Genomic DNA, 110245 nt, shown 5'->3' with positions numbered 1-110245 from the left:
ACCGTGTGCTAGCGCAAGAACCAACCCTCGAGTGCCGCAGCGACGGCGGCTGGCACGGACAGCCTCAGCTGTCACCGGCACCCGAGCAGGGGACGACGGGGCTGGCCCGGGGCCTAGTCCTGCCCGGGGAACGGAGTCCAAGCCGGTGCCGAGCCCTCACCGAGCCCCGGCTGAGGGGCGGCCGGGCCGAGCGCTCACCGAGCCCTGTCCGAGCGGCGGGGCCGGGGCCGAGCGCTCACCGAGCCCTGTCCGAGCGGCGGGGCCGGGGCCGAGCGCTCACCGAGCCCTGTCCGAGCGGCGGGGCCGAGCCCTCACCGAGCCCTGTCCGAGCGGCGGCGGGGCCGAGCCCTCACCGAGCCCTGTCCGAGCGGCGGGGCCGGTGCCGAGCCCTCACCGAGCCCTGTCCGAGCGGAGGGGCCGAGCCCTCACCGAGCCCTGTCCGAGCGGAGGGGCCGAGCCCTCACCGAGCCCTGTCCGAGCGGAGGGGCCGAGCCCTCACCGAGCCCTGTCCGAGCGGCGGGGCCGGTGCCGAGCCCTCACCGAGCCCTGTCCGAGCGGAGGGGCCGAGCCCTCACCGAGCCCTGTCCGAGCCCTGTCCGAGCGGCGGGGTCGGTGCCGAGCCCTCACCGAGCCCTGTCCGAGCGGCGGTGCCGAGCCCTCACCGAGCCCTGTCCGAGCGGCGGGGCCGGTGCCGAGCCCTCACCGAGCCCTGTCCGAGCGGCGGGGCCGGTGCCGAGCCCGGGCCCGCGCAGGCGCAGTGCGGCGGCGCTGCCGTAGCCGTGACGACGCTGGCCGGGGCCCGCGCCGGGCCCGCACCGCAGCGGGCCGAAAGCGCGGCTCCGCGCCAACACGGACAATCGATGTGCTGACGGCTCTCGGCCACAGCCCATGGGCCGGTTCCATGGGCACGCTCTGCCACGCTGCTCGGAGAAGCGGCGCGGGCGGTTTTGAGCGCTGGAGGAACAGCAGCAGCATCATGGTCACAGCTCCGTCAGCGGCAAATAGAGTGTGAAGGGAACATAACCCATAAACACGGATTTCTTGGGTCAAATCTTGGTTCTGCAGAACCAGAAGAGCGTTAACTACCTGTTTTAATGGTTTGTGATTCACAAATACTATTTTCGACCTGTTTTGATTGTACTGAGATAGAATTAGGGCTGACTGGACTAGCAGTGCTTTTTTCCCATCCATTATCAGAAAAAGAATCCCTGTTCTTGAAAATCAAGTCTGGAATTTGGAACGGAACAATGCTAATTAAAAGTAATGATGCCAGACTAATTATTCTATTCAAGCCCTAAACACAGATAACAGGAAACTTATCCTTAAACACCATATAAAAGCTCTGAGTCATTATCTAATGAAATCCAGCTTTGATATGAGGAAAAAAAAATTGCCTTGTGTATAATTTTCATTTTCTTTAAAATTATCATATATGTGATATATAAACATTGAAAACTAATATTTGTTTTATGGTCTTGCTAAGGACCTTAGTTCACATTCCACTTCATTTTAAGAATCAGTGTATTTGCTGTAAATGAGGTTCACCTACTCCTGATCTTTATATATAAACATATTTATTTTATAAAAGTTTTGATTGCTGTTCAGAGAAGTACAACACACATTAAATTGCAATTAGAGAGAAGTTATTTACATGAGTTCCAGGATGTTGGTATTGATGACTCAACAGGAGTAGCAAGGAAATCCTGCTGGACACCTTCAAGTGCTCTTGTTCCTAACTTGAAGAATGCCTAAAATTTTTTTACTCGAAATAAGAGAGTCATGATAAAAGCTCAAAATATTGCCAAGAATTAAAATTAAGAATGTTAATAGACCAGACACTGACTTATTCTGGTGAAATCAAGTCTAAACTGACTATGTGTCTCATAGTAGGCCTTCCATGGGGGCAGTTCCAGGGATGCTCAATCTCACCCATATGGGTGATCAGTTTTCTCATTTCCTGCACATTCAGTGCAGTTCCAATCATTACCTGCAAGTAAAGGGGAAAAAAAAGAATTATTTCCTTTTTCCCTTTGCCAGATGACAACGACCAGAGCAGTACTTGAACTACTATAGTAAATAAACTCTGTGCAAGGCATTAAAAGTAAAAAACACCTACCAGACAATCAGAAGACAAAACACAGCTAACATGGTGTTCATGAGCACATTAGTTTGGAACAAAATAAAAAACTAGCAGAAATATTTCCCAAGTTACACTAGATAAAAACATGAGGAACAGAAGGAAGGCTATTAGCTGTTGACACTCAGCAGTAAATAAACTTGCCCTGCAATACACATACAGATATAGCCACCTGTACTACACCAGGAAACATGGTAATTATTTATTTGAACACAAACATCAAGTGCAGGACTTACAGACTTCCTGCAAGCTCGAGAAGCAAACATTTGTCTGACCCTGGAGGGCCTGCACATCACCCCAGGGCAGTCACTCAACATGAAGATCAGCTCATCTATGTCTTGTGGACCGAAAGTCCAGTTTTTGCTTGTTGGCAATGATACCAATTTAACTCTTTGAGTTACAGGAGCTGGAAACAACAATAATAAAGAAACAGAGAAATACAGGAAATTAATTTTTCTTAAGAGAAAAACTGAGAAACTACTTGAAAACGTTGATATGATGTGATGAATGTATATACTAATGTTTAATCTTTTGATGGATGTAATTAACTAACCAAAGTGGTAACTATGCCAGATGTCCTTTTAACATCAACCAAAAAGTTGTTTGCAAACTTAAAAGCAGGAAGATCTACTTTCTAACAAACTTTTCAATTCCAAAGAATAAATGGTTTATGAAACCTTTTTGAATTCATGTGACTACAAAATCACTCAGGATTTACAATACTAAGAGACTGATAATTAATAGCATTTTAGACCAAAGAAACCCTGAGATATTCTGGAATGAAGACTACAGAAAAAATGTGTAGTGACTTCCCAAATAGCAAAGTGGTACCACACTGCATTTTCATTATCCTCACTGTATAAGGGAAATGATAAGAAGCTTGCAGGTTACAGAATTTGTCCAAAAGAACAAAGCAAGTCAGTACTAAAGTCATAAGGAAAACCAAAGCAAATCAGTTACTAATGCTATCTATTTATTTTAAATTACTAGATTTACCACTTGCCCACATTTATCCCTGCATGTGTACTGATAAAAGGATTTTAATTTAACATATCCATAAAATGCACATCCAATCATGTAGCCAAAGAGTAACTCCAAACAGTCTTCAAAAACTTCTGTAAAAAGCTGGTGAGATGAATAATTTACAATGTTCTGTTAAATCAGGAAGAGAGACCACAGAAGCGTAAGTCTTAAAAAACAAACATCCCATATATAGCATTGCATCTTATTTCAAAGCTGCTGATATCACCCAAGGGAATCTTTGCATAATAAATAAGATTAAACCTTTGTACTCTTTTACCTCCAGCAATTCTGGTCCAAACTCACCATTTTCATTTATGACAAAATCAAAGCCATTTTTTCTGAATATTTCCATGTTTTCAATCAACACAGTTTCATTTACTGCTGTTAAATTGAGATTTTGAGGCCTGAGAGAGAAAAAAATAGTATTGCATAGGTACACAGTACAGAGCACTTAAGACAGTTCAGAAACAGCCCAGAAATACTTAAAATAGAGCTCTGTAGTAGAACTTTTCACTCTGCTTTGTTAAAAAAATCTCACTACTGAACAGCTACTTCCAAGTGTTACTGAGCAGAATGAAGTCAGTTGGGAGTGAAGCAAACACGTCTTTGTGGCAGGAACAGTCTCCAAAATCCTACCAGACTGTGGGTTGCTATGAAAGCCCACTGGGAAATCTGTTTGGCCACGGACTTGCTGCACAGCTACAACTGCATCCACAGAATTGATGTTTGATGTGAGGATTGACTCTTGGAAACACAGAACATAAAAACCACTTTAGTCTCAAGTGTTCTGAATGTGTGAAATGCTACATAAATATAAATCACAGATATCCTTCTAAAATGCTGAATTCAATTTAAAACATGTTATTGTTAAAACACTGAAAATACTTACACTATCAGCTTCTGACCTTGGAGAACAGTGTGTTGTTGCAACATCTCAAAGTTGTATTTCTCATCAGTAGCATGTTGGTCAATTATGAAAAGATCAGAATTCAACTTTGCTATTATAAACCCTAAATTGAACTGGCCAATGATTTCCATTTTTGCAAACATTTCTTTACTGTATACAAAAAATATAAAAAAAATTACAAATTACACCTTTATCAGTTACCATGTCAAACTTTAAAACTTCTGTTTCTCCCTTGCAGAACACTTAATATTAAAAATAAAATCTCATTTAAGCAGGATATAAATGTTGAAAATCTGCCACTGACCTACGAGGCCATTTCTGGCACAACAAAATCCATCATTAAGGATTCATCTATTTGTGATAATAAAATTAGAAGCAAGCAATATGGCAATAGCACAAGTAAGTAACACTGAAGATGGCATCACGGTTTTGAAGGCAGCTGACATATTTGCCTTCTTTTCACAATTAGAAGACTTTCCTAACATATTTTTTAAATCCAAATATTAACAAATCAGACTTTTACTGTCCCCTAACCATCTGAATGAAACTTATTTTTCCAAGTATGTCTCACTAAATTTCATTCACACAAGGGAGGAATATGAGCTATGCAGTCTTTCCAGAGTATTGTTTTCTGTCATGAAATTTGGTGTTTCTCTGACTGAACTGCAATTCACAAGGCTGATCTAAGCCAAATCTGTGATATTTCTGGCCTTTTTAGTGCTGTTTTCCACATTCTGTTTGCACTTAGTTCAACTAGCTGCTCTGTCAGTAAAATAACTCATCAAATAGACTTTTCTATGACATTAAATAAAAAAAAAGACCCAAACCTAGCAGGTACATGTAAACCTCTTGCCCACCCTCAAGACAAGTCTTATATTTTTCCTTAATTTTATTAGCTGATTAACAAAATATATCAAGCAAGTGAAAGCAGAAATACCTGATCTCTTTTCTTAATTCATCTTCTGCTACTTTATTGTCCCCAGGACTGATTTTTGCTTTAAATCTTCTGTAATTTTCAGTTTCTGTATTTTTCTGTTGTTGCTGTATTAGCTTTTTTACCTTTTCTGCCAAAACCTTCATAGAGAATTCAAGAGGCACAATTTTCTTTTTAACTTCCACCAGTACATCAACACTAGTGTTCTTCACTTCGGGATATTTACCTGCCTTGGAATCATCTGCTTCACTTTTAAAGTTTCTGCTTTTAAAATGTTTTACTCTTGGGGAACAACTCTTGACTTTTTGAGAAAACTTGTTTTGATCAGTCCAGTCATTCACTTGATCTAGCTTGGGTTCAGTGTCCAAGACCTGAACATCACAGTCCAATGACTTCTTACTACATCCAGCAGTTTTAAGACATTCCTTCTGCATCTGTTCTTCTGTGCTCCAGTATTCTTCTTCAGAATTAATTGCACTTTCACTATTGATGTAGCTTCCAGCTTCTGGTGTACTACATCCAGCATCTGACTCCGAAATGCTACAGAATCCAGAATCTGCAGCATCTTCTAATTTTCTCAAGTGTCTCCTTGGAATTGACACCTTTGAGTCCAACTTAGGGGAACTCTCAGCCTCCTTAGACAAGACAGCCTTTTGAATCTTTACAGTACTTCCAGTGGTATCAAGTAACCTCTGTCTAGGGGAACTGTGCTGCTGTTTTACCTTTTTAGACCTTTGAAAATTACTTTCTGTTGCCTGATGAAGAGAAAATGACTCTCTTAATCTGGCAAGAGCCATTGTTCTTTTGCCTTCACCACTCAGATTTTCAGTCTCAGAGTCAGACGGCATTTCTGCCTGAGGCTTTTCTGTCTCTTCAGGAAGTGTCTTCTTCAAGTTACCTAATGAAATCAGAATACAAAGTATTTCAAGATCCTAAGTGAGCTGGAAACATGAATTAAATTATGTGCTTTGGGAAAGGGAATGAAAACAGTTAGAAAAATAGCAAACTGCTCAAAGGAGCCCTGAAGCTTCAGACAATGAGTATGGGGCTGAAATGCATTAATATCAAACACAGAAACAGTTACACCTTGAAGACATTTAATGACACACTACTAAGAATGAATTTGTAGTCTCTTTATAAATTGGAAGAGTAACCAGTCCAATCAGCACATTTATTTAGATTACCAAAAGAGTTTAATGACAGAATAACAATGAAAAGTGAATTGCCCTTACACTTTAATGGTCACTATAAAATTCCATTGGCAAAGTGTTAAGGAGCTGACACAGTAGGCACTAGAGTATATGGGATTTGCAGGTCATTAGAGGACTTCAGCCTCTCAACTGCCAGTCCAACAAGGATTTTACTAAAAGTTAATTTAAAATAACAGTGAGAATCAGGCTACAACTGATTCTATATGTCAGCAAAAAGGAAAATTAGAAGAGGCTCTGCTGAATGAAAGGAAGAGGATGAGATGATCTTAACTAGGGAAAGCAGTCTTGAAAGACTCCACAGTGACAAGAGAATCATCAATTTCTGTAGATAACATAAAAGCATCAAAGTTTAAAATCCAATAAACTCATACTTAATTTTCATATTTTATTTATGACCCTTTAACCCTTCTTTCTCAAAGACATTTTCATAAAAAAAACATAGATCCCTTTTAGTATCTCGGGAGAAATCTTTTGCAAGTATTATCAATTAGTTCTGTGTTAGTTTTTTCTTCACAAAGTTGACTGTAAGTTCTGCTATGCTGGCACGTCTCATTTCCACAACAATCACTTAATAACTTAGAGACCTTTTTTATTTTTGTCCTAATTTTTTTTTCATTTCTTGTTTGTGTTTTTAAAAACATGTTTTTCCATCTTTAATTCTCTGCCATATATCATACTCAAAACTTCCACATCTTGTGTCCTACCTGCAATGTCCAGAAGTTTCTGATTGACATTCAGTTTGTTAACATCACTACCAAACATCTCCAGCAGAGAAGTCTTTAGAATTGCTAATAAAAACTTCTCCTCCTGAAGTAAAATTTGCCTTTTGTCAGGAGTTACATTGATGTCAACACACTCTGGAAAAAAAAAAAAAAAGCTTTACAAATAAAATGCAATGTTATTTCACAGAATTAGTTCTGGTTTGTTTGCCATTTTGTCTGCAAATCAGATTTAACTGTCTCAACATTCTAGCAAACAAAAACATGATACAAGTTTTCTTGTATTTAATATGACCTCTTCCTCATCACTTAAGTAATTTTTGAGTATAGAAAAGGTGGAGGGGAAAAATAGTGAAATCACAGCTAGATTCTATTTCTCCCTCACCAAGTGAGCATTAAAAAATCCCCAGAGAAATCATAGATATGAAAATGGCAATATTTTCAAAATACTAACATCATTGATCAATAAATTGCAATAGCCTTTACTGAAGTAACTAAAAATTATTCAGAACGTACCGGAATCTACTCCAATATTAAGGACAACAAATGGATACTGGTGTTTATTGTGCAAGTGATAAACTTCATTCACAATCTTGACAATCTGCAAAAAAGGTGAAAAAAAAATAAACTTAAAAAATATTACCTTCTATTTTGCCCCAGTGTATATTAATTAATGCACTAAAACATCTATTGTATGATTGAGATCTTGTTCACTCAAATAGACACAAGAACTAAGACAGAAACTTGAGACAGACAAACTTCTACTATCAAGAAACAAACACACACATGAGCTGTTAATCCTGAGCCCTTCAGAGAGCACTGAGTTAGTGGGGCTGCTGACAGAAAACAACCCCCTCACCTTTGCTGGATCACAGGGACGTTGGTTGATGAAGAAGAACTGCCTGTCTGTTGTGCTCCTTCCAACGCCGTGATCACAGCGAGAAATGAAGCCAGTAATGCTGTTGGATAAATAATGTAAGAGTAAGGCAAAATGGACGAGAAAAGCATGTTCAAGGGGAAAGTACTTTATAAGGGGCTTAAGGAAACACTATTATATAGCATCAGTGAATATGGTTATACACATTTCCTCTCTCAATTCATTGTCTGACAAAGACTACTACAAAACTGCATCCCAGTATCCACTATGCTGTTCTTGGCTCTTTTCAATACTATAATCACACCTTTTTATTGCTTTTCCTTTTTTATTTTAAATTTTGGTTTATGGTAAAGTGCCACAGGACACAGCAGTGCTTTGTACTTTCCTAATTACCTATAAAGATTTTGTGGCATATTAGCAGGGTTGAGTCCATATTCTTCACAAACAGCTTCACTAGGAGGAAGCTGAACAAAAGGAATAAGGCTCTGCAACTGAAAAAAAAAAAAAAAAAAAAGGAAGAAAGTGAAACATCAAATCTATATAGATTTTTCCCTTCTATTTTATTGTCACTTATTAGCCTTAAAAACTATTTGAGAAAATTGTGGGGTTTGGCTGACCAAGACAAACACTTAAAATATCCAAACCTACTAAAAGGTAATAGCACTGGTCTCTGAGAAACAGAAAAATGCCTTTAAGAAATGCCTGTTCTCATCCTTTGCTATCACAACATGTGCCTTATGTATTTCACAGACCCTTACATTAAATGTACACAGGCAGAACAACAAAATGATTGACATTTTGGCATACATATGAGCTAAACAAGTTTTATACTAAAATAAAAGGCAAAAAGAGTAACAGAAGTTACTTTTGAAAGGACAATAAAACTATTAAAAAATGTGTTATTTGAATTACAAGCTCCCTCTGAACAGTTATGTTTACCACAAACATTTTCCCAGTCATGCCACTACTACTTTTCTGCCATAAGAGCAGCTTCTATCAATTTAAGTATTCAATATTAAAAGACAGGCTGTAAGCTAAACATTACATCTAGAAAATACTCAAATTTCAACTATGTTTGATGCCACATGGCAAGACAAAGTTACATCTTCTCTCTCATCTTTCAGCCAAATCATGAACAGGCTTTGAAATCTCCATATGGGCACTGTGGAGGGAAAAATTGTTTATCAACAACCAGCAGCTATCAACCACTCGATATTTCTGATGATTGTAAGATACAGTTGTAGGAAGGATGTTTTTGAGCTTTTTTTCATCTCTGCACTCATCCAGAGGATAACAATTATTTTTATAGCTATTCCTTAGAAAGCATAACAGTCTACAGTTTTACAGGGCCTCACTGCAATCCAATTTAAAGGTTATCAAGAATAAAACTTGGTTTGATAGGAAGAGCTTGCAAAAGTGGATATGCCTCAGTTTTCTGTTCTCCAGTTAAGACTTTCACATCACACCATCCTAAGGATTTTTTGTTAAATTGCTTGTTCTTGTGACACACAGCCCATTTGCTGGCACAACAACTCTTAAAACTCATTTCAAAGAGATACTAAGTCACAACCCCATCTCCTCCATCATAAATAACATAAACCATATCTGAGGAGCTGCAGGACTTGGAGAGGGAGCAGTGGAGGCTGCGGTGTCTGTCCTCTGCCAGCCTGTAGGGTGTGCTGCAGCCCAATGCTCCATCCTCACTTCCTACTGGACACTAAAAATCCCTCCATACACCTCCATTCTCTCCTTTCTCAGTAATAAAAGCAATACCTGCTTTTGCCCAAATACTGCTCCAATGTTCTCCTTTAAGCTGGGACTTCCAGCAGTGGATATCACACAGCTTTTCTTTCCTTGGCCAACTTGATTAGTGCAGTTAATCCGCACTCCTTTGCAAACAATACAGTAGGCCTGTAACAGCTGGACCATTTTGGCATACTCCTATTAAAGGAAAAAGAAAGTTCATATTAATATGAAATGTCTCTTTTCAAAACACAAATGGATAAAGAAAGCCTTCAATATCTGCAGGTAACAAAAGGAGGGAGTTTTATTCTTAAAATTTTTACAAACTAAATTAAAAAAAAAAAAGAAAAATACTACTTTAAGAATAAACAGGATGTTTACAAGACTGATATTTAGCCACAGTGCAGCAGTCCCTGGTTTTAAAATACAGATAAGTGATCACAATATGGATTCTTTTCAAAGTCTGAGAATATACCTTTAAACCAAATTATTGCAAAGCAGAAGAGAAAAGCATCCAGTAAGAGTTTTGTTATTTGATTAAGATGTAAGGCATGAATCAGTCTGTAATCAATGCATTCTGCAGAGAACTGGATTTCATTCAGCAGTGAATAAATTCTGGGGCACAACACTCCTTTGAATTGAGAATTTCTGACCTTACCTTTTTGATGTTTCTTTGGAACTCTTTATGCCTCACTGGTAAGGTATAAAACAACTGCTGGATGCTGACAGTTGTTCCTTGCTGTCGTGGCAAAGGAGTCTTCTGAGTAATTTTGCCATTGTGGTCAAACACCAAACGAGTCCCAACCTTTGCTGACTTGTGACAGGTGAAAATGGTGACATCACTAATGGGAGGGAAGAGGCAAAAGAATTACTCACTGAGCACCATATTATCTTAGCTATTCCTTATGGCAAGCAGCATAGAAACTACAGCAATACTATCAATTTAATTAAAACAACTCTTCACCATAAACAACTAAGAACTTGCTCTTCAGAGTAATGTAACATTTTCCTAGCTACACATTCTTATTTGTATCCCTTTCATTCCTCTCTTATAAAACTCAATGTTAAAATCTAGTTTTGCTGAACATTACATTCCTTATTTTAATAGATACCAGCAGCACTGTGTACAAAAGCTGATTTAAAATGTATAGTTGGTCTGAAAGAAATTTAAGTACAGTCTTAATGAGTTACAGCCTAACAACCAACATTTAAATGTTAAGAGTGCTTTATATCAGAGGATCAAATACTCATGGAAATACACCCTGTAAATATCTGCATACTTAAGCATCATTAAATTTTGTACATAAAATGACCAAATAGATGTTTAGAATCACAGAATAATTTTGGTTGGAAACTACTCAGGATGTCATTCAATCTATTGCTCAAAACTGACCTAAAAGTAAGGAACTGGAAGTTTCCAAAGCCTCATTTATCAATAATGGTAAACTGAAAGGGTGTAGTGTTTTTGTGCCTATAGTAACTTTGTACTAATAGTATATAATATTAATTACCTTAATGCACACAGTGAACTCAAAGCTTCACCTCGAAACCCAAATGTTTCAACATGTATTAGATCAGAGAAATCTTGTATCTTTGATGTGTGATGCTTCAGAGCTGGAAAAAGATATTTCAAATACATATTCCACTTCAAAGTGACGGTGGTCTATGCAAGCAGATGTAGTATGGATGTCACAAAACAAAACCCCTTCTGTATTTTACACAATGTGTAAAATTTTGTGTTTTATATAATGATTAAAGACAAAATACTGCTTGCCTTCCTTTTTCCTATAAACATGATCTCTTTAAAATCCTGGGAGGCACCTGTTATTTCAGACTTATTGAGCATTATTGGTATAAGCACTACAAGATGCCTCAGAGCAGGACACAGTACCTGCCTCTGCTGCTGCTGGACCTGTCACAGAATCTGCAGCTGTGCTGTGCAAGGTGGACACAGGACAGGCATAAGCCCAGTCCACCCCAACAGCTGAGGAGGACTCAACCCACACCATCAGTGCAGCACCAGTCACCAGGGAACAAACTGAGCCAGCAGCAGCACCCCTGGACTTCCACTGTGCTGGAACAGCAGCAGACTGAGCTTCTGATGTACCAAAAACATACAGTGCACACCAAAGTTACTGAGTAATAACCTATGGGGAAAAGGTTCCTAGTTGTTTTATCAAAAAAAGAGAAATGCCAGTATTTCTGTTGCAGAGGCTAGTTAGACTCATTAGACAGTACTGTTTCTGCTCCCACTTTGTGCAATTCAAAACTAGCTAATGGGAAGTTTGACAGTCAGCACAAGGTCAGTTCCCTTTCAGCAAATATTCAAGTTTGTACTTCCCAAAGCAGCCACTTCCACACAGCTCAACTCCTTCAGCAACGACCAATGATTAAACATCAATTAATCCACATGAACATTTATAAGATTTTCTCCTCTGTGATTATTTGTATTGCTTGTGCCACTTAAATAAGCAAAGGAACCAAAGACTATTTCTGGGTTACAAAAACTATCACCACAAGAGCACTACAGAAGGCCAGTCTAGCATCGCTCAAGTCTTGCAGATAACACACACATTATGCAAAAGCCAAGTGTCCATTAAATATGATTAAACTAAATGCCCACATCTATATTATGAAAAAATTCGACTTACTCAAGCCTTCAAAGTTTTCCTCTTCCACTCCACCTCCATTATCTGAAACTTCTATCAGTTCTGCCCCATGATCTTTAAGTTTTATATCTACAAAATTGAGTCATAAAGTATTTCAATTCTTTATGTTCAAACATGGTGTTTGGCACCAATTTTGCACTTGAAGTCAATGTTTCAAATAACAGCTTTCCATGCCAAAACTGAATAATAACAGAACAGAAAATGCCGATAGCTGTCAAAAGTTAGGTCAATCTAATGCAAACGGGACTGTAGTTCCAGGTCATTCAGCTTCACTGAACTTCTGTCTGAACAGAAGTCCTCCCAGTTATCCCAGCCACCACCCTGGGAGCTCTGGAAACCTGTCTTTGCCCTGCGCTAGCCCAAGGCCACCGGCTGGCACAGCCTGACCACCGCTGCTGCACAGGCCACACACTTTCGTAGTGGCCAAAGGGCTAGAAATAAAATAACACAATCTCACATGCTACTAGGAATGCAGCTGGAGCCTGGGAATCAGATTGTTTTATTAACCTGAGGTGTAAAATCGCTGCAAACAGAAAACGTTTGCCCAGATTCGTTAACATGCACTCAGTTTTGAGGAAAAAGACGTGCTTTAGAAGCCTATGAGAAGTTATGAAATTCGAGGAAGGGTTACCGATGTTGGTAGCTCCGGCATCCAGGCTGTTTTCCACCAGCTCTTTGACGGCAGTGCCGAGGTTCAGCACAACCTGGCCCGAGCAGATGCGATGGACAGAGGCGCGGTCGATGGGCCGGATGGCCGCGGCGGGCTGCGGGCTGGGGAGAGAGGGACAGCAAACCACGGCGCTGAGAGCGGGCAGCAAACCCCACTCAGGCGTCCCCAGGCGAGCCGGGAGCGGCGCGGGAGCCGAGGGCAAGCCGGAACCGCGCCGGCGGCCGGAGAGCGCTGCTCCCGTGAGGGGAGCAAAGCGGCCCGGACTGGGGGTGCGAAGGCGGGGACCAGGGCCGGTACCGGGTTGGTGCACACACTCACCAGGGCGCGGCCGCCTCCATCGGGGCCGCGGCGGGGCGGGATGCACCGCGTTCTCCTCAGGCTCCCGCCCCGCTCGGTCAGCGCCGGGAGCAGCGGAGCGCGCTCGGCCCGCACCGCCTCCGCCTCCCGCCCACCGTCCTGTGGGGACGCGCTCAGCGACTGAGCGCTGGCCAATGGCAGGAGGGCGGACGGGAGAACCCGTAGGCCATTGGGCGGCACGCTTGTCAGTAAGGCGCCGCTCGGCCAATGGCGGGGCAGCGGGCGGGCCGGCGGCGGCGGAGCGGACGCGCGGCGGGGCGGGGGCCGCCATGCCCGCGATGTACAAGGTGCGGCCGGTGCACGGCGCGGGGGTGCTGGCGGAGCACCTGCCCACCTGTATGTACCCCCTGCCCAACCTGCACCGAGCCCCCGGCGCCGCCGCGCCGCCGCAGGTAGGAGCGAGGGGTGGGCGGAAGGAGCTGCTCGGGCCGCGGCCATCTGTTCGTGCCCTGGCGAGGTTAGGCATGCGGCCGCTGGGCGGAATTCCCTTCGGTGAGAGCCCCAGCCCCGGTAGGAGCGGGAGGAGCCTCCGTTTCCGGAGAGCTCACGGGGCCGTGTCCCACCGCCTCAGCCCGCAGGAGGGGCCCTGCCTCCGCCACGCCGTATGCCGTGCGTCCGAGGGTTAAATAAAACCAGCGTTTTCAGGAATTGCTCTGTAATGTTTTTAAAGCCTTCAGTAGTTCTCATTTTGACTTTTCTGGGCTCTCGCGTGTGTCCCAGTCGCGGTTTTTATGTTTGCATGGCCTTGCCGAGCTCCCTGGCAGCCCCGTAAGAGAAGTGCCCAGCAGGCCTCGTTCTGTCCTGCTGCATCATCGCTCTGCTGCCTCAGCTCGGGTTTTAGCCAGCTGCACACCCTCTGGTTCTACTCTCAGTTTCTTTTGCCGTAAATAAGACAAAAATGTGTTACATAGGTCTAGTTGAGCAGCCTCTCTCCAGTGCCAGGAATGCATGGAATTCTCCCAGGCCACTTGTGGCCAATTTTAGCTTGATGCCTTCACGGATTTGCTGTGCCCTCACTGGATGGTGGTGGAGATACTGAGTTGGAGTAACTTTGGGGCAGAACTTCAGATAATTGCTAACCAAATGCCTTCCCACTTCAACGTATGGAATCGCGTACTAACTAAACAGTGGTCACTTAAGAGGTCTTCTCTTTGGGAATATTATTTTAAGTGGATATAAAGATTTTACTTGGATACCTTGTTTATCTCGTCATCCACGATAGTTTGGGATTTGTTAATCCTTATTCAGGATCCTTAGAAATAGGCTATTTGAAGATTTTTCTTTCATGCTATTTTAAGCTTTTAGACTTAAAACCTGCCACAACATTATATTTTTCAACTTATAAAAGAGATTTTAAGTTGTGGTGCTTATGAGGTAATTGAGATAAAAAGCCTCATTGGTATTAACATGTAACAAAGCCCACAGTGGGTTTTTTTTCCCACGATAATTTATATTCTCTGAAACAAATTGAATCCACACTGTACCATCAATCTAAACCTGCAGGCCTTTTTACTTCTGTTACTGCCTGATTTGTCAAAGTTTCCTTGTTTGGCCGCTGTACCACAAACTTACCCATCTGCTCTTCTGGGCTTAAAAAAGAACCTGACAACCTGTCTTTCATTTTTCAGTCATCATTCAGCACTTCACTGCCAACTGTCTTATTTTGACTGTGTTACAGAGTTTGCTATAGCTAATGGTTTAAAAAAACTATCAAGCAGGAAGGTTTCAGGAATTGATTAAATACACCATCTCACCACACTCATGCAGACAAGAGATAACTGATGGATATAAGCCCATGATATTCACAATGGTCTGCCTAGTTGAAGGCGTTTAGTCTTTCAAAACTTAACATTAAATGAGTTGAGTGAACATTAACCTGGCCTTGGTTTTTCCTCTCCTGTAGGAAGAGGTTGACCCATCACTTCAAGCACTTGAATCCCGCCAGGAAGAGATTCTGAAGCGCTTGTATGAACTGAAGAGTGCTGTGGATGGGCTCTCCAAGATGATACAAACCCCAGATGCTGACTTTGATGTAACAAATATCATTCAAACTGATGAATTTTCTCCTTTGACAACAAATGGAGCAGACTTAGATCTGATGCTTGGAAAGGTGAGTTTAGTGAGTTACAGTGGTAGGTACGTTCTTTACGTTCAGTTTTCAGGGCTGGAAGGGGAGCATTAAAACCTGGGACACTCAGAACTCAATATACAACCTACAATTACCATTTCATTTTGGCCATCCAGATTACAGACACAAACATTTATAAATATTAGTTCTATGTATGCTCATTTGGATATAATTTCAAGTGAGAATAGTTAATTTTGAAATTTCAACAGTTGGTTTCTTGTTTGTAACTAAACTGAAAACTTTTAACATTGGCTTCATCTTGGAGTAGAATTTATCTCAGTCATGTCCTTGAATAACATGTTGAGGAAGGAAGATGTTTAAAGGTCTACACAAGTTCTAAATGTCCAAGCTTGAATTTATTTACTTGAATATCTTAAAATTTTCAGATACATGCATGCACAACTGTGTACATTTTGGTGTCAAATGAGAGCAATAGTTATGAGTATGATCTGGAATGTCTCTTACCTGCTGAATGTTTTACTTTCCACTCAGGATTATGGTGCCCTGAAAGATGTTGTCATCAATGCAAATCCTTCTCTACCTCCACTGTCACTGTTAGTGATACACAGTCTGCTTTGTGAACGGTACAAAATACTATCAGCTGTTCACACACATTCATCAGTGAAAAACGTGCCAGAAAACCTCTTGAAATGCTTTGGAGAGCAGACTAAGAAGAAGCCACGTCATAAGTATCAGTTGGGCTTTACCCTGATTTGGAAGGATGGTAAGACTGAAATTTGTAGATCAGTATTTTACAATTGGTGAGAAAATGAAACTTGTGCTATAAGCCCTTGCACACAGATGCCTCGGTGTCCCTGTGCTGACATGGAGATGAAGAAGCAGGAAATATTTCTGTTCTCTTTTCGTAGCTGTGAACCATGGTGGGCCAGAAGAGGAAGATTCTTGTTTATAGTTACTAGTGTTAAAACACACATGCCATTGCCAGGGTTGTTTGTACCCTCAGGATTTTAATTTTTTAATTAAAATGTTTTTCAGTTTCTACAACTAAGGTTGCTAGAAGAGAAATTAGAGGAGATTTGGTTGAGTTTTTCAAAAAGTGATTTCTTTATCCCACACAACTGAAATCTTCATCAGGTTAATGATATTAACAGTGTTGCTGGCATCACAAACATACATCATGGAATTATCGTTCTAGTTAATTTCTTTACTATGTAGTATTCACTTTTTTTTTTTTCCTTCTGTTGTTTTCAGTTCCCAAACCCCAGATGAAGTTTAGCATTCAAACCATGTGCCCTATAGAAGGAGAGGGGAACATCGCTCGATTTCTCTTTTCCCTGTTCGGGCAGAAGTACAATGCAGTTACCTCAACTCTGATCGACAGCTGGGTGGACACAGCCCTCTTGCAGCTGAAAGAAGGCAGCAGCAAGGAGAGAGGGGCCGTGCTGCGCTCCATGAACACGGCCCTGGGCAAGAGCTCGTGGCTGGTGGGCGCGGAACTGACGGTGGCCGACGTGGTGGCGTGGTGCGCGCTGCGGCAGACGGGCGCCGCCAACACCGCCCCCGCCAACGTGCAGAAGTGGATGAAGTCCTGTGAGAACCTGGCACCTTTCAGCTCTGTCATGAAGCTGCTCAAGTGAGCCTCTGCCCTTCATTGTGATGTTTTAATCTTACTCTGCCTCATGCCTGCTGTAATGTTTGAGTCTTTTCTGAGATGTATTTTAAATATTACAGTTGGACAGAATCCTAAAATAATAAAAGTATTACAGCTGTAACTCTGGGCTAACATGTTTGTTCAATGGCTAAGGCCTGTAAATTAATCCTATGTAAATATAAGCTGTGCCCTTGATTTTTCTACTGCAACATGATTCCTTTCTCAGTAGCCTTTGGTCAAGGAAAAAGGTATTTATCCTTTTAAGAACAGACAGCCAAATGAAAATACATTGAAATATTTTATGTAAAAAAACCACATTTTATATAATTTAACACACAATCGAGGTTAGTTCTTCCTGTACTTAAACAGGAGAGCCTACTCTTGTTTGTTCATCTTGCTCTTCAGAAAGCAGTCGTATTGTCTCCCTCAGCTTCTCTATTTCTTCTTCTTGCTGTCTCACCTTCTGTTGGAGGTTAGAAATAACCTGAAAATAAGAGTCAGTTTACTTCATTTATAGCTAAGCAAGGATAAAGCCTTACTGACCTACTCTAACTGTGTTTGCAGTTCACTACAGACAGAATGCAGCAGCATTCAGCTATTCTACATTCTTGATACTACAGCTTAATCCACAAAGCAGTGGGGGATGGAAAGGAAAAATGATTAGAAGGCTCTGCAGATGTGGTGAAAAACTTTGAAAGCTTTTCTGACCTATAAAAATACTTCTCAACTGTACAGTCTTCCAAAAGTTGCCAAGCAGTTATGTCATTGCAGAGACACCAGAAATAATACAGTGGCCTAAATACTGTAATCAGAAAAAGAGCCTTAGGACGAACGTGTGATTAAGTTCAAAGCCAAACAAACGTAATGAGGGCAGGGAGACAAAGGGCATTTCCTTTTTGTGTTCCTTTAGGCTGTAAGGGCTGGGGTTCCTGGCACAAGTTACCTGGTCTGTGGTGTGGAAGAGTTCACTGTCCCGCAGCTGAGGCGCTGTTGGGCGTTCTGCAGCTCTGGGGCTGGTGAGCAGTTTCACAAACTTGGCCTGAGTGGGCCATTGCTTGTAGAAAGCGTGAGGAATTTGGCCAGTCCTTAAACGTGTAAGAACTTCTGTTCTTTCCATTTCTGTTCCAAATGGCTGGAAGAGTTCTAGCAGGATAACACCCATGCTGTACATGTCTGACTGTTAATGGGGTGAAGAGAAAGTTCTGGGGTAACTGCTGTTTTAACTTAGTGGGCTTCTTTTTCTCTTAAAACGTGATATGAAAAATTTTCATAACAAGTTTCATAATGACAGGAAGAGTATCATGACACTAGTGAAAGGACACAAATTCAAATCTATATACATTCTCAGCATATTAAAAAACTAAGTTTTGCTTTAATAGCAAATGAGAAAGCAAAGTTGAAATTCATGTTTTAACAAAAACACTATGAGTCACAGTAAGAGGAATATTTATGTATTGATCAAGTATGTATTTGCCTATTGAAAGGCTTGATTTATTTCTATTATCTATTGTGTTAAAAGAAGAAACAAAACAAAGTTCTCTACCTTGAAATCATAGTGAGATCCCTGCAGCTGCTCTGGTGAGGCATAGAGGCAGGTCCCCACTCCTGAAGTATGTGCCAGTCCTTAGAAGGGCAATTGAGACTTAACAAGTGTTGTTACCCTTGCAAGTAACAGTTTAATGATTTTAATACCATAGAAACTTAAACACTGAAACCCATTACACTTTCTTCTCTTACCATTTATCCTTTCTGTCTGAAACCACTGGCCTGCATCATCCCAAAGAAGGTCTTTGCAGGCTAATCCAAAGTCACCTATTTTTACCTGATGATCAGATCCATGTAGAAAGATATTTCTAGGCTGCAAATGAAGACAATACAATTTAAAAATATGTCTATATAAAGAATTACAAAATTTCAGCTGTTTCAAAGTCTGTAAAATCCAATGTTTCACAGGTATAAGATGATTATTTAACATTTTTAGTAGTGGGAGAGAAAAAATAGTAATTGCTGATACCACATCATGTGCTAGCAATATCATTTGGGCCAAAAGACCACATACCTAGAATGAATGGAAAAAAAGTAAGAAAAGCAAAACATAAAACCCCCTGGATTTAGTGAAAAGATTAAATATTTTTTCGCCCAGCAGAAACTGGGAAATTTTCAGAACAGTAAAGAGGAACAGGCAAAAGTGGACAGTAAATTTGTAAACTTGACCAACTGATGTAGCAGGAAAGATGACTAAATATCATTGGGCTAGACATAATACAAACCAAAACACATTTTTTTATCTGATAAGCAGCTGCAATACACTAACTGGTTCTGGGAGGCTGCTATGAAAAAAAAAAAAAAAGCCAAATTATGACAGACTTTAGAGCTCTGACTCAGAAAACTGAAACAGTTTCTATCCATATATTTTGGTTACAGGACCACTAAGAAGGAGAAATGCAAGCATTATGTATCTAGAAACATCCCCCAACTTGCTCAGGTGGCACAAAGGAAACAGTTGGTCTTTTATTAGTGTATAAAGGAGATGTGAATAGTTTAACAAGAGATGGGCAATTGCCATTATTTTCCTTTATTCAATGCAGACCAAATTTAAAAGATGCAGCCCTGTTGAACAAGTTGCTAGGCTTCTCATATCCACTGAAGTAAAAACACATCCAGGAGACCCACCCACTGGGCTTCTGTCCTCAGAAATTCACACACTGAAAAACTTCCTTAGAGTATTATCCCAGAAATTACAGTCTCTGCTAGGTATCTGCAAAGTCACCATTAGAAGAATATATGGTGAAAACCATCAAAACTGGCTCAAAACTAGGTTTTGCAGTAACTATGGAATTCTGGAATTCTTTATATAACTACCAGACTTTGGACAATAAGGCCTTGATGATATTAAATGAGAAGGCAAACTGAAAAACTGTTCACCCTGAAACATTTGACAGAAAAATGAAAATTAATCCACAGTGAAGACTGTGTGATTTCAAGTAGTTCCAAGCTTCCACATGTGAAGTTTTAATAGCCATGATTTCTTCACAGACCTGCTGTATCAGATGCAGAAAACCTGGCTAGGAAGCAAAGATGGAAAACACACATTCACTTCCTTGCTATTCAGGTCTATCTAGCAAGCAACTAGAATATATTTTCAGAAGCTAACTGTATGCAGTTAGAAAACTGAGGTGTAGTCAAGGGCCTTTGCTTACTTTTGTGATTACCTAAAGTAATTTTTTTTTAGGTCATTAGGTTTCTACCCTGGTTAAGGAAAGACTGAGACAAAAGAAACCCAATCTGACCATGCCTGTTTCTGACAGAAAAATCATTTCAAAGGAGGAAACACCTCCAGAGCTTAAAATCCACTTGTAAGTCAACATAACTGAGTAGTAGGCTGATAGTAAAGAAAGTATGACCCTGCTGTAGAGGAGATCATGTATTTTTTCATATGTAACAAGTAAATTCTTAAGAGCCCAGGTCATCTCTATGAAAGCAACTATTCTCTCTATTCATTCTCCCATAATGTCAATTGTTTTTGTTTTCTTCAACCTCAAGCAGGAATTGGATGAACTTACTTTTATGTCTCGATGCATCACTCCCATGCTGTGGATATAGCAAACTCCTCCTACTATCTCCTGGAAAATCTTCATTGTCCAGGAAACATCCACCAGATGGTATGGACCTTAAAACAATTGGAATTATTTCAGCTAGTTTTACTGAGTTATGTAAGATTACGGAGGTATGTCTTGTTGAAATCTGTTTATTTATGCTGTAGAATAATTTTTTAGCAGAATGAGCATATTTTAAAAACGGATTTTGCCATGCTTTCTCTCAAGATACTATTTCTGAATCAGCAAAAAGTCACTAACATCAAAATTCCAAAAAGGGAAGTTCAGGGAACATGAACATATATCCTCCTGAAAAGATTCTTCCAACCCCCATCAGATATCTGATCATGAATTTAACAAACTCTTTACTTTCATGTAAGTCTTGACCTAGCATGAAAAATACAGTTCCAGATAAAATCATACTAATTTATGTAGTGACATAAATTGCTGCCTCTATTGCTTTACACTCTCTTGTTTTGTTCCTAATCCTTCTGCTGTGCTACCCTCTGAAATTCCCCAGTCTCCTCTGGCTGTAGCTGTCCTAAATAAACTTAGCACCTCCTTGTTTTGACCATTTTTCATATAACTATTTTATTAAACTACTTTGTCTCTGTGCTCTAATGACCCATATTTAATGTGTCTTTTTGAACACTCACCATTTACTCACATTTGGATTTCTATTTCTTCATGTCTAACCTATGATAACAATCACCTTTTCCATAAAAAGGTGTGAAAACAGCCTTTTGCAAGCTCAAATGTCATAATTCTGTCATTTCCTGACCAAGAACATCATCTTTTAGCTCATGAAAGCTAAAAGATTATGATTACAGGAGAGACTAGTGGAAGTCAGCTGATAGTCTGCTGGTAAACCTGTCTCTATTATTGAAAAGAACAGCTTTACCTTAAAACTGATTAAAACTAATATAAAACATGAATCACACATTTTGTTTTACAACCTGCTGTGCATATGCTGCTTTTATACAGCCACCCCAGAGAATGGAACATGCCTCTACTGCTTTAAGAGCATTGGAATTTTTCTTCCAAATGTCAACAGTTACTGATGACTGCTTGGTAGGAGGGCAGGAGAACCCCCTGGTCACTCAGAAAAAGCCAATGTTAAGTTCTTTAACCTATTATAAATTAACCTGTCTGGATCAAATGATATAATTCTATTTTCTGCAGCAGATAAATTACCCTTTACCCAGCCTTCTGATAAGCAGCAGATTCTGTAAAAAAAAAAACTGTGTTTCAAATACAGAGTATTGCCCAGACACTGATTTTCCCTGGTAACAACTAGGCCTCAGGCATTCAGTCATTTTTATTTTTTTTTTTGAAGAGCTGTCTAAAACTCAGGAGTTTCAATTCTTTTACCAACATCTATCATGCAAAAATTCAATACAAGCTGCTATTTGATGAAGTGACTAAGAAATTTAATGAAGATCTGTATTATAAGCTGCTGAAGTAAAATAAAATTAGATAACTGCACTTCAAATTATTTAAAAAAAATTATTTGCTTTACAATGAATAAGACAGTGATGAATCTTACTAGAAGTGTCCTCTGATCTCTTGTTGTATCTTTTATTACGGTCAGCAATCCAATCCCACAAGGATATTTCACACAGCTGCATTTGTATATGAAGCATCAAATGATACTCCACCTAACAGAAAAATAATGGTCCATAATTTTACCACTGTAACATAAACTGTATTTCCTTAGTTATTTTCTTTAAAGCAAATAAACACAAAATTCATTTAAAAAAAAAAGCCCTTCAAAAACAGGTTCCAAAAGGGCATCAAGTACAATATTAGTAATCTATTGCACTCAAGAAGCAGATGCAACAATGCTATCTAGTTTTGGGGAGTTTTTTGCTTGTTTCTTAAATTTTAAGAATTGTTATATGATACATGCTAATGAAATTGCCAGATATGTCTTTAATATTCAAATTAGAGTTTGAAACCCTTTAGAAATACTAAACAGAGGTTTATTCCAGCTTCATCAATATAAAATAGCAGAAAAAAAATCAACTGCTTGATACAGTATTTTACATAATCAGAGTTGTTTAGGTTGGAAAAGACCTTTGAGTCCAACTGTTTGATTTATTACCATGAATATGCAGGTCAGTTTCCAGTAATGGACCAGTTCATTTGATAACCTGGACAACTCGAGCAGACACCTTTAAAACTGGCTTCCTTGCAAGAGGCAGCTCCAAGTGAAAGCAAAAGCTTGGAGCATTCCAGAGCTGCTTGTGTTATACATAACAGACCAGTGGTATGGTATAAACAACAACAAGGTTTGAGAAGCACAAATGCTTCCCTGCTCCAACCTGCTTTTATCTCTTTCCCATGTACTCCTACACTGCATGGGCACCACATGGCATACCAAGACACTTTCATCATTAACTGCTGCTTTAGCTTTCATTAGGGAAAGCTAACGATTTTCAATTCTGATGGGGCTGTATAATGCAGCAGTAGCACTTTTTATTCATGCAGGTACTTTGAAAGGATTCAAGATGCCTAACACACAGAAAGTTCCTCACAGATGCTGAGCTTTGCCAGCTCCCCTGGTCAGCTTCCTTGTAATGCTGTTACCCATTTAAGTAAAAACAGACTTTTGGCTCTGCTTGCAGTCATTCCCTTCTTTTAAATTTATTGTTATAAATCATTCATTTACACTGTCTACTGAACTACTTTAAAAACAACACAAAATTAGAGAGCAGATAAGTATTTACCTCAAACTCTCCACAGAGTGCTACCTCATTTTTGGGGCATACTTCAGTGCAGGACTTGCTTTCAGAGCAGGACTCGCTCTCAGTGCTAGCATCTGGATCCAGACTGGAATGAGGTCCCCGTGTTGAATGATTGCCCACATCAGTTGATAAATTGTAAACATGATTTACAAAGTCTTCTTGTAGTTCTGTGGATAATTCACATTTATTTGGTCTCACACACGCTTTGCTATCACTGTTTGAGAAGTCATTCCTCACATCCATGTTCTGCACTGATTCTCTACGCACATTTTTAAGACCGGTACTGTCACAGGACTTCTTTTCTTGTGAGGTAAGGTCAGCAAAGATAATTGAACTACCACTTTCCACACTCTGGATGTGACAGTGATCACTGAAAATAACAAAGGCAGAGAAACTCAAGTAAGTACACAGTTTCATACCATCTATTTGTGATACACCATACTGAATTTTTTCCCCCAATTGCAAACAGCACTGCCAAGAAAGAGTTCAGCTGCTTCCCCACATAAAACTCCAGGATTACATAACTGTCAGTGCAGGCTCCAGCTGATTTAATACTTTCTACCAGCAGGGATTTTGGACAGCTGTCCAGACAGCTGAAGATAAAGTTTAATATGTATGTTATCACTGAGATTAGTAATACTCACCTGCTACTCTCTTGCTCCAAAAATAATGGTTGCAACTCCATTGTTGTTTTATCTGTTGGATGCAAAGATAAATACGGTATTTCATAAAACAACCTAAAGAATAACACTCAGTTAAAGAAGCAGCTCCACAAGGCATCACCCTTCACATCACACTGCTGCTATTTTAAAGACACTGGGTATCTTAGAAATAATTGTCATTAAAATTGCATTTTTAGATGAAAAAGCTGGTTTTAGCACACAGAAGCAAATATAAAACATCAATTTTTTTAAGACAAGGGAAACCATAAAGCACCACAGAAGCTACCTATAGATTTCATTATACATTTCCATTACCACCATTAAATACTTATGGAGGGCTCCCAGCATTAAACAATTGCTTCCCTCGAGATTCTCTGGATCATTAGTTAAAAAGTTTTGCCTGTTTTAATCTACTGTCAACTTCCTATGCATTTTATTTTGTGTTTATGGCTGGATGAGCACCAAGTCAGTGACTTGGAAAGCAATAAAGTTATACAGAGCATAACCAAACCTCCCACTAAGAGAGGATCAAAAGATTTAATTGCTAAAGGCATTCCAGGAAAGGACTAGAAAGGGACCAGTGGATTAGGGTTACAAAGGGACCACAGGAACCAGTGTGCAAAGAGCTGAGAACAAAGAACCTGAAGACAAAAACAGAGAAGGTGTAGAATGAACATAAAAGCAGATAAATTCTCAACAGTTACAGACAGTAGCTGATACACAAAAAAATCCAATTGCTCTGTCAGTGCAGGAATATGGACACCATTCATCAAATTTAAAAGTCTAACTTGGAAAGCAAAATAAAGAGGTTTTGACAGAGGGATTTTATCATTCAAAGTATATACTTCCTGGCTCTTTCAGCTTTTCTTGCATCTTTTCCAGATCCAAAGAGAAGCATACTGGGATGCTTATTCTAGTTTTGCTATATCTCTGAGACTTCAAAACATAGCTGCAAATTTGTGAGGGTTTTGTCCTATTCATCACTCCAGGTGGCTCATTCCTCAGCATTCATTCTTCTCATCAACGCACTACTTCTTGCATTAAAAGGTTTTCACTGCATTTCACTGACTATCACATAACTTTAAAATCCTCCTCATGTCTTACCACAAGCAAAGCTAATATTTCCACAGTTCCAAATTAATCATTAAGTAACAGATAAATTATTTGGTAAGGAGGGATTGAGTGCACAGAAGGACTTGCTGATCACCGGTAATTCCCTTTTCTTTTAAGGAGGGGAAAAACAGTCATTTTATCAGAGAGGTAATACTCTCCTGAAAAATAACAGTACAGAGGTTGTAAGATGCAAGCAAGAATTACACAATGAGCCACACTTTCCTTTTGGATGTGCTGTTTGAACTTGTTCCATCCAAGCAGTGTGATAGCCTACAATATTGGGATGCTGCAGCCCAGCCAGCACTTTGACTTCTCGGAGCACCTAAAAAGACCAAAAAACCCACAGTGTGACACTCCTTTACTCTGAGTGGTTAGTAAACATGAAAGGTAACAAAAAGTAAGTTTCTTAGAGAGAAAGAAGAGGTGAAATTGTTACAGTAACAGAAAAAAATTGAAAGCTTAAAAAAAAATTATTTTCATCATCGCACAGATGATCAAATTCAAGTAATTAATACAGGTCTTTTAATGGACTTCAGTGCAACTCATTTACTTTTTTTCTACTAGGTATTGATAGGCTCAAACCTTTAGAAATTCAGAATGCATAAAAAATTATATTAGCTACATTAATAAATTTGAATGGAATAAGCTACAGAGGAGTTAAAAAAGGAACAAAATACAGGAAGAAGAATACCTTCATGCAATCTCTTCTTGTAGCCTTCTTAATTTTAATCTTTTTAATAGCATAGAACTGACCATCTAACTTGTTTCTAACCTGAAAACAATTACAATAGGAGAAAATGAGATGTTAATGTGCTTGGATTAATTAAATCCTTTCAAACTCACTATTTTCCAAAATTTTATTACTGCACCCCATTCCTACGGAGTATCACCTGTATCAGGGAATGAAACTGGGATGAGGCCCCTGCTGTCATACAGGGATAGGAGAAGTCCTGATAACTGCTTAACAGGTCCTCAATACATATGTGAGACCACATTTGTCATTTCCACATGGCATATAGCTCATGGGGAAACTTGGGCTTGCCATACACCACAAGTACTTAACACAACTCAGCATTGGCTTGGACAGTTAATGTTCATACTGAAGCCCATTTTTTAAAAGCAGCCACAATTAAAGCATTGGGGTGTGCAGACCAATCAGTTCCAATGCTGTTTGGAGTTAATATATCATAATACTTCACATGTCAAATGAAGAGTTTTCATTCACTTTAGAAGGGTCAAAATACACAAAGTAAAACATCTGATGTACCCTGCTTCTGACAAACAAAACTTAATACAACAGAGCAGCTTTTGAAATGAAACACCAACTTTCTTCTAAGGTACAGATTTGCACCTCTTCTATTCAAAAAACAATTGGCAGTACAGCTGAAACAGTAATTCAAAATTCCAATGAAAAACTAGATATAAACAGAGCATTTTTATATGAGAAGTAAAGAATACCTTGTATACTTTGCCATATCCTCCTCTTCCTAGCCTTGCAACCTCTTCAAATTCATTCAAGTACCGTGAAGTCTGTGCTTCAAAGAGAACTTCTTTTTCTCTAGTTGAGAAAAGTTAGGCTGCATTAAATTAAATTATAACCTACAAGTAAGATACAGCTGCATACATTCTAAAAATAGTCAAGTTATGAAAAAAATAAGAAAGTACTTTGACATCACCATAATGTACCAGTCTGAGTTTCAGTGAATACTGAAAACCAGCAGACTGCAAGAGCATGCACATGTACTACAAATTCATACTCTGTTTTAACAGAGGTGTGCAGATTATTTTTTACACTGATGCCTGATAAATCTTGTTTTCCTGAACAGTGGCACTGACTGCAAGAGTTGTACTGAAGAACAAATTATCACCGCATCATTCTGAGAATTTGGAGAAACCTTTACCTTTTTTCTATGTTTCAGAGCCAAAACATGAAATGCAGTATTAATTAAATCCAAAGTGAAGCACAGAACTTTAGGGAAGGAGTTCATTCAGTATTTCTACATGCTTTGAATACATACCCAATTGCAAGAGACTCTCCATTATCAAGTTCCTATGAAACAAGAAAATCCAACATAAAAATCATGACATATAAGAAGAGTAACATGTCTGCTGTGCCAGTGGCACAGACAGCTTCATCAAAACAGAAACTGCAACCTCCTTCTTGGAAGAAAATGAGGCTACTGACAGCCATTCCCATGCTGCAGAGAGCTTCAGCAAACTGAAGTACTATTATCCCACTGGTAATCTGTTAACATCTCTCTGCTGGAGAGATTACTGCCCTTTTAGAGTTCTGCTGGCAAACAGGATAAAATGAGGGCTCTAAAATGTGTTTAAAACAAAATTAATTAGCCTAGTTCAAGCAGCAGGATAGGCAAACAGCTCTGATTCAGCCTGAAGTAGAAGTACACAAACTACACCCTTCACTAATGTAAATATGAGTATTAGGATAACCAACAGTTTAAAGTTGAAAATGGATGTCTGTCAATAAAAGCTGTAGCAATACTTACACCTGGCAATAAACACCTTGCCTTTGTTTATAAACATGCAACTTGTTTTATTATTACTATTTAGTAAGATACAAAATACTGGTGGCTTCAAAAACTGTTTTGTACCTTTACAACCAGAGCGAGCCTCCCCAAACAGCTAAGAAGTTATTTTGTATAATTATTAAAAAGACCAAATCCAATCTTAAAATCACCCCTAAACAAAAGCTCCTTACTGCAGAGGTTGCCACAGACATGTAGCAAAGCTTACCTCATTAAGTATTTGTTGATTAGCTGCTTTCATCAGTTCAGTAATGGCTCTGTTGTGCTGCAGTCTTACAGTACTGAATTCATCACAAAAGACAAAAGGGGAGAGTAAACCTGTTCTTGTGAAAGTCTGACGAAGAACTGCACAAAGGAACAGAGAAGGGTCAGAAAAACATTAAATAAAGCCAGCCAATAACATACATAACGTTTTTAAACAAGAAATCTTATTTGAAAGATCACGTGTCTGAAAAACTGAACAATCCCTCCTACCCCAACGCTGTTCCCCTACTCTTAGCAATTAAAACTAATTCAATCCAAACCAGAGCTGCTCTATGGGAATCCCTTCACATAATACAATTAGTTGCTATGACTTCCAGGGTCACAACTGCACCTCCTTCCTCACCTCAGCAGATGAGCTACACAAACATCCACCCCATTCACTTACCTTTGACTTTTGGACTCATTTTGATCAGTGAAAAGAAAAACTCAAAGCAGGTTCACAATCACAAGGATGGATTTATAATCAAAAGAGTGGTAGTGTCAAGATTTTCTAATTCCCATCCAAATCCATACACTTGAGCACATACTCAGAGAATGAAGTTGCTCCCTTCCACCACCTCATCTTTCTCATTTGGAGTCAAACAACTGTGGCAAACAAATGCTGGACAGGGGTGCAACTGTGATGCTACAAATGGCATAAATTTTAGCTATGAAAAACGCATTCGATTTTATTGTTACAGTGATGTCAAGCAAGGACAAAACCCATGGATATGCTTTCTTAAATGCACTAAGTATATGCCTAAATGGACAAAATACCCATAATAAGTCATATACCAAGAAGATATTTTGAAAGTAACACTTCACGCTTAAAACTGCAAATTCCCTGAATGATATCAAGGGACTTTACGTCAAAATAAAGAACTTGTAAAGGTATTTACTCAGATTTTCACAGAATATAATTTTGAAGTATTTAGTGAAGACTCTACTGCAACTACTTCATGGTAAATATTTTATTAAATTCCTCTTCTAAATCACATTCTAAATGTGATTTTCAGATCACATTTAACAGTAATATAATTTACCCTGCTGCTCTTCTCATGATGCAACTCACATGATGTAGCTGGAACAGAGCTGTCTGACCCTTACATCTACAACGATATTCTGTTACTGTTTTCAAAAATAAGACAAGTTGTCACTGCCAATTTAGTTGATTTAAGGTATTTATCCTCTTCACATCCCAGTGGGATGAAACCTACAGCTTTGTATTGCTATTACACTGTAACTCTGCACAGAAGGGTCTGGTACACATTGCAGTAAGGCAGTTTGAGAGACAGGAACGAACTCTCCTTACTAACTTCGGAACAAACCCCTGGAGTGAACGGGGTTGTGCGTGTACATGTGACAGAGGTGCTCCAGCAGTGACACAAGCAGCAGCTGGTTCTGGATGGTCGAAGTGAACTTCACAAATTTCTGTGAACCGTTTGCAACTCGCAGCTCCGCCGGCACATCCGATTCTGGAAGAAGACAGACGAATGAACTTAGGTCTCAGTACACACCCATTTACCTTAACACCAAAACAATGTACAGCCAGCCACACAGCTTCAACACAACCGCGGCTCACAGAGGCAGCACCCGAGCTGCCACCGAGCGAATAGCTTAAGAGGCTAATTAGGAAGCTAATTAATTTCTTTACGCAGAAAGCAGGTAGCCGGGGAGGCCGAGGCGCCCGGGGCAGGGGTTGCGGGCCCGGCGGCCGCGGGGCAGGGCGCTGCTCAGGGCCTGCCCGCTCTTGCATCAGCCCCGCGGCCGCCGCCGAGCGCTGGGGAAGGGCAGGAAGAGGAAGGCGGCGGGTCTACCGGGCTTCCCTCCCTGCCAGCCGGGGAAAGGCGCATTTCCCCGCTCGCCCACAGGGCTGCCTCAGCACCGCTTACCATCGAAGCGCGGCTCCGGGCTCTCCTCGGGGAACTCGATGGCGGGCACCGGCGCCCGCAGGCCCGCAGCCCTCCGGCCCCTCATGCGGCGGGGGCCGGCGGGGCTCACCCAGCCCCCCGCGGGCGGCTCCGGGGACCGGGCCAGCGTTTATGGCCGCTCTTTGGGCGCGGAACGATAAAACGTGAACCAGAGGGATAAACCCGAGAGGGGACACCTTCGGCCCGGGAGGCGGGGACGAGCTCGCAGCCAGGTCTGCGGCGGGGAGCGGAGCGTCCCCTCCCCTCCGCGCGGGGCCCGGCGCCGCCCGCAGCCCGCGTCAGCCCCGCGCCCGGCCCGGGGGTCGCCGAGCCCCCTCTAGCGGCTCCCGGCCGCGGCACAGGGGCGGTGCCGGTCCCCGTGTGACCCGGAGGCGCTCGCTGTTCCCCCCGCCGCCGCCGCCGCCTCCTCTCCTCCCCCCGCCCGCCCGCCTGCCCGGCCGGCGCCGGGCCCCGGATGCAAGAGGCCGGCGGAGGGACGTCATTGTTCCCCGACGGACTGTAACAGTAGGCGGAGCGGGCCGGGCTGAGGCGGGGGCTGCGGCGAGGGGGACCCGGCAGCGCCGAGTCAAGCGGGGCCGAGCCAGGTAATGGGGCCGGGGGGGGCAGCGCCGGGCCCGGCGGCGGCCCCGGCACAGCCCGGCGGCACCGCGTGCGCCTCCCGCCTGGAAATCAATGGGCCGGGGGGAGGGGCCGGCCCGGGAAAGGGAAGGGAAAGCGACCGGCGGGAGCAGCCGGCTCAGCCCAGCCCACCGCGCCGGGGCGCGGGCCGGGCGCTCGGCCGCTGCCCTCCTGGCTGGCGGGCAGCCGGAGGGGGTGGGACCCCCGGGCGGGGCGGGGCGCCGTCCCCAGCACGCGGCGGAGGGACCCAGCCCCGCCGCCGCCGCCACCCCCTGGGCCGGCGGGACCGGCCCCCTCCCGGCGCGGCGGTGCCTCCGCGCCCGCCCTCTCCGCTGCGCGCCGGGGTCCCGCCGGCGCCCGCGTCTCCTTCCTCCTGCCGCTGCCGCTGTCGGCGTGGGGGACCCGGCGCGGCTGCCCCGCGTCCCGGCGCAGGCGGGAGGGCGGCCGGTCCCGCGGCGGGAGCGGCGCCGTGCCCCGCCTGGCCCCGCGTTGTTCCCGCTCGGCGCGGCGGCTCCCGCGGCCCCTCCGCCCCGTGCCCGGGGGGCTCCGCGCTCGCTTCGCCGCCCGCCCCCCCGCGTTGCCATGGGCACGGAGCCGCCGTTGGGCGCCGCCGCCGCGGTCCTGCCCCCGGGCCGGAACGGGACGCGGGCCCGGACAGGTCAGCGCGGGGCCGGGCGGCGGAGGCGGCATGGCACGGGCGGGGAGCCGCGGGGCCGGGGGCCGGGCGGCGTGCGGCTTAGGGGAACAAGGGCGAGGCGAGGGCTCCTTCAGGGCCGGTTCCCGGCCCCCCTCGCCCGCGTGGCCGGGTGGGTTTTGTTTTGTGTGTGCTCGGGCTCTCGCCGCGCCGGGCGCGGACATGTTGCGTGCGGTGCCCGTCCCTGCCCCTGCCCGCGGCCTTTTGCTGCCGGCGTCAGGCCGTTTCGGAAGCGGGAGCCCTGGGCAAGGCAGCGCGGAGGAGAGCGGGCCGGCGGCGCGGGCTTGGCGCCGGCGGTACCGGGGCCGGTTCGGTTGTGAGCGGGGTCCCGGTTCGGGGCCGCCCGGAACGAGGCGCTCGCGGCCGCTCGCGGCGCCGGGCTCGGTCCCGCCACAACCAACGGCCCCGGGCTCGGCTTCGGAGCTGCGCCGCGCCGCCCGCCTGCCCACACGGGCTCTGCCCTCCCGGTGCTCTCCGCTCGGCTGCCTTTCATTCGCTAACGAAAGTAAAACCAGCGCGGGGTGCGTGTGTGTGTGTTCCGCGCCCCCCGGGCTGTGTCTGCTCCCGGCGCCGTGCGGTCCGTGATGTAGCGAGGTGACTCTCCCTGGGCTTCTCCTGGAGTAGTTTCCTCCTGCTTCTTGTTTCTGGCCCGTGTGCTGCTCTTGTTTTGTTACACTCGCTGCTGGAAGTGTTTGGTTTGTACTGAGATAAAGGCGCGTACTCCCTGGCCGAACGCGGCTCTGTGAACGGGATCTTGGATAAAACCCTCCTGAGCTGTGATTTATTGTATGCAAAGCGGAGACCAAACATAAATATTTAGATCCGAGCATTACCTGATGCGTGTTGTGATGAGACTGAGGGGAAAAAAAAGAATCTAAACAACGCTGATGCAAGATTCCAAATGGGAGGAAAGCAACTGTTTGTTCTGTTGGATCGTCAGTATCGTACTGGGAGAAGTCTGTAATGGGAATAGCAGAGGGGAGAAGTGCTCAAGACACATGGCAGTGTGAATTTATGTGCAGCAGTGCTACAGGAACAGAACCTCTGTTTACAGTGAACAGTGGGAGAGCAAAAATATCTGTGTAATGTTTGTGCTACTTCGTTGAAGAAATGTTATTTCCGAATTAATTATATTGATAGATTTTGAAAAAGTGGTGGATCTGAGTTATTCTTGATATCCTTTGATATTTGCAGGTGTTCAGTGTTTGATATCTGGTTGTCAAAACTAAATTAGCAGCACTAATCAGTACTACTCAGTTGTCAAACATAAATTTAAAAACACATGGGGCTTCCCTCATTGGTCAGTATCAGGCCAAAGCTTTTTTGTGATAGTATTCTTGTGTTTGCTTTTCACTGCAGTCTTGATTCTGGTTTTTGTTCTGCAGATAAGTTCCGAGTATGTTGTTGAAACCCCTTCCCTTTCCATCAGGAAAAAGAGACATCATAATCTGGATCTTACCTGAAATTCACTAAGACCAAGAACTATCATCTTAGTCTTTGAAATGGGCAAGGATGTCCTCACTTTCAGTAAAATGAGTCAACTTTCCATTTTTTGTGTATTACCATCTCTAAAATGGAAAGTGTGTACAGAGTAGATTTTAAATTGAAAATTTACTGGGGAAAAAAATCTAATTAAAAGTTCCACACATAATTTGTCTTTTGTGGGACTGGAAGTTCTGCTTTGCTTAATCTACCTGAAGTTTTATCATTAGCAATCAAGTTGTGCCATGAATCTGAAACTGCTGCATGCTTTGTTCTCTCAGTTATTTTAGTATTACAAAATAGGTTATACTTTAAACTCTCAGTTTAGTTTATGGTTTCCCTAAACTTAAAAAGACCCTACATGATATAGTACAATAGTAGTAAAAATTTACATCTAAGAGTTGATAATTGATCATGTAACTATTCAGTGACTTACTATGCACACAAAATTACACGTACTTAAAGAGGTACCATCTTGAAACATAATCAGTGTTTTATAAAGGACTTCGTATCAGTTATTGCCTTTATTCTTGTGGGCTGAGGATTTGTTTTGCTTTCTTTTGCAGTCATTGTTTTCTTTTTATAGTTTACATTCCTCTTTTGTTTTTCCCTGGTGAAACAACTTTACATAAGGAGAACTGAAAAAGATGCTTTTTGGTTTATAAGTAAGCATTGTAAATGATGGGTGCAAAATACCACAAGGAGTACTGCCAAAATCTTATCCAAACAAATACTTCTTGGAAAGGCAGAAGAAACCCAGGTGGAAATAAATTTGCAAGTGTTTTCTTGCTCCTCTTTCCCAAGATTTCTCAGAGCTGTATCCCATGCTCTGTGTCATCAGGGGATGTGTGGTTCCCAGGAGCGGGAAGATGTTGGCCAGACAATTCCTCCTGGATCTCAACAGGCCAGCACTTGATTGTGCCACTGCTCAAAGCTTCTTTTTCTTAAAAGATCTTGGTAACTGTAGTGGTTTAAAATCCCATGAAAGTGTAAGAAATGCCGTCAGTCATTAGCTCAGCAGAAGTTTAAATATTGATACAGTTTTGATGGAAAAAAATCTACTTTGTGTGTTTAGTTGTGTGTTGGGTGGATTTTTTTTTTTTTTAGTTTTGGGGGTTTGTTCCCTTATTTGTAATCATTCTTAGCTGTTTATTTCTTCAAGTACTTTGAGGCTAAGTGACAGGATTTCTCTTAGTCTTTCCTTTCTGGAATACTTTGGACGTTCTTATGCCAAACAGAATTTTTGCCTTGTTACAGATATGAACAATGACCATAGTTAACAAGCCAAAATCTTCAAAGTCTAAAAAATCTTCCTCAAGACGGTCTGACAAATCTATGAAACCCCGTACTAAAAAAATGACATCACGCACTGCAAGTTTGGGCCGGGTACCTCCTACAGAAGATCCAAACAAAGTCTCTGTGGACAAAGGTCCTGGGGGGCATATTTATTGTAGATCATCTCAAAAATCAAAGCCTTTTGCCCAAAGAGATCTAGGTAAGTGTCTTCTGTCCTCCCTCCTTTTTGTTAAAAACTAAACCAAAGTAGAAGCAGATTTTAGTTGTTGCATTGCTAATAAATGAGAGTACAGTGAATCAAGAGTACAGCCACAGACTTCAATTTTGTGCATCCCCTAAGGCAACTGCAGGGATAGGTGTTGCAGAACTTGGGTTTATCTATTTACAATTGATTTATAAAGTATTTTTTATTTATGTAAAATCAAATAAGGGGAGCTTTTCATAATGCTCGGATGTCCCTAGGTCTCTTCTGTTCTGGAGAGAAAAGTACATTTTAGCATGTCTATTCATGGCTTCCATTATTCACAAGTCTTTGAATAATACCACTGCCCAGGAAGAGATCTGATATCTGTGGGGTTACGTTCTGTGCTGCTTACTTGTTTGTCTGTCAGAGTTCTTCTTACTGCATAACCACAAGTGTAAGTTTGTAGTTTAAGTTACAGTAAGGAGAAATAATTTAATTAAGAGATTAAAGGATACAGAGATGAAGAAATCGGATATTAAAATCAGAGTGGTAGTTTCTATCTTTTATTAGAAGAATTCAGACTATTACTTGGACAATAAACTGTTGTCCAAAAGAGAGTGTTGACCAGCAGATTCACATGGCAGTGTTAAAGCTGTGCATCATGTGTTGCTGTGTTTTGGAGTAGAGCTGGTTCTTCAGGCTGCTCCTGCAGAACCCTGCCTTTTAAATGCCCTCCTTCAAACAAGACCAGTACGGCTTTTTTAAAAAATACCCATTTCTTGCAGTTGTTAATGATGGGATTGCTCCGCCACAAAGAATTCTTTTTCCGCCTGAGAAAATCTGTATGGACTGGCAACAAACACAAAGTGTTGGAGTTGGGCTGCAGAACCTCGGCAACACATGTTTCCTTAATTCTACTCTCCAGTGTTTGACCTACACGCCTCCTCTTGCCAATTACATGCTTTCACTTGAGCACACCAAGTCATGTGAGTATTCTCTAACACTACAAATCTGTTGGACAGCTCCAAAAGTAGAAGTAAAACAGGGGTTCTGCGAAGAAAATTCTTAGTTGTCCTATTTTGCCTGTAGAAGGAGGTTTTTAATGAGATCTTAAAGGTCTTTTCCAGCCTAAATGGTTCTATGATTCTGCTAACAGGAGGCTCAAAATTATAGGAGACGCATAAAGTGAATTTGTTAATTTAATGTGCCACGGTAAAACTTAAAGAAAAGATCTTTCCTTGCTTCATGTGAATAATAAAGTACGTTGTAAAGTGAGGCATTTGATGAACATTTGGCATTTGGGTTTCCTGCTGGTATAAAGGTGATAAAATTTAGGATGTTGGCGTTGAAGATTCTCAGTCTTCACAGCTGAGATACTGCAGTGCACTAATTCTGCGATAAATTATAAGTTCAATGTTGACCCATTAAAAAACCCAAACATTCTAGAAAGCACTACGAATAAATCTGTTATGAACTCAAATAGAAATTTAGGGAGGACTGTATTAAAATTTCGGCTGATTTTATTCTGAATAACTAAGTTTGTATATTTTAAACCCTGGAATTTGTGTTCTTTGAATTTTGTTTTTATACTTTACTTTATTTAAGCCTAGGGGAGCTTCTTTTTATATCCATAAATGAGTTTTTTTTCCTAAGCCACCTGTATGATTTCTAGTCTGGTATCTTAAAATGTATTTCTAGAAGCTCGATTGTGTTTTATTCCCATATATAAAAATTATTTCAGTGAAGAGTCATGGAATCATTGGAAGGAACCTTTAAAATTATGTAGTTCCAATCTCTGCCATGGGCAGGAACACCTTCCAGTGGGAGTGTTCCAGACCAGGTTGGATGGGGCTTGGAGCAGCCTGGTCTGTGGTTTAATGAGTTTTATTCTGCACAGTTCTGCATAATAAAATGCCACAACACTGTTGGGATATTGACACCTTAGGAGAAGAGAATGTACCACAGAGAGCGGACATTGCACCCACAACTTAGATGATGATGATGATGATGATGATTATTATTATTATTATTTTTACTATTATTATTTTGGATGGGGATTTTTGGCAATGTGTATTTGACTAGAATGGGATGCTTTCTTCTTTCACTAGGTCATGTAGAAGGATTCTGTATGATGTGCACAATGGAAAGTCACATCAACCAGGTCCTGTGTTGCTCTAATAATGCCATCAAACCTACGTCTGTTATCAATGGCCTTAAAAGTAAGTCATTTGATATAGGTTTATTTTAAATTTTTTTAAAATTTACAGTGAGTTATTTGATGCATATAAGTAATTTTGATACTTTAAAGAAGAGGTATTTTTAAAATGTGTGTTTTCTTTCATTCTATAAGAAATAAATATATGATAACCTTTTTATTTATTAGGAATAGGAAAACATTTCCATTTTGGCAGTCAAGAGGATGCACATGAATTCTTATGCTTCACTGTTGATGCTTTACAGAAAGCTTGTTTAAATGGAAGCACCAAGTAAGCATAAAATAATTAAATTTAAATTTTTCCTAACCCCTCTTACTACTTTATTTACTATCATGAATTAAAGTCTATGTCCTTGGTTTTCATAAAACCAAAAATTGTTTGAGGAATTAACTCTGTGCTTTCAGTCTTCTGAGATGTGACTCTAATTTATTTGCAGATTAGACAGATCTTCTCAAGCCACCACACTCATTTATCAAATATTTGGAGGATATCTAAGATCTCGAGGTACTTTTTAAAAAAAATCACTGTTTCTTGTGCTCTGTGTCTTTTTGTCTGTCTGTAGCAAAGGAGTTTGTAGTTTGACTAAAATAATGTGTATTAATAATTGAAATTCATGCAGTTAGTCTCCTTCCCATGATGTTAAGCATTTGTATTTTGATTGCAGTAAAGTGCTTGAACTGCAAAGCTGTGTCGGATACGTACGAGCCGTTTCTCGACGTTACTTTGGATATAAAGGTAAGATGTTTGTGGGATGGGTAAAGGCCTGTGGAGCTTTGTAAAATAAACTCATTTTGCTTAGAAACTTATCTCGTTGAAACAAAACAGCTTGGTGGTGGATTGGACTTTGTTGTTCTGTGGAAGCCATGGAAATGCTCTCCATGTTTGGATTGGATTTAAGCTGGAAAAATAATAATTATGGCTACACAAACAATGATATAATCATACATCTCGATTACTCTACTTCAATATACATCTATTGTTAGACTGATGGGTTTGATTGTTCTCATTATTGATGCCAAGGTATACCACAGACACTGTCTGGCACTGCAAAATTTATTTATTTTGAAATGAGGTAAATACTCAATGAACTCTGTTTCTGTCTCCTCCTTCACGGTGTTTGCCTGGTTCACAGTAAGCCACTTCAGTATAAAGTAGCAAGGTTCTCTTGTGAAGTGCTTGGAATTTTGCATTTCTTGTGACTTATTGTTCTACTTTCTTACTCATCCAGGCAGTTACATCTGTCACCAGAGCTCTAGAACAATTTGTGAAACCAGAACAGCTGGACGGTGAAAATAGCTATAAATGTAGCAAGTAAGATTATTATTAATTACACCCTAATACAAGATGCATGTTCAGTGCTGTGCATGACCTGCAGGATAAGTTATCTCTTGACCTTGTTTAGCAACAAGACAGACATGGCTTGCTCTTCCATTTAGTTTTGTTTACGTAACTAATATACTGAAATCATTCAAAGCTTGGAAAATAATGCACTTGTTTCTCAATGAGTAATTTTTATATTTCTGTTTAATAGTTGGAAATACATTATAAGAATTGTATTGCTCACATTAGATTTTTATTCCTAACACTGTCTGCTGGGACTTGTCAGCCCTCCCGAGTGTGAAGCTGCACACTAAAATACTCATGGCCAGAAGTTAAAAGGCATGTCTGATAAGAAGTGGTGAGCTGGAGCACAGGGATTTGGACAAGGATTTGGGGGGGGAAGCAACACCAGCTTAGTCACACAGAAGTTTAGTCTTTTTGCGAGTTTGAAAATAGAAGGTTGGTGTATGTAGTGTCATTTCCATTGCTGGCAAACTATTATATTACTTTTCAGTTTCCTTTTTGTTTTCTACTATTATTTTTCTAATAAGGATTACAACTGTCTGAAACCCCTTCATCTCTAAATATGAGTTTCATAATTTTATAAACCACTTTTTTTCTTTTTTTTCCCTTATTCTGGGTGGCTCTCTTATTTTGTTCATTGGCTTTCTTCATCAGTTTGGAATTCTGTGCCTTGTTTTGACATCAGTTTTTAAAGAGGCTATTGAATTCTTCCTGTTTGTTAGCTCTCAGTAACATTTTTCTTGACAATGTAAAGTGACATGTTTCAGTCTTTGTGCTGATGGTTGTATTTCAGGACTTAGTCTGTACCTCCTTTGAGTGTGCAGTGAAACAAACAAAATTAACCATTTTGTTTTGAAAGACTGCAGAGGGTTTCAGTCTTTCCAGGCAACCTCAGTACAAGAAAACTAGTACTGTCTAGTGTCTGCCTCTTGCAGAATAGCTGTTTCCTTCCAGTGATTTTTTTTTTTTTACATCTTTGACTGCCTTACCTTTTTGACATAAGAAAGATATGTCAGGCATTTTTCTGGCTATCAAAAGATAATGTTCTAAATCCTTTATTCTTTGTTTCGTGGAGCTGTCTCTAATATCCTGCTATATTCTCTCTATTACCAAAGCTGAAATGTAGTTTATGGATTTAAGAAAAGACCTAACATATTATACAAGCAAATTATCATTCAAAAATGTATGAGAGATGAAAACTTGTTTGACTTCTGGATGAGAAAAGAATATCCTGTTAAAAATATGTGTGTGCTTGTTTTTAAGGTGTAAAAAGATGGTTCCAGCATCAAAGAGATACACGATACATCGCTCTTCCAATGTTCTCACAATATCACTGAAAAGATTTGCAAATTTTACAGGTGGAAAGATCAACAAGGTATGTTTGCAGCTGGAATGCTGCTTTATCTTCTTGGACATTTCTCAAAGATGAATAGTCATGTTAAAGTTGTTCACATTTTAGTATTTCAGTATTTTTTAATACTGAAAGAGTTCCTGTGTGACCATACGAATACACCTTACCCTTAAAGAGCTAATTCTCAAGAAAATAGCCAGCTTAAGTTATTGAGTGTTGTTTCTGAGAATAGGCATTTTCAAGTGAATTAAAGAATATATTTATATAGTCCTAGTCTGTGTCTTTTTCAGGCTGTTCCATGAAGTATTTCAGCATAACTTTTGAATCTTCTTTGTCTTTGTTTAGGATGTAAAATACCCTGAATATTTGGATCTTCGAGCATATATGTCCCAATCTATTGGAGAACCCCTCATCTATGCTTTATATGCAGTTCTTGTACATAGTGGCTTCAACTGTAATGCTGGACACTATCTCTGCTTCATAAAGGTAGATCAGCTCAACTTCTAACAGGATAAAATCTGTGCTGGCTAAGAAATTAAAATGTCTCTGGTAACCACTGGTTTTAGGGGAAAACATTTCATCATGTGCTTTGTTTGCTCTGTTTTGGTATGCTTTGTTCTGTAGTACTCTATCTGTATGTCCTTTGGAGCACATGCAATTCATCTGAAGATATTCTGTCTTTGTTTGCAGGCTGGTAATGGACTTTGGTACCGAATGAATGATGCCTCAGTAGAGCTTTCTGATATCAAAACAGTTCTCAATCAGCAAGCTTACGTACTTTTTTATATCAGGTAATAACACTAGATGTGCTCAGAACATATTTACTGTGAAGTTGCTGATACTTTTCTTGATTTCAAGTCTTTTTCTTTTCACCCTAGGAAAATATTACCATTTGTATATTTCTGTCTAAGTGGAAATTCCCTGTGTCATTTATTACCTTCCACTGCTTGACGTTAAACTTCTGCAGCTTGGGTACACTGCTTTCTATCTGCTCTCTGCAGCTGGCCAGTTTAGAAAAGAGGAGAAATCACAGCCATAGATGGTGTGAGACTGAGTCATTGCTCTGGAAAGGACATTGTAGGAAGACCATTATCTAATCTTCAGTTCCTAGGGCTTGCCTAAATCTTCCAGATGCATCTTTGGTGTCACACACGCTGTTGCTATGAGATTATGGGATGGGGTTTAATGCAGGAATAGGCTGAGAGAAGAACTGTGAGGTGGCCCTCAGAGAAGTAGGCTGTGAGCTCAGAGCTAAGGTGCCCTTTCTCTCCCGAGGCGCTACGACCTGACGCTGGGGGAGCGAGCCTTCTACCTGCCCGCGCCCTCCTACCCGCGCTCCTTCCTGGGCCAGCGCGGCGCCGGCGGCAAGCAGCCTGCCTTCATGGGACCACGGCTGCCTCCCCACATGGTGAAGGTAATCCCGGGGGAGAGAATAGCACCAAATTATAGTGGGGTTGGATGCGGGGTGGGGGGTTTTATGAGTTTTATTTTCCCTTCCACGCTGCGGGTTCTTTCACAGCCCTCGCAGATATTCAGACAGTGGTTAATCCTTAATTGTGCAGCCATGCCACTTGGTTACTTTATCCTTCCAGCTCGGCTTTCTAAAGCCTGAGAGCTGTGTTCTCAAGACAATTTAAGTAGTCTTATTAATGTCTAAGTAATTAAAAAATTTCAAAGTAGTCTATTAATGCCGAAGTAATTTAAATTTAAGAAGTAAATATCTGGCCCATCCCTATGAATGTCGTCACTGTAGTTGAGACAATGGTAGAATACAAATTGTCTTTTTCCTAGCAGAATTAGTACTAGCAGAATTATTCCAATGTTGTTGGGAAGTGTTTAAAAAGGAAAAGAAATACTTTTAAAAATAGCTTTAGGCAATCTTAAGTTGTTTGGGTGAGTGTCAAACTGATGCTGATTTGATACCAAAGGCAGGATTTACACAAACCTGTTGGACATAGATTTATTGGAAGGGAGGTGAGGTTTTTTCCTTAGGTGCAATCTGAGGTTTTTCTGAGTTTTTTTTCTTGAGGCAATCTATAGAACTATTTAGTATGAGAATTTAACGTAAAACTTCCAATGCTGTGTATTTGAACATTTCCATTTTAAAATCTCTTCAAAATCCAGAGTTCGAGTCGATTAAATGGAAATGGACCCTTAAAAGAGGATCCCAGTACGGTTGGTGTTGCCGTGAAAAGGCCATCTTCAGCTCCACCAACAGCTTGTGTCCAAAACTGGGCAATTTCCAGGCCTTCCATGGCAGACCCTTCCAAAGCGCAGAAGATCACCATCAGTATTCACAAGCAGCTGCCCGCGCGGCCGGCGCTGCCGCAGCCCGACGGTCCCAGCGGCGCGGACGAGGACCAGGACCTGAAGCCTCTTCCTTCAGCCACAATTACAAACTCCTCCGCAGCAGAGCCTACCTCAAACCTCTCCACAGTGTCAGTTGCTACTAATGTCTCCAAGCAGGAGGTTCCTGACGAAATCTTCGTTGAGCCAGCAGTGAATGGCAACCCTAAGCTCTGTCCTGACGACATGGTCCCTTACGGTGCAGAACCTTCGGGGAGATCCGAGGAGTCGAAGGGCTTGTTCAAAAGGAATTGCAACGTCGTAGCTTCCAATGGAATTCTGATTGGAAAGGTGGTCCGTACATTGCATAATTCCCACTCGTCCTGTCAGAATGCTGAAGAAAGATCCCAGCATGAGCTGCCAAAAATTGATTCCCTAAATGGTGCTATTAGTTTAGATAACGAATATAAAGAAAATGGACTGAAACTTGATGATTCCACTTGCCAAGTCCAACCCGTTAAACCTTCTGAGATTTTCTTCTCTAAAGCAAATGGAGTGCTTGAAACGGTGAGTTACATTTGTTCATCTGGACTTTCTCACCAACGATACATTCAGTATTCATGAGCACTACAATGTGGAATACCAGAAAACACAGCACAGATTTCATTCTAACCCTTTGTGCTATTATCCCACTGAATTTGCAGAGCTGAGCTGACATATGACATATGCCAGTGTAAGAGAAGTTCAGGGAGATAATACTTCATAAGTTTATAAAATACATTTTTGGGAGGAGGAGGGTGATGTGTGATGTGGGAATAGTGCAGGTAACTCAGTGTGATCTTGTCTAACATCTAATGTTGGGAGTTTGCCAGCAGTAGTTGTCTACTAAAAATAGCTTTTTCTTTCTGTTTGTTAACTTCTGTGTTTTAATTGTAGATGCCTAAAGCCTTGTCGCCAGATCCTCAAGGTCTCTTAGAATCTCTCACATACAGCCAGTTGAACAGCTTGTCAGAGGAAAAAAGGTAAAATGACTACACTCTGAATAAAACAAGATTCCATACAAGATTATTATTATTTTACCCATCTACTAATACTTCTTAAGAGATTTACATCAGTACAGAGAATTCCACACTGTACATCTGGTATTGTAAACATCAGCACTGGGCACACATTATTTTCATACAGGCATGTATGAATATATGTATGAATACAGGCAGATGCCTCCTGTCAGACTTACACAGGGTGTTTTTACATTTTTCTGTCATTGTCTGGAATACTTTTTCTATTCCTCTTTCCCTTTTTTGCATCCTAGGATGAGTGAATGTAAATTCCCACAATCTGCTCTCCCACTTGAGAGAATGGGAAATCTGTGTGTTTACCCTTTTTCTAATTGGAGGAAGAGCAAATAGAGTTGTTCTGGCTATTGATGAAATTCAGAGCTGCAAGTGGAAGGAGTTGGATGGGTTGAGGATGGGTTTTTTAAGGCAAGAGCTGCAGAACTGAGAGAAGAAAAACTGTCCATGGTATCTGAGGGAGGTGTAAGAAGTGTTTTCTAAAGACAGTGTCTTTAAGACTTTTGCATTTGCCACTTTTCACTTTTGGAAATTTTACTCCTAAAATCTTTTAGGTGGACTTTTTCAAGCTAAAAATATGTTTTTATTCTTGTGCAGTGTCTCTGGACCTCAGAAATCTTCTGACAATGATGGAGTTATGGAAACTGTAGTGATGGAAGCAGTGTTTGCCTATGAAGAATCCAGGAAGGTTCCTTCCAACTTTAGCTGTGAGGTTGAGAAACTTTTTACTCAACCAGATTCTGAAACCATTTTTACCAAAGAAGAAGTTGCTGAAAGTATTATAACAAAAGCTGATAATGCACATCTCAATATCAATGGTCAGCACAAGGTTAGGAAAAAATCCTTGGATACTGAAGGTGAATTCCTTGGGCAGTGTGAGTCTGAAGACATCAGAGATAGAGACAAACTAAGAAGATCAAAAGAACCTGAACTCATTTCAAAAGAAAATCCTTTGTACATCAAAGGGTCTCCTGAGAGCAAAGAGAAATTAGGGCAAATTTCCTCTATAAAGCCTGACATTGAATGTAGTTCTAAAAAACTTGCATCTCTAGATATTACAGATAAATTGCAGGATACAAAGGACATTTCTAATAACTATGTAGAAGTACCACCCGTTAATGACTCTTCTATTACAAAGCTGGATAAAGTATTGGAAAGTCAATTTTCTAGAGCAGATGAGGGATTGAGTAATAAAATATGTGAAGATGATGATAAACATATGAAAAAAAATAAGAAAAAAATCCACGACTCCAAAAGAACTGACAAAGAGCACTACCGGAGGAAGAGAGAAAACTCGGACACGGAGGAGAAGGAGAGGCAAAGCAGGAACAAGCCAGATGATCATTCCCACAGGAGGAGGAGCTCTCACAGCGTGGAAACAAACAAGCAAAGCCGTCACAAGCAGGAATATTGCAGTGAGAGCAAGTACAGATCCTCCCACAATGAAAGGAACAGTCCCAGCAATGGCAGGAGCTCAGGAAAATATTCCCGTTACAGATCCCGAAGCAGAGAAAGGACAGATCCTGACAGGAATAGGTATTATTATTCCAAAGGAGACAGACCTTGGATTAGAGAAAGATACTATCAGGATGAACCACGGAGATGGGAAAAATGCAGATACTACAACGATTATTATTCCTCCCATGGAACAAGGGATGGTAGGGAGAGGAAGTCCTCTCATTGTGATAAAGACTATGACAAACTGAGCCAAGCTTACAGCAGGTCACACAAGGATTATCACTGCAAAAGCAGATGGGCTCACAGCACACTCTCCCGAGAGGAGGATGTGCATCACTTCAGCAGCCACAGAGCAAACTTCCACCATTGTTCAGTACCTCAGCAGCACTCGGAGAAATACTCTCGTGAAAGGCACACACTCCCACCAGTGTCAGCTCACTCCAACTTTGAGGACTTTTCCCGGGAAAACGAAAAAGAAAAACTAAGAAATGGCAAAAGAAAATACTCCCACCAAGAGGAAAGTGGAAGTGACATAGAAAAGAAATGCCGCAAGACAGATGACCAAAGAATCAAAAAATATAAGAAGGTCAAGAAGAAAAAGAAGTCCAAAGATAAACATCGAGAGAAGGATTACAAGTAAGCAAGGATTCCAGCATAATCAGCAATTTTTTCCTAATTATTTTCTGGGTATTTCTCATGTCTGCCTTTTTTGCATTGTTTTTAAGTAACTTATCTGTCATAATATGACGAGATCATGTTATTAGGTTGGCCAAGAGAAGATAGGAAAGATGTTGCTGAATTGTGTTAGAACACTAGAGCTGGACAATGTAGTCAGAATAACATCTGCACACCGTTCTTGATTAGGTTACAATTTTTTTTTTAATTCCCCCTATGCCTGTTAATGATTTGTGTACAAACCAGGACCTCTTGTCCTTCATTCTGAGGGCTTAAAGTTGCTGCATCTAAATTAAGTTAGATGTGCAGAAAGTACCACAAAGTAGCAGGCACTCTGCAAGTCATCACCTGTGGTAAATACATAACATTTCATATATACTTCAAGTGCCACATCTGTTTTTCTATTTTTAACTTGCATGTTTCCTTCAGACTTAATGATTTGGATTGCTCTGTGCTCCACTTTGACAATGACAATCGCAAACATAAGAAAAAGAAGAAAAAGAAGAAGCACGACAGGAAACTGAAAGACTTATTGGAATATTTAGATCCTCGTTTCCAGAAGAATACATGGGAGAAGAAGGAAGAATCCCGTCCTCCAGATGACCATTTATGTGAGCAATACAGAAACCAGGGCAGTAAACAACCCTACAAGGAAGAGAAGCCTTCTGGTGCAGGTGACAGCAAGAAATACAGCTCCATGGCATCCACTGAGTATGTCAGAGGTAAGGGGCCCTGGGATGTTGGCAGGACTCCTTGTATTCATAACAATCTCTTAAGTGCTTGTGTGGTGAAATCCCTGGGTTTTATCACAGCTTCCAAACAGTATCGTGGCAGGGGGTTGGAAATAGATGATCTTTAAGATCCCTTCCAACCTAAACCATTCTATAATTTAAATAAAATACTTCATTCAGCTGTTCACAGCCTAGAAACAGTGCTGGTTACTCCCTCAGAATAACAGGAGTTGGTGATAATACTGAAATACTGTTGGTCCAGGTGTAGCTCTGCCTTCTCCCTAAGCCCAGCTGTCAAACCTCCAGAGGACACTTCACAATTTAACACCTGGAGAGTGTTTTGTTCAGTTGTGGGGTTTTTCTGTTAATACAGACTTAACAATACACAGAGGTGTACAAGAATACATACAAGAATACACAGCTCTTTACCAATTTTTAATATTGGATAAAGTCTGGTGCTTCTTACAAAAAAAAACAAATATGAATTTGTGTGCCTGACTAAATTTATACTGAGATCTCAGCTGTTGCTTGTCATAATCTCAACTTGGGCTCACAGTAGATAAATTAATTAGTTTAAATTAATTAGTCTAAAATTATGCAATCATGATGATTGCATACTGCAACAAATTCCATATAAAATCAAACTTGACAACATTTCCCATGAAATTTTTGCTGAACAGGAGTGTTTATTATAGAAATAAAACCTTATTAAATGCCTATTATCTGATAAAAACCAGTTCCAGTTACTCATCTATTTTAATAGAAAACCAAAACAATCCCCTATCTTTGAATAAAAAAAGTGAAGTAATCCCTGAAGAAGACAGCTCACTATCAAAAAGCAAGTTTCATTGTTAAATTTTCTACATTTTATACCTACCCAAATAAAATACTGATTGTATTTTAAGACAGAGATAACCAAAAGTTCTGTTCTAAAAATACAGAGCAAAGGGAAAGCCGATTGTTCACCCATTATTCTTTAATGAGAAAAATTTAAGAACTGCATTGAGGTCTTTCAGATCCTAATGTTGTAAAAGGAGATTTATGATACTTGTGCAAAATAACCCTTATTGCACTAAAACGGTCTGTTGTAGCTGACAAATCAGGAGCTGAACAGAATAAAATGTTTGTGCTCAGCAGTGGTTTGGCCTTAGTGATTCTCTGGCCAGCAGATGGCAAACTCGGGTTTTTTCAGACCAGTCAGGTGTAGCAGTGAGGAATTCAATGGTCTGCATCTCCCTGCTAAGGGCAGGCACTGAGGAAAAAGAGCTGTTTGTTCATTGCTGACTGTGCTGTTCACAACACGAGGGGGAGACGAGGGCTGGCAAAAACGGTTTGAGTCTTGAGAATCTGAGTGTTTCCTCAAGTCTGCCAGTGTTAATTAGCTCCATCTTCTGGAAGGTCAGTCTTGGTGGGTGGTGGTTGGGTTGTTTTGTTTTTTAATGGGTCTGAAGTAGATGCTCTGAAGAATGGAAGCTGCTTTCAAAAGAGGCCACTGTGGCTGTGTTTTTAGAGTACTGAATGTCTCAAGGTAGGGCTAGGCGAGGAACCACTGAGGAATTGTGAGGTGGTGCCTTTTCACCCAACTCCTGTTATTTTGAATAAATAAGGATGAAAACAGCTACTGATAAGGTGTGGTTTAAGAAAAATTTCTGTGGGAGGTAGGAAGGAGCAGCTTTGAAGTAGTTCATTCCTGCATGTTCTCTCCAAGTTTCTGAAGGCTCTGCCTTTATGGGTACAATTTGGTCAGCCTGACCACAAGATTGTTACTAAAACGAGGATGCTTTCTAGGCAAAACTTCAATTAAATGTGATTCAGCCAAGGTGCAGCACTTGCTGTTAAAGCAGGTGGCTCTGTCCTAAGGCTCTGTCCAGCTCAGCAGCCTTAGCCTAGAACTGGGGTGCAGTTGGTGTGTGAGGAAGTTGGATTCTGTCCTGAGGGAGCAGGTGCAGCTTTGAGCCTTGTCTTTTAGAAAGGAAGCCCCTGAGACAGTTTAATATTTATTGTCACAGCAGGACTGACCTTGTTTCCTTTTGCCTCTCAGATGTGGAGCTGACTGATGAAAGCCTTCAATACTCAGCCTGAACCCACCACCAACCCCAAGGACTTGTGACCACCAACCTCAACAACCCTTCACCTTCAAAACCAACAACTTCTCATCATCAAAACCAACGACTTCTTACCTTCAACGACTTCTTATCTTCAAACCTGACATTACCAATAGTGACCATCAAAACTTAAAATTTATTATCAATTACCATCAAGACAAAATCCAGTCATAAGTGGTGCTTAACATTTCTGTACAGAATTTTACCATATATGAACTTTTTTTTAGTTTTTAACTTGAGACTTTCTTTTTTAAAATATACTTCTAATCCAAAAGGGTGAAAACTTTTTACAACTGCTGAACATTGTAAATTACCACATAAATATCTCACTGAGCTGAGATAATGCCCTGGAATAGACCATCTCAAATGCTGCTTAATTACAGACTCAGGTTGACTTCATGTTATTCATGTAATGTTACTCCAAGTTAAGACATCTGGTGCAAGAGCGACCAGGAATTATAAAAGTTGCAACTGACAGTCTGTATATTTAATTTAAAGACTTATTTAAAACTTCACAAGTTTTGCAAGAGCTTCATTTTTTTTTTCTGTGGTCTGACACTAGAAACTAATTTACTTCACATTTGAGTTATATTCAAGATCTGAAGAAAATCTTCTGGTTTTCGACATTGTGAAACAACAAATATGCAGTTCTGAATGTATCTCTCAAGACTATTTGTATATTGTTCCATTATGTTTTTATTACATTTTCTTAATATACTGTCATTTGTCTTAAGTCTCAGTTGTCTGTTTTGTCTCTCTAAAGTGTCTAGTTACAGACAAATTCATACTGTGATTTTTATTTTTATTATTAAATGCTATCAAACTGTGATGCACTTATTATTCACTGGTCCTGCATCAGGAGATGAGTGGGGAACCTGTATTAAATACAGTTCATCTGAATAATCTGTCTGGTTTATACAAGCTGTGTTGTTCAGAGATGTCTAAAGTTTGATCTTTGTTTTTTTAAAGATAAAAAGCACTTGCCCCACTGTAAATATATAGCATGTAAAATTTATATAGTATATAAATACAGCAAAGTTAAAATGGATTTTTACTTGAGTTTTACTTGAGTTCTTTAACATGCACTATGTCATGGGAGCTGACAGCTGTCAGAGTGTGTTTGGCACTCAAGAAGTCACATCTTCCTCTCAGGGTAGGGGAGAAGATGCTGTCGCTGTGAGCCAGAGAAGATCAGTAACCCAGGACTGCAGCTGCCTGGACAAGGATGCAGAAGGTTTCTCCTTTGAACTTAAAGCTTCCACAGCCAGGCACCAGGCTGGGAGCTCAGCAGGAGCTTGGTGTTGTGTCCAAAAATTAAAAAAAAAAAAAAAAAAAAAAAAAAAGAAAAAAAGAGCAAGGTTAATGTTTCACTAAATACTTCAAAGTACTATTTTGGTCCATGGAGAACACCATAAAGCCAAACCATAATGTACCTGCATAATGTTCCTATGGCAACAGTTATGTGATGTTACATAAAAGTAACATGGTAAAGTAACCAACACTCCTGTCCTGTATCTGCCTTTTTTTTCCTCTTTTGTCCTCTGGCTCCAAGATTTGGTGTCTGTCCTTGGTCTGATGGGTAACTCCAGCACAACTGTCCAAAAGGAGTCTGTGTTGTTGCTGTGCCCCAAGTGGCTCTGCAGCAGGGAGGGCACTGGGTGACACTGCCCAGAGCTGTGCAGCAGCAGCACCCCTTTCAATTGCTAATTGAGGAAACGAATTAGTTACTCCAGGAGCAGAGATCCGCTTCCCCCTCACATCTGACTGAAACTCCTGGCAGGGAACTGACAAAATAAAATACCTCAATTTAGGGTGGCTCTCAAGGGAATTCAGCTTTTGCTGCAGTCACACTCATGTGGTAACACACTTTACTGAAACACTTTGCAGTTGAAGTTGAAATGAAACCTGCTAATTTAAATTACTGTGCCTAAGGGTAGGGAAAAGAGGCCTTTTATTTACAAGAGCAGTTGTAAAATTGAACCTTTGACTCTTAAGAGTCAGCAACTGCCTCCCACATATTCCTGATAAACGAGGAGACAGTACAGTTTCACACTTTATTTTTGAGAAAACTGACAGATTTAAGCAACAGGTCTTAATGATAAATGAAAACATTAATATTGCAGTGGCTTTATGTAAGAACATCACCGTTATAACAATGATTGATACAGAATATTTGTCATGCAAATCACTTGTATACACCAAGTAATACTCATATCAATACATACCTGTACAGTATTTACATTTTATATTTAAACTCTAGCTAGAAACATTTTCCAAGAAAATATAGAAATGAAACTGGTAAGCCACAAGTCTTAATTTGTAGTATCTGGTCTACAACAGACCTAGCTCTTCCAGCAAGCATATCTACATAGATATGTAATAAATCTTAAAAATATGCAGTTTTTTAATATATGAAGCATTATAAATGCTGCTCACTTTATAAAGATTCAGTTTTGTACCAGTTTAAAATGGTTCAAAATGCTAAGTGACGCAGAGCTTATTTTGTCAGAATATTGTAAAATTTAAGTCAGCCCAGCTGAGCTTAAGTTTTGTGTACAGTTCCCTCCCAGCTGCACTGGCACTGCAGCTCTCACTGCCCTACAGTTGTAAGAGGACAGGGTCAAAAGCAAAGAGCTCAAGAATGACTCAAGTTTCAGTGCCACAGGAAGGGAGAATCTGTTGTCTCCAGAGGACTTTTCCTCAGCATGGCCAAACTGTAACAGATCCTGCTTTAGGCCACCGAGCAGCCACTTTCAGTAGCCACCCCTGGACTTGAAGCCCAATAAAAAAGGGAAAGGTTGAGAGATTTTTCTTCACCCTCGTGGATAGTACCTGATATGGCCAAAATTTTCACAAGCCACTCTGTTTTACTGGCCTCGTGGCCAGTGGAAATTTTCGGCCAGTTTCACTCCCTGTTAATACTGTAACAAAGAACATTTGAAATCAAATATTAACACACACAAAAACACTAGCTTTGGTAAATTAAATAGATACATTGAGCACCACAAGTAGCTGTTTAAGATGCTGCATTTCAATGCTAAGAAATAATATATTTCCTGCTATAATATCCTCAGTTACATGTTACTCTAAATAATTATTTCTGCTGGATATAAAAACTTCAAACTAAATACAGCAAATGAACTCTCAAGGCATTTCCTTCATGCTCACAGGCAGACATCCTCACCTAGTTAAATAAATAGATTTCCTCGAAGGTGGTATTTCAGAAGGTAAGAATTGATACAAAAGTGCTTCATGGCTTATTAATGCTTCTGTAATCTCACATTTCTCCAGAGATGCTGTATTTGCTGCCTTTCACCTTTATGCTCACTAGTACCACTGATTTGGCTTGTCACTATTTGCATTACAAAGCTACTTGTCCAAAGCTAAGACTGATGTAGGCAGTGCTTGAAAACAAAATGTCACTGCAGAACAGAAGATTCAAAACAAGTGCTGGCAGCAGCTCCATCACTGTGCTGTTTTGCAAACACAGGACACCCAACTCAAATCATTTCTTTAAAGAGTTTAAATGTGTTTCATTAAGAAAAGATATCCCCCACACTGACATTTATTCAAGGATTCTACCTCCTCTGGCTGAGTTTTACTCCTTTGGAAGCACTAAGATTTAAACATTCACCCAAGCAATTCCACACACCCTGGGGAAAACCTAAAATGTAGGAGGAGTTTACTCTGTTCTTTTCCTCTCAGCCTCTTTTGCAAACATGCAGTAAAGCAAAACACTCACAAGGCTGACATCCCATGCAAAACAAGGCAAAACAGTAAGACAGAACAGTGAAACAGATTCTCCCTTACAGTTCAAAGCAAATTTCAAACAGATCAACCTGGTAAGTCTGTGGGTTTGCCAGTGCAGCACATCTCCCTACAACAGACCCAGAGATGCTCCTGTGATCAACAAGCAAAGCTGCTTTAACCTTTTGGGTCTCCAACACCTTCACTGGCATAGTAGGCATGGCTCAGGTTCAACAAGTTTGGGGAAAACTAAGTAGAAGCAGTAGAGTCAAAACCTCCCACTTCTGCCTCCACTGTGGAATTAGGGCTTTACCTTAAAAGCAATATGTGTGCTATCAACAGAAAAGCACTGGAGTAGAATCTCCTGCAGCAGCTGACATGTTCCTGAGAGACTCAGCAGTAGGACCACAGAGAGATCTTCAAAGGTTCCAAAACCAAACACATGCCTATGGGGAAGTCTAGCTGCACCACGTAATCAATAATTGATTTTTTAGTAAAAATGTCTCTTTTCTTCAATTTCAACTGCTGTAGCACAAAGCTGAAAGCCACATTTAAGAACGCAATAAAAACACTGAACTTGTATGAACTTGCATGAACACTGTATGTCCAAAGTTTGTTATCAAGCAAAGGGATGAATCCTGCTTGCTTAACTCTCTAGGGCTGCATCTTACAGAGACAGTTCACCTACCTGGCATTTCCCTTTAAAACACTGAATGCATGTGAAATTATTTGGGAGTGTTTTAACATGCAAGCCCTAAAATCACACAACCCTGTCATCTCTTTCCTTTAGTAGTAACCTAGTGTTAATCAAACTACAGCATCTGAAACATAAGAAGGATGTTGCTATATAAAAAGCAGAATAACCAGTCACTAAACCTTAGTGTTTGTTGTGAGTGTATGAGCAGACAGGAGTGAGTTTTAGCCAGCTGGCAAACACCAGACCACATCTGGTACTTCATGTCATGGCTACAGTCTCAAACCTCTGCTGCTGGGCCCTGCCTCTATTTCAGTGCACACTGACAAAAGCCCTTTAGCACCATGAGGTACCCACTGAGCTGCCAGTCACTGTGTTTCTGAAGAAAACCTATTTCCAGAAAGGTAGGAGAGGAATCCTGAATGAAAGCTGCACTCAGCTGTTACTGTGAAACACACTCAGCAGAAAACTGCTATTGGGATTGTGAGGTTTCTGCTTAGAGGAAAATGCAGTGCCAGATCATGCCGTGCTCCACTGTTGGCACTGCACTTTAGCAACAACTCAGAGCCTTATCATCACTCCTTGTATGGGAAATGTGCTCAGGTGACAGGTAGAGGACATTTTAGTGTTAGCCCTGAACTCCTTCTCTCCCAACACGAGTAAACTGGAGTTGTCACTAATGTAAGTGAAAACAAGGCTTCCATGTGTTCAGCTGAATTAAGTTCCAATATAATCATTCTCTGGGAACTGAAGCTTACTTCAAATTATATACCAGTAATTATTTATCCTGAAAAGTTTTGCCACGTTTTTATACCATAGTAAAATGTATATATATATGTATATATATATATATAAAATTTACAGTTGTCTTCATTTAGTTCGTCCAATTTCTTCTATCACTCCACAGTATGCTCAGTTATAGGTTGATGCAGGTCTACAAGTTGCTGATCATGTTCTATTTCTTATTTGCAATTCTTCTTTTCCTTGTTGCCAGCATATCATAAAAGGGATCCCTGCTGATACTTGCTCTGGAAGAGAAAATAGGAATCATTGGTTTGGTTAACAAATACCTGGTTTAGAAAACAAACTTGTGTTCTTTCTTCCTTGTGGATGACTCCACACTCTTAAGATGGATGGCAGACTTCTGAGTACCACAAATACTTCTTTAGCACAAGGTGCTATTGCACTGTGATTTGTTTAGAGTTCACACCTTCACATCTTGACTATTATTTATTTCTTTAAGCGTGGGTCTGCTGAGAAACCTTCCAACATAAAGTCAAGCTGTGGAAGTTTAAAGCTGCTTGTGAACATGCTTAAGATACATGTCATTAAAGTTAATTATTTGAGGAAGTAAGAATCCAATAGAATTAGGTTTAAAGACAATTCACACAAAGTTCTACATGCGCACAGAAAAATAAATCCATATTCTCCTCATTTGAGTTAGCAGCAGTATTTCCTTAGGACCCCACAGTAACAGATTTGTAGCTTGATCCACCAACCCCACAGAGCTCATTGTTAGTCCTGCAGGACATTGCTAAATCAGAGTTCTTCAAACAAGTTACAACAAATTCTCTTAGTATCATACTCTGAAAAGAGCTTACACCTCATTTCTGCAAGACACTCAAGACTTTAAACTCACTTGATAGATTTAATCCACTCCTCCTTTTCTTCTGGGGTGGGAGCAGATATTCTATACACTACATGGTTCCCTTCCACCACTCTGCCGTCAGCTTCAGTTTTACACGCTTTAATTACTTGACCTTTATGGCTGGGGTTGTAGAGCTCAAAGCAGTTCTGGGGGGTAGAAATGAAGTAATAAATTTAAAAGAACAAAACAAAACTGACAAATTAATTCATTTAACAGTACAATTAAGTTCCAGATGGTCTACTCATCCTCATTTAACAAATAAATATGAAACTGCCTTACTGGTTTTCTAGGGTCTTCAACTTCTCTTATGCTAAGATTTTCTAACGGAATAATTCCTCTAGGTTCTTTGTCCTAAAAAATTAAGAAAGTATCACATTATTAACTACTTATAAATCTTGATTACAAAGAAAATTCACCATGATATATATACTCACTGTTGTGTACTCAAAGTAATACAGGCAATTATCAGTCAGAATAAACCATCTCCGTTTCCATGTTTTTACTCTTCCCCCTACAAGCAAAAGGTATTTCAGAATTAAACATGTGCTGCTCTCAGGGCTTTAATAACAGGCAAGGAAAGAATTAAGTTTTGCTTATTTTTCAAGGTATGGTTTAATTGCTTAATGGTAAATGGATCAGGCACAGATGAGTGAGGTTAAAGGAACACGTTACTGCAACTTGTCCTGAGGCCGCATCAACTATGGAGGGGAGGTGCCATGAGCCAAGAGAGCCGTGGGCAGCAGTGATGGCCAGACCTGCTCCCACTATCCAGGCCCTCACCTGTGTTCACTGCAACAAAAATGCCAGTTCTGCACAGAGCTGGACACTGCCAGTGCTGCCAGGGTGTGAGTGAGGCCAGCCCTGGGCTGCCCTGACCCACAGCTGTTCACACCAGCACTGCCTGCAGAACAGCTACTGCAGCAGGAGGAGCCCCCTCAACAGTGTCCTGGGCAAGGAAAGGGTCCCAGCAATAAAATAAAGTGCATTTTATCACCTCTCTGTCTCTCCACTAGTGAGCAAATGTGATTAAGAATCTGTCTTTATTTTCAGATTTAATGGCATGAGGTGCTCATAAACATTAACAGAACAAATATGATGTGTCAATGACGAGCTACTCCTATGCCAAAATATACCATATTTACTAATTTTGTCATCTTTAAAAACAGCTTCTCTTCATGAGTTAATACATCATTGAGTACACTTGACAGAAGAAATAGCTCCTGCTGCAAAAATGCCGATTTTCCTTCATTAACAGTTTAGACAACACCAACTACAGAGCTTCTCCTCTTACATCTGCTAATGTCACCCTGTAGGGAACAGGTTTTTGTAGAAACAACACTATTGGTTTGGCCCTTTCAGTTGTTTTTCTGCCACTGGCTGATTCAGAACACAGCTGGCTTTCCACATTACCTTATTTTAAAACTCATTTCCAAGAAAGACAATTGTAGGTAGAGCATGCACATGTTATTAGTTTAAAGGTTTAGATCCACCATAGTTATCTGACTTCAGGATTATGTCACCCCCTGTGCATCATCCATTTAGCAGTGATTTAATTTCATTAAGCCAACATTTCAAAAGAGTTGATCTTGCTATTGAACACCTGTGCATAAAAGAGCACCATTAATACACACAAGACACCCAGTTTAATCCAAGTCATATAATCAAACTTAACACATAAGTATAATTTTTTCATCTTTTTGTTCTGCTTAAGATAGCTGGGGTTTTGTTTAATACAGAAATCCAAATCACATTAAATTAAAGAACAATTCTAGGGATATCATGACATTTCTTGATACGAATCTACTGCATATTTGCATTGCAGACCAAGTATGTTGCATGTTATACCTTCCTTTTGCTGGATTTCACAACCTCCCCAATAACCCAGTGCTAACACACTGCAACATTCAATGTACTCAATATGTTTTCACCAGATGCACACGTATCTTAAGAAAAATTTAATCTGCAAGCAGGCGTGGTGAAATAAGTGAAGGCAAAATAGTGCAAGATGCAGAAGCCGTGACAGAATGAATGGTTGAGTGAACTGGAGACAGTGAGGGAAGAACTGGTGGCATTTAGTACAACCACTGTGACAGATCCTTAAATAAAGCATTGCAGAGATGTTCAAACTGGCACGTAAGTCACTAGAAAAATTCCCCATCACCTTGACCGAGAGCTGGCTCAAGTATCAGGAAGTGTCTGGGCTTGGAATGATGAACTCCAGCTTGACTCACTTCCAGACCAATGGAAAAGCAGCTGCCGAGTCACAGTGACTGCCAGGGCACCCCCTGCCACCAGCACAACGTGACTTGTTTTCACACAACCCAGGATCAACTGCCATGACTTTAAGTCACGTTCTGCTCTCCAAGGTCAGCAGATTAACATCACTTAACATTTTTATGGCCCTAAAACATCACCATGTTTTCCAGGCTAACACGTAACATCAGCTATCAGAGGTCATGGCTTGCCCAGTTCTGGTAGAAATTCAGGAGGAGAGAGAATGAATCGAACAGGGAAGAGTTCACTATCACAGAGCAGATTAAAGTGAACAAAGGTGCTTCTCGTTAACTGTGATATTATGTCAAAACACAATTTAACAGTCGGTAATAACCATATATTTAAAAGAAGACCTGTTTATAATTTAAGAAAGAAACAACAGACCTAAAACACACACTCCCAGAACAATATGAATTGCCAAGAAGTAAACAGCAGTTGAGTTTGCTGAATGTTTTCCTGACAACATCCGCTCTCTCTGGAAAAGCCAGATTTCTCAAACCTGAAATCTTTTATAATCATGCTGCAGTTTTGAGGAAGCTTTTGTCATGAAACATCTCCCAGCTCCAGGAAAACCACAAAGAAGATTAAGTATTTCCAACAACGTCCTTCTTACTGCTCCCTTCTCCCTAAAACAGCCAGTAGCTCACTGGATTACAGCACTCATGAGAGTCATAGAAATAGACCTTAAATCCCTGCCCCACCAAGCTATCAGTTACTCTTCCAAAGAAAAATAAAAAGAAAAAAAAAAAAAAAAAGAAAGCAGTCAGGCAGGATTTTTTGGCAGGATAAGGAACTACTCTCACATAAGTCTCTGTCTCCTTGTCCCATTACTGAGTTTCACTGTCAACAACACAGAAACTCTAATAAAGTTCAAAATCTAATCCGTACGAATCAAATTTGCAGGGGTCACCACACCACACGTGTTTAATATGCCTTTACAATGGGCTGCAGCCCAAGCAGTTGGTGATAAGGCACTGTGGCCTGTAAACTGCACATGAGATTAATAGGTAAAAACACATGATAACAAAACATTCTTGTCCTCTGCTGAGATTGCTGTAGGCTCACAAAACAACAGAGGGTTTAAGTACCACACTTCACCTCTTATTCCAGCTCGCAGCCTTTTAAAGATTAAGAATGGAAGGAATTAAGTTAGCAGAAGAGGAACAAAAAAACCAGAGCATGAATCCATAAACATTTACAGAATTGGTGAGGTAAGTGGCATACTTCTGGAAGACCAAGCTGCTCACAAAAATGCACAGACATCTCAAGTAATGAAATATAGAAGTACTGTATCTTCCACAGTAGACAGAAATGTAAGTAAACAACAAGAAAAGGCTACAAGGCAAAACGTACAGAAACAGGAACAGAAACTCTCTTCACCTTTGTAACTCAACATAGAAATTTTTTTCCCCCTCAGGGCAAAGTACAAACTAGGCAACAAGGCAGGAGAAACCATCTATCATAAAAACAACTGGCAATGACTTAGGAAACATCATTTTCCAAAGTAAAAAAGGCCCTAAGGCTAAAGGCAGCAAAGTATCTAAAGTCAGAAAGTTCTACTCAAATCTTCAGCTCATTTATATAAAAGTTTTAGAGCTGAAGGAGAAGGATGCACACACCAAGAATTTTTTTTTTCCCCTCCTAAGTTCATTTAGGCAGCACCAGACAGAACAGACTCAGCAACTACACAGTTGGTTGATCAAAGTTTGCTTTCTTTTAAAAAGCACTGTCCTTTGACCACAACAGTGACTGCCTCAACCTGGAAGAGCCTCAGTCCCCACAGGAGCCAAGCAGGTACCAGAAGGCTCTGGTTTCCTCATCAACCAGCACGGTTCTCCCAGCCCAGGTCAGGGAAGAGAAACAACATCCTCCCAAGGACAGATGTGCTGGAATAAGCACCACTGGCAAGACAGGCCCGGATGGGAAGTCTCTGGACCATCTCCAAGCACTCCGTAACCACCTGACTGGCAGAAAAAATTAACACACTCATGTGTCTGGCTGGAATCACTTCCTCTCCAGTTGGGGGGAATAATGTCATAGTTTCCCTCCAACTAGAAGAAAATATTACACAAACCAAGCAAATTGCCAAGTGAAGCTGTTTAAGGCAAGGAAACACCTTCCTAGCAAAACAGTTCTAACTTAGGCATTAGCAAAGAGATCACAGGCAACAATTTCAAAATACCTTAGAGTGGATGGCAGAAAATGTCATGGTGTCAACACCACTCATTATGCAGAAAAATCTGAAGGCTCATCATGTGCCAAGCTGCTCCAAGGAAGACTCACTAGCACTCAGCAGCTTTCAGTTTTTAACTTGCTGCATTCATTTTCATTACACCATGCTTCAAACGATGCAGAACTGAATGATAATTTAGGCCTACCAAGATAAAGATGTCTATTTAAAGGCACTGGCTAACTCCAGATAGATAAAACCAGAATTGCTGTCTGGCTGCCAAGTTTGGCACTGGGACTTAACGCAGTCACCTCTGAACAATTCAGAGCAGCAAACTCTCCAAAAGCCTTCTGCACCCTCCCAGCCTTCTAAAACCCAGACTGGTCTTCTGGACAGATAGATTTTACAATATATGAAAGTTTCACAATATCCATCTTCTGCCCAGAGAAAAATCAATATAGCCAGGAATGGAATACAAAAAGAGGGGCACAACTACACAAATGGGAAGGGCTGACTACGAGAAACACCAGATACAAAACACTGTCTTGATATACTCAAGAGTCTGCAAGTAGTCTTAGTCATGTTTATGGTTTTATACAAAAACTTTCTATTTCAACTTTTATGCTTTATCACAACTGAGCAGTTAAACCCTCATACAAGAGTTTGCCTCCTTAGCATTTCAACAATACACAAATTTTTAATATTAGAACCTTCTAGAACTGAAGGAAATCCTACTCATTTCCCAAGAAGTGCTGAGAGAAAGGACTGTAAAAATGCAAATGATTTGGATTGAGACAGTACTCTCAACATACAATTTAAGACTCCTTAGCAAATAGGAAACTTGAAGGAGAAGAAAGAAATAAAAGGGAAAAAAGAAAAAATAGAAAAAAAAAAAGGGGGAATAAAAGAAGAAAAAAAAATACTGTCAGGTTTATTTCTGGTCATTGCATCTGAAGTAGCAGTGTATGTAGTGTATTAGTCTGTACCAGTCTGTGTCTGTGGAAAAAATGCAGTCTTTCATGGAAGCACAGCTCCAGGCATTCCCAGGCTGATTCACCGGAGGCTTCTGGACACATTTCATTTCTTTATTCAAATAGAACTCATACCGTGGGAGTGTTACGTGTAACACTCTTCTGCTTCACACACCCTTTTACTACTGGGTTTTCTGTGCACTGTGCCTCATCTGCATCCCACACACCAAAGACTCAGGCAGAGTTTTCAGTCCTGACCTGTGGTTTATTGACTTTGCACCAGAGCCAGAGCCAGACTGTGCAGAAGTTCCGGGCAGCTCTCACTCAGTTTCAGTCACCTCTTCCTCAATTTCTCTGTTCCTCTATTTTTTATTTGATCTCTTTTATGGGCAGTTTCTTCCACAGAGGATGTTGTCACTCCTCTACACACACTCACACACATTATGAGAGTGCAGACAAGTCTAAGTCCATGAGGAGGCACTAGCAACAGCAATAGGCACAGCATGGTCTTACACTCAACCTCTTCTCCAAAAAGCACATTCCACCTACACCAGCTTGAAAGGCTTTTCTGTTAACCATCATCTCAGGCTACCAAATGGTAGCATGAGAAAAGCTACAAAGTCACGTTTGAAATTGTGCCAGCTGAGCCAATATAGGTCAAAAAGCAAGAGCTTTGCTTCTTTGTAGTTAGAAAAGGAGCTCCATAGCATCTGTAGCACAGAGGTCAGAATTTGACATTGGGGAGCATGTGAATGAATTCCAAATGCTTCCTTTTCGCATCCATTTCCTTTCTGCACAAGCATGACCACCAAGTTCCAGGTGCAATCAGCAGAGTGGGCCTATGGCTCTAGCCAGGCTCTACTTTCCCCATCCTCCCATGTGCACCCCAGCACATCCCTTTCCACACTTTGCTCACCATTCTCCAAGTGCAAAGTTCCTTCCACTTTAAGACATTAAAGTGGCCAATAACTGGCTCTAGTGAAGTGTGTCCTGGTGTTTAAACTCAAAAAAATTATTGTTTTGAAAACAACTCTTAAAACAAAGTGTCAAGTCTCCTTTATATAGGGAAAGAATTCCCAAAGGCCAAGCAAAAAAGTGAAACCCATCAACTTTACAAAGATCTGTAAAAACAAAGGCATCTTGCAGTGCCAGGAGACTGAACTACCCAAGGCTTCTGCAACCCTAAATTTGAAGCCCACTTAAGACTCTGTTAAAAAAGCTAAATGTACAATTTAAAAAGGAAACCAAGCAGGAAAAAGAACAGCTTTTAGAAATATGTAGTTCAAATGCAATCAATCTTTCAATAATCTATTATCATTGATTAATACATAACAAAAACACTCTGAAACTTCATTACAAAGTAAGACGTTGTTCACTCTCAGTAGACATTATTCTTTCCTTGTTATGATCTTCCATGAATGAGAAAAGTGTGCTGAAGTCATCCTTGTTTTTCTGCTTTGCATGTAAATGCTTTCTTATTTTGCAGAACACACCTGCATGTGAGTTAGACACTGACATGCCAGTCCCTCAGAGCACCACTGATGACACTGTTAGTGACACTGAGTGAAAAAGCAAAATGCTACAACGAATCTGATTAAAAAAAAAAAGTAAAAAAAACCAGGAGGAAGGAGGAAGAAAATAAAAGAATGAGCAACTGAAGAAGAGGGGTCTGGAAAGCAATCAGATACGTACCTCCTAATGCAGAATAAGCAGAGACAGCCAGTCACAGAACAGAAAGGTGATAGGTCATAGGCCATAAGGAAAACAAGAAGGCACATTTAAACCACTCATCAAAAAATCATAGCCAAAACCAAACCAAGAGAAACTCACAAATAATATGGAAAAATAAAGACATACAAAAATAGCAATTTGAAGAGAAATCCTTTTCTTGTACACAGAAAACTGTGTTGAAACATCACACCCAGTTTTCTGAAATGACCTTATGGAGACTTAGTTGTTATTTATCAGTCACAGCATGTGGTAAATACCATGTGGTGTTTCCTTTTTGTCGCTGAGTTTTTATTTCTCAGATCTCAGAAATAAAACTCCGAAGTTTGGAACAAGATTGCTAATTTGGGTATGCAAAATAAGAAGCAACAGCCTTCAGAAGTAAAACAGCTACTCATTTTGGTTCATACATTTTTAAATAGAGAGTTAAACCTGTTACCTTCACAAAAAAGCAGGAAGACACAGAGCAGCAAACATGCTAACAATGGACAAACATACAGCAGCAGAACTGCCCTTGGGACTAACCTAATTTCAGCAGCCAACCTTCTCTATCTGGATTAAAAAATGTATGCGTTAGATCATTTCCATCATCCTCTGGAATTTTAAATGGCTCATTCTTAATACTTTCATATAAATTCTAGAAAAATAAAAAAAAAAAAAGGAAAAAGACCTCATTAATAAATGTCTTAACAGAAAATGCTTACTGCTTCTCAGACTACTAGTATAAAAAGCACAGGAAACACTGTCCATAGAATTCTGGACCATCCCATCAATCTCTGTTTACTATTTTGATCAAGTTTGATTTTAAACTACTTAATCTATAAGCAAGTGTCTCTTTAGCATAAATTTCTTAGCCACTCCTAGAAATAACTAGGTAAATAAAATGACTATTTTAACTTCAACATTTAGTATTTCAAAGGTTTCAAGATCAGTTTCATTTAATACAAGTTTTGCCATACAAATATGGGTTTTCAGAAAATAGTGTAGCCCATAACACTGAGAGCTCCACAAGTCACATGGGAAAATGAGAAGCAATTAAGAAAAAAATAACTTTTACTATTTTTTCTGATAGAAATACTGCTTTTTTAAAAGAAGCCAATTCCACAAAAATTTTGCCATAAGCAAACTACTGAGAGATACAGAGTGTTTTCTCTGAAACAACCTGTTCTCACCAAAAGGTTGGATATAGGGAGAACTCGCTCAGAGTAGCTGTGAATAACAAAAAGCGCTTCTTTCAGCTACTCAAATGGTTACACATGCTAGAAAATGTTCTTTTGCCTTCCCTTGACAAATCTGCCTGAGAACTGTTGTACACACTTTTAAGTCTGCTATTAAAAACACAAAGCCAAGCTTTGTCTTACCCAGCCCAACTTACCCTTAGCAATTCCTCTGGAAGGTCTCCACCTTCATTAATTCCACGATTCATGGAGATAAACCTCTCCACTGTGGGTTTATCTCGCACGTTGTGGTTGTGCAGGCTGGTATTCAACATAATGATGGCAAATGAAAGCACGTAACATGTATCTGAAATCAGATTTGCAAAATGGTTTTTATCTTCCCATGTGTTGTGTGTGCAAACCTGTAAAATTAGTATAGAGCTCATCCTGACTGATAAAGAAAAAGAAACAGTCAAAAAATCCTGAACACTGTACATAAGTGTCACAATTGAAATAAAAAGTAAGTGCAAGAAAAACTGTATGAGAATACAAAAAACATTAAACTCTTATGAAATCACTGTTATCACCCTAAATTAACATTTCACTAGAGCTGAAGTGTTGGGCAAAATGTTCTCTGCACAGATTTTGCCTAAATCATAGTGGTGGATGCTATAATAAACCTGGTCCATCAGCCTCCTCCTACTCAAAAGTACTTCCAAAGCTCTCTCCAAAGAGAAAGAATGGTCTCCAAAATAATATTTGACTGCATGTAAAAAGACTGAAAATGACATTGACTCCACTCCTTGGCATACAGGAAGTAGCTAGCACTACTGCATAATACCAGAAGATGACAAAGGAAATCTTATCATGCCTCTTGACATGGTTAAGGTTATAGTAAATTCTCCCAGAATTTAAATACAAGATTCTGTGTAAGAAACAGCAGGATGAAAACCTGTTAGAGAGGAAAAAAATGTGCCTGCATCTTCAGCAGTTTGTTTTCAGTAGCTATTTTCCCCTCTAGCTGTTACAGACCTGCTTTACACCAATCTTATTCCATCCTATCTGTTCCTTAAATTAAGTCATCAAGAGCAAACTATTTGTGTATATAACCAAACAGAACAACAATGCCAGGGCATTCTCTGCAGTTCTGTGACGTTGTATAAATGAAAATGCATTCTGACTGGAAGCTTGCAGCTCATGGATTAGACAGTCTAATTTTCACAGTTCTCACGTATTTCTCATTTCACACAGTATTTTATCCCCAACTTCCAAATGGCCATTATCTCGTTACACCAGATGTAGAAGAACACACACACATATATATAATTATATCTGAATCATATAAGTACTTAAGAACTCCTGTGGTTTCCTGTGACTGACCTGTAGACTGGAAGACTCCTGGGTTACAAAGGCAATAGCGTGAAGCAAAAGCTTCCATCATTCGGTCAATTTTTTGAGCCTCTCCTGGGAGTCTGAAGCTCCACAGAAACTGCCTACAGAAGGGAAGAACAGTTGTTAGACCCATTTCAGTATTTATGTATTAAGTATTTATTACAAATAATCTGAAACAAATGGAAAAAGAAAAAAAAATCAGCATTGTCTATATAGAAGGTCCTAGAAATGTGTTCTCCATCTCTCAACACACAAGTCAGGAGCTATTATAAAGCAACATGCACAGATGGCTAGCCCAGTAACTCAGCCAGCAACACTGCATGCTATCAGGCAAGATAATATGGCAGTTCATATTCAGAGGCTCTCTCTTTTTTCCAGACTAGTAAACAATTTTCTGTATGCATCCCATTTTTGCGATGAGAATGCTATGGGGAAAAAATGAGTTCAATCCTCCCTGGGTTTCCTGGCTACAAAAAACCAATGAACACTCAGCTAGACTTTATTCACAATGTAAAAACACACATTTCACAAAATATTTCTGGGGTAAGGACAGAGAAACATGGAATGCAAAAAGACTTCATGTATTTACTTAAATTCATACAAAACCTTTTAAAAATGGTAACAAGAAGAAGAAAACCCCTCTGCTTAGAGAGATGCTGCCTGTCTACTGTAAACCTGCAAGAATCAGACCTAGGCCTTAAAAAGAACAACCCAAGTCATCATTTCAGTAATTTTGTAATATATGCAGCAGATCTTCCTGCTGCTTCACAGCATAAACTGAAATGCAGAGTTCACTTTTGTAACTTCTTATTTCAACTTATTATTTCTACATAGACGTACTCTGGAATGCATACAGGACAGAAGTCTTCACAAATTTATTTTGGCACACTGTGGCACTAAAATGTTCCAATGAATTTCATCATTTATTCTTTTATCTCGTAGCAAAAGAATTATCTGAATTAAACCAGGATCTAAACCAGCAAAGTTACATGCTCTGCCATGCAAAACAAGTTCTCACTATTCCCTGTACACTGGATGCCAGTATAAGAACCATTTATTCCTGTCTTCATCGGTTTTCATTTTAGGACATTATATTCAAGTGCCACAGGCCATCTTTCGCTTGTCAGCTCTATGTATTATCTTCTACTCACCTCATGCAAGGTTCCAACCCAGATCACGAATTTTGTAAGCTACCAAAATACAAACATTTAATAGTAGCAGCTGCTAAGGAAGAATAAAGTCAAACCTAACATCAAATTGGGGAAAGAGACAGGAATACGAAGCTTCTCAGACAAGCTTCAGCAGCCACAGAAAAAGCTTCTTTGGCCCAAGCCTCAGGCAGCTCAAGTTATCATCACCACATCACTCAACCATAGCAAAGCTGTTCTGACTCCACATCACAAGGCACTGCACCAGAAACAAAGATCACACGGACATTTCCATTTATCTGGTGTCAGGAGGGAGTCACTTGCGGCAGAAAACCAGGCAGAACTGTCTAAGTCAACTTAATTTGATCAATCTGTTATGGATTTTCACCAGGATGAGAAGGGATCTCACAAGGTCACTGTATGCAAGCATCCCAGATAAATCAAGGGAATTGTTCATGTAGCAAGGGAAAAAATAAACTAAGATATCACACTTTCTTTCACATGCCAAGTGGGAAAGTGAGGCGAGCAGAAGGAAATCCCTCGTTTCAAAGTTTACCTCTCTGTGAATGAACACAATCAGTGACAATGGTCAGTGGATTTCTCCCCCTCCCTGCCCAGAAGGACAAGTTGTGGTGGAACAAAAGGAGGAAGAATATTACTTATTTAAGTAAAGAGTTCATTTCTTTCTTAACCTATCTCTGTGCTAAGACAGAAAACAGGTCTTCAAACCTCCACATATGGCAGGCACACACTAGCAGCTGTTTTAGTTGTTTGTACTTGTCTGAAATAACCAGGAGTTCTCACCCTCAAAGGCAGCACACACACAAGCCCATCAGAAGGGTTCAACAGAGCTGTCTCTGCTCACTTGCACAGTAATTTGTACAGTTGTGCTGAGCTGTAGAGCAGCTTTCTGACTAATAAATCAACACAGTGACTCATATAAACATTCAATTTGATAGAGGAAGCTCAGGTCAAAAAACAAAGAATTTACTCACCTTAAGGCTTGTACAAGATTGAGATCAGCGAACTCATGGAGTTCAACAAAAGCCTGAAGAACTTTAATATTAAATTCATCTCTGTGAAAGACAAAAATGGAAATAGACAGTTACAATTCTGACTTTTAAAGACTTGTTAGTTATCTCAATTTGCTTCCAAAAATAAGTAAGGAAATAAACAAGCATACTGATCCAATAAAGCCATCAGAAATAATCTACACATTTGAGAGGTATTTTCATATTTAACACTAGAACTTTGCCTGTTTTTGCTGGTAGGTTAGCAAAAGCCAGGACATTTGAACTTATTTTAGAACTGCTTATTTAAATGACCTAAAAATAGCCGTGCCTTCTTTGCTTCACATTTATTATTACTGTACCTGCCCTGACATAGGAGGACATCTGAGAAATTCATTCAGTAAAAAGCTGTTTGTAGAAATTGTCATGAATTCTTAGAACAATGGTTAATGTAAGACTAATATCTTTAGCCACGCAACAAACTACACTTTTTCCACTCTAAATAAACAGAAAATATTAAAGCAGCACCTGAATTTATGTACAAAGGTAAGAAACAAAAATGCTTGTATTGATTGTATCCTAGAAAAAGAACAGCTTCTGAAAAGAGCTACTTAACACATACTGTACTCCTGCTCCATTCCCAAGAATTGGTACAACCAAGTTACCTAAAATCAGAAGAGGTTTTGAATGGGCTTCTTCTCACCCATCTCTTATATTGGTATGCAAATCACAAGCCAAATTATGCTTTGTTTGATAAAAGGGTGTTTAAATTCAAAAGTAACATTTAAACATCAATGAACACAAAAAACTGTGTGGATGGACAGAACTTGGCCTACACCATGACTGAGTTCCTGTGCCAGAAGAATAAAAGTTTATAATCCTCAGGGTGTGCTTTAAATACGTCACCAAGACAGAATGTTGCATATCAGCCTCCACCCGAAAACAGAAAGGTGTGCACCCACCAGGAATTATCTGCTGCTTTGCTGACTAACTGAATAGTCACACTAACCTGCAACACTCAGGAATAAATACCTTAAAACCAACTGTTCATTCATTAGCATGTTCCCACATTGTTTACAGGAAAACACACCAGTTCTGTCAGCAAATCCAAGCAATTCTCAACAAATTTAACAAGGCACAGTTCAACTGGGCAACTGCTTTTCAATGAAGTGGCATGAGAGTGCAATAAAAGAGCATTCCAGAGGGGTATGTTTTCACTTTAAGCAGATTATTTGTTTTGTTTATAGGCATGCAGTGCTTGTGCTGAGTACACTGCCAAAAACACAAGACAAGTAACACAAATGCTCCAGGAAGTGACTTAAAAAGAAGTAAAGAGCTACCCACATAGAAAGAAACTGTAACTTTTTTTAGGATATAATTAATCCTTATTTATGATAATTTTTGCTATATTTTTAAGTGTTACCTTATTCCATTTCACCATTCCTTTTTTTTCAACATGCTGAATGCTGTAAGACTATACAAATCAGTAATATAGAATCTCTCTCTTTATGGCAGAATGTTATATAAATATTTCAGTCTGTTTACTAACCTGGTCTTGTCTTCAGCTATTTTTAGCTAGAATACAGAAGTAATTTATGATGGGCCCCTGAGAGGGGGTGGCAAAGCATGAGAGAATGTCCTCAGACATAATTCTGTGGTATAAAAACTGTTGACACATCTGTCTACGTATTCTGCATAGAGACTTCATACAAAGTTCTATTTTCAAAATACTCACATTACAGTAAAAACTTTCACTGAAACTATGAAAGCCAAGAGGAAACTGCTGAGCAAAAACCAGGGTGTTGCTGCTGGAATCAGACTGAAGAGTGTCTCAAAAGGGACCTGCCACAACCCATGATCACAGGAGCACATCCCAAATGAGTCACCTCTGAGAGCTCCCCAAGTGGCACTAGAACATGTGCCAGCACGTACATACACACACTCCAAGCCCCTGCTGCCTTGCTCAGTTGCTTTTTTTAAATCAGTTCCTGGGTTACACAGCAATGGAAGTCATTTGCATCCTGACTGTGTATTGCAACAGTGTGCATAAATATGCACACTGAATGTTTAATGTACCAGGACTGATAAGGACAGGGTGCAGCTGCCCTTGGAGACACCTGCTCAGCAATGGGATGTGTGTGTGCAGGGAACTGACAACACCAAAACCTGCTTGGAACTACTCTCCCAAGAAGTACCTGTTTTAGTAAGTCATTTATTTCCTGTCCCAATATTACTGACTGTAAATCACTCCTCCTCTGGACACACTACTAAGAGTTATCAGTAGCGTTGCAACAATTCTCAGACATTTCCCAAAGCTCACAGTATTGAATTCCGCACTACAGACAAATGTTCTGGTTTACTCTAAATAATAAATTATAGCTAATTAAATATCATTCCATAATGTACCCATTTAAAAATAACAACCTAACAGAAAGAAGACGTATCACAATACTGTAGCAGTTTTACATCCCCACTGTAGCTCTTATGGATCTGAGTACTCAAGCAGCTCTCTTCTGTAGCCTGTGAAGGGGAAAGGAACTACCCAAAACCTGTAAAAGTGCTTTGTGAGCTCAAGAGCAAAGTTCCAATAGTTTTACTTTACCTTTCACCGAGGTAATCTCCAATTACTGTTTTATTTAATCCTTCTCCTTTATAAAGGAACTGTGCAATGTCTTCTGCAGTGTTATGCAGGAGGTCATTTTCTATCAGAAACTGTATTCCCTGAAAGAGCAATTCCAGAGGAAAAGGAATGTTATGTCGTTTTCCACAAGCATTTAAGTAAATATAATTCACAACTTTTGGTATTAATATACTGACACAGGCATATACATAGCACATTAAGAGTTACATTATCTACAGATTTTTATTTCTTTCAATAAAATGGTAAACAAATGTTTTCCAGTTAGATGAGCAATATTTAGTACTGGTTTTAAGATGAAAATGAGAACACATTTTTAAGGCTAGAAGTACTAGGTGGCAGTTTGAATCCTTCAACCCTCAATATTTGATTTCAAAGATCAAATATTAATTGAATAATGATTGCATGCTGCTCTTTGGAGCTAATGTGTGAGCTGGCCCGTTCCCAACATTGCATCAATGTCTGCAGAGCCGTAATCTGCAAAACCATATAATGAAGAGGTACGTAGAAACAACTTAATTATCACCATGACACAAAATAAAGCATCTGGTATAATCTACAAACTGCAGCCCAGTACATCAAGCCACTACTTGCAGTAGGAAGATACTGAAAGATACACAGCTGAAGATACTGAAACCGGTTTAGAAGAGTTTATGCTGACACTGGGATTATCAGTGAATTCTGGTTGTGCTGGAACTAAACTATTCACAAAGGACTGGAGCTACACTACTCACAAAGGGCTGCTCAGTCAGCTGCTACCAAAGGCAGGTGGAGAGTCTTACCCTGTCCCTCAGAGGGTACTTGGTCAAGCCCCAGGACTCCTATTCCTCCATAAATTACTGCCCTACAACTGGCACACGCTAGGGAAGCCCAGAGACTTCTCTGGAAAGTGGCAAAGAAAGGAGACTGAGAGTTACACAGAGATTATGAAAGGATGGAAGGGATGTTGTTCCAACACCAATCAGATCATACAGAGACAACCATCCTCTGTACAGCCCACAGACCCCAACACAGATGCTGCTGCTACTGCTGATTTCTTCAAATTCTAACAACATCCTGGTGAAAAGTAGAAACAGAAACTTTAGGTAGCCTTAATGCCTTGGATTTCAAATATCCCAAAAGAGGTTAATAAATTATTACTAATATCCTCTACTAGACTATTTTAGAATTTCAAGAACACTAGTTTTTCAATTTCTGCAAGTGAAATATTCATTTCATTACAACTGAAAAAAATCCCAGTTTTTAATAGCATTGATGGCCCTCTAGTAACATTCAAAAAAGTTATCATCCTTCTGTTTGATTAATTCTAGCTTTTAATAACAGAATAGTTACCTGCTTGCCAAAAAAAAAAAAAAAAGATCAGTTTTCTGACCTAATTTAACAGGGAAAGTAAACTGTGACCCTATAAAGCTTGAAGCTTTCTTTAGAAAGTCTGGAATGCAATTCTCTCAAAACAATTGCATCATTATCTGAAAACTTTCAACGCCAGGCTGAAACTCTGACAACTTAATATTTTGATAGGTGACTTCACAACAGACATGATTTCTTTCCAAAGAATATTTCCACTATACCTTGAACCAGAAATTGTTGAGCTGTCCTCAGAACAGGACCCTTCAGAGCTTATTTGTACAATATTTGACTACAAAACATAGTGCTTTTTCCCATCTCAAGTTATTCAAAAAGCTCTTATCTGTGACAGTCAAATGAGAATCTTTACTCTGATATCAGAAACGGCAGATTCCCTTGGTTCAATGCCTGGACCATATTATTCATGCTTAGTATAAACAGACTGATCTGAATAGGTTTTTTGAAGTTGTGCAAGTTGGACAACTTACAAATATTGGACATGACTTGAAGTATGGAAAACAAATTTCTCTGCACAGAAGCAGACACTTTGCCATACGGCAAAAATCAATTTAATTTTCCTTTTCCTGGATTTTTTTAAATTATTCCTAAGATGCAAAAGAACCAGAAGTCAGACAGGAAAAGTAATTTGTCTGGGACAACAACTTCAGCGTCTGGAATAAATGGCAAAATAGGCCAAGCAAACCCCCATCACTTCCTACGCTATCTTTTGTCTTGATGCAAATTTTCTTTTTGTAGACTGACAGGAGACAGATGACAGCTGTACCAGTTTAACTAACCCACACAAAACTCATGGCTACAGGCATTTTCAATATTCACTACAAATACAGCATGGATTTTTTTACGTCATCGCAATGAAATCTGCTTTGAATTTTCATCACTTTCACAGTAACCCAATTATAAATTTTGCAGTTATTTAAACCCTGCCTTTGCACAGAGAATTCATTTCCTGGGCCCAACACAGGCAGTACTATCTTAATCACTGTGAATTTCCAGCACAACTTTGTATCTGCACAGGGATTTCTGAAGTGTTTTACAAACTTTACAAGCTTTATGAATTTCCCACAGGAGCTCACTAAACCCTAACTCCCAGGTACAACATTAAGGAAGTACATAAACAGACCTCTTTTCAGAGAAGGCAAGGAAGAATTGCTCTACTCACACAGATGAATGTGTAATGGTCTTCAGATAGAAGTGATAAAAGAAAATTACCTGTGTTCCTGCTAATATGAAAACATGAGACCTTTGTTACCTGGTTTTAAAGGAGGAAACTTGGTGGGTTCAACCCAAGTATTATTACCCCAGTTCTCTGGCATTCCTAAATCCAGAGACCATCTTCCTTCCTGTTTCTGAATGAAAAACATCCTTTTCCCAGTGAACCCCAGGTAGCTGTTCCCAGCACTAGAAGGATGCACACTTCAGCTGTCTGTAACAACACAGCAGCTGCAAACACCACCACGACCCAGCTTCAGAGCAGACAGCTCCTGCAGCCACCACTGATCGCAGGCATTATGAAGAAATTACTACTCTAAGCCTGTTCACCACATCTAAATTATGTTACAGTAGCAATGTGGCCACAGCATCTATTTATAGAAATAATTTCATCTAGCAAGAACCATAACAAAAAATAGTTAATGCTGGAATGAAAACATCTGACATCATCCTGTGACTTTGCCACAAACTTCGAGGACTTGAAAGAGCTGGAGGACCACAGGAAACTACCAGGATATTTGGGGGTATTCTGCCCTCAACAGAAGTTAAGCAGTCTTCAAAATGGAAAATAAAAGACAAGGCCAGTAGTTTAGAAAGGGTTCTTATACTTGAGAATTTCTGGCAAACTGGAAACAGTCTGAAGAACAGAAACCATCACTGTACTTGGAACATTTCAGAAAAGCCACAAAAACATAACTGAATTTAATACAACTGGAAAGAAAACATGTCAAGAACACAGAAAAACAAATGACTTCCAAAAAAACCTTAAAGAATACTCTTCACAAATTCAAAATGGAATCTCAATTGCAAACACAATAGCAAACAGCAAAGACAATAAAACAAAGCAAGGAGGATGAAATGCGAAAAGCAAAGGCTAAAGGTTAAATATGTCAAAGAAGCTCTTTAAAATTTTGCAAGGGAGGTCTGTAAGAGAACGTGCAGATCCCCAAATTTTCCAGAAAATTAAAAAAAGAAAAAGAGAGGCACTCCAGAAGGAACTGCATTACTTGGCCCACGTGCAGAGAAGATTTCTTGAAACTGGTAACCAAGCTGGTACAAGTCAGATAGGTACCTATCTATATGTATATACAAAAATACAGATTTTCACACATGCCTTTTTCAGAAACAGGTTTAGATACCCAAATATAAAAGTCTGCATGAGAACTAATTAAAAAATATGGCAAAGGCATTTTGAAAGATAAAAATAGGAGAGCATTAAAGAAAAAGAAATACGACCTCAGTAACAACCACACATCCAAAAAAAATTTAATTGTATTTGACATATCAACATAGAACACCTCTAGCAGGTACAAAGCAAGCCAGGTCAATCAATACTTGCCATATCTGGCTGTTGATAAGTAACCTCCATTATCAAGGGTTTGTTTTAGTGAAAGAAGCACACAACTGGCACCTGATCTGATGGCTGCTTCCAATTTAACCCTCTGCTCAGCCTTACAGGACATGCAAGTAAGGCCTATGAACTTACATGACCAGAGATATTTCTAAAACCAGAAGTATTTGTCACAGATTGTACTACAAGCAGAAACTTGATTCCTGACAAATGAAAAAAAAAATTCTCTACCTTCTTAGGGTCCATGTTGAATTTCTTCCTTCCCATAGCTATTTGCTTATTTCTTTGTGTAGTTTTGCTACATAAAAAAGACAAAGAAGAAACAACAAGAACTTACCAGTTGCTCTTTTACAAAAAGACTTCTAGATGAGCTTTTAATTTGTGTTTTGGCTACTCTGTATTTTCTACTAAAAAAATCAAGACATTCACTATTTATAATAGAGAAAATTATGATACTACTTTCAACTCCTTTAAGCATCTGCAGCTTCAGAGACCCATATCCTTATCAACTGTACAGTAAAACACTACACTCCACACAACATATTCTCTATCCAAACAAATGACACACCTGCATGGGATAAAGTCAGGCTTTATTACAGACTGAATAAAGATAATCCATCGTTTGTTTAGAATGGGAAAGGTATTTTTACTTGCTGTTCCTGGAAGACCTGTTTGAAGGTCTTACTTAATCACGTCCATATGTTGGCATTACTTACCTTTCTTCTACACTAGTCAGATTATCAATTTCAGTCATAACCTCAGCAATTTCAAATTTTAATCTCTGCCAAAAGAAGAAAGATTATTTCAAAAGATGTTCTAATGTACATTTATGTATTGTCCTATCTCATAATAATATAATCAATTAGGTATTATTTTTTACTATTTATTATTTATTTGAAAAAAATGAACAAGTTTAGAGCTTACTTAGGTATTTAAAGATTTTATCACAACTGAATAACTATTAAACACATGAAGTTGCACTCTCAGCATGTGTTCATGCCAGAGCATCATGACCAAGCTGCCATTATCAATTATTAAGATTTCTTTATCCACATTTCTCACTTGCTCCTATCCTGGATCCAAATCTGCTGTTTAATGAGTTTTTGATTACACAAATCAAATGCGGACACCTGTACACACTGCTTTACATAAATTCAGAAGTCAATATTTTTAAAAGCACAAATCTGATGCATAGATCCTGTTCACTATTAGGAGTATTTAGTTCAAAGTTGTTCATATGCTTTTAAAACCATTAGCTGAAATTCATATTTAGGTCTGCAGCTTAGGTCTGTAACTTAATCTACTGAGTCTTCTAAGGATCTTCACAGTAAATCAATTACCTCAATATCATCAATCAGTTCTTTTTTCCTGCGACGAATATTTAAAAGCTCTTCTCTTTCCTCCATAGACAGGTCATCGGGCACTGGAATGGAGCAAAATGTACAACTTTTTAGCATTTGCAAACATACCTCATCACAGAAAACTTAATAAACTGATTAGGAAAAATAAGTTCATATCAAGCATCAGGACATTTCTTTTACATAATTTTCAGGAAAAAAAAAAACAAAACAAATCAAAACAAACAACACAAATGAAATTTAAATCTAATATATTTTTAATCTGCTTTATAAAAATCCTAAGTAAGGTAATTGAATGAATGACTATGGACTGAATCTACCTTTTAAAAGGAAAAGAGACAATCAAAGGAATTTTGTCATCGTATGATGCGGCAAGATTTGGTTCTACAGCCTAACTGCCAAATTCAAGTCGGATATAATTCTATTATATCAGTAACATACCAAAATTCTTCATGTAAATTAGTTATGATTCTGAAGATATGACTAACTTCCAGAGGAAAAAAGCCAAAGAACAGCCACTGCAATACACAAGATGTGTATCCTGGTGCCCACTTCACATATCTCCTAATGCCAGCACTGTCCCTTCATTTACTTGCCTTGGAGAGAGAGATTCAGGCAGGTACAACCCAACAAACACCCCAAATAACTCCCAGCAGGACACAAAAATACAGCAGCAGAATCAGTTATCTAACACCAACATGGGCTTTGCATAACATCATTTTGGTGAGTCTCTAGTATTTAAGTCAATTTTAGGTGTCTCTTGGCCATACCAAAGCAAATATAAAAATGCTGATAAAATCAGTTGCTACTGAAGATGTAAATGTGTGTCTGTCACTCATCCCACCCTCACCCTGTGTCTCTGCCTCACAACCCACAAACACCAAAAGTCATTAGCATAAAACCACTGCTCTTGAATGATGAGACGTTCCCCAGCAAGAAACTGCTCTGGACAGAGATTACTTCTGCTCATTTGTACAGCACTAGACACCAACTACAAATATTCACCTCTGTGTAATGATCCTGTAACAGTTCTAATACTACCCACTTTATTGGAAATAGCTCCTTAATTATAGAACAGCTTTTCCTTCCAGTAAAACAGACCAACAAAAATAATTAATAAGGTATGTAAGAGCAACACACAACAAATGTAGCCATTTGGGATGGTCGGGCCACTGCTCTATGCCCTATACACACCTAACAGACTGTAGCAACAGGATTACAAAGAAAAGTTCAGCTTGAGAGGAGAGTTTTAGACACACATTTGCAACACGGCTTCTGTTAGAATCCTAATAATGAAATATATTGATTATTTCAACATCCAGTGGTTAGGCTCCTTTCCTTTTAGAATCTGAATCATAACAAAATCCAAATGGCGACAGACCTTGTTAGACATGAAGTAATTATGGCAAATGATTTCATTTAACTACTCCAGATACAAACATGATTAAATTACTTTCAGTTTAGGAAATGACAGTCTTCTGTTGAACAAATACCAGACTTCAATATGCTTACCTGCTTATTCTCTTCATCTCATCAGAAAGCCACCCACTCCTAAAAATCTCTGGTATGCAAATAGTGGTAGGATTCTTTTCACATCAAACCTTATAAATACACATCCCTACATCACATCTTTGTCTTACATGTTTACTCCAAGATCCTCAACCACAGAAAATTAATGACTATATACACACTATGTACATAAACATACTACAAATATTTACTAGTTAACTGAGCACTGACAAAAAACTATTATTGCTACCCAATGTTGATTACAAAAAAGGCAAACCATATATAATCAGTCTTAGTTAGGAAGCACATTCTGATATCCTTAAAGCATTTCTGCAGTATTGTAGATGAAATTACACTGCAGCTTTACAGTAGCAGTATTAGCAAGAGATGCTAAATTTTTAACTCTTTGCTGCAGCAAGGCATTTTGATAACTCTCACCTTTGCTGATGACTGGAAATACTAATCAAACCTCGAACAGAAAACCATCTTGAAGTAAGAAATATTTAAAATTCATAGATGGAGTTGCTTTTTCTTCAAGATGAGTTACAAAACCTCTGGATTAGACACTAGCACAAACCCTTCTCAAATCTGCACACCAGTGAGTGGTACTGCATTTTCTTCTCCCTTTACTATGCAGTGAAGGCTCCTTGGGACAGGTTTGGAACAAGTGAAATTGCTTTTTTGGAATCAACACAAATTGTATCAGTTTTCTGTGCTCAAGCAACCTACAAAAAAAAAGAGAAATCAAACACAGTGTTTTCCTACAGCACCCAAATACTGTCTGCTGTGTTCTCCTCTCCTCTGATCACAGCCAGAGTAGAGACAAGCCTCACAGTATAATTAATGATGCTGTTAGACAGAAAGGAAAAAAGCTAAATGGAGTCAGACTACATTTCGCATTAGGAAATAAAATCAAGTATTTATCTGCCAGATACAAGACAAGCAGTCTGCTGGAAAAGAAGATTCTGAACCTGCAGAGCACTTAGATAAAACTGGACACTAATGCACTTTTAAATAAAGACATTTAAACAGCAGAGCCAAAATATTTCTGTATCTTTTGACAAGAATAGAAGATTCAGGATGTAACTGAGGGGGAGTTACAGTACTGCTCAACCTCTAGAAACTCTTGCTGTAGACAGTATTTTCCTTCCCCTGACACTATCAGCACACAGGAGGGATGACTGACTCGCCAGGATCACTCCCAAGGGCGCTGTCCTGTAGTCACATGAATTGGCCTCTGTGTGATACTGAAGATGCTTGCCTCGTTATCATCCTTCTACTGGTTGTCTACCACTGCCTCCCTTCTCCAGTGCTGCTGCTCTTTATGCTGCAGAAAACGCGTCAGTGAGAAAATCATCGCACCACAACAAAGTTTCTGAAGAGACTTCACCCGGCATTATAGCCTGGAAGGCACCTGCTCCAGGAGGCCATGTCAGTTTATGGCTACTGTCCCTGCTCTTTCAACTCTGTGTCTTCAAACCAAGGCTAGCAGTATTTATGTATTTCAATTAAGGCTTTTGAAATATGAACATAGGCAGGCAACATACAATGGTGGATTAAAACATCTTTACAGTCCTAAGCAAATGTTGCAGGTACATGGTAAGAGATTATCTGCTCTGGCAAGACCCCTCCCAAGCCCACCCTTTTGCCTACAGCAAACACTTCTTTTTCAACCATGTGTCAACATAATCCTCCACACAGAACAACTCATGGAGACTATATCATGTATTTGTTTTGTAAAACAAATTTTCTAGCTGTCCTCTCTAAGTCATTTCCGGAGGCGTTTGCCTTTCACCAATCTAAACACAAATTAGACAGGATGGGAGGAGTTAGCATGAACATTTAAATTCTAAAAAAGAACAAAAGCATTTCAGTACAGTGAACAAGCTACAGCATTCTTTCATGCTATCTTCTAATCTTTAAAGAAAGACAATGTTCTAAAGTAAGCAATTTCTGTGAAATCTTTTCACTAACAGAGAGCATTTCCTTTTTCTAGAACTTCAGAGCTTCAGGTACTGCTATACAGAAAGTGAATATACTACTGATATTTTATTTACAAAGAACAAAGTTGTTGAAAATACACATTATATTCTTGGCCAAAGAAACACACAACACCATATACGTTACAATACTGCTCCTACAACCAACTGAAAAAAAAAAATTAATATATTCCAACTTGGCCTATTAGAATTCAATTCCTATAGCTGAACTATATGTACTTAAATGAATATCCTGTAATGCAAAAATTAATGGAACACACCTTGAATACAGTCCTGTTTACTATACCGTGTTAGTGAAAACTTTCAAACTGCATCTCACTACAGAAATCAGTGTTTTGTGCATCAGTTGTGATGTTGCTTGGTTAAATAATTCTCCACTATGGACAGCCCAAGCACAATATCCAAAGAAGAGCACTGTCCCACAACTCTCAATATGAACCATTTCTGAGCTAGCAACTACCAAAAAACCCAAACATTTAATTTAGAGATTGAGAAAGAACTGCAAAAGATCGCATTCCAAGCGAAGAACAATTAGATGGAATTTAATTTTACTGCAGTTGAAATATCTTGCAAGTGTAAAGATATTTACACAATGCAAGGCTTAAAACTAAACAAACCTTTTCTCATCCATACACAAAACGGGTAGACATGTTTCTTCTGGCCTTTAAAATAACATACACTCATCTCTGAGAACAAATCTGATTGTCCCAGAACATACGCCTCAACAGATATTCTCAGGCTATTCTCTCTTCCTTTCCCCCTACATGCTCCCTTTTTTTTAAAACTTGATTACAGGAACATTTTCCAGCTTTCAGCCAAGATGTATAAACAGTGCTCCAACCACTTGTGGCTATGAAAAATTCCACAGAAGTTTTTGTAGGAGGACATCCTTCTGAATAGATTCACTTCACAGTTCAGAAACAAACTGTATCTACATGGAATTGCATCAGTAAAACCAGCTGGATTTGGCTCCTTAACTACCTTACAATGTCAATCTGCTATTAGGTCCATTAAGGAGGGAAACAATCCATATCCTTTCACACACAAAGAAATGGCCAGTTGATGGGATGAGGAATCTAGGACAGAATCCATGGCTCGCAGAGTTATTTTGAGTTTTCAATCACAAGGGACTCTGTGGCCAGAAATCACATTAGTGGCCAAACCCAGAAGAAAACCTCCAACGCACATCCATCATTCTCATCCTTTAGCTGCTGGAAATCACACCATTACAAGATGTTCCCAAAACCAGTTTTTTCTCTAGGATAAGGACATACTTCGCAGGAAAGTTACAGTAAAGATATTATCGGTTTGTGCTTCTAATAATAGGAGGCGGTAAACCCTAAAAATATTAATACTACTACCACACAAATATACATTTCCATGAATTTAGAGGAAATAGTTTCCTTCCGACCTGCTACACCTTCAAGATTTTTTTCCTTTTACTTCTGCTAAAAAGCAGGTTCATTATATCAGTGGTATACATTTCTGTAGGTTTCTTTAAAATAGACAAAAGCATAAAAAATTTGAACTATGAAATACATTTTTGTTCTGTATAGAAAAGGTCCAGCAAGGTGACAGTATCATCAAGCGTGAAATCATCTTTTGCAATAAACAGTCTAATAATCCGTAAGAATTACTTCAAATAAAGCAAGATTGGTTTTGTTCTGCCCAGAAACAGCCCTACATAATTTGTTAATGTGTTAGTCTCTTTAGTAAAGCAGAAAGTAGGCAGTTGCAAACTTGTGCAAAATCAGGCTCCAGATAACACTGATTTGGAGGGAAGGAGAATTTTACCTGCCTCCCAAAACCCTGTTATTTCAGATATCACTACGGACGTGCCCTGCCATGGTACCCGCGAATGTTTCTGTCGGTGGAGTCCAAAAGGAAGAGGAGACAAGAGCAGATGTGTCTTTACACACGGCACAGAGCCAACAGCTGTGCAGGGAACAGGGGCTGTAAAGGCTCTCGCATGAGCTGCTAATCCTGCCTGCGAGCCAGGAGCTGCCTTCTTCACCGCAACAAACCGCAACGAGGGGCTTTAGAGCCGCTTCCACATCTTCACCTTCCTACAGATACACCCACAGAAACTGCAGAGGCACCTCCCTTGCTTTTTAGTGCCTACTTAGGCCTCTGACACAGACACCGGCCATTAGGAAGAGTATTTCTTTTTTACTGCCCATGCTCTTTATTGTCATTAGCAGGCAGTACTGAGGGTCATGATTATATTAAACTTACCTCCTTTAATTCATTAGTGTGTCTTATTTCAACGTTTTTATGTATTTCCATTAGGAAACCTAGTGTTTTGCAGCGACAAAATAAAAGAACCACTTTAAATTACATACAGGAGCATCACTTGAGAAGAAAGAAGAAAAAACCTACAGGGCCAAGGTCTGAGCAAGAGTCACAGGTAATGAGTTTGTACCTGCTCCTCTATGTCCCTGCACTGCTTTGCCATTTGATGCCCGGACCCTGTTTTTTCTGAGTTGTTGTTGGTTTTCTTCCCCAATTTAGCAGGACAAATGGTTTCAGCAAGAGACCACAGGACTGCCCAAGACAAAAAACAGAGCAGAAACCCCTGGCAGCACAAAAGTACAGGGGACAGCAACCCCCTTGAGATGAACCAGCCCTGAAAGCAGCTTAGCTCATCCCCAAAACCCCACCCTCACAGGCTGTATTCTCTAAATACTAAAAGTAGTTCAACCTGATATTAATAATAGATAAGCATGGATTTCCTTTCAGAAGCGTTTTTCTTTTGAAGTCACTCCACTCTTGCTTCAAGATCAGAAGATGCTTCTAGGCCAACTTTTCTTTCTAAAATATGTAAATACAAATTACTGAATATGAAAAGAAAACCAAGTTTAACTTAACACTTTATATTATTAATGCAAGTATTAATGTATTTGGGTAACAGACTTAGAATGTTAAAATATGCATATCCATGCATATTTTAAAAGTGTAGAAAAATTTTATGCCAGCTAATGTGGAAATTAAAAAGGGAGCTGTTGGCCACACTGTACTAGTGAGCATTTCAGAGAGGGCTATGAACAGATCAGCACAGATACAGGAAATACTATCACCATAACATGTGCCTTCACCACCATCAGCTACCATCACCATCACCAACTACTGCTCAGGAATTCTGGTGAATCACCATCCTGACTCCAGTGTTACAACTACACACTGTCACACTATCACATCTTAACACCACAGTCCTCTTCCAACACGGAAAACAGTAACATCAAAGTTATGTGGGACAAATGCAATGCTGTGCAGTGCCAAGCACTGTAAGTAAAAATGCACAGTCCTGTACTGTCCTGCTGGCTTAGGCACAGTGGGACATTGATACTCCCTTAAAATTTTCTTACTCTTTCAGTTTTTTAACAAAATTATTGCATCAGATTTCTTTTCTGCACAGCAAATAATGAAGAAGAGTGATCAGAATCAACTTGGTGTAATAATATCACCATTAGAAATACAGATATCAGTCTTACAAAAGGAAGTGGCCACAAGCCTTTTCTTTACACTGATCAAATAAACAAAATACTGTCACACAGAAACAAATTATTTTTTCCCCTCCTCCTGATGTATGCTGCAAAGCAGAATCTCACAGCTAAGTAATTTTGGGAAAGCTCAGTAATAATTTTCTCTCTGTGGAACATTTGTATCTGCAAAACTAGAGAAACAAATGGGAACTTACGTAGTGCCATAGCTGAAATCAAACGAATTTTCTCCATGTTTGCATTTGAAAGCCTTTGCTTAGAGTACATTATATTTAAAGTATGCATTAACACAAATTTAGTCTTTACAGAGTGGAAGTCTGCAAATTATGCATTTCTTGTGTACACTTACATGGCAAGAATCAGGTCACAAAAAATTTTAGCATCGCCTGAGGAAGAGAATGATCCAGCAATAACACATGGGGAGACCAAAGCTGATAGCACATTATGTATCCACTTGCAGTGCAGAACAACAGCCACTTTTCAAGTGGGAGTCTTGGGAAGGAAATCAGGGCTCCCTCTCAACACTATCTAGGAGGTGAAAGGAACAGATCACCACGCCAACTATGCACAGCATAGCTAAGTGGCACATTAGACACATCATGTCTTTAGCTGAAATCCTTCATTCAGTATACAGCAAAGAAAGGGCAGCAAAAGAGCAGTGGATTTTGCTTGCCTGCAGCAAAAAGAGAAAATTCTGACATTAAAATGTGTAGATGCACTAGCTTTCCACAAGTAACATCTCTTAGACCACACAATAGAAGCAGGATGTACCTTTTAACTTGGGGCATTTATAATTTTGCCCAACACAACTGTAACACATTACTAGGCAGAATTATACAAAGAGTTGGATGGAAAGGGACAGGATGGTCCCATGACTAATTTCTATGACAGTACAGCTCACTTCTGATTGAGTCAAGCAGACAGACAACACTGGCAGGAATTAAAAAACTTTATCTTCAAGCAACTCTTGGATGACCAGCACAGGAGAGTGACCTGCTCAGACTGCTGGGGGAAAATGGGTGGAACAAGTGGGAGCCCAGATTGGGAAGCTGGACTGCCTGAAGTACTGCAGCCACTGCTCAGGATTTGGTTCTGTGGTCACTTCAGTGTGTTTGGGATGACTCCCAGCAGCTCTATAGAGTGTCAGGCAAAGTTTAAACTACTGACAAGAGAAGAGCAAATACGCCTCTGTCAACTTCTTTTGCTTGTCAGTCAGGCCAGAACTATTTGTCCCAACCATCCCAAGGAGCATGTGTGGATGAAAAAGAAAGCAGGGACACTTCATCTTCCACTGGTACATGACTCCCAGGAGTTCTTGTGAACAGCTGGACTAACTACACGTCCTACTGCCAGTCTAAACTTCATTCAGCTCCAGGATCCAAGCAACTCAAACCAAGGATGGGACAACTCCTCCTGAAAGCAGAGATCATTTCATCACATTCTGTGTGAGAAGAGGCAAACAAAAACACTGATCCCTTCAGCTTTTGAAATGGTATGAGAAGGAATAAAGAGTAAGACAGTAGCAATGTGTTTCAGCTTTACCCTTACAGAAGGGCTGTGTCTCCCCAGTCACCCAGAGTTACTGGGAAGAGGAAGTGGTTGGCTGGCAGGTATCTACATTTTTTCCTAGGATAGACCTTGGAAAACAGACGTGAAAAGCAAACACAGCCGAGTAGTAGCAGACATTCCTGTCAGATCCATTTCGAGTAGCAGCACTGAGAATTGACAGGAATGTCACCGAGCAGCTGCAGGGGGGTCCTGGAGCCCAAACCCCACGGTCAGCCGCCAGCAATACCCCCAAACCCTGCTCAACAGTCAGGCACAGCTCATCAGACCTACCGTGTTCCCGGCAAAACAGCCGGGGCTCAGACAGGCTGCCACAAATTTCCAGTAACATCTACTCTTGGCAATAAGGGATCTGCTCACAGCGCCGCACTCATTAGTGAGGAGCATTAGCTGTCACTTAGGATTGCCGGCTGTTTCTAAAGCACACAATGCCATTTTCAGAAAAAGCAAGGCAAAGTTGATTTTTCCACTTCCCCCATCCCTGCCTGACACAGCTCTGGAGTTCGATTTCAGAACAGTATTTATTGCAGAAGCTTTCTATTTATTCATTTTCCAAGATCAGTTGCACACTGAGGAGGTGGAGCAGCTTCCAGATTTGAAAGCAATCTTCCCTGAGGAATGTTTCCAAAGGCAGCTACAGAGTGCCACACAGGACTGCTCATCTATCAAGTTAACTTCTTGAGCAGTATTTTTATTTACCAAAACAAGACATTCCAGGATCCACAACTCTGCACAATGCGATGTCTGACGTTGTGTAAGCCTTTGAAATTCCTGCAGTCTCCTCCAAAAAAAGTAACTGTGGTACCTGCTACGGAAACCACTGAGCTGCAGCACTTGGAGAGAAATGCAGTACAGCTAATACAGTATTTTGCTGCTTGGCTATCTTAGGCTTGAATTGCTCCAGATTCTTACTGTTACATCAACAGGTCCACTGGTCACATTGCCTGAAGCCTGAGAAGGCAGGGAGAGAGTTAGGAATTTACTCATAAATTTGATGATGAAGGAATAGCAAAGCTTCATTAAGACTGGTGAAGTATTTTCAGATTCCTCAGAAAAGAGTATACAGAGCTTTTGTGAATTGTTGGTTGCCATCACACCATGAAACAATTAGCTTGACTGGTCACTAATTCAGATATAAAGGAGGTTTTTGTCTGGCTCACTGATAACAAAGTCTGTTGGATGGATCCACTTACCATAAGGTCAAACCCCTGGTCTCTGATTCCTTGCTTGGCAAAAGACCATCAGCAGTCATACCAAATCTGCTTCACCATACTTCCAAAATAGAGTACATTCAACATCTGCTGAAATTCTTCTAAGTACAGACATAAGTTATATGTTACAAAAAGAAAGATTTTTCATACTCCAGGCAGTCCTCCTGGCACCCTGATCAAAAACTCATTTGAATAAATACATTCTTCCTATTTAAACTTTCCCCAACTGTTTCAAGTAAATCTGCTGAAAATGTAACCTTTTAAAGCTGTTTTCTCTGCCCCTTACTGGCAAAATCACTGCATTCCTTCCAGAGATCAGTGAAAAATAATCTGAACACTTAATCTTTTGTACTTTATTTTCAAGTAACTCGGTCATTTTTCTCAGCTAAGTACCTAACAAAAAAAAAAAAATCATATCCATACAACTTCAAAGATCTAAGAAATTTAGTTTTATTACTCTCAATGTCTCTGAGATTCAGTGTTTTCCCTGACAATCTAAGCAACTAACTGCGATGCAACCCTCAATCTCATTTTTAAGTCCACCAACTCCCATGGTCCTATTAATAAACATTTTTCTAAGATTTTAACTTCATCCTGTCACGTTCAAATACAAAACACTTTTGTTGACTAGGAAACAATTAAGTAGGACTATATGTTTTAGTTCTGCTGCCCCTCAACATGGCACCAAAGGTAACAATAAAAGGTATCACTTCCTAAACAGGTAAAACCTATAGCAAATCCCGATTTTTTCACCTGCACATAGCAGAGCCACTGACAGTGTGGTCAGATGTAGCCTCTGCTAAACACCTTTCCAAAGAGGTAGTGCCTTCAGAGCAGTGCTCTACCCAGCACAAGCTTTCATTATACAAAGACAAACTTTGTGTAAGACTGAAAAAATCTGACTCATGTTAACATATTTGCAATTATCCTAAATTTGCCTTGGGGCAACCAGAAATACCAAGCTATAACTTCTGTTAAGCAGTCTGTAGCAACAGTGACTGCAACTTCACCAACACGGCTCACGCGCTGAGCAGTGGGAAAACTTACTAGTGCAGTTCAGGAATTCTTCTGTGTATCACAGACAGACAGCAGCAGCAAGTCCAAAACACCTGGAGATTACCATCCACAGGTAAACTCTTCAGTGTTTTAATGATTTCTTGAACGCTGAAAGAAGTGGTGAGTAATAAAAGCAGTGGCACTATTAAGCCTAGACTTTTGTCCCCAATTATTCTGACAGACACCTGCACAGGCTTCAGTCTACAGTCCACTTCAAAAACCATATAAAAACTTCTTCTACAAGACTCTTCAATCATAGTATCTATTCTATCTTTTTTAAATGTCTTAATAAAGTGGACCTTGAAACTTTGTTGAAGCATTTGAAGCTCAACCAGAACAGCCAAGTGCCATATTCAACTGACTGCAGATGTTTAGCCAGGATCTCCAAATGTCCAGAAGCTGTTTCTGAAAGATTACATTGTGATCCTTCACAGAAAAATGGTCAACAAAAAGAAATTGTAACAGTTTTTAATCAGGCTATTAGATTCCATTAGATCTGACGGCAAGTGTTTTGTCATGAAGCTCACAACTGATAAGACAACTGAAAGCATCTAATTTTTTTTTAAATTCTTCTTTAATTGAGGTACATGCTTTGTACCTCAAAGCAATGTCTTCATATACACTAAACCTCAAAGCATAACTAATTATGAACTAACTAAGAATGAAAGCCTAGCCATCCTGTGTTATCCTAGCTAAGAACCTAGGAAAATAAAACCTTATCATAAATTTTCCATTTTAAACACCAAATTGGTCGCTAATGAAACCTAGAAACATTTTATACTGATCTAATGATGACGTACATGCTTTCACTAAACCCTGGAGCATGCAACTTTGCACGGCACACATAATATGCTCATACTAAATAGATGACATATTTTCCTTTAGAAATAGCAGCAATGGAAAATGACAACTTATACAGACCCACAGAATATAATCATGACATTGTTCACTAATGCCTGCCACCACTGTTAACTCTATCCCAGAAAGTCTCCAGAGGAAGCTAGATATAGTACCAGAAGCTGATGAACTTCCAGCTGTAAGGGGGTGGGAGAGAAAGGAAGCAGACTGATTAGTTGAATAGATTTATTGTATGCACATAATTCTACACTAAAACCCTGTATCTACTTCAACATACATTTTTTGAGTCATTTGACTGTTCACAATTCAAATACAGGAAAATGCTATCAGACTAACATGTGTTTGTTCAGCAGGAAGCTCGTTCTTCAAAACGTAAAATGAGGTAGTGAAAAGCCAAAACTTTGCTAGAATTGTACTATTATTTCTCCAGGGTGAGAAGGACCTTTTGATGTTCTCTCATCACATTAGAAAACCATCTCCTGAGTCCATATGAGCTCCAGAGAAAAACACAATACAGTAATAGTTGCACTGCAGTGTTCTCTCATTCTCCAAGATGCAAGACATTATGATACTACTTTTTCAACTTAGCTGGCAGATTTTATTCTCAAGTCACAAACATTTTCTTAATTTTCCTTATGAACTGTCACGAATACAGTCAAAACATCCTAAAGCAAATCTGTAAGCCAAGTTTCTCATTCTGGTTGCTGTATTTTAATGGTCTTTGACACTGGCAGTCTACATAACAGCAATTTTGCAAAATGCACTGGAAGTTGACTTGCACTTCAAGAAAACAATTAACTGAAAGTGATTCCTTTAGGCTCTTCACAATTCACAATAAGATCACAGCCTTTAAAACTTGGGAGAAAAGAACTCTGACAACCATTCTTACTAAACAAGAATAAAATGCGGTACTGGTTATTTAATCCCTCCAAATGTCAAAAAAAAAAAAAAAAAAGGTAAAGCAAATTATTTGCATGGTATTCATTTTAAATATTGTATGTAATAGGAGGACATCAAAGATGTTTTTGCATTGCAGTTGGTTTGTATTAGAAGTGTTCTGCCTTCAAAGCACAGTGTTTGTCCACATTTCACTTCCACTATGAATTGAGACATCAACTCCTACTTGCTCAGGAAGGAAAATAGGCTGTTGCTGTTCTGTTCTGGCACTGAGGGGCAAAGTGCCAGGCTATTCCCCAGCCAACAGACCAACCATAAATCTTCATCCTTTCTGATTTCTTTTTCTTAAAAAAAAAAAAATAATTAATCAACAACCAATTAAGGCAGAAATGCAGAATCCAGATTATGTTTGACACAGCAATTATGTTTTAAAATTCATGTTACTGTCAGTATTGATAGATGTAGCTTACAGTATTTGAAGTATCTTTCAGTCAATCGGGACTTATAATTTGTATACTATTGTTATTGAACTTCTAAAATTAGACTAGTGTGATTACAAACTAGGAATGACATTCAAAATCAAAGGCTTGGAGTAACAGTAAAAGAACTCTAAAATTCAGGCAGCTATTTGATGGACTCCCTCAGCAAGTAAGTTCAGAATGAAAATTTGGAAAGGAAGTAGATACCTAAAAGACAGAGTTGGAAGTACCAAATATACCAAAGATAAACCTAATTCTATAGAAAAATATTAGGCTTCTCCCCTTCTTACATCTTTGGGTTCTGTAAAACAAAGAGTAGAAAAACACAGTATAGGTAAAATTAGTGAAACCAAAGCTGTTGATCTACTCCATGTTGTAGCATTACATACTGTCCCAATACTGTAAAGGGACTAAAGAGACTAAAACCTTGTACTGTGAATGAAAAAATAGCATCTTCTTCCATTAATTAATTTGAAAGAACAGGCACCTTCCCATTCCAACAAGTTAACTTCATTTCTGTTTAAAAATTTAACCAAAAGACTCTTAGATGACTTAAAGTCTACAGCAAAATCTGAAGGCGTTTAAGTATTTCAGGATGGGATTTATGGCAGGGTTCTGAAATGGATACTCCTAGTTCCTGTTGCTTTTACTGGAATACTTTTACGGAGAGTCACTTTTTTCCCACCCTACCCTTTTCCTTTACTGAATTTCCACACAATAACTTAGATGTGACCATCACCGGACATCTGAACAACAATAAAAAAGTTACAGCTGGATCCTGTATTAGTCCCAGCTGCACAGGATCTTTGGCTGCCTGCAGAAAACAGGACAGCCAATAGGAAAACAGTAGGAGAATTTCTTGTAGCATCTTACCTTCAAATAAATTGTTTTTTCATATGCTACTACAACAAACTATTTTACTATTCAATGCAAATAATGTTATTCTTCCTATATTTCACCTCATTTAAAAATAAATTAAAACTTAAATTAAAAAAATTAAAACTTTCTTCTTCAAAAGCTTTTACTACAAAATGCCAGAAAATAATCATCTCCATATGCTCTTTCAAGTCTAACATACCACAACGAATTGATCTGCCAAGTCCACCCACCCACAGGCCCTATAAACTTGAGAGTATTATTTGTATTTAATTTGGATTACCAATTTCACCCAACCTTTCCCCCCTTCATAACACATGTTACTTTTTTAGGCTTACTACTCAGGTAGAAGATACAAAAGGAAAATAAGTAAGTTTTCAGCAGACTAAGAACAATAACATAATGCATACTCTCTTTACTTTGATTATCAGTGAATTCACAGCAGAAGGACTTAAACCAGTCTTTTTTTATGTTTGCTCTTATAAAATATCACCTAATCTTTTAAAACATTCATGAGATACTATGTCATTTATTGGTACGAGACCAAGACTAAACATTGCTGTCTTTCCAGCTTACATTGCACAAAATGAGAGTGAAAAAACTTACATGTATTCTTATTTAAAAAAAAAAAAAAATCACTGGGAATGGGGAAGCTTCCGCTCAGATACTTTAAAAAAGAAAGTTACTATATTTAATGCACAAAAATCCACTTCCTATAGCCAAAAAAAATAATCAAATCCATATGCTCCATTCATCTATCCTTGCTAAAACATGTACAGCAAACTGAAATGTCAGCTGCCTAGAAAGGCTGCTCACACCTAATACACAAAACACAGGCTTAAGACTCAGCCTGAGATTCCCAGAATTCTGAGATTACAGAATTAAGCAGCAACATCTACACAAAGAATAAACTACTCACACATAACTGGAACTTTTTAATCTCTCTCTTCTGTGACTGCAAAAGTTTTCCTAGCCATAGGACCCAATTCCCTGAACTTTGACTAGCCTTGGCTACCAGCTTCAACTTCCACTTACGAGATGGTTAATCTGCAAACTACAAATCAGGGATAGCAGCACAAAGAAATAAGAGATGGTGGGAACACAAGCACAGATATCCTCCTTGTCCCCAGATGAATGTTGGATGCTGCCTTAAGATGCTGCTATTACATTACATGATAATTTTAATGACTAAAAGGGTATAGTAGGTCAAAACTGAATAGCAGAAAAGGAAGTTAATAAAAGGTCTATAAAATAACACAGTTACTGTTGAGTCTATGAATATATACTTCCATAATAAGAACAACTCATTTATGCATTTACATGACAGATATCAAATGCAAAGCGAGTTTTCACCAATTATATTACTATATACCAATTCCTGGTATATACGAATACCAGATTTACAAAATACAAGACTATAGCAAGGATTATTTCAGCCTGATAAAGGCTCTTGAAGGCAAACATTAAGTGCTTGCTTCACATGGGTACCAAGCAGAACCCTTTCAGTTAAAAGAAAAAAAAAAGCTAAAAAACTGAACTAAAATTACAAAAAATGTAAAGGAAGCACCACAAAGCAGCAGAGAGGCCCATTCATCACCCCACACAGTGAAGCACAGAGATCTGTCCACAAATCTCCTACAGTGGATCATCAGCACACAGGGTTTACACACAAGCAGCTCCTACGTGGAGCAGACCAGAGGAGCACTACACACGTTCAAGAGAGGGGTCAGGTCCTTCTGGTCTCCCAAAAAAGACTGAGAATGGTCCTGTGCAGGACCCAGCCCCTGTCCCGTATACATCAGGAGTTCCACGGTCAGAGAACGTATTTAACTTACAAAAATTCTTCCCTGGGAATGGAGTTTCTCCTTAACAGAGCCACCATCTCTTCTTATGGCCACTGTGGTTTAACCTCAACTTCCTGGGGAAAAAACCTTTCCTCCACATCCCCTGGCTGAGCAGCTACAACAGAGGAACAAAAGCCTGCAGCAGCTTTACAAATTCAGAAATTTCATTTGCGAGCGGTCAAAAGCTGTGCTCAGAGTACATGGTCTGGTGGGAAAATTCCTCCTCGGTACAACAGAACGACTGGGCAGGAAGTTCATTAGGACAAACTTGAGTAAGAAAGACAAAAAAGAAAAAAAACTTACTTGGAATCCGACAGCTGAATATAAGAAACGCTGCCTCAAGCAACCATAATGCTTTGTTTTATAGTAACTAATGCAACTACAAATACCCCTTTTGAGAATTCCCCCTCTCTTGTAAGTAAGGCAACGGGATCTGTTTATGTCAGAATTTGACTCTACAGACAACACTGATTGTGAGCTAAACAAGGACCTTATTAAGGAACGTGATATCTACAGTACATGAAAGCAAAAATGTAACAGTAAATAGACTCCTGAATACTTGGAAGTCAAGAAGAAAACAGCATCAATGGTATTTTGCAATATGAATCAGATATTAAAACAGCAAAAAAATTAAGATCTGCATTCCAGAAGTTACACTAATGAGGCAGTTGTATAAAAACCTTAGAGGTGACTCATGAACAGATTACATCTCACAGCTCCTCTTCTAGAAAACTGTGTGAGGCAGTTCCCTTACTAGCATATGCTAATTTTTTCAGCCTTTTTTTGTACATTCATGTGCGTGAGAACAAGAGTGAGCACAGGAGACATTGGCCACATTTGTTTTCCTACCCATCAGCTCCTACTGCCAAAATACACCTTGCACAGTATGCAATTTCCATCTAATTTGACTGAGCAGAAGATGTTCCTACAAGCTGTGTGAGAACTAGCAGCTGGAGAGAACAGCCACCAAAACTAGTTTCCACAGTTACTGTTTGCCTCATCCATACCCTGAGATCAGCAGACTCATGGTTCATCATTTTCACAAAGCTTTTTTGTTTTGTTAAGATGCTCAACATATTTCATCTAAAAATCAACACTGGTTTCTCCTTTTTTAATTAAAAACTTCTATCCAAAAATCCAGCCGACCCCTTGGGCATGACAGCAAAAGCTAGATCTGAATTCAGATTCAACTTTCACAAATGGACTGTAGCTGAAGAATTTTTTTATGGAATTCAGAAGAATTGTTAGTACAACCAAAATCTATCCTCATTGGGACAATTTCCATTATGCTGCTAAATAACACAATCAGTTTCAATTCTTCCATATACTTGGCATTAGATACCTATTTCCTTTTATCATAAACACCTGAAAATGAGGCTAATCACTAAAACCACACTAAAAAGGCCAAGCTGTTGAAAAATTAAATCAAAACATCTTCAAATCCTAGATGAGATTATGATTTAGATTTCCCAAGGTTCCGGCATGCAACATTTCCTGTCAACTCCATGAGATCCTACTGAATTTGTCAAACACATTTTTTCCCTAGGAAATACTAGATATCATTTGTGTTTGCCTTTCAACATGTCAACTTTGACTGGAAAACCTACCCACTTATATCATACCTATCTAAAAGCAGACATCAGAAATTCAAAGAAATTATGGAAAGGGCTATGTATCGCTTTACTTTCCTTAAATAAAAGTTCATATTAGCAAATAATGTGCTTAAACAACCTCAGAAAGTAATGAAATAAATGTTACACAGATGTTCACCAAAAAAAAAAAAAAGAGAGAGAGAACAAGAATGTTTTTACTTCATAGCAACCAAATAGGTCAAGCCATTTCCTTCTTCAGGCAAATCTCAGAGGACCACAGAACACATGGCTTTCCAGCAGATTTTGTATGTCTATCCCACCAAGAGGAAACACTGCTGTCCAAAAAAATTTGCAATACTAAGTTTTCCCATGAAATTGTTGAAATTAAAAGAAGGAAGTCATATGCAATTAAAAGCCATTTGCTAGATGTTAAAATTATACAAATGACATGAATAAATAGACTCTTACTACCTCATTCACACACCTTTCCTGTACAATATATTACTCTAAAAGAATGCACAGTGAAGAAGTCAGAAATGCCAAGAGCACATCTGTTCACACAATTTCTCTTTTGCTTTTATAAAACAAAGTAAAACACCACGTGTTCTCCACTTCCCTGGGATCCCTGCCTCACGGTTCCATACATAGAGAGGTTTTCCCAACAATCCAGCTCTTAAGCATTTATTTTTATCCTCTGTGAATGAAGCACATGGTCATTAGGCACAAGCTGCTCACTAAAATTAGTGCTATCCTTTTGTACATGCTTAAGTACTTGTGAACTGCATGGATGTAAAGTGAAGAAGAAATCATTAACTATCACATAACTTTGAAAAAAAGGAAAAAAATCCACAAATCCACACAGATTCACTCAGTTGGCACAAAACACTGACTTGTGTGCTGGTCCCATGCAGATATCTACAGAAAATGTGATCCCATAACCAGATTAAATCTATTTGTGCATTCAAACAGGAAAATTAACACTGCATAGGAGAACATAACTTATTTCATAAATATGTCAGTGCTCTTGCATCGCCCTTCCACTTCCATTTTTATTACAACTTCTCTACAGACTATTTTTTAAGAAGCAATAAATTACAACATCTCACTATTTTCTTGTCAATAACCACTCGGGATGCCAGCGTGTGTCCAAAGACATCAAAGAGAGGAAGTGGGTGGAAACAACATTAAGAGCTCTGTTTTAGACTCATTAAGCTTAAGATGACAATTACGCAATCTTAAGATGTCACACAAGCCAACATTTTAGCTGGGCCAGATGGTGCTGGATCCAGAGCACACAGAGTATATGCTGTGAGTCATCAGTTAAAATACAATAGTTCCACTCTAATTTACAAATTTGGTTATCCAGAAACAAGATGTAGAGAACAGAGTGTTAAAGCAAGCACAGGTTCCTGCAAATCTTCCCCAAAAAAGTTGGAAGTAGAAAGATCACCTTCCAAATGAAAAAGCAAGTAAGACAGGAGGAGGAGAGAACAGTCAAAGAGGGGAAAGAAAAAAAAAAAAAAAAAAAGGCAAGATTTCAAAAAGAAAAATATAGTAAACAGTACTAGAGGCAGCTGGCAGTACAAAGAGGAGGAAGAGAATGTACTGAGTACAAGGGGTCAGGACAAGTGTGGAAAGGACCTAGGATAAACCTCGAGGAGGTTCTCTGAATTCAGAGTGACTGCAAACAGCGTGTTCAATGATTCCCAACAAGGAAAAGAGTCGAGAGGTAATTCAAATGTTGGCCTTGGAGTCAAAGATGGGGTGTATAAAGAACCAGACTAAACCAGTTTTGCATTGGGAGAGAAAAGAATGGGGCAAAGGATTGCAGCAGGTAGGATGGAGCTAGTTCAAGAGGAACACTTTAAAGCTTTTCAAACTTTTACTGAACTAGGAGAAGAGAGACTTATAGGACAAAAAGATGGCAAGCAGAATCACAGAATGGTTTGGGCTGAAGGGACCTCAAAGCTCGTTTCATTTCACTCCCCTGCCATGGGCAGGGACACCTTCCACTATCCCACGTTGCTCCAAGCCCCAACGTCCAACCTGGCCTTGGACAGACAGGGATGGGACAGGCACAGCTTCTCTAGGAAATCTGTGCCAGTGCCTCACCTCACTCATAATGAACAATCTCTTCCTACAATCTAATCTAAATCCACCCCCTCTCAGTTTAAAGCCTTTACCCCCTGTCCTACCACCACACACCCTTGTAAAAGGAAGAAAATTCAGGAAAGCCATTATTTTCACTGTCCCTTGAAAAAGCATTCAAAATCCTAAAAAGAAAGAAGGGGAAGCAATAAGTATGATGGGATTGAAAAACCTGATGTGAACTGCAGAATATATCCTGAAAATCACGGTGTTGTCTCACCTCCTGCAGCCCTGCAATCGGTAAAAGCTCTTGGAACTGCAGAGATATTAGAAGATTGCAATATCCATTTGGTAACTGTGGCCTATGGGGAGCCCACTTTCATGTGGCTATTATGGCAATTCCCAGCTGTTGTTCTGCAAAACACACCCTGTTCCTGCCTGTAAATCCTACGGTTTTCTCTCCCAGCTGCAACAGTACAGACAGATGCTGTTACAGGCACACTGCTCCCCTAAATCCATGGTGTGCTCACAGTGCTGAGCATGTCACCAAATACCATTATGTAACAATACAGCAAGTTTGGCAACCAACCGCCTCTGGAAACTATCAGCAAAAATTTCATGTTTTCTTCCAAGCTAAAAATATCAAACATTAGGCTAAGAAAAACTTAACAAGTTACTGCAATTAACAAGCACATTTTCTGATAACACCAAAAATAACTCATATGCACAACATTATTGATAATACATTATTACATTTTTTACTGCAGTGATAACAGATTAAACGACTTTGGGCTAAAAATTAAGATCCTATTGAGCTGACAGGTAATCCAAAGAAATATGAGATTAGTTTCACATGAAGAAACATCTATTTAACAAAAAAGAGACTTGCACCTCTGCTGGCTGGCAAAAGAGCACAAAAAACTAAATCACATAAATAGACTATCTCTGTATCTGCTCTTTTTCACTCCCTAGAACCAAGCTGAGTGTGGTCAGTCCAACATTAAGGTGCATTTTTATATTCTTGGGATTTCCCCAAAGTGCTATTTAAAACTACAAGCCCTCCTCTGAAGGACTTTTGGGACAACTTTTATTTAAAACTACTGGTACGAGTTATCCACTTCGATGAGTAGGGAGTGAAACATATTTAACGTTCTTCTGCACTAAAACACATTTGTTTATAATAAAAGAAACTCATAAAATAAGAAAACATGCAGAATTAGTTTAAAATGCAAAGCAAATGTCTATAACCATGAGGAGACCTCATGGTCTCTGGTATCTTTAAGGTTTACCTTTGAAAGATATCACAACATAGAAAGAAGAGATGAGGCTGCTCACATCTAAAATATAAATATACATATTTAATAAAATTTAAAACATTTTTCTAAGAAAAATCTGGGTCATTTGTTACATTTAACAGCTTTTACCTAAAAATAGGTAGCTGTTCTGCCCCGCAGAAGAACAGAAGTCATCCTGCTAAGTCTGGTTTGGCAGCAAATCCACTCTCCTGAGTCCCCTGTGCAATGATCTGCTCTCTTGGTGTCTCTCCTAATGAAGGACTGTCTACATTCTGTCCTCATCACAGACCCACATGCTACCTGGCACCATCGCTGGCAAGTACAGCCAGAAACTAACAGAGCTTGGCAACCCAACTGCTCCATCCCAGAAGAGCTTCAACATTCAGAAACAAAGCACAAGAATTTGGGGAACAGTAGGGAAACCTCAGTGCCATAATTAGTGCTATAATTTGGTCTATTTGTCAAGTAGAAGCAGGACTTTAACCTTCTGGCATGTCTGTTTAGAGCCCTTTGTAGAGACAGTGTAAAACAAACATACAGAAGCTGGTAAGCACCCAGTCTTGCAGTCATTTTCTAGAGGAATGGCACAGAATTGAACTGGGGGGACTGACAAGCTGCTGGATGACTACAGTCAAAGTCAGAAAACAAACAGGAGCTGTATCCTGTGCCTGCAGCACTGACTGTTTATACATTTTGACCTTTCACAGAGGATCACTTGCTCACTGTGTGACCACACCAAGAGCACTATTGAACACGAGGGTCCCGGCCTCTGGCACTGCCACCACCCAACTGTGAGCCTGTGAGAAAAGCCACTCAAATCACACAAGACATTCGTTTTAAACCAAGTGGGGAGAGGGAGGAGGAGAAATTTCCTGGACTGAGCAAACCACAGAGATATTTTAATCACGACACAAAAGAAAGTTGAGCCAAACACCAACTGACTCGGATCATATCGCATCAATAATCCATGCACAGAGCCTCTGCTGAAATCAATGGGAGGCTTGTGTGGAAGTGGATTGTATAACATAAATGCACGGCCCTGTTTAAGGCTCCACATACAAAAAAAAAGGAGGTACTGGGAACAATTCTCTTAATTAGCATTTCTCTTCCATCCACTGCTTCTAAGATAATAAGTTCTAACTCTACACAGCTCTGTTTTCATTCACAGTTTTCATCAGAGGTGGTAAAACAACTGACCCCATTTGACAAATAAGAGATCTGAAGCATAGGATGCAAATCAAAGTGAGGAGCAGTGCAGCAGGCAGAGCTGAACTGGGAATAGCAGCTTACCTTCTGAATCACACTTTAATGTCCTAGATATTTACATGCTTATCTAGTTCAAGTCTCTAATTAGAGTGACTCTGTGCAGTCCTTAAATAATTTTTGCATACTTCCTAAAGTACCTGTGCACGGTGATAAGCTTAGCTGTAAGAGCTTCCCACTCAATAATGGCAATTCTATGAGGATTTACAGTGTCCTGCAGAAGTTCAAAACACTGGCCTGCCCTGGTCAGGCTCCAAAGGGAGTCTCCTTGCTCAGGTATCACAAGTCTCATTACTCAACAGCAATAAAGCGTCTTAAAACAGGCTGTCAAATCCATATGTTTCCTATCATTAAAGAAAAAAAGGGAAAAAAAAAACCCAAATAAAATATCAACTTGACAATTTGTTAGCTAGAAACGACTTATCTAATCCTGGTGTTCCAAACTGAGAGCATCCTAAGAAAAAGTGAGACTGGGTCTCTACTCAAGAAAAAAGTGCAATACTTACAAGAAGCCAGAACAAAATTTCATATACACCAATTAAAAAAAACCTCCACTCTTACTTGTCTGCAATCGTCTTACAATGAAGCCAAACATTCATTATACTGTCGTTTGCCCCAAAAAAGCACCACATTTATTAAAGTGATATTAGTTTCACCTGCATGCTAGAGGTACAAATCTGGCTTCACATATAGAATCAGCATTTAGCTAAACACAGACTGTGCTGTCCCCAGGTCCTGAGTATTTGTCCTCCCATGAAAATCCGACTTTGAAATGCTTAGCACCTTATGAAAGATTCAGGTATATGTCCACTTTATAGTTTACATTTCGCACGTGATTAGGCAGTATATTACACAGGGTTAGTGCATGTTCATTCCCCTTAACTACAGAGGCAAGTCCATAATACTGTGAAAATAACATATTTGGAGTTAAATAAGCTTTCTGCTCTTTACAATTACAGTGTTCAACGGCTTTGAATAATAACTTTTCAGGACTAGCTTGCTTTGTCTTCTGCTTTCCTTTTCCAGATCCTTTTTTTTAAAAAAAGAGAGTTAAGTCTATCACTGTCAAAACAAGCAGAAATGCCTGCTGAGAAATGGCCACATTTCCAACCCACTGCTTGAAAAATTATTTTTCTGATTCATCACAGCATTATTTTTTCAAGTTGTCAAAACAAAAACCACACCCTCTTGATTTCCGAGTTCTGGGTAATTATATTTGGAATTAGCAAGTACCGCGCAACTATTAATCATAGTAGGCTTAGCCCTTACTTTAGCTATTTAGAGCTCAGCCCATGCACTCAGAGGCCGCCTGTTCAGCCTTTGGTTTAAGCTCTACCCTGACGGCTCCATCCGGCAGCAGCACGGCACAGACACACTGAACACAGAGCAGCCGATCCCTCTGCCTCCGGGCAGCATCAGCCCCTGCTCCGCCACCATTATCGCTGATGAGACACGAGAACTGGTTATTTCAGGCTGCAGCTTCACACACGCACTCACAAAACATATTATAAATTAAAGGAGGGAAGCGTGTGGCACGTCTGCAGCGCCTTAAACTGGGGCAGCGCGTAAGCCGGTCTCCGAAAGGTAAAAAATACAAAAAAAAGCTCCCCCAACACGCGAGTCCGGATTTTCTAAAAGTAGTATCTGGCAAGGTTAACGCCGCTGCCTTCGGAAAGTGTTCACCTCGTTTAAACTGGCTGAACCACCCCGTGATTATCACGGAGCCTCCATTAAGATGACACACACAAACAGAGCCCTCGCAGAGCTTAATTACACTCTTCTCCGCTCCTACACCGTCAGACGCGTACTTCTTTATACGCTGCCCCTTCCCCTCTGGCAGCGCAGGAGCGGCTGCAGCAGCGAGCACGGGGCTGTCACGGCGGTGGGGCCGGGACCCACTGCCCTACGCTGCCCTCCTCTGCTCTGCCCTGTCCTCCCCTGCCAGCCCCTTCCCCTGCCCTGTCCTCCCCTGCCCTGCCCTGTCCTCCTCAGCCCCTTCCCCTGCCCTGCCCTGTCCTCCCCTGCCCAGCCCCTTCCCCTGCTCTGCCCTGTCCTCCCCAGCCCCTTCCCCTGCCCTGTCCTCCCCTGCCCTGCCCTGCCGCCCCCGGGCCCGCCGCAGCGCGGGACACAGAGCCCCATTGTGGCGCGGCCCCCGCCCGGGCACGGCTCGGCGGCGGCGGTACAGCGGCTCGGCCCGGGGCCGCCGGCCAGGACGGGGCAGCACCGGCGGCAGGGGCCGCGGCAGCTCTCCGGGGCTCCTGCCGTCCTGCCGCCCGCAGCGCCGGCTGAGGGGCCGCATTCCCCCCGCAGGAGCCCCGCACTCACCGCCGCCACCTCCACCGCCCTCTTCGTCCATGTTGGGACCGCGGGCAGGGCGCTCCGCGGCGGCCGCGGCTCAGGGAGGCCCGGGGCTGGTTCCGCTCGCTCGGCGCCTCACTGCCACTCCTGCTCCTTCTCCTCTTCTTCCTTCTTTTCTTCCTCCTCTTCCACTGCCGCCGCTCTGTGCCGCGGCACTCCGCCGACCCGCCGCTCCCCGCCCCAGCCCGTGCGAGCCGCGGCAGCGCCTGGGCCCAGCCGCCCGCCCCTCTCATGTGACCCGCGGGGGGCGGAGGGGAGCCGGCCCCGCCCGCGCCCTGTGCCGCCGCCCGCGCACCGCCGGGGCTCGGCCAGCGCTGTCCGTGCGCGCCCGGCCGGGCTGTGCTGGGTGCAGCCTGTGTCCCTGCCGCCCGCCCTCTGCGGGGTCCCGTCCCCGCCGCGTCCCGCACGGCGCTGTCCCCTCAGCGCCGGGGCCCCTAAAGCCGCTCGCCCGGGGCTGTCGGGGGTCGCCCGGGCCGTCGGGAGCCAGAGAAGCCTGGGCCGAGTCGCTTTGGACCCGCGCCTGCTCGGGTCATGTTTTGGGGTCTGCAAGGGCCAGAAAATGTCTGCAGAGCCCCCGACTCTTCCGTGGAGGTCTAAACTCTCCTTGGGGGCTTCTAAAGGGAGGCGGGGGAGAGCGGGAGGGGACTGGAGGGTGAGGGCTTCAGCTGGCCTGAAGCAGCGTAGTGAAGGGGGACGAGGTGACTTAAGTCTCTGGAAAAGAGCCCGAGACATCTGATGTTCCTGCATCTTTTCTGCTGATTCTTGCTTGCTCCTTGTTCTGGGGTCCAGTGCTGGGTGCTCCCGTTGCCGCAGGGGCCGTGGAGAGCGTGGTGCAGAAATGGGACTGTGCCCCATGGGCGGTGCAGGGGCTGGTGTTGGTGAGCACTGTCTGTGGATAACAGGACTCTCCTTACTGCCCTAGGAGCCAGAGCATCTGTGGGATTTCTTTAGTCTTCAGTAAAGATCTTCAGTGAGTTACCTACCACGGGAGTCGGGATATCAGCAGTCTCCAAAGTCTGGAAAGGTAAGCTGAAGTGTACTGGCGCACATCACTCTTCCTTCCTTCCTTCCTTCCTTGGCACCACCTCTTATTATTTTTTAAAAACCGTTCATGTCAAAATTCTATTCAGAAAGGAAGCTGATGGAGGAAAGGGTCAGCCAAAAGGAAAAAATCGGGTTTTTCATTTTCCTTTTGTAGACTGGCATGGGACAGAACACTGTCTAGGAAGCTGTGTCAGGAGCACTCACCTCTTGACACTGCTGCTTAGAGGTGGTTATTACAGCCCGGTTTGCTGAGAGCTGAGGTTTGGCTCTGACAGCTGCTCTGGTGACAGTGTTTTACCTCCTCTAAAAATCATAAACCTTTAAAATACTCCTCTTTGTCTTTCATTTTTTAAATTAAATATTGTTAAAAGTTTAGTAAGTTAGTTATAAAAAGAGTATGATTACATAAACCAGAAGCACCACCTTGGTAAGAGATTTATTTTGGAATTATGCCATTACAGGATGGTTTAAAATAAGTCTTAATGCAGATGAACTGACAGTGGGCTCTGAATATTTTTGTACACTGAGCAAACTGTTCATTTACATTAGTGGGGAATCTGCTTCATGAGAAAAATTCTAATTTTATAATCAATCACAGATTGTTTGCTTTCATTTAGTTTATGTTGTTTTACACCTTTCTATAAAGTATATGCTTTTATGTCTTCCTCCCTTCTTCCCTTCCTCCCTTCCTGTTACAAGGAAAATTCTAGTCCAAAATAAAAAGCCTTATCACTAATCCTGATAGCAAGGGAGAGTGAAGTGTGGAGAACAGTCCTCCTCCCACCCATTCAGTGCAAAATTCTTGTTGACTTCATGGAAGCAATACTGGTTTTAAAATTCTCCAAATTAATAGCAAAGAGAAAAATTACTTTGTGATGGAAGGAAGATATGAGAAATGTCTGTCCTAGTTACAAGTGACCAGTTGCAATATTTTATAGAAACTTCTTGGTGAAATCCAATTCCAAACTCATGAAATATGGAAAATATTCTTTATTATACCTTTATTATTAACTTGAACGGGGAAAATTTTAGTCTTTTGCTGAATATATATTTTACTGTGTTGGAACTCTGAAATATATGTCATTTAATTCCTTCTCAAGAAGAATCTGTTCTTTCCAGTCCTACTTTAGTAGGATGACTTACTGATGATACATAGTACAAAAGAGTTCTGAAATTACAATGTTCTCTCTAAGGCCATGTGTCTTTGAAAGGATGGCAGGTATTCCTTAAAACATTTTCATTCATGCTGTGTGTATCATAAATAGACTTACTTTTGCATGTGTCTGATCCTACAAGTGTTCTAAGCATTAAACTGCTAATTCTGTGTACAGGGTGCTTTAGTGGACAAAGCTGTTCAATCCATAGGTGAGGGGTGTCACAGAAACTTTTAAGATCAAACCTTTCACCCTGTTGCCTCATTTTCCTGTGTATAAAGTAAAGCTCATGTCTGGCTGTAAGCCTAACTAGGTCAGGAGTAGATTTTTTGAAAGTGTGTAAAATGCAGTGAAGAATTACAGTCACAGTTCTACATCGTAGCTGTAGCAGTTCTACCACAGCAGAACTCCTCCCTGGTTTTTGGCAATTTGACAGTGACAACACTGCTATCCTTAAATACAGGGTAGTTCTTACCAACAAGGATGCCAGAAGCAATACAGGTTACAATCATAGCAAATGCCAAGACAAACTCCAATAAATAAGTTTCCACTCACGTGAATAATTTTGTCGCATCTACTTAATTTTCTGGACTTTCGATCATTCTTCTGTTTGGAAGTACATAATTTTTACTTTTTTCTTCATATTACTGAGACTTTCAATCGACAGTTTTCTCAGGATGGCTTGATGGTTTTTTCCTCTTGCAGTGTCTTCTATAGTCTTGGGTCTGTTTTTACAACCAGTATGTTCTGCCAGTTTCGTATCCACAAATCTAATCTTCTGTGTTGGAAGAGCTTCATAGTCTGTCATTCATATAAATAATAGTCTAATAGCAGGTCTGTTGAAATTATTTTTAGTGGAAAATGGGGCTTTCTCCAAAACCTGCGGTTGGCAGGGTTGATTCCTCGATGATAAATGTGGTTACTTGCTGAATTTTCAGGTAATATCCTTTGTCTTTTTATTTTTTTTGTCCCACTTTGGATAGTTCAGTAACTGCTCTGATTCAGTTTCCACTAAGAAGTAATTTATCATGTCATTTTTCGTTTTGAGAGTTCAGGAGCACATCTGTTATGGCATTTGTCCCTATATAGAGAGTCAGTGAAGACAACTGAAACCCTTACATCACATTTTTGTGGTCTATAAAGGTCATAAAATATTAAGCCATTTCTGTGGGTTTCAGTTTGAACCAGATTCCAAGAGCAGTGAATGAAAATAAAAATTTTACGATTATAGATTTCATAAAGTTTTTATTTCTAATCAAAAGCATGAGCTCTGAGGATGTTCATACTTGGATAATAGCATTGTATTCAAGTATAAGAAAAAAATTCTGAATTTTCTCAATGCAGAGAGAAAAACTCACTGTTGGCCATCAGGCTGGATGTCAGTATCGGCCACAGGGAGATGGAATAATGCTCCTTACTGTTGGAAGGAAGACTCTTTGAGATCTTACTGAAGGAGGTAGTCACCTCCATGCAGGTATTCCCATTTCTTATGTAAGCAAGACATCACTAATTTGCAAGTCTGGCTTAGTGTGATTTCTGTTAGATTTAGGAAGATGGATAGTTACCCTGAAGGAAAGCAGTTTATCTTAGAGACATGAACATCTGTACAGTGTTAATAGTACATTCTTAGAGAATATAGATCTATACCAAAAATACAGATCCATCTTAAACAATGGAGATGTTGCGCAGTATTCCATAATCTAGAATGGATTGGTTGATTTTACAACTTGATCTCCCATTTTTAGAAAAATGGTGCAAGGATTGCATTTCCTAAAACAGTATCTTATTGATGGTATCACTGTCAGTGATACCCAGCCATCGTATTAAAGAATACTTTTGTTTCAGATCTAGACAATCAAACAGTTTTTATATCTTAAGAAGCACTGCTTAATGATTTCCATGCAGAAAGTCTTAGTCCATCAGCATGTCTTTTTTTCCCCCTAATTTTTTTTTAATTATCAGTACTTGAATAATCTGGTATTCTTAAACCCCTCAGGCAAACTCTTTGACTTCCTCTGCCTGGCAGATGGGTTTTAGCCATGTATTGTTTCTTAAAATGTTTCTGTTGTCACATTTATCATATTTTTCTCAGCTGGAAAAACATTTTTGTAGAAAATCCTGTTTGCTGGTTGTCTCAAATGTTTCAAAAGTGCTTGTACCTTTCATTCAGGCCAAAAAAATTTTCCATGCAGGTATTTTATATTGCTTTGGGGAACATCAAAGCTAAAGCTTAGCAAGTCAAACATCTTTTATGAATGGTGCTTTTTTGTATGGGTAGAAAGCTAGTTTCGTTAAAATAGTCAAAACCCCCAAGAATAAATGCACCTCTCGTCTAAGAATTTTGCAAGAGTTTCTTTCAGATTTACTTTGAAAACATATCCTGAATTTTATTTGCAGCCTCTTTTAAATTCCTATTCTTGACACATTTTAGGGTTTGTGGTTTTTGAGGATTTCTAAATGAGCTTTATCTACTCATAGCATCAAATATTACTGGTTTTGGAAGGCAATGCTTGTTTCTATTGTGTAACACTGATAGGGTCACTTGTGAGTCATTGAGGAAAAAACCACCAGAATGTCCCAGTGAGGAAGACAAAATGCATCAAAAACTGCAAAGGTCCACCACCTCTGTAATGCTTCTGATGTGAAAGACATTTTGCATTAGAACTTGTTACACCTGTATTAATTATGCACCGTACTAGACACAAGCAGGATGCTTTCTAGCATGAAAGCTGGGCCTAAAATAACAGAAAAAGAGGACTTGGATTCAAAGGACACGGGCTGAAACAGATCATGAATGGAATTTTGCATGAAGCTTGAGAGAGTTTTTCTATCTCAGCAAAGTGAAAGAACTTGATGTAAATTCTCTCTCAAAGGAGAGTGTGCTGATTAAGGCCAGACTGTTCCCACCCTAAGCAGCCACAGTCTGAATTCCCCTCTGCTGGCTAATTCCGGCTTGGCATGGTTAGATGTATTCTCACAGACCACCCTCCAGTCTCACCAAGGCCTGGGAATTTCAAGTTCCTAACTCATCCTGCAGTGAGAGCTGCAGCTGGGCTGCAAACCATGCATGAGTCCTGCTCTGGCTGCATGCACACGGCAGCAGCTGATGGATGGGAGCCCCCATGGTTCCTCCTCCCTGCCTGAAGGAGCCTCCTCAGCCAAGTCCCAGGGTACCAGCACTGACATCCCTGGCACAGGTGGCAGCCAAGTGACAAGCTGCACTTGCTCATGACATGCAGTGTTAAAAGGGTCACACCAGGTGCTCTTACTGATTCACCAGTGAGTGAAATGCAATGGCATATCCTCACATGAGCTGGCTCAAATCTTGCTGCTGGCTAGTCAGCAGTGCACAGATCTGGGTTTAATAAATATGGAAGCATAAATTCAGACAGGAGCAGGAACTGGCGACTAATGATTTTGACTTACTGTGGCCTCTGAGCTGTTTGTGCAGCTGTTCATGAGGCCATACTGTAAATCAAATCACTCAATCCAGATTTTTAAAGTTCTGTCTAATAATTTTTAACCAGAATTGCTCCTTAAATTCATGCTCTGGACCCACGAAGCTGCATTGGCACAATTGCAGTGCTGGTAAACTGTGACACACAGATGGTGTGGAAAGAAGGAAGGGAGGCTGCTGGATTGTAAGTTTGTCTGTGGGGACAATACCACTGCATAATTATAACCTTATTCTGAACCACAGACTCTCCCTCAATTCCACTTTCTGATCCCTCATGCTCAGCTCTTCTCAAGCTGAGCCTGTACTCAGGCTTATATCCTTATCACATCTCATCTGTGCAGTCCTAGATCATCTAATGGTAATAAATTGATCAAGATTAAATATGAATATGTAATTGCATTTCTCTCAATGTTAGTGAGCTATGAGTTACAGTATTTAGACCAAGCTTTATCCTGGCTTTTTACTGGCCAGATGATATCAAATCTAACATAAAACCATCAGGAGGAAAACCACTCACCAGTCCTTGTTTTTGAGGGGTTTGGGTTTTAAATAACTTTGTACTGCCAGGTTGGATTTGTACAAAGAATTTCACGCCACACTGCCATCCAAAAATTGAATTTATTGCATCATGAAACTGCAGTTATATACTGCTGAGAGCAGGCTTTCAGCTTCTGTCATAGGCTATTTTTGAATATACCTGTTGAGTCTAGGCAAAAGGGGATGATTCTTCGTTAAAAGGTGATGTGTAATATTTTAAATTCTTATGGTCTCTAGCCAAGAAAGGTCCCTGTTTATTACAGCTGTTGCAGTTAACATAAACACATGGGTCTTAGGCAGAAAAACATTACTTAAATCCTTACCCTCTCATGGTTATATGTACTGTTCTATACCTTTCATATCCTCACAGATGTAAGAATAATTCCATACACATCTATACCAAATAAAAAGGTTTTGGCATTTTCTTAACATAATTGAAGTATACTTTCAATTTAAAAAGCAGATCCTTGCCTTAATTGTCTTTCCCCTGCTGTATTTCTCTTTATAGTCTTAAAGAAAGAAAAACTCACCAGGTACAAGAATATGTTAAGCAAGGGAGAGTTGAAGTTAAAACTTGGCAAGAGCTCAAATAAAGAATTTTTCCAAGGAAATGGAGGAGACAGGTCAAATTAATTCCTTATGTAACTCCATTTACCTCAGTACAGTTACAGGAAGGATGAATTTGGTACCTTATACCTCTGTGGTCAGAGAAACATTTCTGTGATCTCAATCAGCACAGTAAAAAAAAATAATTCTTAAGAAACAGAATTGTAATTTAAGTCTGGTAGAACTGCCCTTGTTATTTTTAGTCTATTAATGTGATTGTAAAAGAACAATATGTCTGCAGAACAACAAAAAAAGATCTTCATGAAAATATTAGTACATGATGATTTGTGGCTTACATCCTTGGTAACGTTTTTCACCAAGGGAAAGAGGAATTCAGGACAGACTGCTAAAATGGGCAGGGACAGTTTCTCTTTCTTGTGAGTTCCAGAAGCTTTTCTCCAACTTACTGCATCACAACTTCAACTTTTTCTCTCCAACCTCATCCTTTTCCTCTGACCTCCCCTAATTCATATTCTTCTTTCCCTCAAGATTGTTCAGGTTCCACTGTGTGTGCAGGGCTCTCTGTGGCTTCTCTTTACTGATGAGGATTTTTTGATTTTTCTCCTCAGACAGAAATATGCGGCCCCTTGGGACAGATAAAGGAGAGATATTTGGCCTCCACCATAATTTCTTTTCAGATTTTAAATTTCAATATGTTTAAATTTGAGATGCTTTAAAATTATGCAAATTCGCTGTGAGAGCCCAGTCTTCATGTGCCCATCTGTACTACTTAAGTGTAGCTCTACACAGAGATGATTTCCATTTTAAAACCTTATTATGAAACATCATCCTTGTCTCTCTATCCCACTGCCAAGTTCAGGGAATACTTTAAATATCAATGTTAGGATCTTTTAATATTGTAACATTAAAGCATTCATATAATGTATTAGTGCAATGAAATTTAAGTCAAAGTCTGTCTTTTTTATCCTTACCAACTTGCAACTATCAGTTTTAATACAGAGGAAAGTGTCTGTGTATACAAGCATATAAAAGATGTGGAAATACAAAGGCATTTATTGAAAACAGACAAAACCAGGAAGATGATAAAATAGCAGAAGGAAGTGGCCTCACATATAAAAACTTTTGCTTTGTATAGCAGAATTTATCACTAAAAGCTCTGGCTGGCAGATTGCCATGCTTTGGACTAAACAAGGCATGAAACATAAAAAAAATTGACGTAGTGTACAAAACACAATAGAAACAGTAATGTCTTACAAAGTAATGAAATTAAACATTTTTTGTTTCCTTTTAATGTGGATCTTTAAAAGTATCATTATATTTTCAAACAGCAGAAATCTCATTTCCACTGCTCTCCTCTTAAGGATGAGAGGATAAGGATGCATCAATCAGGTGTGCCTTTCAGCAGGATATATGAAATTTCTCAAATATCCAAAATTAAACAATGATGCTATATTTTCAAAATAATTAATTCTATTTCAAAATAGTGGAAACATTAAAGCATATTTCATAAGAAGTTATTCATTTTACTGCACAGAGTTTTAATGCACAGAGCTGCTGAAGTAAATGTGGACTGCTTAATGTTTTCACACTGGATAAAGAATTTTTTTTTTTTTTTAAATAGACTGTGTTCTCCATTTCTTTTTATGTTTGCGGGGAAAAAAATTGAAAGCATTGGGGAATAACAGTATGGTTAAGCCTGAAAAATTTCACATAGCAGTCTTTGAAATCTGCTGTTGATGGAGAACACTTCAAAAGCATGAGAATCTAGGATACTTAGTTCAGTGCTTGTAACAGCTGAGAACAAATGAATTCTTTTCTGCAAGGATGTTCTTCCCCCTTGCCCACTAAGGCCTGCATCCTGGTATTCCTGCTGGAAGTGGTATCCAGAACATGGATAATAAGCACAGCTAAATTCTCATGACTAACCAAATCCTGCCCTTGCTCTCTACTCTGAAAGGCTTTTCCAGAGCTCAGCAGTTAGGAAATACTCCAAACCTGAAAAACAAGATAGCAGATAACTACAATTACAACAAACAGATAATTTTTTCAACATCTTAATCATATTTGCAAGATAAATACACTGCCAAGTACTAGTTATGTTCTTAAATATTCTCATTCACATTTAAAACCTTTTCATCTTGTTGACAAGAGTGGTTATCTCCTCCATACATTAAATCATTCCATGAAGTATTTTTTTGTGTTTCTTATATTTGAATCTCCAGTGTCCTGATTACTTCTGTGGCATTTCCGTATTTACTCTCTACAAAGTACAGTTGCCTGGCAGTTGTTTTTCTAGCTGCTGCTTTTTCCTGAAATGGTTTGGACTTCCTGCATAATTTGTACAAAGCTTTCCCTTCTATAAATGTCATTTTCATTTTGTTTTAGTAAAGCTGGGATATTCTGATATGAGTTAAAAAAACATAAATTCTTCATATTCTTCAGCTAAAATAATGAAATGCTGCCTTGAATCTATTAGAAATGAGACATTAGTATTTTTATTTAGATTATGAAACTGCAGGTAATGACATAAATGCAGATAAATCAGTATTCTTAGAAATCTAAACTGCTAATCAGTAAAAGATGTTACTCCAGAATGCTGACCATAGGCAACAGGAATGAGTAAAGTGGTATCTTTATCACAATGGGATTTTGGAAGGTCTGTATTAATTCCAGAATAACACAATTGCAAAGAAAAGTGTGCTTTTACCATGCTTTTACTATTTCATTAACTGGAATTTGGAGAAGATTTCTTTAAACATTATGTATTTTATTATTATAATTGTCAGATGGTAAATGCTCTCTTTTTTTCAGGTAATACACTTAAAGGTGGCTGTTCTTTGAAGAGTACAGTATTTGGAATGTATGCAGTGAATTTCAAGGCCCTTCAGGAATATGATCTTGTCCCAGTTTGAATGGCTGGGAAGATTCACATTGACTGCTGTGTGTAGGGCTGCACTTTTAACCCAGGCTAAATTTGATGATATTCCCATAAATCACCAAGTCCAGGCATTGCAGCTCAGCTCACACAGGCAGAGCCTCAGCTCCAGAGCTCTGATTGAGTCAACGGGGCTAGACATCACTACTGATCTCGTGTGATTGGATTACAGGATTGAAGCTGTGATTTGTCCAACTGAAACCACTCTTAAGGTACTTAAACAGATAAATCCTACTATCAGATTTCTTTTCTTATTGATTACACTTTCTGAGATTAAAAAAAAAAACAAAAACAAAAAGCAACGCCACAATAAAACCCCAACCTTGCTTTCTCCAGATAGCATTATGATAAGGTGCATGTAGGGCTGGAAGGACAACAGAAATACCTCTGGGGGAATAATAGTAAAAGTGTGATTTTCCTTTTCCACAAAAAGGTTGTATAATATTTTCACGTTTTTATTTCCTCTGAGCCCATTTCCAGTCCTTAGCTAACCCCACCTTCCTTGCATGATCTGAACTACTTGACAGTTTCTGTTATAAAGGAAAATCATATCTAGGTTGCATCCTGTCTCAAATTTTAATTCATACCTTCTCAGCCCATGTTTCTGGGAAAATAACCTATCAAATTAAACCAAGATTATGTTCAAACCACTTTGTTTTAATTGGTTGGTCTTTCTGGATTTTTTCCTCCATGAGTTTATTCCTTGCCTCTCAGGTTTGTATGTTACGGTTGAGAGGAGTCATCTTGTGTATCACATTATCTTACCATGGCTGGAATATCTGCTGTGAGGCAGAAAAGCCCTCCCAGGCAGATCACCTGCTGAATTTCACACACACATGTGGATAACAAAAATTGACCAGAAATATTTTCACTTACAAAAGCATTCTTTTATACTTTTAACAATAGCCATACACAAAATGGAATCAAACCTTTCCACAGTGCTGTTTCAAAAGGGGCCTTCAGAAAAACCACTTCCTATGTGATGAAAGAGCAAATCAAAAATCCTGTCAGGAATACCTACAAGTCCTTATGGATACCTAATGAAAATACAGTAGAATTAACTATAAATTGAGTAAGTAGCAAAAAAAGCTTGATGAACTGACTGTAACAAAATATCCAGTGATGAAAAGCTCTGCAGACTTCTGCTTGCCAGCATTGGCAAGTAGTTTAGCTAAATAGAAGGAAAGCAGAAGATACAGCTATCAACTGCAAACGGATGATTATAAAGCAGAAAGAAAATGTGAGGAAGAGCTCTGAAAATTATGATTGACAGTGACAACACAGACCAGACAGCTTTTATTTTAAGCAACAGATTGTTGGGAACATACACCATATATCAAAGTGAAGGACTTGAAACCTGCTGTAGTCTGTACAGATGTTCTCACTCAAAAAGCAGCTAGAGGGAACAGAAGATAAAAGAAGGCTGTCCAACTTCAAAAAAGGTTTGAATTTTCATTCTGTTTTGACAAGTTTTTGTGCTAGTCTCTGAATTTCAGTGCAATAGAAAATTCAGCATCTACAAACCTGACCTAAAGTGAGAAACACCTGAAGGAGTATAAGTGAACCCTTAAGAAGGTGCTATACAACATAATGAAATGTTTTCTCTTGTTTTAATCTTGAATGCTTTTATATTGCAGGAGGCAGAAATTGGAGGTGCTGTAGCTCTGGAGCAGGTCATAGGTGCTTGCAGTCAGCATGCAGTACCTGGGGTGCAGGGCTAAGATCTGAGAGGCCATTTAGAAATCCCTGCTGCAGAAAAGAGTTTCTTAGGATACAAAGCAAGACAGGATTACTGAGCTCAGGAGGGTTATTTGTGAATAACTTCCAGCTAAAGTGATTAAGGGCTTCAGCCACTAGCCCCAGAAAAAAAAACAACAAAGAGCATCAAAAACATCCTGCTTGTCATTGCTGCTGGCTTTTTGTTCAGTGAGCAAGAAGTCTGTGTTGGTTTTGGTCCCTTGCCCATGGGGACACTTTTAACAAAACATAATACTTGAAAGAATTCCAAAATGTGTTGTTTTTTTGGTGTTTTTTTTTTTCTTTTCTCTGAACTACAAAGTTAAATAAAGGAGTATTTTGATATGTCTAAAAAATACTTGTGGTAGCAAATAGACAAAGCACTTCCTAACCTTCAAGACTTACAAGTGCACTTTACAAACATGCCACAGTTCTTGATAATAAAACCCCATCCAATACTTATATTTTTTAATGTAAAACAAAGCACTTCATCCTCTTTTTAAACAATTAATCTCTCTAGGAAATGCAAATATCTACAGCATAATCTTTGGTACTTATATTTGGTTTAAGGTTTTGAGGTTTTTAAAGCAGTTTTTAAGCTGCTACAATATCTGCCAGAAAAAGAAGAGCCAAGAGATGTACTGAAAAGATAAATGTTGTGATGAGTGTAAATTGGTAAGAAGTTCCTCTGGCAATCTCAGATTTGCAGTGAGGAAATTTGGGCTCCTGTACAGATGAGTTGCTCTTACAGAATTTTACAGTATGAGATGAACAAAGAGACTACCACAAAGTCATAGGCCACCAACTTAAATCCAACTTCAAAGCATTTCAGATCCTATTAGGAAGGGATTTGGATGTGCACACAGTAGCATGTCTGAGTTTATTTGCAAAAGTGTTCAGAGTTCCTTAACATTCCCCATTGCAGGTATCATGCCCAATTATGTAAATGTATGTATAACTACTGATAAACCATCTGAAAGTGATGACAACATGAGTGGTTAAGGCTGTATCACATCACTGTTACAGTGGCTGGCTGGAACATCGTGGACAGACAAAGATTACAATTTACTACTTCAGGATCTGCCATACAAATTCCAAGAGCCACAAGAAACCTGCAGTGGTATGCAGGGAGCACTGATAGCACTTATCCATGGAGGTCTAACCACACACCAAAACTTTATAGAACTTTTTTAGATTTATTATATTCAGGTTTTTTCCTCT

General features: G+C 39.9%; 5 protein-coding genes and 1 long non-coding RNA gene across 7 annotated transcripts; 3 read left to right on the top strand and 3 right to left on the bottom strand.

The window, feature by feature from the left end:
• Positions 1–1557: 1557 nt before the first annotated feature.
• Positions 1558–13331, bottom strand: PMS2 (PMS1 homolog 2, mismatch repair system component). Its single transcript, XM_066329675.1, has 15 exons — positions 13209–13331; positions 12852–12991; positions 12203–12289; positions 11063–11165; positions 10210–10393; positions 9582–9749; positions 8202–8299; positions 7791–7890; positions 7448–7532; positions 6917–7069; positions 5005–5899; positions 4050–4217; positions 3464–3564; positions 2374–2543; positions 1558–1987 (listed from the first exon to the last, which is right to left on the bottom strand). The coding sequence occupies exons 1-15, from the start codon at positions 13226–13228 to the stop codon at positions 1844–1846; spliced, it is 2616 nt and encodes an 871-aa protein (XP_066185772.1). The 5' UTR covers positions 13229–13331; the 3' UTR covers positions 1558–1843.
• Positions 13332–13485: 154 nt separating this feature from the next.
• AIMP2 (aminoacyl tRNA synthetase complex interacting multifunctional protein 2) lies at positions 13486–17108 on the top strand. The gene is made up of 4 exons (XM_066329677.1): positions 13486–13639; positions 15151–15357; positions 15868–16099; positions 16588–17108. The coding sequence occupies exons 1-4, from the start codon at positions 13517–13519 to the stop codon at positions 16971–16973; spliced, it is 948 nt and encodes a 315-aa protein (XP_066185774.1). The 5' UTR covers positions 13486–13516; the 3' UTR covers positions 16974–17108.
• Positions 17109–17266: 158 nt separating this feature from the next.
• On the bottom strand, positions 17267–30222 carry EIF2AK1 (eukaryotic translation initiation factor 2 alpha kinase 1). The gene is made up of 15 exons (XM_066329676.1): positions 29787–30222; positions 29211–29369; positions 27860–27996; positions 27124–27155; positions 26564–26663; positions 25797–25877; positions 25318–25427; positions 23975–24016; positions 23313–23700; positions 22130–22241; positions 20551–20657; positions 18725–18845; positions 18531–18610; positions 17931–18164; positions 17267–17471 (listed from the first exon to the last, which is right to left on the bottom strand). Exons 1-15 carry the CDS (start codon positions 29869–29871, stop codon positions 17349–17351), a joined length of 1911 nt encoding a protein of 636 aa, XP_066185773.1. The 5' UTR covers positions 29872–30222; the 3' UTR covers positions 17267–17348.
• Positions 30223–30306: 84 nt separating this feature from the next.
• USP42 (ubiquitin specific peptidase 42) lies at positions 30307–48386 on the top strand. Its single transcript, XM_066329674.1, has 17 exons — positions 30307–30409; positions 33877–34114; positions 34885–35085; positions 36208–36318; positions 36483–36585; positions 36752–36819; positions 36980–37050; positions 37544–37626; positions 38923–39034; positions 39356–39496; positions 39701–39801; positions 40286–40424; positions 41135–41863; positions 42233–42318; positions 42967–44463; positions 44932–45224; positions 47275–48386. The coding sequence occupies exons 2-17, from the start codon at positions 33886–33888 to the stop codon at positions 47313–47315; spliced, it is 4005 nt and encodes a 1334-aa protein (XP_066185771.1). The 5' UTR covers positions 30307–30409; positions 33877–33885; the 3' UTR covers positions 47316–48386.
• A 992-nt stretch (positions 48387–49378) lies between these two features.
• Positions 49379–97717, bottom strand: CYTH3 (cytohesin 3). Of its 2 annotated transcripts, XM_066329683.1 has the most exons (13): positions 97561–97717; positions 73184–73266; positions 72560–72624; positions 72075–72141; positions 67880–67998; positions 65263–65343; positions 63108–63220; positions 61946–62094; positions 61096–61207; positions 53862–53938; positions 53707–53778; positions 53419–53573; positions 49379–52807 (listed from the first exon to the last, which is right to left on the bottom strand). In XM_066329683.1, exons 1-13 carry the CDS (start codon positions 97589–97591, stop codon positions 52735–52737), a joined length of 1197 nt encoding a protein of 398 aa, XP_066185780.1. In that variant the 5' UTR covers positions 97592–97717; the 3' UTR covers positions 49379–52734. The 2 variants fall into 2 exon arrangements, with proteins under 2 accessions (XP_066185780.1, XP_066185779.1); XM_066329682.1 differs by lacking the exon at positions 97561–97717 and having other exon boundaries at positions 73184–73300.
• Positions 97718–98075: 358 nt separating this feature from the next.
• On the top strand, positions 98076–107937 carry LOC136367779 (uncharacterized). Its single transcript, XR_010744735.1, has 3 exons — positions 98076–98184; positions 98516–98617; positions 107164–107937. It is a non-coding gene; the product is annotated as an uncharacterized lncRNA (long non-coding RNA).
• Positions 107938–110245: the final 2308 nt, after the last annotated feature.

The sequence above is a fragment of the Sylvia atricapilla genome, chromosome 15 (assembly GCF_009819655.1).
Source record: "Sylvia atricapilla isolate bSylAtr1 chromosome 15, bSylAtr1.pri, whole genome shotgun sequence".
Classification (NCBI taxonomy): Eukaryota; Metazoa; Chordata; class Aves; order Passeriformes; family Sylviidae; genus Sylvia; species Sylvia atricapilla.
This window is presented reverse-complemented; position numbering and strand designations above follow the sequence as displayed.

Excerpts from the sequence above, each read along its gene's own strand:
- PMS2 (XM_066329675.1), bottom strand. The coding sequence starts at position 13,228 with ATGGAGGCGGCCGCGCCCTG. Across the intron at positions 11,166-12,202 it reads GGAAAACTTTGAAGGCTTGA|CTCTGAAGCATCACACATCA; the intron begins GTAAGTCGAATT and ends ATCTTTTTCCAG. Across the intron at positions 4,218-5,004 it reads GAATTAAGAAAAGAGATCAG|TAAAGAAATGTTTGCAAAAA; the intron begins GTATTTCTGCTT and ends TTTTGTATACAG.
- AIMP2 (XM_066329677.1), top strand. The coding sequence starts at position 13,517 with ATGCCCGCGATGTACAAGGTGCGGCCGGTGCACGGCGCGGGGGTGCTG. Across the intron at positions 15,358-15,867 it reads TAGATCTGATGCTTGGAAAG|GATTATGGTGCCCTGAAAGA; the intron begins GTGAGTTTAGTG and ends CTTTCCACTCAG. Across the intron at positions 16,100-16,587 it reads TACCCTGATTTGGAAGGATG|TTCCCAAACCCCAGATGAAG; the intron begins GTAAGACTGAAA and ends TGTTGTTTTCAG.
- EIF2AK1 (XM_066329676.1), bottom strand. The coding sequence starts at position 29,871 with ATGAGGGGCCGGAGGGCTGCGGGCCTGCGGGCGCCGGTGCCCGCCATC. Across the intron at positions 27,997-29,210 it reads CTCCAGGGGTTTGTTCCGAA|TTCTTCGTCAGACTTTCACA; the intron begins GTTAGTAAGGAG and ends TCCTTTGTGCAG. Across the intron at positions 20,658-22,129 it reads GAGATCAGAGGACACTTCTA|GTCCATACCATCTGGTGGAT; the intron begins GTAAGATTCATC and ends AATTGTTTTAAG.
- USP42 (XM_066329674.1), top strand. The coding sequence starts at position 33,886 with ATGACCATAGTTAACAAGCCAAAATCTTCAAAGTCTAAAAAATCTTCC. Across the intron at positions 35,086-36,207 it reads ACTTGAGCACACCAAGTCAT|GTCATGTAGAAGGATTCTGT; the intron begins GTGAGTATTCTC and ends TTCTTTCACTAG. Across the intron at positions 36,586-36,751 it reads TGTTTAAATGGAAGCACCAA|ATTAGACAGATCTTCTCAAG; the intron begins GTAAGCATAAAA and ends ATTTATTTGCAG.
- CYTH3 (XM_066329682.1), bottom strand. The coding sequence starts at position 73,300 with ATGCTAAAAAGTTGTACATTTTGCTCCATTCCAGTGCCCGATGACCTG. Across the intron at positions 72,625-73,183 it reads AACTGATTGATGATATTGAG|AGATTAAAATTTGAAATTGC; the intron begins GTAATTGATTTA and ends TTCTTTTGGCAG. Across the intron at positions 53,779-53,861 it reads ATTACTTTGAGTACACAACA|GACAAAGAACCTAGAGGAAT; the intron begins GTGAGTATATAT and ends TTAATTTTTTAG.